The sequence below is a fragment of the Cyprinodon tularosa genome, unplaced genomic scaffold, assembly GCF_016077235.1.
Source record: "Cyprinodon tularosa strain WSP-4 unplaced genomic scaffold, ASM1607723v1 ctg51, whole genome shotgun sequence".
In the NCBI taxonomy this organism is placed as follows: Eukaryota; Metazoa; Chordata; class Actinopteri; order Cyprinodontiformes; family Cyprinodontidae; genus Cyprinodon; species Cyprinodon tularosa.
Window position 1 is genome coordinate 217,702 of NW_024039241.1, and position 144,179 is coordinate 361,880.

The 144,179-nt window shown below is 37.2% G+C and overlaps 1 protein-coding gene across 2 annotated transcripts; it reads right to left on the bottom strand.

Moving 5' to 3' along the window:
- Nucleotides 1-5,397: 5,397 nt before the first annotated feature.
- Nucleotides 5,398-72,171, bottom strand: LOC119795353 (CD166 antigen homolog). Of its 2 annotated transcripts, XM_038303313.1 has the most exons (16): nt 71,886-72,171; nt 30,558-30,664; nt 30,118-30,331; nt 28,232-28,296; nt 26,798-26,885; nt 26,473-26,646; nt 19,575-19,699; nt 17,774-17,906; nt 17,331-17,443; nt 17,109-17,235; nt 15,351-15,472; nt 12,401-12,533; nt 10,549-10,578; nt 10,018-10,129; nt 7,991-8,124; nt 5,398-7,906 (listed from the first exon to the last, which is right to left on the bottom strand). In XM_038303313.1, exons 1-15 carry the CDS (start codon nt 71,944-71,946, stop codon nt 8,022-8,024), a joined length of 1,707 nt encoding a protein of 568 aa, XP_038159241.1. In that variant the 5' UTR covers nt 71,947-72,171; the 3' UTR covers nt 5,398-7,906; nt 7,991-8,021. The 2 variants fall into 2 exon arrangements, with proteins under 2 accessions (XP_038159241.1, XP_038159242.1); XM_038303314.1 differs by lacking the exon at nt 10,549-10,578.
- Nucleotides 72,172-144,179: the final 72,008 nt, after the last annotated feature.

The following is a 144,179-nucleotide window of genomic DNA, read 5'->3' on the forward strand; positions in this document are numbered from 1 at the left end:
ATGTTGGTCATGAACATGACGATTGTGGCAACTGGACAAAACTGACCTGGCTTGGTGGAGGAGTATGGTTTGCAGCTGGCTGACTCATTGGAGAGGAAGTGGCAGCTCCAGACTGACCCAACAAGGAGGAAGTAGTGATGTAAGACTGATCTGACGGTAAGGAAGCAGCGGCGTCAGACTGACCTGATAGGGAAGAAGTGGCGGCGTCAATCTGACCTGCTGGAGAGCAAGTGGCAGCTTCGGGCATATCCGCCAGAGAGGCCACAGTATTTTTACGTCGGCAGTGGTGCCCACGCTTGGAAGCTGCATTTTCAGCTCACAGCTTCTTCGAAGCGGGATGCATACCTTTTCACCAGCAAAAATGGAACAAAGCTCCTGAGTTTCTACACCATGGGGAATGTAGTTTCCAGCTGGATCTTTGGGTGTCTTCATCCGACTGGTGGTCAACAATGAAAGAGAAAGAAAAAATCCTTTCCAGGGTGTAATGCCAGAGGGATGGCTGCGTCAAAACAAAGCCATAATCTGAAACCTTAACATGGACGTTGGAATTCTGAGCCATAGCATTTATTATTGGTAATTTTCAGTGTAACAAAGTTTTACATTAAAAAACAGCAAAATCGAGAGATTTAATGTACTCTCAAAATTGTTGGTCTTACTTAAATATGCACACATTTACTTATAATCAATATAATCCAAAAATATGGCTCTTGCTGAAATACCTTTCTAAATATGTGGTCTCTTAGCCATAATGCTACATTCACACCGCAAGCAGCAGCGGCAGCAGAAGATGCTAGTTTACACGCAAAGTCAATAGTTGACGCGCATCTTGGTGCAGCAAAAGGTCCTGCAGAGCGTTTTGACCAGCGGGAGCAGCTGAAGCAGCCCATCATGAGCATATGATGCGCACAACGCATTTCAGAAGCAACAGCTGCTGGAGTTGGAGAAATTGTACGTTTGCTACTCGATGCACCAATACAGCTGCCATTGTTACAGGCAGAGAAAGGATAGGGTAGCTCCGTCCAACGCGCATTAGACCCACTTTTCAAGCATCAAAAATGAAGCAGCATGCACGTTTTTTTTTTTTGCTCCTGCTGCTTGTGGTGTGAGCGTAGGATAAACTTTCCTTTCGGCTAACCTAGCATGAAGAGTGTATCCTGAGTTCCTTCGTTTAACAAAAGCCAAGCCCACAGGTACGGCTATGAAGTCAGGTGTGAGTAAGTGAGCTAAATGCAGGTCTGCAGCTTTTTTTTGAGAGTTCATAAAGTTGAGATTCATTGATGTGGCAAACAATAGTGAATCAATTAAATGCCTAAATAGCCCAAAATACACATTTTCTAACATGAAAACTTACTTTGAGACTTCTCTCAAATGAACAACTACTAACTTAAACATTAAAAACAGAAGGTAATATTGCAACATCTGTGGACCTTACAGTTGATGATTTCAATAACTCTTTCACCCTTACATTCAGTCTGTCTGTGGTGTAGTTGATGGCTACTGAATGACTGGAATGTGGGATACTCATGAATGGTATCTGGCATGAAAATTTTGTTAAACTGCAGATAAGACACTATTTGTTATGCATACTCTCTTTCATACAGAACTAATATGCCTGGGCCAAACAGAGAGCAGGTCAAGATAAAATGTAAGAACTTTTGTAGACTCTTAGTATCTGGATAAATTGTTGACTACAATTTACAAACGACTAGTGTTAATGCACATTTATTTGATCCTCTTACTAACTTTAGGTGTTTAAAAAGTAATATTTGTCTGGCACAAGGAGTGGCCCACCATCCCCAGAATTAGCAGAAAAGTAAGCTCTTCATTTAAACAAACTAAGGCCTGCCCCACAAGGAGCAGTTGGTCCCCACAACATGCTATTGTGTTAAAAACAAGAACACATTCCCACACTATCACAACACACACAGAAAAATATATATATTTCAAGCCCCTATATTGATTGATCAATCTTTAAATGAGGTCATGCCTAAAATGTTGCATATTTAAGTTACTTTTTTTGGAAGCAAGAAAGATGTGTTAAATGAACAATATTTAATTATTTAGGATAAAAGTATATTTCTTTATTCAATGCATGCATCGTAGAAATAGCTAAACATGTTAAAGGTTCCTTCAGATTAGCATATTGTTTTTCCTTCCTGTCCAATTCTACATGCTGACTAAACAAAGTTTGACTTTACAAACTTGTAACAAATTATAAATCTATGCAAAATTAAGCCTATCTCTTCCATAATTTCAGTGCTGACAAAAGTACAACTTGGGATATTAAAAGATGCAGTATTAAAAAGACACCACAACCACAGCGACAATTAATTAGTTACTAATTCTTGATTTATGAATTACTTCTTCAATTTCTGAACAATATGTTTAACGTTTTAACATTTAATATTATCTAAACTAAACTAATTTAACAAGGACACCGTTTAATTCAAAATAAAACACAGATATGCCATGTTATCTATACAGTGTGGATAACTGAAATAATAATAACAAAACAGAAAAACAATCCTAATCGCCTATTTGAGAAAGCAGTATACCTCTTTTCCACAGGATGGCAGCAGAAGCTTATCTTAGCTTTTGTGAATTTCTGCCGATTGAATTGTCTGTATGCTATATACATTTTTTAAATTGTACTTTCATGTTTGTTCCACAGCTTTGGATGCCAAAGATGGAACTTCTGCCAATTTACCTTATAGATTGTTACTGCCTAAAGGTTACTAAACCCACCTGTTAGATTATAATTTATGTTGCATGTGCAAATTTTCTGTACTGTATGATACTTTTTTAAGAAAGTGATCTTTTTAGTCCACAATAGCAGACATTTTATTTTACTATTTCTTGCTGATATAATGCAGTAAATCTGTAATAAATGTGGAAAAGTAAAGGAAAAAAAGCAACATTTTTTTTCTTACAGTTAATTTTACTTAAACAAATTCCAGGCTTGTTTTTTTTTTTTTTTTTTTTTTTTTTTTTAAGGCAAAGGTAATAATATTTATCATTGGTAAGGTACAGAGGTTACTTAATGTGTTCTTTGTCATTTAAAAATCCTGTGATCATCAAGTCCTCTGAGGATTTCTTATGCTTTTCTGGCACCAAAGGATTTTTTTGAACATAACAAATATTTCTTAATCCAATATGTGGAAACCAGGCTATAGGGCCAATATGTTTACTGCCGGGGTAGAATTAAAGGAGTTTAAACTGTATAAGGCGATTCATGATGCTATAGTACACCTGAGGTCATGAATAGAGAATACAGTCAAACAAAAGTATTCTAATTAATGTAAGTGATGGTGTAGTTGCTCTAATTAATGTCAGTTAACACTGTGTAATTCCAGTGGATTAACAATGAAGCCTAGTATGTGAATGTTAGTTTCTTTAATGTTCCTGAGATTTCATTTTGGAGTATCAATATTTTCTCATCTTTTTCTTAGATCCTCCAACAGGTTTTATTGTAATTATAATGCTTTATTTTGCACACTTTAATTTGGGATGTAATTCACTAGTTTATACTTCTAACTTATACTACACTATTTTGTCACAGAGCTACACATCAAATATCAAGAATAGTGGGGAAAGGACAGAAGCTCGAAAAGGACATCGGCTGACACATATTGGAAGGATGTATGTTTAATGAAAACTTTTACATGAAGGAAACCAGCATGGAAGCAAAAGGAAGTGACAGGATGTCAGAAAACCCCCAAAATAAGGAAAGTGAGCAAGAAAACAAAGCTAAAGAACCAGAATTATATTGAGCGACCAGGAGACTGTCCAGAACAGGCACACAGTTATGGTGTGGGCTGTCCTAAGAGAGTTCTGGAGGCTAAAAGCAGGATAATCCTCGAGACCACAAAATCCACAAAATGGACTTAAACATGTTCCTCTGTTCAGAAAACTGTTGTGTGGTTTGTTTTTGCATCTATGTGCTAATTTGATTTACAAAATTGCTATTACCTTAAAGGTATACTGGGGGATTTTCACGAATTTTTTTTTATAACACCCAGCCTCTCCACTTAGAAAAAAAAGCACATGCACAACCCTGTACCTGCTCCCAAGAGGGAAAGCATATTAAACGCATGTACAAGCTCATTTCTCCTTGTGCACGCTCTGTTTAAAAATTGCTGTTTGCATCGAACATACAAGCTTACTTTCTAAAAGAAGGTTTGCAATTTTTCCAATGTCAAACTCACCAGCAGCAAGTAAATATGGGGCTGAGCACGCAGGAAGGTCTTACATAAACACATCATCGGAATGATTGACTATTAGAGGACTATTTTTAAATTATTTTTATTTTACTTCCATACTGCAAACAGGTTTTTACAGTTATTCAGGTCATCATTTTTAGTTTTGTCTTGAAGAACTTCTGAAAATGTTTTTTTGGCCTTTGATTGAAAGTATGTATCCATAATTTTCTCATATGCACACAGACCAGTCATCTTTAAGATCTCTGAATCAAAATGTTATTGCTTTAACAATAAGATAAAAAAGGTGAGATGTACAATGGAGTCTTTGTTTTTAGAGATGGGAGTTGCAGGAGTAACCATCCGTCTCTCTCAAGCAACACTTGGACCCCCAGGTCAGGAATATGATCCTCAAACCAATAGGTTATGCCCCAAGTCTCCTCGCAGTGGGTCTACACTTTGGTCCACGAGACATCCATTTGCAATATAAACCTAATGACGATAACCGAGTGCAGACATGGGCTGGATCGTTTTGCTAAATATTGTTTCAACTTCTGTGCAACTTTATTTTGTAAAGTCCAACGTTGTTTAAATACAATCTGATACATTAAAATTCAACATTTTCTGCTGTAGTAAAACTCTAGGCCCCATGTGTAAATAGTGATGGTGGGCTCAAAGCTCATAATCAGCTGTTCATATGTATGTCTTCCATGATTTAGAACAAAGATAATAGTCTATATTGAGAAACTGCCTATATGCCAGCATAGTCCAATTTAAGTGGTCAGACTTTGATACTCCAAATTTTTTACAAAAAGAAATAATTAGCTTTTGTTGGAAATAAATTTGAACAAGGGTTTAGTGAAAAGAAATGGTAGAAAAACAAGTGTTGGAATCAATTCTATGGTAAATGGCTGACTGGTCTTGAGATCGACTTTTCTGCCTCCTGCCCCTCTGGCTCTATAAAAACTCTTTACATAAGTCAGTTAAAATGACTTGGTGCAAATTAGGACTAATCCATTTTCCACCTTTCAGAGAACATTCATTGTGATAAAAGAAATAGTCTCTTACCACTCAGGGTTAATTTAATTATATTAAATAATTAGAATTTGTTTTGACCACAATTAACAGCTCCTCTTGTTCTTTATTTCATCATATGATCAGATAAAAAAAAATCCCACAAAAAATGACAAATTCAATGATCTTAACTTTTCCAAATGTACACTTTATTTTAAACAAAAGTACAAAAACAAACATCAGATATTTACAATACTTGCATGGCAATGTTCACTTTCTTTGGTCATTCTTCCAATTTGATGTCTTTATTTTCACAAGGTGGCAACAAACAGCAGCTTGGAGATCTGAGGTTATTACATGCTCAATATATAATTCGACCAGACTCTGAGCAAACTACTGATGAGTTAATCTCTTTTTTTATTTCATAAAGTCTGCAAGCAATTTAGCAACAACTTAAATCAAAGATATGTGACAGTAATTGAATATGCCTACCAGGATCTTTAGTTGCGTACCATATAAATAGCATAAAGAAAATTAAATTCAAACACTTCACATTACGTCCCGGTGTTGAAAGATTTTTTTTTCTGTTTTGTCAATGCTCTTAACTGGACCAAAATTTGTGACATGTACAACTGCGCGTATCCCATTTTTTTTTCTACACAAATTTGAAACATGAACCCTAGTGCACATCACAAACTTAAGTAATTACAGGTAGATCTTGAAAAGAAGGCAAACATATCATAAAGGCTAGTTTTTCCACTTCGAGTCCTCATTCACAAAGTGATCCCATGGCTACTTAAAGCAACAATCATTCCTCAACACTGATGGAACACACAGATAATATGTGGCTCAAAGATTTAACTAACTAACATCCTCTCATTACTGCAGGCTGAAAGAAAAGTTCAAGAGAGATTTATGACCAGAAACCTAAATCCAAATATGTGCAGCAAAACTAAATCCAGCAGTTGAGTGGTGCTGTACATTCTCCCAGTAATCTAGCTTCTTGTGTTGTGCTGTGGTTACAATGATGCACAGTTCATGGACAGTAAGACAATGAAAAGAAAGGCAAAAATATTAAATCTCATCTCCTGGTAATGCACCAAGAAAAACAAACATGTTTATTAACACCACACAGCTTTGAGACAGATTACCTAGTTCCTGCCTTACATGAAAATAATATTGCCATTTTTACCTAATGTCAATTATAAGAATATACAGTGCCCTGTAAAAGTATTGAAACCCTTAAACATTTCCAAATTTATCAGGTGACAAGCTTCAGTGTATTTTGTAGGTTCAGCTGCTTTTAAATTCCTCTGCAAATAAAAAATCATCCATGTCTGGTGTTAATTATTTACTCAAACCGCTTTGATCTGATACCCCTGATAAAATCAAGCACAACCCATTGCCTTAGAAGTCCCCTAATTAGAAAACGGAGTCTATATGTAACGTAATCTCTGTAAACACACTGCTGTTCTGTGAGGGCCTCGGAGCTTCAAATAAGAACATTAACAAACAAAACGCAAAGATAAAAGAAGACACAGCAGCAATGTTGTGTTAAGTTAGGCAGAAGCTTAGAAGTATAAGTAATTTGCATAACTGCAAACCTGCTAAGTCATGGCACCCTACTTAAATAGACAGTTTTGACAAGGAGATAGTTTATCAGAGAAACAACCCAGATTAAGATTAAGTTTGCTGCAACATGGCAAACCTGGGGAAAAGGCTGTAGAGAGGTTTCTGTTTGGAAAGGACACTGAAACTGATCAAACTTAAGATGGAGCTAAAAAAACAGGTGAGAAATCAGTTCCCAATAAACAGATAGAGAAGCATTTTAGATTTTAGATCAATGCATGTGTATTTGTTTGAATGGCACTACTAAATCTAAATATAGATGATGATTTCCCTCCATCCAATCTGACTGAGCATAAGCTATTTCAAAAAGAACAGGCCAACATTTTAGGGATTACAAGATGGATAGACAAATGCATGCCTCAATTTCAGAAATGTATGATTTTATCTTGCTATATCAAACCAAATCGCAATTAAACACACCTTGCTCCCTGATTGTAACCTGACAAAATGTGGAAAAGTTCAAAGGGGTAAGAATACTTTCTCAAGGTACTGTACTCTAAGCCCTTCCAGAAATCTGTTCATCACTAATTCATCCAATACATTTACAAAATTGAAATAAATGCACAAACAAACAGAGTTACTACAACTACATACTGACACTGAAGGCAGATGTGGCTGGCCTGAGATGGCATGAAACTAAGAAGCAATGAAAAAACATCCCATGGATCCCGCGACTTTCAAAGAACCAAAGAATCAAGTACAGACTATTGCAGACCTAAGCATCCTTGCAACAAAAGCAATGGGTCAAGGAGAAACTTCACTTGCATTAAACTAAGAATTTCAATAAAAAGATCTGCATGTTCTTACTTTTCCAAAATACCATTCTAACAAACGTGAATCCTAATGGTAGACAAGTGTACACATGTATCAGTAGTGCAGAAAACTTATGTTATCACATACAGTATCCATTCTTTTTCTTTAATGGTGGAGGTGGGAGGGATGTCAGGATATGCTTTTTGTGAATGTGTCCCTGAAACCAAACCCAAGCTGTCGTCATCCCGATGCACGATGTTTAATGTTTTCCAGTACAAAGGTGAAGAGAAATGTGCAAAGGTTCTGCGTCCTCACTGAAAAGAAATTTACAACAAGGTTACAGATACATTTAGTCAGCTTTCATATCAGTAAGTGGAAACTTTGGCATTGTTCTCTACCTTTCACTTCACCCTTCAGGAATGTTTTTGTCTACACATCAGCTTTCTGGCTGTTCTCCTCCGCCTTCTCCTCCAACTTTTTCTCCTCCTCAGAGGATCCATTCTCCTTCTCACCAGTTTTGCAGCTTCCTTGCCTGTAAGAAATAAAACGTCATTAATTGAAGACTTCCCTGGAGATAATATACAAAAGGAGCAAAGAATATTTGTGTGGGGGTGAGTGTTTTTAATGTTGCTTTGGGTGGGAACATTAATAACTGTATTAAAGTAATGTTCAGTTTCTAAACTACTTATGACCACAATTATAAAAAAGGAAAAAAACAAAACAAGGATTTTCCCTTGACAAACTGTTTACTGTTAGGCTAAATAGGTACTAATGGTAGCAAGTACAGCTGTACAACCAATTTAAAAAAAAAATATATATATGATCTTTATCTGTTTTTGTTTATCCAATAAACCTAAAGCATTCATAACCTTTATTTTTTATTCCAAGCAAGACAGAGAATTTAGATTTCCCAGATTGATCTTGTAAAGTCATTTTTTTTACAAGGCAGAAAGTTTTCCCACACCTTTAATTACAGACCACCACACCTAACCTTTTTTAACAGTCTAACGTTGAAAGGTCAACTGCAGCAGATTACATTTAGCAATAACTTATACAACAAAAACATACTTTAAATATATATTTGTACATATATTTGCTTCAATACCTCTCAAGAGGTGTCATTCATTCAGTTGAAATCTACCAATCCCACACTCTGGGAATCACTGATTTATTACATTTGATTAAGAGGTACATTCTTTAATAGACTATGCTCTAACTTGCGGTACTACAAATTTTTTAATCTAAGGTAGTTAATAAAATATATGTTGGTCGTAGCCATGGAAGGAAGCAAGGACTCACCTACACACAGTTAAAAAAGACAGGTAAAAAATCCCCAGAATGCACAACATTGACCCATTTTTATGACAGCTCCTATGGAGGAAGCACAGCTGGAATTCCAGCAACAACACAGCTGCAGCAGCCCTTTGTCTTTGCTTGCAGCTCTCAAAAGACCCTTGCCTGATGTTGGTAGTCAGAGGGGGCAATGTCGCCCTGCTTCTGTCAGTGCACCCCACAGCAGCTGTGGCTACAATTTAAACTATCACCATTAGCGTATAAACGTGTGTTTGAATAGCTGATTGTAGTGTAGGACCTAATAAAGTACATAGGCTATTTACTGTTTGACCGTTGATATTTTTTGGGTGGTATTTTTTATTCTAGATTACATAGAACACTTCTACCAAGAAGATCAAATATTACCAATTTACAGATTATTTCCTCTCCCTTGTAAAGAAGTTATCAGTTTTTTGTAAAATTAGAAATTAGCTTTGGCGTTTGCCGGCGAAGATTCTTAGTCATCCAGTTTATAGTCATTCCAATCAAAGTCCAGTGGATTTTTTTTATTTTTTATTTTTTTAACTTTTTTTGAATAACTGTGGTGTCTTCTTTGGTTAGCACGACTTTCTGTCTTGAATCTCTTCAATGAATAGTGTTTTTGCATAAGGATTACTTATCGTTAGTATCATAGCAATTGCCTGAGGTGATTAAAACTGCACTATTTTAGACTTGTCTCTGCCACCACCATCTCAATGCATTACATTTAATTTCCCTTTGGGATTAACAAAGTATTTTTAAAATGAACTGAATTCAGAGCAAGAACAAATTTTTCTTGCAGAGTATGTAAGAAGCGGTATCTGAGTATTATGAGCGGTATCTGTTGCAGGTAAGGTACTGAGAAGTTTTCCGTTTAACAACCTATTTTTACACTTTGGAAAGAAATTTAAAATAGAAATGTTCTTTTAATCATAAAGAAAACTCAGTGTAATGTAAAATCAGTCTGATATCCTAATCATTGAAAGTGTAAGTCAGTCAGAACATAAATTTTTTTCAGTGTTCTAATGGACTTATAAATTAAATAATTATAAATGTAATATATTTTGAGGGCTGTGATAACAATGCATAAACAAGGTTTAAGAAGTCTTCTTACTTGGATTTCTTCATATACACCCAGTAAGCCACGCCTATGACCACAGCTGCAACGAGCAGACCGACTACAACTCCAACGACCAGCTTAGTTTTGTCATCGTCTCCTGCTGGATCTGTAACACAAGCCAGAGAAAAAGGTGAGCTGATATCCATTTCTGTCAAAAGATCAATCCCAGGCGTATGAAGAGAATCAAAGAAATAATATGCTTTAAACACATTGATGAGTGGGAAAGTCTGCACTGAGCTGTTGCGGAATGTCCATCGGACTTATGACTGCTTTCCAGTTTTAATTAAGCCGTCAATGAGACTATGAGCAGGATTGACATTTTGCCAGGATGCTGGTAGCTCCATTCCTCTCATAGTTTTATTAAAAAACAAAAAAACAAACATAACATAAAAAAACAGGGCTAATTGTAAAAACCTAAGGGATACAGCGATAGATATTTACTGTAATTATGCCGTCTTCCAGTAGGTAGTCTTTTATTTCAACCGAGATGTTAAACTTTAGACGTAGAAGACTGCTACAACTTACCTCTTTTATCCACCTTTACATCCTCAAATACTGAAATCAGATATGAAATAAAATTAACGCTCAACCAAAGATGGGGGAGGAAAAACAAAACAAAAAATAAAACCAATTTTGTGGTTGAGAAAACGTACTACTCTACTTCTACTCTACTTTTGCATGCACAGAGGGAACGGATTAAATCCAGCATCCCAACATGGTGAGAAGAAGATGTGAAAAGCCGTCCTTAAGAAGGATGGGGGATTAAGAAGAAGCACAAGATGGTACAAACACTACACACTTTTAGATTTGGTCTAAAGAGCATGCATCATTGAGACTGTGGTAGTGAGGTGACAGTTCAAAGTGGGACATAAAGAGACAACATAAAACAGTTCACCAACAAACTAAGACTTCACAACATGAAGCTTCCACTTTATATGGTCTGCAAATTAGATTATATTGTTTAGACATTTTCTTTTAAATTCTTTAAAAATAAATTTGATCTTTAGTTATGTAACTTCTTAATTTCTAAAAAAACTGAAAATATATTTTTTTTCTGATAAAACTATCCACATTTTACTGACATGCAGCACAAAACAGACAGCCTCAACAACAATTTTTATCTATAATGATGGTTGAAAAATCTAATTGATAGCTTAGTTAGCCAGTTTGAGCATTGTTGAATCATTTAGAAATCATTTTAAAGGGAGCACATAGATTTTAGATGCTACAAAAAGAAAAATTATTCATCAACATAAAACCAATAAACAGAAAGTTTAGAGGTGTTTAAGTGAGGAATAGTAGAAGTTATAGAAAAGAAGAATTATAGAAGGAAGCCTAAAACGTGGTTTGTGTTTGACGCATCCGCAACTTTTGTAAGGCCAAATTATGGATGGATGGATGGATGGATGGATGGATGGATGGATGGATGGATGGATGGATGGATAGATGGATAAATAGACAGATAGATAATTCATTAATTCCAGATAGATACATTTAAAATAGGATATAAAACATGGTAATAGATAGAAAATAATAATAATACATTACGTTACTTACGGCGACAAAGAGCCTTTGAAAATGTATAAACAGTGAGGTTTTCTACAACATGTAGTGTGGTTTGGAAGGTTGCAGACTGTGCTGTAAGCCTACAAGCCCCCTGGGATCAGCCAGAATATTAGGTGGCCACACATAGTAGTTTAATTGCAGAGCGGAACGGACATACGTCAAGCAAAACTGAGCCTCAGAAAATTTAGCTTTCAGTCTCTGTTCTTTAAGTTCTGTCTTTTTTGGCATTTCATTTGAAAATCTAAGGATTGTGGTTAGGATCTCCAATCTCTAGGGAATACAAATGGACAGTTTCAGTAGTAGTTGCATTGCTAATCGCCATTATGCTAAGATGCAGAAGACTGTTTTAAATCAAAATGACATTGTCTCTGCTTTCTATCTAAATACTTATTGCTCCTGAGAGGAAGGCTAAAAAATATTTAAATTGCTCTGCTTATATCTTTTCAGCAATCTGGTCAAAGTTTAATAAAAAACCCTGAGATCATAAATCACTAAATTGTAGTACTTGAAACAATTTCTGCACTAAATATAATATCTGGAAATAATTAATGTAATGGTCTGTTTTATGGCCTACAGTTCTGCTATGGTGAAACACTGATTATTTATGTATCCAATTTTGAAATCAGGCTAAACCCAACAACTCATAATAAAAAACAAATAAATGAAATATTTTATGTTGACTAAATATTCTACATTTAATTACTGTAAGGACATGCAGACACATAGAATTAGTGAAAAAAGTAGAGAAAACATTTAGAAAGAATAAAAAAAGGGGAGAGATAAAAAGATCATGCAATCACTTTTTACTTACGAGAAGACACATCTATAACTTTGGTAGCAATGCCAAAGGAGTTGGACACTATACAAGTTACACTCAGATTTGCAGAGGGCACCACTGAAATCTTGTGCGTTACTGTGCCATTGTCGAAGGATTTCTCATCAATCTGAAAAATAAGAGAGAAAGCAAATATGTTAGTATTCACATACCAGTGCCACTAGGTGGCAATGTATTACAGATAAGCGGGCAAGCCTTATATGACAAGGGAACAGCCTCTGCCAGTGGGACATAAGATTCCTTGTCTCAGAGGAAAACCCCAGACACAAAGACGGACTGGCAACACCCTTTCACATCCTCTACAGAACACCTTACAGAATTGATCACAGATTAGCTAATAAGCCTGGATCAAAATACAAAATTATTGTTGTTATCATGTTTAGACTCTGAGTGTTGTAGTAAAGAAAAAGATGCATTTCTTTAGCTGTAGGAAAAGAGAATATTTTTTTGTGGTAGGCTGAGGTTCATCTTTATTTCACACCTCTTCTCTGAGCAACTCACCCATCAGCTTGAATTCAGGTAGAACACAAGGGTGTGGGGGGGAGGGGGGAGGTTATATTGCTCTGCTGTAAAATACTGAGTATAAGCCTCAGGGGTAAAAAAAAAACTTTCAAAACATGTGGAATAACCATCTAAGAATGCTCAGATCAGTTCAGACGCGTTGCAGCTCAACAGAAGAATGTAATTTAACTTTAATGTAATTACCGTAGCATGAGGTCTTTGCTCAATCAGCACTACATGTTGTGTAATGATTGCAGCATTCTCTGGAAAATGTGTAATATGAGTTCAAAACATGTCCATGTCTCAAACAATCCATTGCTCATTGCAAAGAAAACATGCTCATACACCTAAGAGCTTCACACTGTTTAATTATTGGAGATTCTTTAGTGGCTGATGTGGTCTTCCTTTTATCAAATCAAAATCCGCTGTCTTAAAGAATTGCTATGACAACCGCTTTTGATTTAACAAGAAAAAAAAATTAAAGCTTTAAAGGCAAAAAGAAACACGAAACACTAAAAGCATTCTTCACATTAAATGACTTGAAACTTTGTTTTAAACTCAAGGTTAAGGCATGGGAAACCTTAGGAATGTACTCAGAGTGACTTTGTTAAAGAACATACCCACTTTTATTAGATTCTATTCAAAAAAAAAAAAAACATTAGTCTTTAAAAAAAATGTTACTGCGATTAAACATAACCACAGTTTATGGACAGATTTCACAGATTTAGGAAAGATTGAATGAAGCTGCTCATAGCTCATGCAAGCCGTTGATGCAAAATTGTGTTTTAGTTCTATTAATTAAAAAAAATAACAATAAAATATGTTTTCAATATGAACCATAGAGCAGCCCCACTAGTTGCTAGAATATTCCACCATTTAGAAACATATATAAAAACATAAGCAGTTTTAGCATCAGTACGGAGGAATGACACAAATCAATCTTAAGATAATTTCCTCCCATATCCGCCTATGCTACCGTAGTAACTTCTTGCTGTAAGAAAACTATTTCCATAATTGGGTTACGCTTTTAAACTCTTCTTTACTGCTTTTTTCTGAGTTAAACTTAATAAAATTCTTGATAACTTTTAAAAAATAAAATGATTGCATATGGCAACTGAAAAGTAAAAAAAAATGATGGTAAAAAATAAAAGGTCCTTGAACCAAATGAAAATATAGTTTTAGTTGTGAATGTTCCCTACAGCTACTGTATGAATCTCATCTAAAGTGACAGTTAGCACATGCGTAGTCTTTCATATCGCTCATGTTTCTGGATTGCAGCTTCAGTCTTTGCGGTGCCAGTCCACACTAAGCACTCAACCAAAATGGAAACCCTCTGCTGACACTTTGCATTTAACCCTACAGCAAAATGAATTTAGCTAATGGCATCTGCCTATTAGAAAATGTCACGTGTACTGGAAATGTGATTAAGTGCTTCGATGCTATCAACATAACCCTACTTGATGCAAGTTTTATGCTTTAAGACAAATAATTAACAAATGATAAATAAGAAGAGTAACAAGACTAATGTATATTGGATATATATTTATGCATTATACAATACCCTTAAGATGATTTGGTATCCTGGATTAATGTGTGTCTTTTTGGACTGTAGCACCTTCAGTCTTATATTAAAGTAGCACAATGTTAGGTGAAAAGGGTTAAAAAATAATCTAGTCTTTAATTTAAGTGCATTAATTTAGTTGTCAAAAGATTTAAAATCTAGAAATAGAATTAATCCTCTGTTTTGTTGCCAAATTTCTCCAAGGTGTCACTAAAAGGCTCAATTGAAATCTGACGTATAAAAAGCAGAGTTAAATTCCCAGGAGTTTAGGAAGCACAGCATGCTTCAAAATTTACGCGTTTCACACTATTTGTTGACACATAGATAGCTCTTAATGATTGCTGTGGAGACTTGGTGAAAACAAGATGCAACTACTTAATGCTGCTCTCCATCAGTTAGCATTAATGGTTATTTTGATCTCTCCTACCATCCTAACTTCATGAGGTGGGCCTTGTTTATATATTTGCAGTTATTTTGAGATTTGAAATATCATACTTTGTACCTAGATGAATCATACAACGAAAACCATAATTTACTTAATCTGATTCTAAATTTTAGGGATGCTAAGGATAATAGTTTTTCCAGAATTGATTTAGTTAAAAAATACAATTTTACATTACATTATAATAAATTTAACAATGATAATAATTAAAGGCATTTAAATGTCTTTACCAAGGATGCTAATGATAGTGAAAACTACCTGAGTATGTAGCTATCTGGACTCTGTAACCACTATGAATAAATGTATGTGCACTTAGAAAAAACATCATAGGTCTGACCAACAAAAATTATGCAGAAGTGAATTCCATGTAATCCCAAGGAGGAAAATGGGTTATCCTTAGAGGTGTGTGTTAGTGTGCATACCAAAGTGCCATTGATGTTCCAGGAAACAGCTGGCTTTGGGGAACCTTCGGCCTCACAAATTAAGACTTTACGGTTGCCATCTTTGTCATGCTGTTCGTGCAGATTTCTGATAACCGGAGCACCTGCAATGGCACAGAACACTTCAGATACACCTGAAGTAGAAAATGATTTGTCATAGAGGCATTTTGTTCATGGGCAAAGTCTGAAATGACAGACTTGAAGAAAAGTCGCAACTTGAAGGGACAATATTTTGAGAAGAAACCACACCGTGAGTTGGTTATATGAAATGCTAGATGCTTTTTTTGTGTCTAATATGAACAAACGACTTTATTGCTAAAAGGCACAGCATACACAAATCTTTATTTCTTTTGTTGATACTTGTCCTAGCAGTTCAGACAAACAGTTTGACGGGTCCTGTTATCTTACAATGTGGTCGGATTTTTTTCAAAATAAGTGAGATAATCCCTCATTTGAAATTTTATTGGTTTGATTTAAATGGGAAAGTAAACATTTTCATTCAAGAAAAACTCACTCTCATTTGTTTGTGTTACAAACACACCCTGAAGTTTATTCTAGTATAGTATTTGATGTGACACCTCAAAACACAAAGGAGGGCACTCCAGTTATACCCAATATTTTATTGGGTGGTTTCTCTACCAGCTTTACAGGTCTAGGCACTGAATTTATTGTCCTTTTTATTTGTATAGCAAAAACAGCTCAACTGATTACCCATTTGATTTAGGAAAGGTATAACTATGCAATTTTTATATGTTAATATCACAGGACAACAATCACCCGATAGCAGGTGTTTTTGTGTGATTAGGGTCAGGGTAAGGATCATACCTTGACTTTTTCCATGTTTGACTTACTCAGCAATTCCGAGACTAACAGTGGTTATGTCAGCAGATTAATCTCAGTAGCTCCTCTGCAGCTACTATGGAGTAGAAGGTGTGCCAGTTAAGAAGGATGTAACGTAGTAGGTTTGAAGCTAGTTGCCCCAAACTCTCTGCAAGTTGTTGAGACCTTTGGAATTGTTTTATAACCTAACCCAGCTTTGAATTTCTTCAAACCTTCACTCATCACCTGTCTGCTTTGTTATTTAGTCTCCCTGATGCGGTTGACTATATTTATGTCAGGATTAAATTCCAGTCTGAATGTGGACTATTCCGAAATTATTTATAAACTTCATGATGTAACCGGTTACCCCAGATGCTGTTTATATGCATCAGAGAAAAGGAAGGCCAATCTTTCATAATAAAACCTTGCATAATGCATGTATCATTTCCCCCCTTCCCAATCATACACTCCTCAGGAATGTGTCCATCACATAAATTTCCAATAACAAATATTGAAATTTGAGGTTGTGATGTACCACAATATAAGAAAGCTTCAGGTACATTAAATAGTTCATGAATTTCTCAGGTGCTTCATGTTGTAGCCATCCATGACACATGAAACCAGATCCCCATTCATGCCTCTGCCAATGCAGAAAATAAATGTAAAAAGTTATGACTAAATGTGAATCGTTATCCTTGATGATTAACTGACAGATTTGTTTGCTTTGATTTTTCTATCAAGCCAATACCAGTTCAGTTAATTATTCAGCCTCATATGTTCAATGTTGTTTTACTTCAGTCTTTGGCATTAAACCTGCAAAAAGGCATTTAGCTGAAACTCTTTTTTTTCTCTATTTTTACATAAGGGGAAATAAAAATCTCCACAGCTATCTGAGAAACGAACCACTTCCTTAAACCTTACCTTGCACAGTCAGATGAAAAGATGCCTTTCTGTGGAGGGGACCAAGCATCACCTCCAGCTCATAGAAACCAGCGTCTGAGTAAGCAAGATTTGTGTTCTTGGGCCCTTGGTTCAATTTAACACCTCCCTGCATCAAATGAATAGAAACATCGGCACTTTCAATAACAAGCACAAACATTTCATAATCGATTGCAGCTTCCCTCTATAGAAGATTGCTTTTACCTTTGTCCAGGAGACAGTTGGTTTTGCAGAAGAATCAATGTCCAGACTTATATTTAAAGAACCACCTGCTTCTCTGATGACTGTCTTATCGAGGTTTAACTTGACATCTAGGACTGAAGAGGACAGAGTGTGGAGAAGACAGTTCAGAGGTTCGATAAGAGCTGAAACATCTTTGCCGTTAACCACACAACTTTCCATTTGATTCAGAGGCAGAGTCTATTAGTAGCTGTCCGGCTGACACACAACACTTGTCTCTGCAAATCACAAGAGGACTGTCTGGCAAAGAGAGATATTAGGACTTCCTTCTCTAACAAACAGCTTCCGATCTCATAGTAACAAGAAAGTCTGCAGGCTAAGAAGGAAATTACAGAGATAATGATGCAGGCATGTGACCAAATTGCAGCTGTTATTCTCCAAAGGAGTAAACAATGAAACATCCTTACAGTTGACTGTGACGTTCCTGGATCCTTCCTTTGAGGGGTCAACAATTAGAGAGCATTTGTATTCCCCACTGTTGTTACGTGAGATGTCCTGGATGGTGTACATGTTTGTGTTTTCAACTTTAACCATATGCCCCTGCAAAAAAGCATTCAATCAGATAATATTTAAATGTTCCATATTATGAGGTAAACACAACAGAGATAAGTCAATATATACAAATTGCAGTATTACCTAAATAGAGCATGTCTGACAGCATAGTCTGAATAAGGGTGGAACAATTTAGCCAAAAATCGAAATTTGTGATTCTTTTTTAACCAATATTGAGATTCTGTATGGGGGGGTAAACCCACTTTAAGCGTAATACCGCCACCTAAAGTGCTGGAGTGGAGTGTCTTACACTTGTTCAATGTATTGGCAAATACTTTCCCAGCCTCAGGCTGAATGATTAAAAAAATAAATAAGAAAACTAACAAAAAAAAAAAAACCTGATCATCATGTCTGATTGAAATGACTGAAATATTTTCAAAAACAGGTTATTAACTAATAAGGTGATAAAGTATTCTTTAAAACTTTCTGTAACAGGTCAGACTGGAGCGTGATCCCATTCTAGACCCTGTAATGGAACAAAAAAAAAAACCTGGCAGGGTTAGAGATGTAGATTTCAACATGGTTAATCTGAACCCCAAGGTGGTTTGCTTGAAGTATGAGTGCATGCAAAAAAGCTGGATGAGAGGATGTGATGTAAGAATACCGCATTTGAATAGAGGAAGAAAATGAAGAGGAAAGAAGTAAGTACAGAAATATATTTAGGTAGCCTGAGAAGACAAAATATCAGAGGAACAATGCCCAACAAATCTTTCTTTTTTCAAATCAGAATTGATAACAAGTTTGTATCACAGCCGATCCTGATGCTACTCTTATACCAGAGCTCTTTTTTTGCTTTGATGTTATTATGTGTCATTATTCTTGATTATTTTTTTAAGAAAAAAATGCATATTAAACAGTAAACTGTCCTGAGAAAAAATTGCATTGCTAAGGGTTGATTTATTAAATTAAAGACATAAAAATGAAGGGTTAACCTTTCTGCTGTTTGATTTTCAACTGAACTTGTGAACCATGTGAATGATCCTTTTAAACTTAAGGGCACCTGATAAATACATTCATCCAAAGCCCATTAGCGCCACCAATGTATGTCTTAAAAGGAAATACGACAGAAGTCAGGATTTAAGCCCAACAGGATGTCCACACTTTAAAACCTTTAAGTGTGGTAAGAATAAAATAGTTGTGTCAGGAAGAGTTTCAAATATCTTGAAAGTGATTTTTGCAAACTCCTGACAGGGATCATTGTCCCACAGGACAGTACAACCAGTAAAGTTTAAAACTTTTTCACTTAAAACCAGGTTGGTTTTATGGTAGAGAGGGTTAATGTGGAATGGATGAAAAAATAAATATAGTATAAAATAAATAGTTGTAAATGAGGGGTGCATTTTATTATTCACAGTTAATTTTGATAGTATATTTATTTTACATGTCATTATTTCATGGCACATTTATTTATTTCATGTTCCACTTAAATTTTTTTGCCCCTTAACCAGCTATGGATAGTGGGAAAACTATTTATTCCTTAGTAAATTAAACTCTAATTTTGCATTTTTAACTGATGTTTGACATTGTAATTATTTCATGGTCTGACAGAAAAACCAGAAGAGAACAGCAAAGGGGATTTTGTGACAGCACTGTGCATATGATTTAGTTAACTTCTCAAAAGCATAAAGGTGAAGGCATTTCTGTGAATTTTGGTACCTTAAGGAGAAAGTAGAAGCTGGTAGGAGGAGGGTTTCCATCTGCCACGCACTTCAGAGTCATGTTGCTTCCCTCTACAATCTGATCCTCATCTTCAACCTGAAGAGCAATGTTCTCTGTGGAGTCTGTGCAGAAAAGCAAGAAGACATGTGTCAGACAGCAACAACTGAGGAAGCTTTCTCCCTCAGACGTCATCCTGAGAGCTTCAACTTTTCACCACAGCATTGGTTATGACCAAGCTAATGCTTTCAAGCAAACAATCATTTCAAAGTTCAGTGTTTCTGCTCCGTCTGAAGACATTAAAACATTAAAAAATGTCTACGCAGAAGTAGCTCCTGCACTTAAAGCTCCATTTTCAACTGAAGTGAGGGGATAACTTCAATATTTGTTCCCCCCAAAAAAACTAAAACATCCTTTATGAACCCTGTATGTTTAGATAGAAATGTATTCAGCTGCGATTGCTTTCCCCTTCTTTGACTTGAAGCAAAAATAATCACCAAAAATGTAAAAAAAAAGCTCTGATCAGTATCAGCTGCAAAGAGTGTTTGCTGATTCTCTGATGGGTCAGAGGCTGTTTTTATGCAGCTCATTATGTACTGAATAGACAGGCGAATGTACTTTAAACGATTCACTATATCAGCTAATAGCTCAACCTTCCCAGTAAACATCCAGACAGCATATAACTTTGACAGAAATAATAAGCTCTCTGCCTGCATTTTTAATACTGGATTGTCCTGGCCCCTTTTTCTTTACTTTATATGATTGTTTTTTTATTTTCAATCATTGCACACAGCTACAGCCCAAACTGGACGACGAAACTGCAGGGTTTAAAAGTTCAAAGCTCATGATGTGGCCCGGCGCTCTGATGCGCTCTACCTGCTGACACTGCATATCCAAAAACCACACGTCAGACTGAGCCCAGAGAGATGGTGCCGGATGGTTGAGGAGCTTGGCTATCAACGAGGGGATCCCCAGGACACACTGGGGGGACAATGACTCTCTGCTGGCTCTGGTACGCCCTGGGCTTCCTCCAGAGGTCCTGTAGCAGGTGTCTGATGGGAGGGATATTTAGGAGTCACTGTTGAGACAGCAGTTCTCCCGGATAATTTAAGAGGACGAGTAGTGAGAGTATAATCTCTGTCATCTCAGCTGAAAAACAATGGATCAACTCTGCACACTGAGAAAGATCCAACAGTTTTATTCAGCCAGATTTTGGACAAAATAAGAATTGAACTAGGTTAAAATATGTATTCATTTAGGTTTCTGAGAAACTACTACTTTATTCTTGAACATTATTAATTTCTTAACAAGTTCTGGTGCTGTTATTTTAAACGTTGGTCTCCCACATAGTCATTGCCCTCTACATAAATTATTGTTTGTTTTCTTTGTTTATAAGCCTTTCTTCTAGTTATTTTATGTCTTTCCGTATTTCATTTTTTAATGAAAAGATTGTGAATAGACAGGATTATTGTCAATAATAACAAAGACATTCCTCTACCAAGAAAGAGCATAGAGAAATAATGCACTCCAGATATTGTCACAGCGGAACAGCTGGCTGAAAGTATACTGCAATACATTTACCTCACTTACAAAACTGTTTTGAGGTACAGGTGCCAAAAAGTGGAGCAGAAGAAATTATAAAAAAAAAATAGCACCAGCCAGTATTCTTACTAGGGTAAGATTGTTTTAAACTACAGGAGGCGAGTTTCATAAGCAAGTGACTGCAGACTGGCTGTCTGAGCAGATAGTCCTACTAATTATTTGGCAAATGTCAGCTTTTTTTTACCGTAATCTTTTAATAATTTTTAAAATCAAGCACTAGAAAAGACACAGTAATTAACTTATTTATTTTTAATCCTAAAAAGAATCTGCATCAGACACAATCAGCAGTTATTAACATGATTGTGGATCGTCTGCAGGCAGTTCTTATTGACATATGCGTCAATTCAGCAGCGCAATTAGAATGTTTAGCTAATACCAAAGCATTTAATATGCATGTAAGGAAAATTAATTTCTAGTCAAGGATTTCATACAGGGCTGCTAAGTGGACAGCACTGCTGCCTTGCAGCAAGAAGGTTCTGGGTTCAATTCCTGGCCTGGGGTCTCTCTGCATGGAGTTGGCATGTTCTACCTGAGCATGCGTGGGTTCTCTCCGGGTACTCCGGCTTCCTCCCAAAATCCAAAAACATGACTGTTAGGTTAATTGGCTTCTGTAAATTCTCCTTAGGTGTGAGTATGTGCGTGAATAGTTTTTTGTCCAGTTTTTGCTGCCCTGCAATAGACTGGCAACCTTTCCAGGGTGAACTACGCTTCTGGCACGTAGACAGCTAGAGATAGGCACCAGCCATAAAGTGACCAAAAGCGTAAAATCAATTTTATAACAGCAATTAAAAGGAAAAAAAAAAAAAAAAAAAAATTTTTTTTTAGACATTTTGTTATAGAATTAATGATTTCGAGGAGTATTATAATTAGTAATCTGCCCCATCCAAATCAAACCTGACATTTCCAGTTAGTGCAACACAGAGGTGATTGTAAAATAGAGATGGGTGCTATAGCTTGAAGTGGTTGACATCTCATGAGTCAGGCTATCCTTAAGGGTAGGCCACAATTGCAGGATTTCCACAGCAGCAAATGCTTCCTGCAATATTTTTTCTAAACCAAAGCAACTTGTGTGACCTTACTTTAAATCTGCCCAGCAAAAGTGGAGACAAAGACGAGAGAAATCTAAATATCTCAAAAAGGAAGTTAAAGCTGAGAGAAAATGAAGGTTTCAAGTTTTAAATGGTAAAACAAAAGTTTTGTATTTATTTCGTGTAGACTTCATGTGGAAAGATGAAAGCTGCAAAGAGGCAAACACCACTGACAGCACCTTCCAAAAATATTCTACCCTTCTGAATTTTTCAAGCACAAACTTCAATGCATTTTGTTGGGATTTTTGTGTGCTGCACCAACAGAAGAGATGTATAATATTAGTTAGCTGTGAAGAGGAAAGAAAAGGGAGAGTGAGAATAAAAAGGAATGTTGGGGAAGGGATTTAAATGTCAATATATCTATATATATATTTTTTTAGGAGACTCGCTACATTTCTTTGTATGCCATAAATGCAATGATAACATTTGCATTCTTTGAAGGATTCCTTGCTTTCAAATTATTTTACAAGCTAAAAACTGAAATATGTGGCATGATAAATGAATCCTAGACTATAACGTAGGGTATTGCTCCCTAAAGGCTCCTCGACTCAGAGCTTTTTCACAGTACTTATTGCCTGGAGCGATCCTTCTTTAAAATAACTGTTTTTCTTATAGTAAATGATTCTAAAACCAAACTTTAACATTATTTAATCTAAGTTTAGCAGAGTTATAGTGTATAAACTGTCACATTGCTGGGCTTAAAGAATGGAGATGAGCCAAGGAAGAACATTTCCTGCTGGTTACTCATATCTGTAAAGCTATGTGTCACACTGTGTGGGTTGTGTCATTAATGATGTTCAATTCCTATATCATACCTGTGCTGCTTGCTCATCACTGCCACAGCTACAGGTTTATGCCCACTTTTTTCCTGCCACACCCTCCAAAAGAATAACTGCATTACTATCTATATAGGCTGCTTGTATGTATCTTCATATTCTTCTTGCTTATTCTTTTGACTTAGCAATGAAGATGATTTCTTTTATCCTGACTAAAGGGATTTCTGCTTCAACTATTGTTACTCCTGGTAAATATTAAATAAAGCATTTAAAATGTATATATTATACAGAAGATAGAAAAAAAAAATACATCTATAATTAAAAAAGAAAAATACATATCTATTATATTTAACAAGGTACCGTATTTTCACGACCATAAGGCGCACCGGACTAAAAGGCGCAGTCTCAGTTATGTGTGCCATTTCTGTATTTAACACACACATAAGGCGCACCGGACTATAGGGCGCGTTTTTTATATACAGGTACATGTCCTCTCAGGTGGATTTTCCCACTTAAAAACATATTAAAACTACTTTATTCCCACTGATCACAGCAAATAAAGCTGCAAGGTGTATTTATTACAAAGTATTATTCAAACCTGGGAACCGGCCGTGAGAGACACATCGCTGATGACACAGGGCTGTGATTACTCCTCTGATACAGTTTATTGACGCATAAATTAACTTAAAACATAGGCAGGATAATAATCTGGATGAACTGACTGCAATGATTAAATTTTCAGGTGGACTTTCTCACTTAAAAAGATTTAGATTATTTAGATGAAAAAACACCTGCGGAGGTGAGCCCGGATGCGCCGCGGCCCAGAGGCTGCTGTTGAATTAAGTTTTCAGGTAGAAAAATAGAGCGGGAGCAAAACTGAGTATGATTGTGCTTTATTCAAGTATTTATTACAGAGTATTAATCAAACCCCTCAAAGTCCTCATCCTCTGTTTCTGAATTAAACAGCTGCGCTAAATCCGACATGCCAGTTTCCCCTTCTTCTTCGCTGTCAGAGTCACTTTCCGTGCCGGGCGGCTCCTTGGAAATGATGCCAGCTTTTGCGAAAGCTCGAACAACAGTCCCAGCAGAAACGTTAGTCCAAGCATCTACAATCCATCCGCAAACGGTGGCGTAACTTGCCCGGCGCTGCCTTCCACTTTTAGTGAAACTGTGCTCTCCGTCTGTCATCCATCGCTCCCACGCCGCTCGCAGCCTTACTTTGAACGGCCGGTTCACACCGATGTCGAGCTGTTGAAGTTCCTTTGTCAGACCTCCCGGAATAACAGCAAGCACAGCGTTCATTTCTTTGACCTTTTTTTTCACATCGGCTGTGAGATGGGCACGCATGGAGTCACAAATTAACAGAGATGGTGATGCGTGGAAAAAACCACCTGGTCTCCTTACATACACCTCCCTCAGCCAAGCTTTCATCATCTCCTCGTCCATCCAGCCTTTTTCATTCGCCTTAATAACAACTCCAGCTGGAGTTGAAACGCTGGCCCCACTCGTTCTTTGCTCCACGATCCACCGCTCGAGTCTTTCCTCCAACTCGGGCCACCTCGCCTTATGTCCGCGGAAATTCAGCTGCGTCTTCTTCACCAGTCGGAGTTCGTTTTCCAGCTTCCTCCACTTGCGAACCATCGATTCATTTATATTGAATTCTCTCGCAGCTGCTCGATTTCCATGTTCCTCTGCGTAGCTGATAGCCTTCAGTTTAAACTGGGCTTCATAGGCGTGTCTCTTTGCCATTTCCAGGGTTGTTAAGACAACAATGTTCTGCATAAAGCACATACCTGTTCTTTTATACACAAGCCACGCCCACACTTCCCCCTTTAAGGTTCTCACATACTCATGGTGGTCTCAACAACGTCCGCAGATAGGGCGCACCGCACCATAGGGCGCACCCCACATTTTGAGGGGAAAAAAAGACGTTTAGGTGCGCCTTATAGTCGTGAAAATACGGGTATTGAGTGGTGGCCTAGTGGATAGGGCATAAACCTTGGAATCCTGAGGTTCTGAGTACGCAACCCACTCCCACAGACTGCCACTCTGGGTTTCTGGGCAAAGACCCTAAACCTCACACTGCTCCCCGGGCGCCGCACAATGGCAGCCCATCCACAGGGGGATGGGTTAAATGCAGAGAGTTCATTTCGTTGCTCTGCACTTGTGACAGTGTAATGACAATAAAAGGCAGGGGGAAAAAGACCATACTCATCACTCTCACTTTCCTTTAATAAAATTAAATAAAGGCAAGGATCGAGTGCAACAAATTCCCTTCACCTAATTAACAAAGATAATTCACCTTGTGTGGTGTCAGACATCTTTTAGAGCATATTAATGAACCAACAGGATCATAAAGACAAAAAAATAAATAAAAAAATAGAAGGACCCAACAGGTAGAGGATGAAGTTGTGGAGAAGGTTATAAGAAACTTGTTTAAGCAGTACTGAGCAATGTCCATCATCTGAAAAAAGAAAGTCTATAAAGCACCAGGAAATTGTTTCCAGAAATGTCAAATTATCTCAACTAATAGCAACAATAAGAGATCAAAATAAGAGGTGCACTGAAACTATGGAGGAGCTGCAGCATGGCACGCCTCTGGTCTGATAATGTGTGGATTGAACAACTAAAAGTCAGGCAATCCACAAATCTGTTTTTTGTAGAAAAGCGGCTAAAAGAAAAGAAAGCTGCTGCTGAAAGGCAGTGAAAACTGAACTTATTGATCTATATGCATAAAACTATGGGCTGGATTTTCAAAGATTCAAAAGAAGGGGCTTTTTTTTCTTCTTCCTAACTACCAATCTAATAAGTGGGCGAATTGCAGGGGATTTACAAAGACTGTTTGCTCAAAGGATAAGGTGCCATTCCAGTTTAGTTCCATCCAAGTAAATTACATATGCTACTGGCATTTTTAAAGTGTCCATAAAAGAAAGACGAAGTTTTAAACAATGGAGATGGGGAATAAATATCATTAAAAGAATAAATAAAGCTATATAATAACTTCAAAAATAATAATCTCCTTTTAATTAAGCTCTAAACAGCTGGATTTACATCTGTGTTTTAAATGGAGCCTATGAAGAAAAAATTGAGGGAGAGAAAAAAATCCCGTTGCACGGTAGGCTTAGCTTGGAGGAGGAACCCATAAGCAAAAGTATCACACATTCCTCACATCAACACTCAAGCAAGTTTTTATTTTTATTTAATTTTATAATAAAGTACAAAGGAAAATAAAAAAATGGATGGAGTGGAAATAAAAATGCCGCTTTGCAAAGTTGTTCTTGACTACAGCAAAACTCTAAATAAAATATTAAATCTTTCTAAAGGTATTCCACAAAAAACAATAAATGAATCCATCATCCTCTACATAATTTCTACATTTTATTTGGTTATTCAATATTCAAAAAGCTCTCAATAATATATAGCGTGACTTACAAGTGATGCTGAAAGTCTCTGGGGGGGACACAAGGTCAACACCAAGTGGGTGCTCAGCCCTGCAGCTGAACTGGGCGGATGTGTCTTTCTTCTCAGCAGAGTAATGCAGGGTGGACGCCACATTCGACAGTTGAGTCTCTGGTTGTTTGACTACCGTCTCATTGATCAAAATACCTGAACGCAAACATACAAAAAGGAGAAAAATCAGCACCAATGAAAACACCTCTTACATGCACCGCCTGACAGAGAAACAGTTCAGAAGCAATTGCCCAAAGGATATGCTGATATTATAGTTCTATACATGAAAGGAATAAAGAATACGTACGGTTTCCATCAGACAAAAGAGTTTTGTTGTTCTTCAGCCAAACGATTTTGGCAGCTGGATTACCATGCTTTGCAAAACAGGTTCCCAGCTGTGGAATAAACAGAATTATTTTAAGAACCAAACAGATAAATCATAAAAAAAAATAAAAACAATACAGAAATGAGAAACATAAAGCGAGTTTCAAGTTCATACAATTTAATTTTTCCCACTTTGTGAGGTCACTTCTTTTCAAAAAGAGTTGTGCATCATTGTGAAATAAATTGGTATGTTTCTGCATTTACATTTAAACTCAGTCAGTATTGTGTAGAATAAACTTTTTCTCACTCTGACCAGGTTTCCTGTTCCTGCGTGGAAAGCACCAAAGGCATAGTCCAGCCTCCACCATGTTTCACTAAGAAAATTATGGTTTCAGTTAAACGTCTGACATTTTTGGTCGTTCTTATTTGCAGAACAGCACATGACCATGCAGCTGTTTGGCTGATGTGATCTGGTTAGTCTTTATGCTCAGGTTAGTTGTTCTACTGGAAGGCAAATTTCCACTAATGCTTCAAGTTTTCTGATAAATCTCCGTCTATCAGTCAGATTATCCTTCAGTAATTCCCTTCATTTCCTCTCATCAACTCTGATCTGCTACCATTGCTCTGCTAAAAAAAGCCTCCCAACAGTATGATTTAACCACCACCGTATTTCGCAATGAAGATTATTGTTTGGGGTGTGGTCTGAAATTTTATGCACAATTTTCCTCTCAAAATAGTCAAAGATTAGCCTGAGAATTTGGAAAAGATTTTGTAAGAATTTGTAAGTTTTCCACAGAAATAGATTTAAGCCTATCTTGGCTGTCCAGCTGAACTTTTAAGACTTTAGAAGCCTGAAGGGTCGTCTGTATTTAGTTGTTCCCGTAAATTCGGGCTAGCTTCTGTCTCCAACCAAAAAAAATAAAATTCCAGTCACTGTGTGGTATATACTCTAAAATTCTAACAAAGTAAATTGGTGTGCAGTTTCAAAGTGACAACATGTAAAAAAATAAAAAACTTTAATACTTTTGCATGCCACTGTAGTCATACAACTCCACTGAAAATTCAGCATCTTATTCATATTTTAAAATGACCAAACATATTAGATTTTTTATATATTTTTTGTGCCTCTACAGCATTTGAGAAGTAAAAGACTTTTCCAGGCAGCAGACCATGAAATGCTCGGAGCGTTTCTAAAGCCCATCCAATCCTCTGAGTATTCTAATTGCTGTAGGGAAGGAGGGGTTCTGCTCTTCACTAATTTATGAGAATCACTTCAAAGAACTCATTACTGTAGTAACATTCATGGCCTCTGCTATAGGTCCCGAGATAGCACAGCACAAATCAGGGACATCCCTTGATGAGTAGCAGCCAGAAATAACGTAGGTATGGGCAACATTTATCATAAAATAAACTTCACCTTTGTGCGTTTGCCAATCTCCAGTGCTTCTGCTTTTTCAGTTATAAAGGGAGCTTCAGGCAACTCTGCAATAAAGAACAACAACAAAAAAATGTGTTAATGAAAAGGTTGTTAGCAGAGACAACTGTTGCTGCTGCTGTCAGTCAAAGTAGAATTTTTAGGGGCTATATTATGCTTTCTATTTTAGTGCTAAAAAGATGTTTGTGCATATGAAATCTCCAGGGTAAATAAGCTTTAAATCCAAAAAAAATTAATTTATCCTGTCCCAAAGGACACTGCTTCTGAACTGTGTGAAACTCCTTATTCTTCACATGTAATTTCTTAAAGGAGCAACATCATGTTAGAGGATATTTCTATTATGCCAATCTCATACTCAATTAGACCCGATAATGAATACAGGTGCATCTGAATAAATTCTATTATCATGGAGATGTTAATTTATCTAACCCAGCTAAATTAGCTGGCTGTTCAGAGTGCTGTAACCGTGCATATTAACGGCTACAACAGGAAATGTGTGGCAGGAGAATGTTCGTTATCAAGAGCTTCATGAGAGTTTTAAGAGCCATGACACATAGATATCTCCAGGACATGGTCTACAACTGTGGCATGGCTTTTGGGCAGGCACTTCTGGACATAAAACATCAGAAGATTACCTCGGCTAGTGGAATTTTAAAAAGAAAAAAATGTTTTATATTTCATAGTTTTTAGAACTGTGCCTCAAGCTGAAGGCTCATAGTTTGGAGGAAGAATGGAGATTCATAGACTTGATTAAAGTCCAGGAGGGGGTTTGTATAGTGAGAGGATTTGCAGAGTGGCGTCATCTGCTAGCTTTGGTCCTCTATGTTTAATCAAATCCAAAACTAGCATGGCTAAACACCAGAAAACTATAAAGCATCTAAACTTTTCTTTGTTAACAACCTTCTTTGACATATTGATTTTTTTTTAGCCAGACTTGAAACGTATTCACCCCTCCAAAAATACAGGGTATAGATGGTACATTCACACATAAAAAAAAATCTATTGACCAGATACCAACCATTGGACACGAGTGATTTTTTATTTTTTTTTTTACACACAAACTGCTTTTTTTGCCACTCAACTGAATGAGTGGGGACAAGGGGAAGGCACAGCAGACTACATCTGCTATGTGTTATTTCACATAAAGAAAACATTAACCAAGGTTGCATCACAAATGTGTCATTGTTATGCGCATCTCAAAAAGAACCGCCTTTAAACTCTTGTTTTTCTAATGCAACAAAATGTTTCAGCAGGCATAGAGCTGATCAAGTCTATAAAGTAATACAGCTAAGTTTTAATGCCAACAGAGCGCTAATCAATCAAAAGCAACTTTGCTCAAGTTAAAAATGGAAAATTCAGTGATTTTTCTGCTTTGGGTTTTTAATAAACCCAAAGCAGAAAAATATTCCCACTTTTTCTTTATGTGTTTATTTATCAGACCTCGTATCGATATTGCAATATTCACCATAGGTACCATTTAATTATTGTGCAACGCTAATGTTCAAAGGGGTTGGCATGACTAACTTTAGATGAAATTATTATTTGATATTTTTTTAATATTTGTGTAATAAGGACGTGATTTCTGGATTTTCATGAGCTTTACAACCACAACCAACAGAAATAACAGAAATACACATTTAAAAGATAGAATTCTGTGTGTAATGCAACTACATAATACTCTACTGTCAGATTTTGTATTCAGGTAATTAATTTCTATTTTAATGGTATTGTACTTTATTAAGAAGCACCTGCAGTATGGAAGAGAAAAAGGGGTCATAAGTCAGAGAAGAGCAGATTAAGCTCAAAAACAGGGTCTGTTTTAAAGTTTGTGAAGACTTTTATAACAGAAGAGCAATGCTTATACTCACTCTGGATTTCCAGGTTAACTATATGTTGTTTAATATCTCCGCCAACCACAACCATGCATTTGAAGGTACGCTGGTCACTCAGTTTGGCATCTGCAAGCAAGAGGCTAAGGTTTGCTGCCATGCTGACTCTGTCCTTATATTCACCACCGGCAGTGACAGTGGCTTCCTCCTTCTGTTTCTTCACCAGAAGGTCTACCTCCTGCTGATCCTTGTACTGAAGACAAAAGAAGAGAGCACTTGTTTGTGATCTGCTGCATGTTTCCCAATTCAAACAAGAGCATGCACAATGTCTAGCCTCCTTTGCTCATTTATAAAGCGAAGACATATAAAGATCACGTGCATTCTAATTCATATCCCCTGCTCCCAGATGTTAAGACATGAGAAATGGGTGACAGACGGATGTCACCGTAGTGAATCCATTGACCTCCTTTGTGACTTACATATATCCATTTAATCAAGATGAAGTCGTCCTGTATATTGGCTTCAGTTTTGCAAGGAATCGCAACCGTTTCCCCATGTAAGCCGAAAATGGTTTCCAAACCTGTGACTGAGAAAAACAAACAAACAGAAAGGAGTTTATAAACATTTAATTCAAATTCTAAGACAGGAAACAAATCTAGAAACAATTTTTGTATAATTTCTAGAGACCCTAACCAGTAACCATTTTATGTCAGCACTACAAGGTTTGCATTGATAGCAATACTCTTTTATGTAAAAGTTGTTACTGAGTGAAGAATACTTTGAATTAACTACTTCACAGGGAGGAGGGTCAATAACATGTGCTTCATTTATTTTATTTATTTAGAATTATCAAATAGCATAAGACATACAAGCATTGTTTTACAGACAACACTCCAGTAATAATGGTAATCCCATTTAAAATGTGTATAAAATATGTATTTTAAGGCCCCTTCACTAAATTTCCTTAATTAAAGGTACTCAAATTAAAGGTGTAGTGGATGATTTTTTGCAAAATTTTGAAAAAACCCACCCTCTCTACAAAAAAAATGCACGTGCACAATCCTGTATCTGCACCCATTTCTCCTTGTGCACACTCTGTTTAAAAGTTGCTGTTTGCATCGCTCATACAAGCTTAGTTTCAAAAATACGATCTGCAATTTTTCCACTAAGTAAGTGAAAATTGGGACGAGCGCGTAGAACAGCCTAACGTAAACATATCACCAGAATGATTGACAATTAGGAGGACCACTTATTTTGATGATCCATCCGGAAAAAGTACATCCTTCACTATATTAAAGATTTGTTTTGATGACTTTTTACTCATCTCTACCAAATGTAGAAACATTGAGCATCATGTTGTAAATTTAGAATGTCATTTTTTATTCTCCACTGTTATTCACAGTAAGGGGCTGCTTAACCTCTCATATCTAGCATTTAATTTTCTAAGAAAAGTATCTATTTAATTAATAGTCTTTATTGTTTAATTTGTTAATGCATTTAGCTTTTATTAAACACACACAATTCCTTGATAGTATGACATCTTTTTGCAATACCTTTCACTTCTTTAATTCCATTCAAAACATAGAGACAGAGGGGTAAACTGATAAAAAAGAAGTCCCTCAATGGACTGTGATGATGGGTTAGAGCCTGAGGGCCGGAGGGTAGAGGAAGCTGCCATAGCCTGACTGGAAATGAGTCCATGCTCACTTCTTTGGCTCTCAAATTTACACTTCAGACTCTTCAGAGTTCAGGCTTAGGTAAATGTGCAAGTGGGCGTGTGGAAGCACAAATCTGACAGCTAAAATCCCACACAGCTCCAAAGCAGTTCAACACATGAGAACAAAGCAGTGGCCGGCCTCCTTCTTACCTATCTGCTGAATCTGTGACAAGTCAGGCTTATGTATTTACAGGGAAGGGATAAAGTTACTTGAATATCTGGATGTGCTCATTCAGCTTTGAAATTATCTGACTTGTGTTACTGCAGAGAGGAAAAACACTTACAAAACAAAAGCTCATTTTAAGAGTTTTGCTCTGTTTTACTCCAAAACCACTGAGGCTTTAAAGGTTTCATCTACTCTTGGGCAGAGTAGGAGTGAATTCATTTGCTGTGTGCATGAGCCTCATTTGAATCCTGTTTGAATGAAAGTAAATACTTTTACTATGGTTACCATTGTCTGCGCTGGGACACAGTTAAAACTGGGACCCCAAGGGACTGTTTGCGCAGCTCATGCGATGTAAACATAAGGTGACACGTTTAGAAATAGTTGTTTCCTACTTTGTATAAAGTTAGAATTATTACACCAGTTCATAAAACAGTTAATGACTGCAGTGATTTGCAGTGATTTATAACTAAACGAGGGGAAAGAGAAAATCAAACAGTCTGCCTGGAGTCAGCATATTATGCTCTCATTGCAACTTACTTGGCACTCAACCAAGTTCCAGCGCCAACACTTGTCGCTCATCATTATGAGCTGTCAAACAACAACCATTCTGGTTTTGGAACCAAACAGAACAACCTGTTTTAAAAGGCCCCAAAACAAGAATGATGACTTAATGTAGACTAGTTAATTACATCCGTTTGACACAAAGCCAGTTTGACTCACAGTCTTGGAGCTTTTGAGGGTGTTTCAGCCGTTTTCTGGCTTCTGATACTTCTCTACCCTCTGGCTAAATGTTGACTTCAAACTTCTGCTCATACATTTGGGAAATTGATTTTCTATCTTTGTAGGGTATAACACAAAATGTGTCTATCTTAGAGACCAGAAGAAAACTTCCCAGTCGTGTGTAACGCTACAGACAAAAATGTACATGTTGTATTGTAGCCACTATCGTTTGTTATCTTATAAAATCCTATCTTTCCCTAGGTATGACTTAGACAAACTACATCTATTTTATGCAGTCTGAGAAAACATCACAACCTGCTTTGATAATAGCCATCAGCACTATTTAGGCATTGGCTCGGTCAATGCATAAAGATATACCAAAGTTTTCAAAAAGTTGCCCTTTTAGAGGTGTAAATGTCATTATTTTTATATTTAAAAAGTCTTTTAATGAGATGTCAGAGAAAGTAACAGAATGATTTGATATTTATTTGCCTATATGGAGCAGAAAAATGCCCCTCTGCTAAACTTCTCAGTTGCTTGCATTAAGTACATAATCATGTCTGGAAAATTGTACAATGTGGAAACAAATATCTCTTTTAAGGTTCCAATGCAGGCACGCTTCTTAGGTAGACCAAAAAAAACCAAAAAAAAAAACCCAACAAATAAATGTTTGAAAAGCCAATTCAAAATTTTCTTATTAAAGGTATCAATTGCAGGCCATGCAGTGGCAGCAGCTCTATGACCCAGCTAATCAAGGTCACCTGTTAAGTAAATTGTGCTAACACCTTTAAAGCATCAATTTTTCACTCCCAGGTAAAATTCTCCTGAAGTTATTTGTCCAATATACAACTCTGTAAATGTCTTAGAAGTTTATTTTTGTTTTAAACTGCACTGGCTATCAGAAGATGCATTTGGTATTTAATCCTTAAGTCGTCTCTAATAATGTTATAGCCCTTGTAACGTCTTTATAAGCTCCACATTTGTTATCTATTCTTGTCTATTAGTGCTGTTCAGTTAACTTTAGACTTGACTTTTGATTTTTTTAAGGCTACTGGAAATGTTTCAGTGCCCTGTATGTTTGAGAGCCAATTTATGTTAAAAATACCTAATAGGTTAATGTTTAAATCTAAGCTTTCCTTTTCAACTTGAAGTTTATTGGGTCATAATTGCTTATGATACTTTAAGTAGACATTTAGTAGAGCTGCTGTCAAACTTTCGCCTTCCCTTGTATGTTGGTTTCTGAAATAGTCCGTCTTAAGGGTCGTGGTGGGGCCGGTACCTATATTCGGCAGTCTATGGGAAGAGAGGCGGGGCACACCCTGGACAGGTTGTCAGTCTGTCGCAGAGCAACACAGAGGCACACAACCATGCACACACATTCACAACTAAGGAGAATTTAGAGAACCCAATTAACCTAACAGTCATGTGGGAGGAAGCCAGAGTACCTAAAGAGAACCTTCACATGCACAGGGAGAACATGCAAACTCTAAGCATAAAGACTCCAGGCCAGGAATCGATCAAGCTGCAAAGGCAACAGCACTACCCACTGCTCCACCGGGAGCGCTAAATTGCACTTGCAATGTAATTTTTGCACATCCAATAATTTGGCATGTTGCAAATGATCTACGAAGATTACTTGGAAAATGTTAAGCTGTGCAGGATGAATCATCAATACTTTTCTAATGCTAACACCTACATCTGGATTTTTTCTAGTTATTGAAGAGATTAGCCCAGTTGCCCATCGAACAGATGACATGAATTTTATGCTCTGATTCCCCTTATTGTCCATGACACCTTATAATATCCTCTCCAATACTTTAAATTTTTTGTACCTTTATCATTTATCAAAATACTGCATTGCCATATTCTGATATGCCCTTCCATGGACATAAACTCTTTTTCTACAGGATCCACCTGAAACACTACAGTAGATAGCTGGTTTGAACGCAGCATGCTGATGGAGCTATCCCGTACGCGCCTATTTTGCCTGTCTGATGGAAATCTAATGAAACGTGCAGGTTTCTGATCCAACCAGAAATGATTGCACATGCTGGGTGGAAGGGAAAAAGGCTAATGGAGACATTGTGAATATATTGAGAGGGGCCTGGTAATGAGCTCTCTTTGGAAGACAGGGGGACATGTTTTGCATATGTGTCAAGTTTGATGACATCCTGCTACATTTCATGTTTGGAGGTATTTAGGGTGCCAGAAATAATCTGTCACTATCTTAATTGTTTGCTCCACCTGTGTGCGCTGGTGATGTAAGAAAAATATTCTGAATGCATTTCCCAATGTGCTAAAGGCAATGATTTTTCTTTTTTTTTGGTATGCATTGTGTGAACAGGTATTCATTTTGTATCTTAAATGTTGAGAGATAAACCTCTCTGGAGAAATTGCAGCACAACCTGCTAGGATCAGTTTAACAAAGGCTCATAAAAAATAAAAGTAAATTAAACTGAGATTACACCATGAGCACAGCAGAGATTGCAAAGGTTATCGCTCTTCCTGTTTAATAGAATTCTCTCCATTTAAAATTCAAACAGATTTTTCTTTTGGAATTTAAATGAAGCTGCATCCCTGAAAAACCTTAAGAGAGTGTGCATTAAGCAAAGCCATTATCTCTGTAGATTACACCATTACAGAATGAGAACTAATCGCACATGTTGAGTTAGAGACAGCAGAGCTCCTACTGCTTGCTGCGATAAGGTAATCCTTCACAACAGAGGTAGGCGAACAGTCTTGTGACAAACGCTTTCACACATGCTTACACACAGTATATAATAAAAACAAGTCACTACCTGCAACAGTTGTCTATACCATAAGGGGATACTGGCAAAATTGCAAGAATAGGTGTAGAAAACAGTAATATATGAATAAAACAACAGATGCTTCTAGAAATGCTCACCTTGATCCGTTCTGCCCCGTTTTCGACAGATTAAAAACACATAAATCTAAATCAGAATATTAGAACAGTGAACACACCGTAAAAAGGTACACAGTAAGATTACTAATATGGGATTTTAAAACCAGTTTACGAATTAAATTTTGTCAGTTTTCATATCAACTAATACAAAAATTTGGGAAGATACTTTAGATATTCAATCCTTTCTTATATTATTGATCTTATACTATAGAAATAGATTTGGCTAAAACAAGCTTCATCAATTAAATTAAATATAAAAGGTTCAGAAAAGAGAAATAAAACTCTAATCTTAAGAAAAACAGAATACTACAGTATTTGACCTTATCGAAAAAACTTACCATCTAGATTTAGGCTAAGAAAGTCGTTTACAAAATTCTTATTGTAACGATTCTTCGCAGGGTCAGTTTCTAAAAGTAATTTTAACTGGGATTAAAATGTTTAAAAATTCAATCTGTTTAGCAGTGCCCAATGTAATTGTAAAACTTTTTAAAAAAGTTGATAGTGTTACTGATGAGTGTGTATCTGACATCACAGTATGCATGAATGGTATTCATTTGAAAAAATTCTGCTGGGAACGTAAAACCTGCCATGAACTCAAGTAGAACTTTGCTGATATTCTAAGGCTGTGTAGTTTGGTGTTAATAATTGGAGAGATATTGGAAATGATTTGATACACCTTTTCTAGGCTAATAGAGGTGAATATCTTTGTTTTCCCATTTGTTCTTATTTTCTTAAGACTGCCCTGTGTTATATTTCTGCCTTTTTTAGATCTTTTAGTCTACTTCATCTTGACAGACAGGTACTATGGAAGTGATTTTGTGATTCTAAAAGCTCTTTCAGTAATTAAGCAATCAGTGAATGTCTGCATGTTGAACTCAGCTTTCCAAAAATAGTAATTATTTAAGATTTTCCATATAAGACCAGGCTAGTTTGGTTTTTAGTGGTTTAAGTTTTTCAATTCATACCTGAAATCATTACTTCCGAATTGTTTTCTGTATTAAGGCAGGTTATCCTTTTCCATTAAGGTTTTTTTTGGTGACATCAGAGATGTGAAACTAAAAAAATATGCAAAAAAATAAATAAATCTGTAAATGTATAAATACTCTTTTGCAGCACTTATCTTGGATTTTGAACAGTCAACTCACTATAGATACGAACGCAAAGCTCAAATGGATTTGGTAAATCGATTTCCTTGAGCCTGATCTCAAAATCTCTTGATGATCCTTCTGGCTGTCGAGACAAAAGGTTCCAGCTCAATAAATCTGGGCTTTTACAAATCATAGAAGGCCATTTTAGTTCTCTGAACCAAAAATAACATTCCTCCTAGGGTTTTATCTAAATTCCACTTCAGTTATACAATCTGAGCTTTCATACTGGTCACAAAAAAAAAAAAACTTTGCTAATGTTCCCACAAAAGGTAAATCAAGCAATTGACAGGTGAGTGATGGAGACAGAAGGCAGCACCACAGGAGATACTTTCATGTTCCTGATTAAGGCACCTCTATCCGTGAGAGGAGACAGCTGACGACAGCTCAGATAGAAGCTCGCCTGGGAAATCAGCTTCCACCCTGCAAAAGTCTCCACATCCTTGTTGTGCTACCTTACGCCTATACACTCCCATATGTGTGAGTGTGTTTGTGCATGCAGACGTGCGTGTGCCTTTCACCTACAACATCCCCAAGAAAACGAAGGCCCAAACTTATTAAGTGCCGAAAATGAGGCTTGCTCAGTGAATAAAGATCCCATGGCGCATGTCCACAAAGACTTGACGGCAAATAGCCTCGCTTCAGAGGCAGTTCAGTGTAGAGGGGCAAACAGACCCACACTGGCTAGATCAATAAAACTCAGAGAAAGGCCAGATTCTCCTAGTGAACTGCACTTGCCTAAGGAGAGAGAAATCAAAGAAAGCCTAACCTTCCGTGACATTCTGCTTCTCGTCCTTGTCTTTCCTTTAATAATTCAACAAGTGTGGAATTTTGATTAAACGCACCAAGTACCTCGAATGAGAGAGATCAGTGATTTAATAAGCTCAATCTCTAAGTGCTTTCTGTCAGGAAAAATTGCCGTCACACAAGAAGGTGAGAGAGGTTTTTTTGGAAACCTGAACAGCCCATCATCGGAGTCCCCAAAGCATCCTTGTAGCTATCTTCCACCATCTGAGCTCTGCTGTTTTGTCACACCTTTCACCCTTCACAAACTCAGCCAGCTCATCTGTTACTGACTATGACAGACACATGACTATATTGTAATTCTGCTCCAGCATCATGCTCAGGAAGGGTATAACATCAGCACACTGAAGAGTGACATAAAAAAAAAAAAAACACAAAGCCACATTCTCACTATCTCTCTGTCTCTCTCGAGGGAAGAGGTGTAATCATGTCGCTGATGGATAACTGACAGCGGGGCTCGCACAACAACCCTCTCAGACAGCTTCTCTCTCTTTTTTCGTAGCGAGCCGAACCATCGAGGCACCATTCCAACCGTCAACACTGTATGCTCTGTAATTTAGCTCTTTCCTTCCCACTGTAATTGCCTGTCACTGTCTTTGGAGCATAAAACTAAAGCCATCAGCTTGTATTTTTTAACTGTCAAGAGCCGGTGGGCAAAAAAAAAAAAAATTCTCACTCTTTACAGCTGACTGATTTTTAAACATGTAATGAGAAAGAACGCTACACTTTCACGGGTAGGATTCAAACTTTGCAGCCATGCAGGGAGCATATCTAGCAGGACTGTACGTCAGCAACAGGAGCTGCTCTGTGGAATCAGCCGTAGGCCAGATTTTCTCCTTAACTGGTCTCTACCAGGGATTGGCTGGTCAGGAACTAATCAACTAAATCTAGGATAAAAAAAGGTATATACACTATATTGCCAAAAGTATTTGCTCACCCATCCAAATTATTGGAATCAGGTGTTCCAATCACTTCCATGGCCACAGGTGTATAAATTCAAGCACCTAGGCATGCAGACTGTTTTTACAAACATTTGTGAAAGAATGGGTCGCTCTCAGGAGCTCAGTGAATTCCAGCGTGGAACTGTGATAGGATGCCACCTGTGCAACAAATCCAGTCGTGAAATTTCCTCGCTCCTAAATATTCCACAGTCAACTGTCAGCTGTATTATAAGAAAATGGAAGTGTTTGGGAACGACAGCAACTCAGCCACGAAGTGGTAGGCCACGTAAACTGACGGAGCGGGGTCAGCGGATGCTGACGCGCATAGTGCGAAGAGGTCGCCAACTTTCTGCAGAGTCAATCACTACAGACCTCCAAACTTCATGTGGCCTTCAGATTAGCTCAAGAACAGTGCGCAGAGAGCTTCATGGAATGGGTTTCCATGGTCGAGCAGCTGCATCCAAGCCATACATCACCAAGTGCAATGCAAAGCGTCGGATGCGGTGGTGTAAAGCACGCCGCCACTGGACTCTAGAGCAGTGGAGACGCGTTCTCTGGAGTGACGAATCGCGCTTCTCCATCTGGCAATCTGATGGACGGGTCTGGGTTTGGCGGTTGCCAGGAGAACGGTACTTGTCTGACTGCATTGTGCCAAGTGTAAAGTTTGGTGGAGGGGGGATTATGGTGTGAGGTTGTTTTTCAGGAGCTGGGCTTGGCCCCTTAGTTCCAGTGAAAGGAACTCTGAATGCTTCAGCATACCAAGACATTTTGGACAATTCCATGCTCCCAACTTTGTGGGAACAGTTTGGAGCTGGCCCCTTCCTCTTCCAACATGACTGTGCACCAGTGCACAAAGCAAGGTCCATAAAGACATGGATGACAGAGTCTGGTGTGGATGAACTTGACTGGCCTGCACAGAGTCCTGACCTCAACCCGATAGAACACCTTTGGGATGAATTAGAGCGGAGACTGAGAGCCAGGCCTTCTCGTCCAACATCAGTGTGCGACCTCACAAATGCGCTTCTGGAAGAATGGTCAAAAATTCCCATAAACACACTCCTAAACCTTGTGGACAGCCTTCCCAGAAGAGTTGAAGCTGTTCTAGCTGCAAAGGGTGGACCGACGTCATATTGAACCCTATGGATTAGGAACGGGATGTCACTTAAGCTCATATGTGAGTCAAGGCAGGTGAGCAAATACTTTTGGCAATATAGTGTATGTCTTTTTTTTTAATGTTTTTTATTTCTTTGTCAGTTGTAAACATGATTTCTGAATGCTGAATACTTCGCTATCTAACCAGCAGATTTCATGCTTTTTCTTGTAATATATGGGTGAATAAAGCCCCACAGTGGAAAAGGATTTTCAATATGTGACACATTTGCAAAAATGTTCCTATTTTACCCCACAGTACATGCTTCTGTGCACTGAATACAACACAAAAACCTAAAGATCCCTGACCTTCTATTTGAAAAGAAGATCAATTTATAGACAGAAGACTTGGGACAAAGCTTTCATTTTCTGACAAAGTTTCCCCCATAAACTCCATCTGTAGCTTTGTTGGCTGAACTAGGCCTGTCTGTTTTTTTTTCTATCCTTTTCTTTGGTTTTTAATAAGTGATCCACTCTCTGTGGATCCTTATCTATAACTTCCACATTAAACATTGTCTGAAGTCGAACACATTTATTAGCTTTATGAAGAAAAATAGTGTGTGATACTGTCTAATACTAATATAACACTGCATTCATGCGTTGCCATGCAATGAAACTACAATGAAATGTGAAATTAGTCTCAAGAAAAGCAAAGCAATTTACTTTCGCACATTAAATGCTACAGTATATGAGTAATTTCACACCCAGATAGGAATGGAGGATTAAATCCACTTCCAGGATTCATAGAACTGCAGCCATAAGGATGTTTTTTTCTTCTTCTTCTTTTTTTTGGTTTTAATGTTAAACTATTTCTGGAAATAAATCAGTATTTAAAAGTTACCTTAACATGTTACCTACTTTTTGTCACATTGGAGGAAAAGGCCATTTTACGAACTAAACTCACTAAAGATTCATGTTATTATTTTAGTTGGGAAACTCAAGATGGAAACAGTGATTATCATATTTATGAAAGAGAAATAAATTAATATCACATAGTGAATATGTGATAGATACCTGCTTATCATCAATAGAAAATCCATCCCATAATAGTAACAATAATAATGACTGTAATAATTCCACAAAAATCCAATCAAGAAAAAAATAATATTCTGGATAATGTAGACAGACGAAAGGATGCAATCTCTCAACCTCTCACAACTACTATGCTAAGTTGGTGATAGGGTTGACCAACTTTAAAGGGTAAAGGTCACGGTTTAATAGGGTTAGACTTATATTCTGATACGTTTTTTTCAGCACTATAGCATAGTCCACAAAGTGACCGTTGATGTCCATGTTACATTAATAATTAATACGCATTCACAGCTCTGACTTGATTATTGTATTTCAAGCATCTTTGCAACTATTTATCCCACAATCATCAAAAAACTGAATACATTTAGCTAAAATTGCATAAAAATGATTGATGATGATTGTATTTACCTACATGAAATGCTTTGAGCATTTTCGTTGACTAAATTAGGCATGGTGCAGTTTCTGGTGTTTTAAAAGGTTTGTGTTTTGAAAGCAGCAAATTATCCTTTGTCAAACATTTTTATTTTAGGTTCATAAGAGATATCAGAAAAAAAAAATGCTGGAGGGAGTGGAGTTTCTACAGCGACGCGTAAGTGTAACACTGTCCATCTTTAATTTGTAGCAAGATAGTCCCATTTTACAGCATTATTTTTGGCACAGGACCTGCTGCTCCACCTTTCCTATTCCTGAATATATATAAGCAAAATTATAAGAAGCTGTATTAAATCGGTAGCTTTGGGGCCAGAGCTGCCCCAAGATATAAGCAATATCTGTGTTTTCTGCATGAGCTGTGCTTGCATTTAATAGAGAATAACTACCTCCAAATATATCAAAAGGTAATACCCTTTTTCTTGTGGCTGCTTGTGACCAAAATATTTAACATTGTACATCTTCCTCCCAACAACTGCACTGCAAAACAATTTTTGTAAATAAGTAATTTTTTCTTAGAGTGCATTTTTTTTCTTGAAATGAGGATGTTAGTGAGATACTTTGGCAATGGAACAATACAATTTATATTCAAAATAAGAAAACAATTGCATAGTCGTATTGTAAGTGCATATTATCTTATTATTTTATTTTAAGAGTAATAATACTAATTCTATTAGCAAACCATCTTGTTTACCAACTCAAATTAAGGGTAAATACACTTAATTTGAGAAATGTTTACTTATTTCTAGATCGTTTTTGTAATTTGTGATGACATCAGCTGAAAGTACTCCACAAACAGATCCACTTAACGAAATTTAATGTACAACTCAATATTGAACATATGAGCATATTTAAGATTTGATAACTCTTATCGATTTAAACTATAAAGAAAGCCGGGAACATGAGTTGCGGTTTGAAGAACTCAACTACAATTATTGAGCAGAGAAAAGTGTTGGGTTAAATATAAAGGGCAGCTCATAACATCAACAGCTACAAGGTAATGACAAAGATCTAACAAAAGCAACATCAGACTCAGAGCCTTAAACACACCAAGGTGAATTAAGACAATAAGCTGCATGTGGGCTGACTGCAAACACAACCTGGGGTGACCCTTATATACAAAACAAACTGAACATGGCATGGGCACAGTCAGACTATCTGATCAGAGAGTAAAATCTACTCAGAAGGTAAAATGTCATAGTATTCTTTGCAATAAAGGAAATACATTACAAATATCAGAATTCAGAATAAAAGAGATAATTCTGTGAGAATCTCATAGTAATCCAAACAGCGTATTTACTATTGATCTGCTCCTGCACTAATAAAAGCATTGCCTTAGCTCTGAGGTATGAGTTTTTAGACCACATGATCTTCATATTTTTCACTTTTTAAGTCACTAAAGTGTGCGAGACAAATAATTCTGTGTTCTTTTTAAGAAGGTGTGTAGACACAGCAAACAGGGAGCCTGTGCAGACTGTATAACACAATGCCTCATTAGTCCAAGCCCATTAAACTTAATGGCTTCTCTTCTTCACCCAAGTGGCGAGGCCACATTTCTGTCCACTCTCTGTCAAAAAAAAAATCAGCCATGGATTTTTAATAAATTAGTTAAATTATGAAAATTCTGAATATATTTAAGAAAAAGATTTAGATTATGTGTGCATGTAAGAGGATTTAGAAAACATGAGTGCAACAAAAGACAGACTGTTCTTAAGTCTGTCTATTGGAGACCAGCTGGGGGAAAGAGATTCTTAAAACAATTTCAGAAGTTCTGAACAATGATGATCTCTCTAGACAGAAGCAAAGACTATACCCTGCTGTTTAGGAAAAACATCTTTCAAAGGCGGAACATCGATAGGCCTCTTTCTCCCCCTTGGGCAAAGAAAACAATGTTCATTAGCTGCATCATGTGTGGTCAACAGACACGTACAGACCACAGCAGGCGGGAACGGGGCTAATGCACCGCCAGCAGTCTCACCTGTCGAGATCCTATTGTTGCTCTGTGACTGAAAATGCTGCCTCTGTGTTCTCTGGTTTCAAATTTGTACTGAGGAGGCTCTTAAACCTGCGCGGACATGCTGAAGAGAGATTGGATTCTGCCTTTGTTTCTCATCAGGGAATGAGAGGAGAGGACAAAGACAAGAGAGGAGGGCTTGGGAAGGAGGAGGAGATTTATTCTGTCCCCAGGCTTATAGGTCACTTGTGTAATTACTGGCTATAGGTGCTCAGAAAAAACGTGTTGTTTGAGTAAAAAAAAACAAAAAAAACACAATTGGGGATTACTTAAAGGCTGCACTAAAGAGCAATGTTTTATATTTGCACATGAAAGGATGGGAACTTTAATTAAAATACCCAATTTAACAATGTCTTTATATAGCTCCCTTTTGACTTTTCACTTTAAACAATTGTTAAATCAGGTTAGATATTGTTGAAGTCACACATTTCCCCCAGATAATGCAGCAGAACTGGAATTTACAAGAAGAAATATGACTACAAGCCTTTATTCAGGTTTCATGTAGTAGCCATGGCTACCTTTGACCAAAAAATAAATAAATAAATAAAAAAATAGTAAGCACAAAGTTCCATGAAAATGCATTTTCACTCCTATAAGTCTACATATATACAATCCAACACAAATCCCTAATACACCAATGGTAATTCAACAGGCTTAAAAGATAGGGGAATCTTTGGAAAGGACAACCATTGTTTATAAAATGGATGATGTTACTCTGGTCAGAAAAAAACAGAATTAATTTTTTTTTTGTCTCGAGGCAAAACACTCTGTGTGATGGGAAACCCTGGAAACACAGTTCTTACTACGAAACACGGCTGTGGTACTTGTTGCATAATGAACAAAGAAGGGCAAAAGTTCACCTATAGCAGGAAAAAAAACTAAAATTTCATCTGGAGCTACAACGAAAAAAAGGTTTAGTCCAAATTACTGTCCTTTTTAAGACTGGCCTAGTCAAAGTCTAGTAATGATTACTTTAGTAATCTGTGGTGAACATTAAAAAAATTAAAGCTCTTGGATATTGTTCATTGAGTTGAAAAGAGTGCAAATTTAGCGACAAAGTACAGAAACTATTTTCTGCATCTAAGTGTACAAAGCTGGTAGAAAGATAAACTGTAAGAGTAGCTTGTTTGTTGGAGTTGTAACAAATGATGGTTTTATTTGGGAAGCTTTCAGACTTTTCATTGTAAAAAATAAGAGTTAAATAATTCATCCTTTTCTTTCCACTACAAATTTGTACACTACCCTTCATTGCTGGATTACATAAAATTCTGATAAAAAAAAAAAGAAAAATCAAGTCTTAACATTATAAAAGTACCAGAGTTTTGCACGGTAGTAACATCCTTCTGGTTTGCTTATTTAAGCAGTAATGGTAAAAGGAAAAAAAATCAACCTTAATGGGACAAACTCTGCTCACAGCCTGTAAAACTGAAACACATTTTCTTTTTCTTTTTATTCCTAGTAGATAACGTTTATACTCTCCCATTTTTCAGAGTATGACTGACATTCTGTAGAAAATGACTCACATCATGGCTGGCTTGCTTCTGCATCCTATGATTTTCTGCAATTCCCAGAATACCTGTTGACAGTCCCTCAAGAACAGGTAAAAAGTGTTTGCACCTGCTGTGGGTTATCTGAGTGGGTGGAGAGCACAACAGCACAAGGATGGAAAGAATAGGCCCAGAGGAAAATGAAGCACCACTCCTAAACTGAAAAACACAGGACGTCTCGTGACTCTACTACATTCAGAAGCATTAAGGAATATAATTTTCTCGCTGTAAAAATCTGAGTAATAAAAGTTAACGCAGAGGTACTGAAATACACCATCATTTTTAAGCAATGCTTCCACTAAAAAACGTTTTCGTTAGACCTTACTGAGACTGAAGTAAACGGATTACGACATAAACAAACTGCATGTTCTTGGTCCCTCACCTGTGATCTAACTATATCTACTGAAGAATTATTTTCTTTTTCCATCTTTTAACTTATCCCAATTTCAGAACCCCTGTTCTTTATTTATTTTATCACATCATCAACTTGTTTTTTTTTTACATATGTGCAACTCGAAATTAAATTTTGAAATGCTGATTTATTGAAGGTAAAAAGAAAACCAATTACCGGGGAGTGGTTAGGTGTTTGCAACACCCTTGTCAAATCATTTACATCATTGTGGTGGAATTTGCTCCATTGTTCTTTGTGGAATAGTTTTTTTTTTATTCAATGCTCCAGAGTATAATACTAGCACTGCCATGTCTGCCGGTAGGTCTCTTCTTCTTTTTAAAAAATGCAGTTAGTGTTTGGCCAAATGTATCTGTAGCACACGTTCTACCTGTGTTCATTTTTTGCTAGCCTATAGAAAATTTTCCCAAAGGTCTTGATGATAATCACAATAATATGATTTTGATAATGTGAGACCTTTTTTGTGCTATTTTTCTACATTTTTTGTATTCCTGTGATGGCTCACCATTTCCAGACTGATTTAAAGTGGGACAGCCATTTTGTTTAAAGGATTCATTTAGATTGGGGGCATGATGTTTCACTTTTTAAAATCATCCCCCTACTTCATATTGTCTGACATTCAATTTAGGTAAAGCCCCAATCCAACAGGTGTGGCAGTAATCAAAACAAAATCTGGTGAAAATAAACTTAACCTTCAAGTCATGTGCTTAATCTCAATTCATACAAGTGCATTACATTGAAACACTAAGACCTAAACCATTTAGAGATGATAGATGACATCTGTGAGGGGGCAAGTTACTATGAAGTAAATGTAGTTAAAGCTTTGAATAAAACAAAATAAAAAATATAAAAGGTAAAAAAAATGTTAGTCTTTAATAATTTTTTGTTTTAATTAGTAAAACTGTTCAATAATAACACTTTAGTAGAGCCATTGTTAAGAATCTTAATGAATGGCAATTAAGATTATATAAAAGAAGGATATTTTAACATAGATGGGGACAGTGCAATCAACCTAGATAGGCTTTTGCAAAGAACAACACAATAATAAAACTTTCATTTTATTTTGGCTTAAAAAAGGAATAAACTCCAGCTTTTTAAAAAGATCAAGGACCCCAATGTGGAAAAAGTACAAACAGCTTAAAGGAATAGTACACCCAAAACATGATTAGCCTTCATTTTCTACTCACCCCCATGCTGAACAAAACTCTGGAGTACTTTTTTGATATCTCAAATGCATCTGGAGATCTGGGAGGCTTCTTGCTGTCTGCTGACATTCAAATAATGGAGGTCTATGGCGCCCGAGACAGAAAGGTCCACAAAAGTCCATAAAAACGTGTCAATATTCCTCCATACTGCTCGTCCAATGTAATCCAAGTGTCCTGAGTGGGTAGTATCCAGAATTTACTCAAAACGAAGTCATTTAGAACGTTTTAGAGCCTAAACAGTAGTGTATAGGATTTCCTAATAGCGCCCCCATGCGCGCTCACGATTCTACGGAAGCCGGCAGACCAAACCGGAAGAAAGTGCGCATTCAGCGTCTGCTCTGCCGATAATGCAAGCGTAGAAGAAGAAATGTGCTGTTTACCTGTGCAAAGAAAGAAACAACGAAAGAAAAATGTCTGAGGACTTCAGTGTTGAGGAAGAGCATGAGTTCTTTGCCGAGCTGAATGCGCTGGTTTGGTCTGCCGGCTTCCGTAGAATCGTGAGCGCGCATGGGGGCGCTATTAAGAAATCCTATACACTACTGTTTAGGCTCTAAAACGTTCTAAATGACTTCGTTTCGAGTAAATTATGGACGCTACCCACTCAGGACACTTGGATTACATTGGACGAGCAGTATGGAGGAATATTGACACGTTTTTGTGGACTTTTGTGGACCTTTCTGTCTCGGGCGCCATAGACCTCCATTATTTGAATGTCAGCAGACAGCAAGAAGCCTCCCAGATCTCCAGATGCATTTGAGATATCAAAAAAGTACTCCAGAGTTTTGTTCAGCATGGGGGTGAGTAGAAAATGAAGGCTAATCATGTTTTGGGTGTACTATTCCTTTAATGTATGGTTCATACTGTGGGCAGTATCAGTCATATTTTACAGCTGAAAGGGAGACAGGAAAGATAAAAGTGCATTAGAAGATGGGTGATTATCCCTCTAAATGACTTGCCATGAGGTTTCCTAGAAATTGATCTTACTGCATGATCGTTAGTCTTTAAAAATGTGCTCATCTATACACTCGACCACACGACATATGTGAAAAAAAAAACTCTTAAAAAATGTCATAAATTACATCAGCAGATGAGCTGTAACCGGTCGCAGGGACTGCTCTTAGGATCACAGCTGGCTGGAGCGATCCGGTGGTAAGTGCACTCAGAAATCAAGTCCATTATGTCGTGAATTATGTATTTGAGGGGTGAATACTACAGGACCCTGGAGTGGTGTGTATGGGGAGGGAGTCGGGGGAGTAGTTGTGAGATGCCTTTAGGCAGACTTGGAGCCCGATCAAAGGAGAACCCGCCGTCCTGACACAAAAACCTCCAACAACAGCCTCCCTTATTAACGACACACCATTAAAGGCAACGTTAGGGCCATTAACAAAGCACAGCCCCACCGCTTCCTATTTATCCATTAACCCTTTTCCTAATGCATCTCCGTGGCTAACATTTCGGCTTTGAGACATAAGGCTTTTGTTTCTGGAAGTGCATCCATTAGCTCACCTAAGCGTCTGGGCTATAAATGAGCATGACAGTGGCAGGCTCAATCACAGCCTAATGGATCTCCATGTTTTGACTCTTGTCAAGATGATAGCCTATGTCAGTTAAAGCACACAACCCCAAAACTGCTGCCATCAAAGCAATTTCCGAAAAGTAGACACAGGACTGAGCAAACAACTCGTTTTTTTCAGTGGGCAAAAAGGAATATTAAACCTTTTAATCTGTTAGAAAAGAAAAAACATTTCAAAATATAAGAGCAATCAAGAGTAAGCAGATTATTTAAAGTTTTTAACCTTTAAAATACAAAATTTTAAGTAGATACTATCAACAAAACAAAATTGCTGACCTCCAATCTCATTTATAGAGTAAAGCACCATTCAGCGCTCATGCTCGGAGTTTTCACTTCGGTAAATTAAAATAAAACTCGCCTCTATAATTGGTTTCTTTTTTCAAATGTTTCCTATGCAGAGGAATGGCAAGGCCTGGGCTTATTGACTCTCCATTCAAGTCAATCCTTCTTAATTATTTTTGAGTAATTTGAGCACGATAACATTTTCATCCGCTGAAGAGGTTTCAGACTTTAATAAACTGCATCTTACAAGCATCTCTAAATTAGTTCTGCAGCCCGAGCCTCATGATGAACTTGCGTCCACATGCACCATCAGCGTTAATTGCAGAGACCTTGACTTTAAAGCATTATACCCTGCAGCTATATAGCCATTTCCTAGGGTGTTTTTACTGAAGTAAAAGTTGAGACTTAATTTAAGATAACCGAACATCTAATTCAGCAGAAGGGTGTGCAGGTTTTAAAACACATCACATATTTGAACTCAGTGCCATGATTTTAGGTTTAAGGTAAAATGATAGAGTGAATAGCAACACGTGGCCCGCAAGCATAGTAGCTACACCTATTCATTAACTTTCATTAAGTTTTTATTCCGACTTATATCATGCCACTTGGATTGCATTAGCATATTTTTGGAGGCTGTTTCTTAGATGAAGCTAATAAAGATACTATTGTATATCTTTACAATGTCTGCTCTTTAATGTTCTTTGCAGTAGAAAACACTGACAGCCATGTAAGCCTGTGTTGAGCTGAGTATCTTTCCTCTTAGTGAGTAATTTTGAGAGATATTGCTGGGAAAGTGGTGGCCTAGTGGTTAGAGCAGTGCGCTTGAGCCCTGACAGGGTTGCAAGTATCCAGTCCCATCCCCACAGCCTGCATTTTGGCTCTCTGAGCAGGACCCTTAACCTCAGATTGCTCCCCAGACGCTGCACAGTGGAAACCCACTGCTCTCCAAGGGGATGAGTTAAGATGCGTATATCCATTGTGAGTTCAATTGTTACCATGAACTATATGAGCTATTCTCTTTTCCCATAGACGGTAATACTATTTTGATGATTCAGTATTTAACTCTCTCTCTTTACTAGACAGACAATGAAACTATTGCTTCCAATAATATTCATTATTTTATGTTTTACCTCCTCAAACTTAGACTTAGAAAACTTTTATAGCCATTTTGTATACATGAAATTTCATTTAGTACAGCTCAAAGAAAGTACCCCTGGCTAAGTGCTTCATTCTCAAGCTGTGCTTTACTCCTAAGCAGACACACTGGTAGAGTTATTGCTAAACCGAGTGAATAATCTTTGTTCTCCTCCCTCATTGAAAGCATTTCTGGCTCGGTTCAATGCTGTCAACCGAGCTTATTAGATAGATACATTTTACAAACCATAATTTGATCATCAAGTGAATAAGCCATTTGACTTGACTGTATGACGGAAAAAATCTGTGGGATTTATGTTTAAGTCTTGTAACTTGGGTGTCTTTCCTGTGAACTGTCACTTTATTAAAAGTGTAATAGAACAATTCAACTGAATTGCACACGATCAGCAGTTTTGATACTCTGGCATCCTGTATATCGTTTAACACTTCAGCCCATTCAGAAGAATCAAAGCCTTTCAATTAATCCAAGGTTGGCAGTTATGCGTTGATAACAGGTATCTGGCCACATGGTTCTTGTAGTTCCCTAATGCAGCTCTGCATTTGTGATGAGGCTTAGATAAGTCCTCACAGTTTCTCAGAGGGCAGTGCTTGCTGTCTGAAAACTCTATATTTAACTGATGTAATTAAAATTACAGAGCCCCTTTCCTCCAGCAATCACTGGAAGAATTAGCCCAATTAAGGCGTTAAAAGTGCAGCCAGAGTGATGATAAAATACATGTTTACAGTCTTAAAAAAATAGATGAAAGAGTAGAGCCTTAGATGGCACAGTATGGTAGATGAAGCCAGCAGAGGGTAATGCTTTGGAATGATGCATGCAGGTACATTAGAATTACTGAGAAATCTGAACTTACATCAGTAAATCTAAGTGCAAGAAATGAATCCTTGAGTTCTTAAAAGACTCACCCTTTCCCAGTTAACAGGAAGCTGTAAAATATTCCTGACACATTCAACACAAGCTTTTTGACATCAAAGCACTTGTCATTTCACCAGGTTTCTTCACAACGTGTCGCATCACGCAGTAGATATTCAGTTTTTTGCATACACACCGGAAACCTGCCAACCATACTTGCCTGAAGCTGCCGAGCTGACTAAAGTGGGATTGACTTTTAGATTAAGTATCTGCACTCTGGATTACAGACCGAAAGTAATTTCTAATCAGGTTTATTACTAGCCGAAAGGCTCTACAAACACAGAACATGTAAAAACTTCATTGATTCATCGACTTTTAAATTAGAGGGAAAAAATCTGAAAAACTTTGATGACTGGATTGCAATGGATGAACAACGTAAAGCAGTTTCCTGCATATAGAATGTGAAGGTTTGCTGTTGCCTCAAGTAAACTAAGCAACAAATCTTACGGCTCTTTGTTAGAATGATAAAGAATAGAAGAAGAAGCAAGCAATCTTAAAATGTCACCTTGGGCTAAAGATTGAGATCAAACTCACTGCTTTTTAAAGCTTTAAAGACGAAAACATTTATCAAAATGAGTGACAGACAGATGTACTTTTCACAGATCACAAACACAGAAAAAGACGCTTGACGTCATTTAGAAATGCCATTGCCTTGTTTGTTCTGCAGAGCAGCACTGATTTCTTTGTTTACAGTCACTAAATATGGTAGATTTCATGTCACAGCTGCAAGGAGGAAAAATAATAACTGAGGCAATGATTTTGCACGGATTTGTGGAAAATCTTCCACAAAGTGTTTATAATGAGAGGCCTGCATACAACAATTAGAATAAAGAGTGCAACATACACATTTAAAATTTATATTTATTTTATTATTGACTTTCAACCACTTTGTGAATAAACCGGCTGTATAGCAGGCCTTGAAAAATGAATAACATAACCAAAGTTCTGTGATTTCTTTGACCAGAAGTGTCAAACATTATGTGGGACTACACTCCTCTATGGATCATGTATATACGTAATGTTTAAGGAGGTTTCAAACTAGCCAAACTGTGATGATCTCCTAACATCTTTTGGCTAAAATGATAGTTAGTTACATCTTCCACCAAGACCGCTGCACAGATGCGGCTGCGTTTGCAAACAGACAGACAGAAATTTTCATACTATAATACGATAAGGCTGCTCCTTCTACTGGCAGTGAAATCTGTGTTTTTTTTTTATTTTCACAGTACTCTGAGATATTAGCACAGCTGAGAGCTACAGATTCAACTATTTACACAAATGCCATGAGCTTTTGTTGAATCACCTGTCTGCCTGCCTGTGTGCAACACGAGAGCTGCTTCGGCTGTAAAAGCGGCCCCACCCAGGCATTCCCTGCCCCCTCACCTCCCCCAGCATAGAATCCTTTGAACATGTGGTGTGCATTGGTCAGGGGGGAGCAGTTGTGCTATCTGTATGACTGTATTACACTGTCAGGTGTTGCCTGAGGACACCAATCCAACCTGCTGCTGCTACACCCTGTTCCTGGCAAATGGATCCTGGCACAGCAGAAAAACAAAATTCAGGACCGGAGGGCTGGAAGAAGAAGGCTTCCAATAATTGCCCTTCAAGTGCTTCATTTGATGTCACATGGTGCATGGGCCACAATTTTCTTGATTCAAAATTATTTATGGAAATACATAAAAAAGCCTAAGTACAAAGTGGATATCTCAAGACTTTATTCTAAATTTGGGATTGACTTCATTAAATCCGGATTCAATGATTTGTATCAGAGTATAGCACCTGATTTGTTGTATTCTATTAGCTCTGCCTTATGTGCAAAAAAACAGCAGAAACTGAACGGGAAGATTTTTCTCTAAGGATGGATTCATGTAGCTCTCACCTTTTGGTAATAGAAAGTTCACATCGGTTCACATCGGTTGGTTAAAAAGTTGTGTGTGTGCACTCCTAATGACAAAGCTGAACTTTTAACCCTTATTGGTGAAACAGTGCAGGCATTGCAGCTCTTCCCAATGAGGTTGTTGGGTGTAAAAAATGTAATCGTGTCCTGCTTCAGTTCTTTAGACAGTGAGGGGGTCCTAAAGCCTCTGCTGGCTAAACAGCATGGATAATGGTGAGAGGAATACATGGAATGCAGATAATACATACAAAGGATTATGTACTTGCTTGCACATCAAATCTGTGTGGTTTTGCATTTAATACCCACAGTCGAACGTCTGCTTTGATGAAGCGCCGGTTAAGGCTGGAGATTAACTTGTGCTGTTACACTGCTGAGGCTTCCTTCTACTTCAGGACTTTTGGATTATTCGGTGGGATGACTGCTAACACGAACTTGGTGGAAAGGTTTCACAAGTGGGAAAGTTCAATGATTTTTTTGTACACAAAAATAAACATATACCAGACTACCATGATAAACAAGGGATGCAGGGAGGCTATTTCTGGCTGATACTGGGATATGATTTTCTTGAAAGTCTGACATTCTGTTTGACTGGCAATAACTTCTTTTGCCCTGAGGAATAAAACTGAAAGAAATGTTTTTCAGGTTCTTTAACAAAGACTGTAGTTTTAAATCCTGATGATTTTTAAATGAAAATTAAGGAAAGTAATCTTTAATTTCTATATCAAGTTATACTGGGTTGTAATACAGTAAGCTACCCTGAGCTTAACCTTTCTTAGGTATCTTCTTTTGCCTTTCTTTTAGATTACAATGATCAATGCTTTGATCATGCCCATAGGATAAAACTGATTTTCAGCCTGATCCTGTGTCTTGCGAAGTGTAGTATACAGGGGGTAAGGAGGAACGATTAGCCTCTCACGACCACCTCCTGATCGGGAATCATAAGGTCGGAAGAAAATCAAACGTGTTTGAAATTCAGTCGGCCGTCGTGAGGTGTTCGTGGACAAATCCTGCTGTTGAAGCAGAGCTACGAAGCGATTTACCAGAACCTGGAGCATTGCACATGTGCAAACAAGAGAGTTCTTCTGCTTCTTCCAGACTATCGAGTCCGACCAGCTCCATCTCTCGGCGCTTAGTCTGACGTCTGGTTTTTGGACGTGCAGTGTGAACAGGTATATTGCATCAAAGCATTGGTTGCACAGTGTGAGAACATGCATCTGTGGAAGCTCATTGGCAGAATTCTCTTATTACAGAAAGAAGGACACTTGAAAACGATTCACGGCATTTTGTCTTCCGGAGGAGGGAAACATTTATTGATAATTCGAATTCCGACAGCTGTCTTAAACACTTCATAAGTTCAGCACTACATCATCAGACATTCCAGTTTGTTTTCCCTGAATATGGTGCACCCATCTCAGTATATTTATACTTCTTTGAACGATGTGTGTGTGAATGTTTGTGAAATATATGTGTGTCTGTTTGGCTCTGATTTTCCTAAGCGTGTATGTGTGCGACCAAATACAATGTTGTAATCTTGGTTCTGAGTGCTAAGGTTCAAACACCCTGTCTCCTATATTCTGTGTGTGTGTTGCTAAATATGTATGAGGCCTTAAGTATGTTTACACAGTGTGAAAATTATATATCACCATCAAATCGTGAGCTGTGAATTTTTAAACCCTGCGGTTTCGTCGTACAGTTTGAGTTGTAGCTATGTGCAATGATTGAAAATATCGCACAGTGTATGCCTGGCTTAATTCTTAACAGAAAAACAGAGGGGAGACGATTTCGTCCCCGTTTTGACTTCAATTCAGAAGATTTGTTTCCTGAATCCTTTTGCTCATGCAACAACAGTTTTGACTTTAAAGTTAAATGAGCTGCTTTGGTCATAGTGCTCTGTTGAAAGAGCTTTAACTGTATTTCCTGCTGTTTTTTTACAATTATAGAAGGCAATAATAACAGCCTTGGTTACATCAAGTGTGCTAAACATAGATATTATCAAAGACAGCAGTCAAAACAGGTGAAATCTGTTAGAGGGGCAAATACTTTTTCACACCACTAACCTTGCCTATAACCGTCTGAATTGGGATTTTTTTAGGAGTCTCGGTAGATGTATTTTTTTGTACTTTAAGTATAGTGATAAACAGCTAAGAATTTTCAAAACTAGACCTGAAAATAGCCAATCCTGGCCTTTCTAGGAGACAAGGGTGCATCGCTACTATAAACTCAAGCATCCTTTTTGTCTGTGCTTTCCTTTTGTGTCTGCAAAATCAAATAACCACGCCCGGTTTATATACTTCGGTCCATGTCAGAGTCATTTTGAGTACACAAAACCTTGAATAATTTCATTAGCTGTGGCTATTACATTTTCCTCTTCCACAGCAACAAGAGGAGAAGCCATACATCAAGGTAAGTGCTTTTAACCATCAACCCTGTTGTTTCACTATTTCACCACCCCCTCCTCTCCCGGGCTGCCCCTCCTGTGCAGTTCACCCTGAATATAAGCAGGAATGAAAAAAAAAAGCCCTGCAGATCTGTCTGAAAACGAGACGTAGCAGCAGTGAAACATCCCTCTTCACAAAAACAAACAAACAAACACCAAAAAAAGCTGTCAATAAGCTGCCAACACCTTTTCGACCGCTGAAAGATTCAAGATATCAATGTGGCCTGAAGAGCTAAGCAGTAAGAATCTCAATAGTAATGTTCTACACAGGCTTTCTACCTTCAAGCAGACCGAGTTAAAAACACAGTTCAGAAAGCCCTCTGAAGCAGAGTCAGACAAAAAAAGTGAAAAGCCCAGGGATGTGTTGTTACCAAAAGAAGAAGAAATTTCAAATCTTTCGGAAAAAAAGATTTGTTGTATGTAAATTTAAGAAGCTAATTTTCATTACTGCTAAAATTAACATAAAGCAGTTTCAAGATAATCAATTACTTCTGCACATATTCAAGATTTTGTAATCAGAAAGAACTACAATATCTTCCAGTTATGTATACTTAAACATCTTTCTATATTTTTTCAGATAACCACAAGTAATGATGACTTAAAGGGGCATAGTCACCTTGTATCTTTCAGTTTATAATCCTGAAGCTCACTCTGGTTACATGCTGTGCTTCAGAATGATACCACGTCCTGCTGTGGTTGGGTAGTGAAGCTTGGCGAGAGGCATGATAAAGTCTATATGAGCAGGATATAAACAAGTAAGACATATGCTAAAAAAGTTCAAACCTCCTTGCAAAAATGATGCAGAGAGGTACAAGAATCAGCGTAAAAAAACAAAACACGAAAAAATCTGATTCCAAGAGGGATAAGACTCAAATAGCACATCAAATGCACTATGAAAATTAGCGTTCAATGAAGTGGGAGATAAAGCTGTGGAGGAATGGCCGTAGAGTGGATGGATGTGTGATAAAACGTCTTTGTTAATGGTAATTCTAGTGATAGCAAATCTGTTCTTAGTCTCTATGGTTTAAGTATGTTACTAAAACCTAGAAGACTAGAAAATTCAGTTCAGGGCTAATCAACAATGCCCTTACTGGAGAAATGGCATTTTAATTTTCCTTTATTTAATAAAAAATTCGGACCTTTATGCTGTATCCCTGTTTATTTTTGTTGGGTGGAAGAATTTTGTTTTCCCTTTCATGTTCTGATAGGCAGGGAGGACTGACTAGAACTTTGAGTTGTTATAGATTGGTTTGTTTAACTAATATCAGTTAGTCTGGACCACACAGAGCTCGGCTAAGTAGCTGTGTCCATTGTCTCCATGTAGTTTTCTAATAGTTCAGCCCTACAGGCAGCAGAATGCGCAGTCATCTGTTTATGTCTGCTCATTGCTCCCAGTGTAGGTTTTCTATTTAGGCTCAAAAAGGACTATTAAAGCATTATAATGAAGGACAAGTGATGCATATAACCCCATTTCATTATGATTGGGTAGTTTTTGGTCCTTTTTGTCTAGGCATATAATGTGACTTTGCCCCTTTAAGATGAAAAAACAAATCTTTTTTTTTTTTTTTTTTACAGATAAAGAGCTAAAGAATGTCATTCACTCTGAAACCACTTTGTAAATCTAAGGGCAATCAATTATCTTTCGAAGCTAGGCAATTATAAAGATTCACGTAACTTAATGTCATTTGAATATGGCCATTATATAAAGATTTGGGAGGTTTGTTAGAGAATAAAAATGCACAGACACCATCAGAAAGACCAAAGCCCGGTCTGGGAGACAGTTGAAGATATGTGTAAAGCTGAGTTAGGTCATAAAACAATTTCCTAAATTCTGCCAAATCCATCATCTGTAAACTTAAATACTATGACAGACTTGCAAACCTGCTAAAACATGGTTGCCCTCCCTGACTCACATGCCAAGTAATGAAAACATTGATGAGATAAGCAGCCAAGAGACTCGTGATAACTCTAGAGGAACAACAGAAAATATCATATCTGGTGGAGAAATCTGCTAACAGGCATTGGACATGAAAACTATTAGGCAAGACCTACAAAAACCTGACCATAATGGAAAGATGGTACGGTAATTTGTTAGAGTAGAACAGACTTTTAGATCAGAAAGTCGAGCACATATGTTGCAAAAAATAAATAAATAAAACCTCACTTAATTTTTTGAGCTGATACATGAAAGAAAATAAGAGAAGGACCAGTGGGTATGAATACTTTTGCATGTCACCGGAAAAGCAAGAAAAAGTTTCCCAATATGTGTAGTTCTGCTTTGATTAAAATCCCACTGGAGTCTAGCTGCACAGCTGCAAATCCTGTTGTATCTTGTTCTTACTTGAAACTACAGAGAGAGGAAGCACTCTTTTTAAAGAGTAGGAACTCAGTACTGACTCCAGTTTGCAACATAGAAGTCTGCTTTAAGAAAATGATGACCATTTGACCACACAATATAAAACGTATTGGTGAAGTGTTTACAGCCCATTATAAACCTTGCAAACAGTGTCAAAGATCCGAAGAGACCTAACAGAGTCGTTTTTGTAAACAATGACACCAAAGTCAATAAGAGGTAAAAAGGTCACAGCAACAAGCTGTTTTCTGGCATTGAATAAAAAACATGATTTATTCCTGAAGAAAAGAAAACCACAGTAAAAGTTTCTGTCTCTTTCAAATACATTCAACCGGAGAATTTAAAGAAAACTTGCGTCAATAAAAATGCTGAGGTATTTACGAGAACTCACAAACTCAGGAGGGGTGCCAAGTGTGAATTTTATGGAGGAAAACTTCAGCCTTTCTTTTGATTTGAAAAAGGCATTGTTTCTTTTGTATTTTAAGCCAACAAATTGGATGGAATAACGAATACTATAAATGATGAAGGAGGCTTGCATGGACTGCTATTTAATTAAGGCGCTGATTCAAATGATGAGCTAAAACATGACATCTTGTAAAATATAACAGATTCTTAATCATTTTGTGGGATAAATGTTATGTCGGTAAAGCATGAGTTTGATCTTTAAAATGTGAAAGCTGGTCATAGAACCTGTTTCCAGCAGGTGGACATGGTGAAATGTATAAAAGGGCAAATGAGGGTTTTAAAAATGCCATCAGCAAAGCTTCCTTAAAGTCAGTTTCATCATCTTCTACTAGAGCTCCTAAAGCTAATCTCAGTCTGCAACTTTGCCACCTTGTGGCCTCTATGTGGCAAAGAGTTGATAAAACTCCCATTTAAAAGTTGCAACCATTACGCAACGATTATGGGAAATCATTAGTTAGAAGATTAGAAGAGGAACTGAATTTATGAAATCAATGAAGTTGTAATTTTTTTCCCTGTCTTCTGTTTGAGGACCTGCAAAGACCACATTATAGATTCAGGCTAGGGCCGCACGTTACCCCTTCGATTCTGGGTCACCTGTTTATCTTTATTTTTTTAAACATTTCTTGTAGTCTTCTAATTTGAATGATAAGTGGAATAAAATAATATGACTTAACTGTATTTCAATTTAGGATAAGTAGGTTTTATATTAGCAAATGTAATGTTGACTGCCATAGATATGCCCGCAAGTTTTCTATAGAGTTAGTGTGACTAAGCTCTTCAGGAAAATCACAGTAGCAAATACATATATATTTCTTACAATAAAAAGGTCACATTTCTTTGTTACAAGTAATAAAATCCAAAGAAGACATTAAGGGCCAGTGAATTTAAACAGAAGTAGAGTTTGTATGTCCTTTAAATGCCTTATATCTGTAGGTTAAATTTGTAATCTCAATTATCTAAGAGGAAACGATTTTTGTTATTTTCATATGGAAAACATCCACAGCCATCTTTCATTTCATTTTAGATTTGCAACACTAGCTCTGATAGTGAACTTATCTTCCTCAAAGCATCAGTATCCGCCTCTGAAAAGTTGGGTTTAAGTCACTGCCTGTGTTTTACAGATACATCAAAGAAGAAACCTTTTTTTTTGGTCTGTGTTCAATCACTGCATTTCACCTTGTAGTTAAAGTTTGACTATTAATTACATCGAAACCTCCAAGCCCTCCCTTTATATATGGGCGGTGGAGTTTAATGCTTTAGGTCTGAAAGGAAATGAGAATGTTAAACAGGAACATACCCTCTGGATTAGGCCATGATACCAGAGATCATTTCCTAGACTCCCAGGCCAGAGACCTTCATAGTACCCTTCTACTTCTTATTGTTCCATTTTAATCAGATTGTCAAACACATTTATGACTAAAACCTGAAAGGCTTGATCAAATATACATGAGGGGAAGCAGAGCCTTTCCAAGTACCAAAACTGTGGGGAGAATAAGAAAAAAAAAAATAAATAATATAAAATAAAATAAAACTAATCTCTTACAAGCTACTATTGCGTTGAGTTGTTTTTTAATATAACGAACATGGGTACCAGCAGATGTAATGGCCTGAGATATGAAAATGCATTAACTACAAGACATTTCAATAAGAAACGGATTCATTCAAGCATGATATTTGGAAAAAAGAAAAAAGGAGGCTGACTTGAGCAGAGAAGTAACAAACTCCTCCATTTGTATGAAACCCACAATTTAATATGATCTGAGCCAATATGCCAATAAAAAAAAACATACCATGGCTGTGATGCTGTCTTGCTGTAGTGTTGGCTTTGTTTATATGAGCGTGCTATGGCAAGCCCTCCACAATGAGACAGGTAATCCTAAGATTTCCTGGCAAAAAAAAAAAAACAGCAGAAAAATCCTAGCTGCAACACCCTGGGGGTCTATTCTTCTGTACAGATTTTCAGAGTGTTTTTTTTTTACGGATCACAACACGACATCCCTTCTTTTCTGTCTTTTACTTGATCCTATTACACTTTTAATCTTCAGTTAGGTTTTAAATCTACATTTAGGAGAGTTAAATAAAGCTATAGACTGCTTGTTGATTCCTATCACACCAGAATCAAACACATCTGCTTCTTGTTTTTTAACAAAGAGCAGAATGCACAAAAATCTGTTTATATATATATATATATATATATATATATATATATATATATATATATATATATATATATATATATATATATATATATATATATATATATATATATATATATATATATATACATATATATATATATATATATATATAAAAAAAAAAAAATGTTTTCTCACCCCTCGTGGGGTGGTATGTGTCATCCTCAAGCTCGGGTCCTCTACCAGAGGCCTGGGAGTTTGAGGGTTCTGCGCAGTATCTTAGCTGTTCCTAGGACTGCGCTCTTCTGGACAGAGACCTCTGATGTTTTACCTGGAATCTGCTGTAGCCACTCTCCCAGTTTGGGGGTCACAGCCCCTAGTGCTCCAATTACCACTGGCACCACTGCTGCTCTTACTTTCCACATCTTTTCTAGCTCCTCCTTCAGTCCTTGGTATTTCTCAAGCTTCTCGTGTTCTTTCTTCTTGATGTTGCTGTCGCTTGGGATTGCCACATCTATCACTACTGCCTTCTTCTGCTGTTTGTCGACCAACACGATGTCTGGTTGGTTAGCCATCACCTGTTTGTCAGTCTGGATCTTGAAGTCCCATAGGATCTTAGCTCGGTCATTCTCAACTACCTTAGGAGGTGTCTTCCATTTTGACCTTGGGACTTCCAGCCCATACTCATGGCAGATGTTCCTGTACACTATGACAGCTACCTGGTTGTGGCGTTCCATGTATGCACTTCCTGCCTGCATTTTACACCCCGCTGTTATGTGCTGTATTGTTTCAGGGGCATCTTTGCACAGTCTGCATCGGGGGTCCTGCCTATATATATATATATATATATATATATATATATATATATATATATATATATATATATATATATATATATATATATATATATATATATATATATATATATATATATATATATATATATATATATATATATATATATATATATATATATATATATATATATATATATATATATATATATATATATTTATAGGACCTGATAGGTATGCAGTGCTTGTAATTCAATCCAGGTGCACACCAATAATGACCTCCTAATATGTCCCATTAGAAAAATTAAGTATTGCATCCACTACAAGACAAGCATCTCTTCACCTCCCTTCGTAAGGTCTGGCAGAGAAGCAGCTGAATACTTAACAGCCACGCAGAGTACTTTATCAGAAAACATCTAACACGTCCACAAGCGAGGCGTTAGACAAAAACACAGCCTGTGCATCTGAACTAGGGAGGAGACTGCTTCAGCCTCTAAGTGACGAGACAGATTCAAGTCACAGTAAGCTGTTGTGAGGATTACGTTTCCTCGCACTAAATCATGTTTTTGGCAGTTTCTCATTAGAAAAGACATGCCCTTAAGCCAGATGGGAAGTCTTAAATGTTCACTGACAAGAATGCAAAAAAAATAAAAAAATCTTGCTTTAAAATGGGAAGAGGGGAACGGATGATGATTTGTCTAGCTAGCTGTTTTAGAACTTGATTCAAAGTTTTTTTAATTCCCTAAGCTAATTGTCTTCTAGTGTTCATTACTTTTAACCAATCACTGTGAAGTTTTATCCACTGTCTTTACATTTTTTAATGTTTATAACAGTTTAAAATGTTTTGAAATATTCTGGTATTTTATCAATGTTGAGTTCAATACACTACTCATGACAGGACATTGTCAAAATGTGTTAGAACTTTAAGGCAAAAGTAGGTTTCTACCCGACTTTCAGATTAACCCTATGAAGGGTTGTCGGATAAATCCATTGTGAATCCGACCAGAGAACCGTAGCCTGGCAGAGTTACCGCACAATTGCCAGTCTCACCACTGTTTAACTGAAAGCCAGAGCAGATCATCAGCAATGTGAAGTCAAGTATAAGGTTCCAAAAACAGGAAGGAAATTTATGGCATAAGAGAAGCACATCTGAGTATATAAAGAGGGAAAATTAAGAAAGAGCACATACATAATAAAAGAGTTTTAAAATATCCAACGGGGCTACATGGAGGATTGAAAGAGGTACATGTAGATTCCTACATTTGTACTCCAAAGTAGCAACAGAAACTTTATTAAATGGGATTCCATCTGGTCTTTTGTTGGTTAGTGCAATACCAGAACAATAATGCACCTGAAATAATCTGCTGAAATTGCGTGATGTTGTTTGGCTCAGTCTAAATCTCTCTGAGCCAACTGAAGGTTTAAATGAACTTGCTTTAAGCAATCCTTGAATTGGACCAGCTGTGCAAATGTGCACTCATAGCCTGGTTTGGTCTAGTACTTAACAAAAATAATATCTTTAATAATATCTTTAAGTACCACTCAACTATCTAAGCTTAGAAATCAGACAATCATCCCTTGGTTGCCTCTGACCAATTATTATCCTGTCAAACACTGACAATAATGCAGTAAAAAGATGTCTTTGTAGTGCATACTGACGAAAAAGAAGTTTTTAAAGCATAGTAACTCCAAAAATAATTATTCTCATCTCTGTGCATTTTAGGCTGTCAGTTCTGCTTTTGCTCAATTTTAATTTAACATTTAATATCTTCATCAATAGTTTTGACTTTCTCTATCAGAAAGGGTTTTTATCTTTATGTACAGTGGTGTAGTGTCAGAACGACAATGGGTCGTTGACACTGACATTTTGGATGGATATATTCCACTGAATAAAACTAAACTTACAGAAACAGAACACACCCAAGAACCAGAGGACATACAACAGATAAACAGCAGAGAGGCAATGGAAAACACCACCTCAAATAAGGAGGAACATCAATCAGGTCTGTGCAATCAACAAAAACACGGACAGCTGAAATTCATGGTTTATGTTAAGCTATTCTCAGGTCTTAAATGATGATGCTCCAATACCATGCTACTACCTGGTTTCTTCCAAATAGTGCAAATCGGGAACGACACATAAACCAAAGCAGAAACACGTCAAAGATCGCCATGATAGGTGCTATCCGACTAGTACTGACAGTAAGGAGGTAGGAAAAGGACACAGGATGATTCCTATCAATAGTTCATTTAGCATAGGGTCCTCCTGACATTCCTATCTGTTGCTAGGAGCTATACGGCTGCCCCTTTGCTTTACAGAATATTTAAGGACCATACTTTAATGCAATTTCTTTTGAATTTACCGAAATTCTGGAAAAGGTTTGAAATAGGGTTGTCAAAAGTATCGATACTCAAAAAAGTATCGATACTGAAATGTTGTATCCGGATACAATACTCATTTTCAAAAGTATCGAGTACCAGTCGCACCTAAACAGTCATTCATCTAAAGTGCAGAATAGAGGAAAATGCACTTTCTGAACACTGTGATTGAATAATTCTGTGCACTTTTCAGTTTCAGACTTTTTTTTGTAACAGGTGCAGCTGCTGAGAATTATTTTTGTTTCTTAACCGGTTTGGCTAGTGTCATTATGTGTGCAAAGCATAGCCAAGGAAGGAACACTTAGTTTTAATTTTGTAAGTTTTTTATCAAGCTTGCTAAATACTGTGCACAGCAAACAACCTCAAAATGTTGTTCTTATTGTTTATTGTATTTATTTATTTATTGTATTTTAATTATTAATCAAAATATTTCTGTTGAAATTTTATCCTAGTGGTATCGAAAATGGTATCGAGTATCGAATATTTTTCTTAGTATCGGTATCGAGTTGAAAAGTTAAGTATCGTGACAACCCTAGTTTGAAATATAACAACCTTTTTTAAATCATTAGAACTGAAAGGTCAAATGAATAAAATATCTTTTGATCTTTTGCTGTACATTCTAATTTAATGTTCTGATTTTCATTATTCTTCATATTATTTTATTTATTGTTTGCATCTCTTTGATTTCATTTGCCTCTCATGCCCAAATATATATTATCTTATTCCGAATTCTATTATATTCAATTGGATTTTATAGAAAAAAATTAATAAATGCTGGCCTGTAACAGCTGGGTCATAACTAATTAATTTTTTTCTGCAAATTGCTGTATTGGTTGCCCACATTTGTTGGAAACGTAACAAAATTTTATTATTTTTCCCCCCCAAAAGAACGATTATTAATTCCCATAAGAGATTTAAATAAACTCAAGTGCGTTGACTGACTAAGTGAGATAAGCTTAGCATTTGGGGCTTCACTACATCTGGTACTTCGTTACAACGAACATAAGAGGCTTTTAATTCCAACCAGTGATCTTCTCTACAATTCTCTCGTGAAAGAGAGTCACCCTGAATGAGAAAGTCTGTCTCTGGGAAGTTCAAGCATGGCACTATAATCGGAGATAGCTCCAGGCACTACAGACTTGCTGCTACAGCCTTGAAGGAAGGACGGTGGACATCAGAACCACACAATGAACTGGCTTTTAAAATGGCAAGAATGCCAATGCTGGGGTCATATACTGACACAAAACTGTTTTCTCCAAGTTCCCAGGGGTGGGATGAGGGGTGATGTTTCATGAATCAAAAAATGGTTGGACAGCAACAGAGTGAATAGAGGGACTTCTCAGTGATGCAAAAGAGAGTGATTCATGCATGAATGGGACGACAAAACTCCTTGTCATTTTATTAGTTGCCTTGAGGCTTGAAGTGGATGTTTCACCTTTCTCGTACAAGGGCTGTATCAACTTTCTTGCCTCTCCTTAACCTAAAAAGGCAACACTAAAAAATGTATACCACAAAATACAAACATAAACTCCTGTTTTACCTAAATGCTTATAACTAGACAGAAAGGATGACTTTATGACAAAATGTTCACTACTGACCCACTTATGGGACAGTAAGATAACTTAACCCCAGCGTGGGACACAATGCTGTTTGCGGGAACTTATCTTATCTAAGTCTTATCTTAGATTTGTCCTACAAAAAGTCCATTAAATGCAATTTCTAAAACAAAGGTAGCATTAGCACCCACCCTGTGGATTCCTGCATACCCATGATTTACCAATTTGTGGTACTCCTCATTTATCCTCAGGATCATTACCATCACAGTTAATGGAGGCCACTCCAAGTATTCATTAAAATGGAGCAACGACTAATGGAAAATTTGAACAAAGATCTAGGCCCTGTTAGGGATGGGTGTGGTGCCAGGCTTTTCATATGGAGGGAGATTCCCTCCTCCCCCTACTCCAGGTTCCACATGTGAAGTGCTGGGACCGGCAGCAGCTACTTTGTGCTCCCTCCCTCCTTTTCCTCCGAGGGGTGTGTGCTGTTCCATATTAATGACAAAGAGAGGAGCGGGAGCAAGAAGTCACTATCATACACTCATTTGTTTAAAAAGAGTCAGCCTCACAATACAGTCGGCGGGAGTCCGCAGGAATCCAGTGAAAGCTGGGGGGGTGATGCGTCAATGACAAAAGATAGAAACAACCTCACTTTTTTTTACCCCCCCAATCTGTGAAACAAGGGCTACAGAGATTCAGTGCACCGCTCGTCTTTTACCTAAACCGAAACTAGCTTCATGCATTTCAATAGGGGTGTTTCTACACAGAGAAAGGGGCACAACTGTGCAGAACACTCAGCCTTCTGCTGGTTTAAAGTCTTTAAAGCTGAGACAATGGATCTCCACTGCCTCTTCTTGGATAACCAATAAACCATTTTTTTTTTACAAAGCAAATTTCCATGTCAAAAGTAAGAAAATGCTCATAAAAAAAAAAACAACACAATTAAATGAAACAAAAACATATAACTCTTATCAATGTTATTAGAGAAGAGTTATACATACATATACATATAGAACCAAAATCTTTAACTTTAACAATCTTCTGTGAACCGACCAACTAATTACATGAGAAGAGGGCAGCTGAAAAGGCAGTTTTGGCAAAGATTATTAAAATTGAAAATATCTCTCCCGCTCTGCCTTGAAATTAGGGCAAAGCAATCACCAAAGTGTAATTAAGATTCACTCGCCACTGTTTTCACTGATAATCCTGAGTGTAAAGCTGTCGCAGACGAACAAAGGACCCTTTCCCTTATTGAGTCATTGCCTAAGAGTGATTACTTCTGCCACCTAAGTCTTTTCTTTCTCTGAAGGAAAGGACACTCACACTTCTCCAAGCTTTGAGAGCCTTTCAGAATGAACATTTTTTGACATTGCTTATACTTCCTCTGTGGCCCGTAATGCAAAGGTGTAAAATGTTAAAACTAAAGGTAAAGCAGCGTATAATGGTATGAGATTTTACATTAAGAAAAACTGCACCACAAATAGAGGGTAAGTCTGTCTCATAATGCACTTCAGCACCTAGGGCACTTGTATCTGTGTCAGTTGTGGACATTGAATGCTGTCAGACTCCACCCTGACAGCTGAACATCTTGGAAAGATTGAACTCAGGATACATGCCCTTCATTCTTAATGACTGTATTTCTAAACAACCCATTCAGATATCTATAATGCTCACACGATGATCATACCTTTTTAATATGTACTTTGCGGCTCTTTAAACTGTTATATCTACATTTAGGAGTACTACTAAAACTAAGAATGGAGTTAGTGTGGTATTTGAATTGTTCCAGGTTGTAGTTTGCATCTGTGTGGAAGTTGAGTGTGTTCTATAGTTCCAAGTTGGTGAACTAAAACCAGGAGGATTTGCAAATCAATTAGTTGCTAACATCTACCTCTTTTTTTTTGCTTCATAACAGCCAATAATAAATGCCACAATATATACATTCATGAAACTGGACTGGGTATTTCTTCACTGAGAAGAGAGTTGTCAAACCTAAAATGTTGGTTTTCAATTGTTATCACAAATAATTTCAATATTAAAAAAATTGTTTCGATTTCTAGTTATCATGAACCTGATATCATTTCTATACTCTCGTGAGCTGAACTACTCGATTAACTTTTAGATAACAGCAAACTGTTTAAGAGCTCAGACACCAATGAGACTAGGAGTTATCTTTTAGCTGAAGGTGAGTGATGAGAACAAGCTGTTCCTCCTAACAACTGTACACACAAACATTGAATCATAAAGAGACACCCCCCCCATTCCTCACAGGCAAAACCCCCCCAACACTCCTCCACCTGTTCGGTGTCCTGCTGGGGGTAGATACAAGCCTCAGCACACCCACTCACTGTGTAAAGAGGTACATACAAAGACCAAAACATAAATCAGTACCCTGAGTGCATTCTGAAAATGTTCTATAAAAAAATACAGTTTAAACGATTCTATGTCCAAATCTTCACTATATATTACCTCTAATTTGAGGTGTGCAATATTAATGAGCAGACCCAAGGCAGCGCACCATATGGTAGGGATGCACATGTTTTAAGCATCAATTCTCCTGGGATGGGAGGATGCACCGGCCTGATTTCTTACACATGGTGGTATCTGAAGCTTGTATTACTTCTTAGAGAAATGGAGCAGCGTAACGATCCGCTCTAATATAAGCTTCTCTGCTTTTAGATGTGCAATAAAACTTGCTCTTTCTGGAGCTTAATTTCAAACGGTGCAATGCTTGTGCCTTCCTTTCATCAGAACCTCAAGTCATATTTGGGGTACTTTTATATAGGTGTAATCTAAAACTAAAGATAGCAGATTGGTAATTCATTTAAACTTTATTCTCACGTCTTGGTCGTAAAGTGCTGCTGCCAGGGGCGATGCTAGGAATTCTGGACCCCTGGTGGGACATGACACCAAGCTCCCCGCCTCAAATGCTGCTTTAATTTACAGTGCGATGTTGCCAGACTGAACAGGCGTCAGGATTGTGTTTTGTTTTTCTTATTTTAAGAAACCTGTCTTTTTTTTTTCTATCCTCCAGCAACACCTCTGCCGTCTGTTCAGACTTTCCACTCATTTCTTATTCTGATCAAGGCCAGTGAAGCGCAAGGTGCACACAAATAAGCATACACAAGCCTTATTCTCAGCAGCAAACATCTGTCTCCTTATATCTCACTTGCTTTGTGCTTCTCGGATAAGTAATAGCGTCTGTCTCCCTTTATCCGTGGTCTTTTTCATCCAAAACACAAGTGTGCTAACTGTGTGAAACAAGAAAAAAGGGGTCCACTTCACATTCTCACTCGCAACTAAGCACCAAGAGCTCTTTAGAGCCTTTTGAGAGACATTATGAGCAGGCAAATTTGGGTTAAGCATCCAGCAGGACAATAACTTGCACAGATTTCCCTTTTGGGAGCATTTCAAACATCCCTATTATAAGTGAGAGGAACTGTGGATTAATAGGACTGAATTTCCATTTGCTACTTTAAGATGTAGTTAGTCAGACAGCATGAGCTTAACAGCCCATTTATTCTCTCAAAATGATACTTTTGGATTTATGAGTTCAGGGTATACGCCATTAGTATTTCACCTGCTGTAGATAGGACTTTGGGTATTTTTATTTAACATAAATTGAGAGTGGATGGTCATGGCGGGTGATATCAGTAGCTATACCAAAAAGAGCAAAGTTCATTGTGGATATCTACCATCTTAAAAATAGTTAAGTCAAACAAAACAAAAACAAATCTAATGAACCTTTGAACATCTGTTATTTCTGTTTTCTGCAATTTTATTTTCTTTGTTTATTGTGAAGCTAATGGCTTGTCAAAGAGGAATCAAAAGAGATGTGTGTTTCTTCCCTCTTAAAACAAGTCCAGTCTCAAAAACCACATCCCATTCCCACCGGCTGAAGTTAACTTCTAGTTCGAAAGCTATTTATTTTTTTTTTATTATTATTTTGAGGCTACTGGCGTATTAGTTGAAATACTAAGATTTTTTAGTCCCATGCCAAAAAAGTGGTACCATGCTATGAGAAGAATACTTTATGTATCATTAAACTGGCCTCTCATCTGCATTCTAAAGCTAGTAGTTGCAAAGAAAACTATGAATATTTAAAGAAACTGGAGCTGGACAGCTAGTCCAGGTCCAGTTGTCCAAGGGTGTCCGGGATCAAAGTGGTTTCCTACCATCTTAAAACCACTTCAGTCTCAAAAATGTCAACTGTTTTGTTGAAAGGAAGTGACATTACAGCTTAAAAGTGTCAGGATGTCTGCATTGGGAATCCAGGAAATGTTTACTATAGAAGCTAGACACGTCAATGAGGTACGCATGGCTAAATTTGAGTACCCACGCCCCGCTTTGCCAGATTTCATGCGTTGCACACGTAGGAAGGTCTGTAAATACACAGACAGCTCAGAGCAGAAAAACATGGTGGACAAGGAACAGCTCCTTCTGGCGAGGATTCTCATGAACATCCAAAGACCTTAAATTTTTGGCCATAAAGTTCACCGTGACAAACAGATTGGAAACAAAAAAAAAAAAAAAAAAACTACATTTCTTCTACATGACACAAAGAAGCTTTGAAAAGTTTGGGAACAGCTGTGTTTTTTACTTCTACATGTAACGTGGTGTTGTAAGGTTGCGGTCTGTGCCGTATACATCCCCCGGGAGTCAACCACAACATCGGGTAGAAGGGAAAAGCACTACGCAGCAAAAAGCTCCAGATGTGTCCGCCCATCTCATATCTTCGCAGAATTTATGTGTGTCAAGCATAACTGAGCCTTAAGGATGTGGATGTAAGAAGTGGTGCACCATCAATGATTTTCCCAGGAGAACCAAGTAATGGGAACAGGAAACATACACATTTCCCGACATTTCTGCAACTTTGTGATAAAAAGTAAATTGATGGAAAAATCAATACAATTTATAATGGTTTTAGTGAACACTATTGTATTGATTTTTATGCCGCCTTTCCTTTCTGTTAGATAGGGGCTCCAAGTTACACGCTACTCATGAGACGGGACACAGTGGGTTCACACGAGCAAAACAAGAGGGGAAACATTTAGTTACTTTTAAATAGAAACGTCTTGCTAAACCCCGAGGCAGCTGTCCTGGTCAGCAGTGCTTTACATGTTCTGTCTCACTATGCATCACACAGGGAGATCATACAACAGTGTTCATAAACACTTTTTAAATTGACATTTTTTTAGAGAGAATAACTAGTCTGGCTATTTTCAAGTTGTAAATTCGCATTAGACTAAATCTGGATTTAAACTAAAATAAAGTGTCCAGGAGAGATAACGACTACAGGTACTTTAAAACTATCCATGAAAATAAAGCACATCTATTAACGTTTATATCAAGTTAATCTATCATTTATAGTCTCATAAGGCTCTTCGCTTAGACAGCTTTTCACTTCTATAATCCAATGCATAGACAACTGTTAGAGGAGACAGAGTTAAAATAGGATAACAAAATTAGCCATACAACGGTGGGATTTCTGTCACAAGTTATGATTTGGATGACTTCTCATATTTCTCATGACTGCAACTGAATTTTGCATGAAGAGGACACAATACTTGCTAGACAACAAAGAATCTCTTTTCAAAGAGAGGGGGAAAAAAAGCTGTGAGCCTCCTTCAAAAGAGACGGGGCATAAATGAACAGTTGTGGGAAATTAAACACAGAACCCAAACATGCAATTAAAGCCCTTCAATCCTTTTCCTGAGATTTAGCATCAGACAAGCCTTGACATAACCTAGTTAGTAGATGAAAGAGTGGAGAGTGACTGACTCTCAGGTATAATTGGGTGACCCCCACCCCCACCCCCCACCCCACACACACACACACACACACCCAAACACACATGAGATTAGTCCATTAGCAAAAGAGGAGAGCCCCCATTTGCCGGACAAGTAAGACCAGCTGTGACACCAAGGACTGTCTGCCTGCCTGTTCAGGACAGGCAGTAAGGGAGGGAGGAGATGGAGGGGCGGCGGTGGGGGAAGGGTGGAGTCGGAGAGGCGAACAAAAAAAAAAAAAAAAACCAAAACAGATGCATAATTTTAGAGTATTTGTTCACCGAGTCTGGCTTTCCTGCTGTATCTAGCTGCAGCAGTTGCTTAAAATTTTAAGTTTATACACTTCAGGTGTTAGAAATGTAATCAACCCTAGTGGTTGTATTTTGTATTTGTAGTGAGGACCACTATTTTTCATTTATTTATGTAGTTTTCCTCTCTTTTTTGGGTCTATGATGTATATGCGTATAAAAATGACACACTAATGTTTTATTACTTTTTGATCTTGTGGGTAGACGCACAGTAGTTCTGAGCGGTGGGGTAATTTGTAATGTAAAAAAAAAAAAAGTATCTTGAGCCAAGAATGTATATGTTTGTTTTGTGTTTAAAAACAAGAGATCTCAAAATAAATAAATAAATGTAATCTTTTATAAAATAGTATGTGGAAAAGGGTAAGGGAGTTTTGAACCGTTTACCCAACATTAGAAATATCTCATAGTTATTTTACTTTTTAAGTGATCTTGTTACCAAATAATGTGTCAGCTATTAGAAATTCATAATCAACAGAAAAGTGGATGATTTACCTCCCTTTTTTAAAACCACACAGCTTTGCAGCAATGCTGCTCTAACAGCTTGAGTGGCCATTTTCTCTCATTTCCATTTAAAGAAATCCACCTGAGTTGGGCTGAAAGGTGCTGCGCGGTGTTCATTTCCAACAACAGGCGCCACTGCTGTGCAGCAAAGCAAAGGGGAGCAGAATGGGATCATCCTCCCCGCCCCTCTCTTATCCCAGGAAGTACACTGAGCTTATAGCCTGAAGTCTGGCTGAGTGATGTGAACACATGGTGCTGTTACCTGTTGACCCAACAGGAGCAGACAGTGTGGAAAACTACAAAGGGGTTAGACATGACCACAAATGCAAAACATGTGCAAAGCGCGCGCACACACATCTTTTGTCCATATTTAAATTATTTCTCACTAAACCAAATCACCTCTAACACATACCTTCTGCATTGTGCTTAAACACAAAAGATTCCACTTCATTTGGTTAAAACTAAGGGGCCCATTCACTCACATAAGTCACTGCCAACATCCCTATGTGTAATTACTAGACAGAGCATGTAAGGAATGCTTTACTCGCACAGGCAGCCCATAATTATCATAAATCATACAGGAAAGCAGCATCCTTCGGCCCAACAGCCTGCTTGTTAACAATGACCCAAAACACACACGCACACAAACGACTCATGTAAATGAGATGATCATCATGGCATAAACACGAATCAGGAGGAGGTAATGACCACCGCATAGATCTACAAAGTGCGCATAATGAGTTTATAGTAATGAGTCACTCTAGATCGATATCAAGTGGATAACAAAAAAAAAAGTTTTTATTGATTTCTTAAAGATAATTTTATTTAGTATTACATGCGTAATTATAGAGAATTTCTTCTGTTTTTCAATCAAACACTCAACACAAACGCTTAATTAAAGAAAAAAAACTATAAAATAGATCACAAACTTGCTGATATGATTAAAATCCGTATTCTAGTTAACTCTTTCTTTAAGTTGTGGCTGCGCGTTCAGATAAAAGCGGGCCCCTATCCTGCGTTTACCTGCGCCTACCGCTTCCAGCGCGCAGCAAACCTCACATATAGAGCTTACCTTGGCACAGGAGCGCGCAGAAGAGGAGGGACAACAAGTGCATCATCCTGGCGACTCTCATGGGTCCTCCGTCAGCTTCCTCTGATTTAAAGGTTTGTAGAGACCCACTTCAGTTATTTTTTTGTTTCTTTTTTAATATTAAAACAGGCGCATTAAATCAAAGTGTCCTGCTGCGCCCAGTTCGGTTTGCTCCTCGCGCTGCTTATTCTTGGATTCTCTCCCAACGTGGCATGTGCTCGCCAAGTCACGCTCACATCAGCTCTGTTCAAACAGGTAATAGCGAGGGGCTCACAGGCGAGCGCGAGGGTGGAGAATCCTGCGCGCAGCTCCGCCTCTGATACTCACCCACACCCTCCCCTTCCTCCACCACCACCCTTTCCCTCTCTGCTTTTACCCTCCAAAAGCATTCCTCCCACACACATATCCTATACAGATGCACCCCCATCCCATAGGTTTCTTTAAACCCCCACGGCCTCTCTGTACGCCCTCATCTCCAACTCCCCAATTCCCCTCCTACCCTTCCCTCATTCATGCACCCTCATTCCACTTAGAGGAAAAGCTGCACTTCTTGATAAAATAGAATAAATGAATAACAAATCCTAAGTGCTTTTACAAATTTTAACATAGAACTGCACAACATTAATCAAACCAAATAACACCTGTTAATTATTTGCTAATACTTTTACTTTATAGACATATCATGATACAATGGTGCTGTTGGATATCAGTCACATATCAACCCAAAAGGTAATATTGAAATCAACCTGCAAATCAACCTGCATCTAACGCTTCTAACGGGTTCTATTAAAAGTGTTTCCAACCCATAAGTTAATAATAAATGGATCAGTTTTTATCTTACTATTTGTTGTAGACTATTTTTTCTCTTTTTAAGTAAGATAACTTTAATTTCACACCAGAAAGTCAGTAGAAAAGTTATTTTATTTCATGATATTCTACCAGGTTATTATCAGTATCGGTCCCTAAACAAAGCTATGACATCAAAATCATATTGGAAGTGAAAAAGTTGTTTTAGGACACCCCTATTAACTATTATTATCAGTTATATCATTATTATACCCCTGTTAGCCTCGGCAGATGGCAGATGACTGAGCCTGGTTCTCCTGGAGAATTCTTTCTGTTAAAAGGGAGTTACGCTCTCCACAGTAGCTACATGCATGCTCTGTCAATGAGTCGACTCAGTCAGCCGGTTTTCTTTACATGGAAAACTCTGAACCAATCTGACTCTATGATCTGATTGAATTGTCTCTGTAAATTGTAACACTCAGAAAGATTGGACTCAGTATTCGAGGCAGACAGATAGTTAGATTTCTCAAAACGTTTATTAGAAAAGGAACTGCAGTAAACAGGGTCGGCGTCTAAGGCAGGAACCTCTGCAGCTGGAGAACACAGGTTAGTGACCACATCTATCTGGTGGAGAATGATAATGAACGTGTGGGTCTCTAACCTAATCTTATAGTTCAGTCCGTGCCCAGAGGTATGGTATGAACAATCTGGCACTGATGACTGGTTGAAGGCTGGTTAAATCGAGGCTTGAGAAGGTGGATCAGATGTGCGGTAAGGAGAACTGGGCGGAGATAGGCAGGTGAGTGAAATGAGTAATCAGACCAGTCATCAGTACCAAGATCATGACATAAAGTGCCTTGAGATGACATGTGTTCTGAATTAGCGCTATATAAATAAACTGAATTAAATTATTATTATTAATCTCTACAAGATATGCTGTTTTGATGATCCTGCTGTGATCTAGCCATTATTCGGACCTTGTCAAACCCATGTCAAGATACAATATGTATTAAAGGCATATCGTATCCCACCCACTAAAAACTAGCCTTTTAAAAACGTTATCAGTGTCACATTGCTTGCTATTCTGTTATCCCTGATCATTGTATTCATACATAAAGCAGATAATGTAAAAATATTAGGCTCTCTGCCAGATGGCTCACATAATGATAGAGAGTAACATTGAAACAGAGAAACATCTTCAGGATTGAACCGTTATTAGATGTTACATTTACAAGCTTTAAAGAGTTTTAATAGAGTATTATCTAAAAGCCGAACTGAAATGCTCTCCAGGTATCTGACCATTCTGAAGTCATTACCCTACTAGAAAGCTATATAGAGAAAAGAAAGATGGCAAGGTGACATTTTCACTTTTTTCAGCAGTCTGTTTCCCGAAGTTGCACGGTTTATGGGTTTGAGAGAATGAAAAAAAAGAAATTTCTCTGCTTTTAAACATCTGACAGATTATCAAAGCAACTACAGAGAAGCCTGTCTATTTCAATAAGTGATGTATTTTTGTCAAAAATGTTCAGGATTTAACAGTGCTTGGAGAATAAGTAATGGAATTTGTACTTTTTTATTTTTATGGTTTTGAAAAAAGATTTTAGCATTTGCTCAGCCTTGAGGGGTTTGTTTCAATGGGCTCTCCAGATCTATATAACAGATTAATATCAGCATGGAATTGCACTATATGTCCCCCGAAGCAAATTCGCAGGAGGAGCTGCAGAACTGTGGGGCACCTTGAATGCTTTTAATGGTTATCCGGTCCTTGTAAAACCAAAGCAAAAGTGCTGTCCACATTCTCAGCACAAAGTTGAAACTTGTTCTTGGCTCAGGATGGACTCTGAGAGGGGGTGTATTTTGTCACTGATCCTGTTAGAAGTGTTGACAGACAGGGCTTCAAGGTGTTGTCTTGGAGAAGAGAGGACTTGTTGGGAAGCCGTAGAGTCTGGTAACTGCTTTCTGCTGATGATGGAGTATAGATACTGTCTTTAAATAGTCAGGTTAAGAGGGCACTCTAGTGGTTCATAGTTAAATAGGAAACAGTTCTCAACCGGAAAAAAAGTGTAATACTGCCTGTAGGTCAGATATGAGTGTCTGCAACAAGTGGACATGTCAAAGTAACCTGGTGTCTTGTTTGAGCGATGGAAGTTTATAGCAGGATTGGGAACTTGTGTGCAGTAAATAGCAAATTGCATCATGCTGGCCAGAAAGCAAAGCTCCCAATTTACTGATCCACCTACTTTCCAATCTTCAGCTACAGTGATGAGATTGAAATCAGGACTAAGACAACTTTATCCCAGATACCACCGGCTGGAATGAGCTTCCCTTTTTAGGAGTCACCATTGGAGAGCTCAGGATAGAGCAACTGCTCCTTCACACCCAAAGGACTCAGTTAAGATTGCTATGGAGGTTTTTCTTCTCTTTCTTTTTTTTATAGGAAGGTTATTCTAGGATAGACCAGGTAATCACAGTAGACACTATATATGCCTTCCACACTGAGAATGCAATGGCACCAAACATTAAGCTGGGGAGAGTGATTGAAGAGGGAGGTCTAGATTTCATGCTTCAATTTGAAACAATCATTACTAAATCTCCAATAGGAATGGATGGATGGATGGATGGATGGATGGATGGATGGATGGATGGATGGATGGACGGATGGACGGACGGACGGATGGATGTATTAATGGATGGATGATTGGATGGATGGACAGACGAACAGATGGATCAGCTTTAGAAACAATGCATTGCAGGGATTGTTTTGGTGCTTTCAGGTGTGAAATATTCCTGTCCATTCCTGCCTGTGAACCTGCTCTTTGCATGCCCAAGATGTCACGTCCTTATCTCTCTGCTTCTGTGGCAGCTCCAATTGATTGTTGCACCTGGTGGAGCTCTATATATTGTTTATTGTTTATATATTGTTGTCTTCCTGTGGGATCTTGAAAGCCATTTTTGGCAGCAGACCTTCAAGGGATTTTGACCTCCTATTCTCCAAATGTCTTCTTCTTGTTTTCTCCTGCCTGCCTTGCCCCTGATACTCATGTTGGCTTCTGTTCTCTGGACATCAACCTCCTGTCTTTCCTCTTGACCAAGTCTGTTTGCCTGTGTCCATCTGGAGTGTTCAGTCAATCGGGTGTTATCTGAGCCTGGACCTCAGATCTGCCTCCTACCTTTCTACCTCTGGCTGGTTAGAGTGCCTTTTTTACTAATTCTCTTGCCTGGATTTCCGACCCTCCTCTTGTGTAGCCCTTTTAGAAACCCCTGCCCCGTGGACTACTTCTCTGTGTATGACCATTGCACTGACCACGACTCCTTTTCCACCCTTAAAGCCTTCAAAGCCACCACAACCTCCTGGTTTCCGAGAAGTGACTCCAGTCCAGTGTTTAGTAGATCGACAACTTTTTACCAAATCACATTATGATATGAACTAAAAATTCAAAACAAGCAGGATTCTGTTATTTGTATATTCACTCGACCTGCTTTTTTCTCATAAAGTATCCTCAGATGAGATTGGCTGCAAATTTGCACTTGTAAATAAACTGGATCTTAAACTAAATCAAGTTCACTTTAATAACCTTCATACTACCAGACATTGTCCTGTTTCAAATCATCCACAGGAAAATAAACACAAGAGAGCAACATCTGCAACCATGCAGGAAAATTTTTTTTAAAGTGGACATCAAGGTAATAGGTCTGAGAGATTCTATCAAAAAAGCACTTTGAACATACAGGATAATATTAGTAGAATCTCCTTTGCAGCTTCTAAGTTCTGCTGACATGCTTTTAAAAATTAACTGATGAAATCCTCAGAAATTTTACTGAAGTAGCTGTTTCCTATTTTGGGTAGTGTCTTATCCCCAAATCAGTGTTTTGTTTTTGTTTTTTGCTTTTATCCATTTACAGCATCCAACACCCTTACTTTCTCATACAGCTGCATCGACACACGTTCACACCGAGGCACATTTCCAGCCAACTCCCATATTGAGGCTTGTTTAATGCAGGCGGGCATCACCCTGCTGCTGTGCCCTTCAGCCAAAACAACATAAAGCTGATGGTAAAGCAGCCTGTAGGATGGTTAATTATAATAAAGAAGAAATGTCTGCATAAATAAAGAAGTCATAATTAATTAATGAAAGCCTCGCTCATATCTCCCTACTTTTTAATTATTTCATTACCTATTCAAGAGCAATACCACTATAACAGATAATGACTGTCCATTAAATGGAAATAATGGCACAAAGACAGCTTTTGCTTTCAGGAAAATTCCCTCTCCTAGCTTAGTGCTCTGTTGGCAGATCTTTAAATTACTCCTATACTATCATACATCAACTAAAATGTGTTTATTTAAACTGTGCCGATTTAGAACAAATGATGTTGAACTTAAATAGGTGAGTAAGTAGGTCTAATAAAAATCCAGATACCTACAGCCTTCTTTAAGCCAATTTTATTCACAATATCATTATCATGCACACATACAGAGAGTAAAAAGAATAAGATAATGAAGACTCTGCCTCAGATACTCCGTTAACCACAGCTGGACCTGAAGCCTGAGAGCAAAGCACTGATGGGAAAGGATGGAAATATGAAATCTCTGAGGTAGGATGGAGCTCGGTGATTAAAAGCTTTTGGATGTTACAATTGGATTTTGTAGCTTTTATTCTGGGGGAGAGAATGCATAATTGAGGAAGTATGGTCTTTGTCTTATCCAACCAGAAAAGTTATTGCAAGCTCAGATCAGTTTGAAACTATATGAAAGAAATTCTGACCATTCTAATTATTATTTTAAAAAGATCCCCCACGTGTGAGCATGAAGTCTTTAAACGTTGCTTAATGGGGAAATACTCTGTCCTTTTTTTCTTTAGTAGTAATAGTGAAAGTGACATTTAATCTGAAGTAAACAGGTATGTTTGTGTTTAAATCTGAAAACCACAGCCTTTTTGTTTATTTTTAAGAATATATAATGTATCCAGGCTTTTCTAAATTTAAAGACATGCTTGTTATTTATTTAGTTCAGTTTGCCACTGTTTGAGGTGTAATAACAAAAATACAAGGCATTATTTTAAACACTGTAGCATGACCTCAAATAAATTACATTTCATTAAGAACGTTAATAAATAGCTGTTAATATAAATATAGTTTTTACTAGTTAGTGGTACATTTAGCCATCCCTCCTATCTTTTAAGTTAATGCCTGCAAACTTTCATTTGAGATCTGAATCTTCCTGTTTCCTCTGTTTAAATGTCATACAACACTGAGCCAAATTTGTCTTTGCCACCCTTAAAAAAACAAAGACAGGATAACATACCATCTATATACAGCTTAAGTTTTGATCACATTTGAATCTGAAAAACTCACCAGAGAGAAAAAGACAATTAGATGAATTTCATTGATACAATTATTTTAAGACTTTGGTGCTCAGACCTCGGCAGGAAACATTTGCACTGAATTTTACTCTGACATCCATAAGCAGGTGGTTCATAGAATGCTGGTTGGCGAGACAATCTGCTTGAGCTGTATTGGTGAGATCCAACAGACTGTGTGAGCTGATACTAGTGTTTGACTCGGGGGCCCGAAAGATAAATGTCCAGCTTGGATAAACAGGTTTGCATGAACCTGACCATGATGAGCAAGCAGGAAGTGACAGTGGAGTGGAAAACTCTCCTATAGGAACAAACCTCTGGCAGAACGAGTCTTAACATTGCAGAGGAGATGTGACGTGGGATGCAGTAAGAGTCCGAGAGGAAATACACTCTGATAAGGATGAGGTTGAAGAAGCACCATGGAAAAGTCAGATGAAGTTTTAGCGGTAAAAGGGATGGGGGTGGGTTGAATTGGGGTCGTCTGACTCAAAATCAAACATAGCGTAGCCACTGCTTGTGCTTGGCTGAGTAGCAGGGTAGAGTTGTGGATTTGAAGACCTTTTAAGATGATCTCTGGATGCTGATTGGGCTTTGTGGAGGTGTGGTTCAAAGCTGATTGGTTTGCATTAGAGGCAAAGAGCGTCTGATGAGGGCAACTAATTTAGTTTCTTCAGTTGAACTGTGCCTAGGCTTCATAAAACTGAAAATGATCCTATCTCTACGGGAATTGTAATAATTAAGTTCAAAACAACAGGAACTATAAACAAATGTGATATAAACAAAAATGGATGAGGACGGTAATCTAACGACAATGCACAATGAGAAGGGTGATAAGGGAGATGATAAAAACATGAGAGAGACATTGGAGGTTACAATGCAACAGTTTATCATCAGGTTCTTAAGAGGATGTGCTCTAATGAATATCATCAGCATAAAAACATACATTTGTCCTGTGCTGCCTAGAAATTTAACTAGATGGTTGCAAATATAAAAACAGTTGGTTGAAGCACTCGACCCTGTTTAACTCAACAAATTCTTGTGTAAATGAAAAATAACATGCAAAAATGCAGTACTGTTTACATAACTACAGAGAAATAGCTAGTTTTATTATGTTAGTTTAATTAGAATAACCTCAGCAGAGCTCTGCATAATTCAATGATTTCAGCATCATGAATGCAGCATGTATGATGATATACAAGTTATGACTTGAAAAGATCTTTTAGCTCTGCCACACTGTATCAATATGACAGTGAGAGTCACTTCAAGTCCACATCAGAAGTTAGTAAAAATAACATCAGAGAATGTAAAATGTCATTAAATCCACACTTACTGCAAATAAAATGATCCACCACTGGCCTGTAACTGCACGATCATGCTTGTTTGATCACAAATTGTGTGCATGAAAGTGTGCGTGTGTATGTGGAGGGTGGGGGGTGCGCACTTTCATGTGTGTGGTGAGCTAGAGCCAAAATCTATTGGGGGTGAAGAAGTAAGTATTCCTCACCCTGGGTGTGAAATTCATGTAAGATCTGTGATGGTTTGTGCAAATGGAGTGAGGGCACAGGCTGTGAAAACCTAATGCAATTTGATTAGAAGTTAACCGCAAAGCAATATTTTCCCTGCCTCAGTGCGTCGAGAGAGAAAGGGAGAGAGTGGGAGAAAGAAAAAGAACTATTTACTTTTTTATGTGAGAGTGTGGGTGAAAGGGAATGAGAGTGACTGATGACCAAGCCGGCAGTGTTGAGTTCAATTACCAAACAATAACATCTCAGTCATAATTGGGCTTTCAGGTGAGCCATGCTCAAGGACTAAATATTGAAAAGACCTAAAGTCTGTAAAAAGTCAGTTCTAAAACTTCTCATCATGCTTCCCCCCTCTACTCTGAAATAAACACCGCTGTAGTTGATTTTATATTCACAGGAGAGCATTTTCAGTTTGTCCCCATGACGCGGCAGAGAGATTACACACAGAATAATGAATTACAATATATCGTGTTAGAGTGGAGAAACTCTACCAGCTCCTGCTGTCTTTTATTTGATGAAAGAATGAGGGCTCCTATTTTGACATTTTGTGAGGCATCTCGTGGCACGGCTCCTGCTATGAGCATGGAAACAAACTGTGTGTTGCTAAGGACTCAGGCGAAACTATGTATTCCTGACATTCAGGGATGCTGCAGACAGCAAATCTTCCACTTCCTCCCTGCAGCTGGGTCATGTTATAGATCACCACTAATTGCCAAAAGTGGGTTGCTAATCTAGAAGTAATTAAACCCTTCCTACTGGGTGTGATTCCAACAAAAAGCTGTAACCTGAAATGATGACGAGGCTCAGAGTGACATGGCAAATAGGATAACACTGATTTCCAGCCCTGCAGTAAGTTTACATGCCTTAATTTTCTCCCTGTTGATGCAGCTCATAAGGTGCCGTTAATTTGGCTCCTCTCCAAGCATAGTGACAATTAGAATTCGCCTACATCCCAAGGAGGCGTTTGCCTTTTCAGAGCCCCTCGTGGGAGGCAAACGAGTGATATGAGGTGGGGGTGGGGTTGGGGGGCTTTGGTAGACTGTGTCAAGAAGCAAAACAAAGTGACCCTGACATTTTTCAGTGTGACCAAGGGAGAAGAAGCTCCACTTAATGGCTCGGCCTGGGGCTGGCCAACATCTCCATGCCCGATCAATAATTGCTTCATTAGTTAATCTGATTGAGTGTGTGAGCGGCTTGTAGTCAATGCACAGTTACCTCTCTTTCTGAGTGGAGTCTGTGTTTTATTGATTTTATTCTTCACTGCAGAACCTAACTTTCCCCCCAAACTAATCTCCACATTTACACGAAGAAGAGAAGAATGGGTCTTTTTGTTTGAGATTCTCATGCCATCCCTGCCTTCATTATATTAAAACAGATCAATAGAACTCACTTCTTGATAGCAACAGTAAAACTAATGACAAGAATCCATTGTGTCTGCATTTATACCACACAATTATTGCTTCAAGTAAAACTATTTTGAGCTTACCAGTTGTCAATTCCCAAATTTCTAAAGCATCAACAAATAAGTCTGAGTATTAAGAGTTGGAGTGTCTTTTGATAATGGTCTGACCCACTTTATCAAATCTTAAATTGATGTAACCAAAGAGAGACTTTATGTAGTAGACCAATAAAATGTTCCGCATAACAATAATGTGAGAATAACTTATGAAAATCTTAAAGAGGTGGCACCTATTTTATTTCCCCACTAAATATTTATTTTCTGAAACTATTTTTCTTTGTAAGAACAGCTTCAAATCTTCTGTTTTTTTCTTAAACTGTATGTCTTAAAGAGAACGAAAGAAGGCTCTCACCCATTAGGCAGAAGTATTTAAAATTTTATAATTTCAATTCAGAAATATTTTGTATGATTGATTAAAACAGTGAATTACTCCTCAAGGCACAGGTAAAGGGTGCTGTTACAAATTCTTTTTTGCATATTGTTTATTGTTAAATTTAAAAAAATACAGTAAGGCTGCAACTAAAGACTATTTTGCAAATTGATTAATCTGTCGATTATGTTTTCGGTTAATCGATCAATAAGCGGATAGCAAAAGGCTCCTTAAAGAAGATTTTTCACGAAATAAAACCAGGTAATACTAAAACTTTTCCACTTGTGTTCTGGATAAAGCATATCTTTATCTCAAATGTAACATGTTTACATATTTTGTCCATAATTGCTGCTTAAGGTTGGTTGCTCTGTAAACTAAAGATGAATTTCAGAGTCTCTATACTCTAGTTAACGATTAATAGATTACTAAATTAGTTGACAATTATTTCAATAATCGATCAATCATTAATCCGATTAATTGTTTCAGCCCTAATATTCTATATGTCTTTTTTCCCACTTATGTTGCACCACTTTGTGTAAAAACGGCATAAATTCCTAATAAAATGCATTAAAGCTGTAATTGATCAAAAATGTAAAAAGGTTTAAGGGGTGTGAATACTTTTTTGATCTTCTGGACCAAGTGACTGGGCTACACTTTTGCACTTCTTGTTTCTTATCTATACATTCAGCACTTATGGTGCAACATGGACATTTCTCTGGGGATCCATTTGTCCACTCAACAAATTGAAGTCCAATACTGACATTCACCGTGGCTTTGTTTGGGGCTCCAGCAACTCTAGGGGGAAAGGTCTGACAAGCCAGCTGCTAAATGCTGTACATCATGCTGCCTGCTGTCAGAGGCAATGCTAATGAGAGTGGTGAAAGCAAACCAAAACAGCAAAGCTGTAGGGCTTAAGATGAAAAGATGCAAAAACACTGAAGAAGATGCAAATTCAGGTGAGAACAGTCCCATATGTTTGTCTGTCTGTCTGCTTTATTCAGAAGGATTACTGCAAAGAAACTGCTGAGATGAATTTCGTGACAACTGGTGGAGCGGATAACCTCAGAAAATATTTGTATGGATTAAGTTTGGTTGAGATAAATCTGTGAAATACATCGCTATCTGTCTCTTTGGTTCTTGAACGACTGGTGTTATGTTTAACGTGGTCATTTGGTTTATTGCTGACAGGAAATTATTTACACACATCATAAAGTTTTAGTGCGTCAGACTTTTTCCTTTTAACTAGATTAACACATTTATCTCATGAAATTTTAGAGTCAGAACTCTGGTATTAAGGTCCAAATTCTGTTTTTTTGTTTTTTTAGTAAACTTTTTTTGCCAATGCACTAATCATCTGTTTGTCCATCATGATTGCCTGAACATAATAAAAACTATGTGAAATTGAAATGCACTCTTTAAAGGGAAGAATGTGCTATTTTCGAAACATAAAACATATTAGATGTAATCAATTCTCATTCTGCCTTTCTTTTTATATTACAGAGAGAACAGGTAATTTTATAACACACTGTGACACAAAATAAGAGTTACATCCTCCAAACAGAATTTGAATTACCATAGATGAGAACCTGGAGTCTGTTCCCTCTCTGGGTGGATTGCTGTCTCTGTTTATGGTTGCAGCAGTTGGTTTCTGTTTTTTTTTTTTTTTTTTTTTATAGCCTTCTTTATTGGGATATATTAAGTTGGATGTGTGACTGCTTGCTGGCCAAACAGAAAAATAAATCAACAATGACTAACAGATTTTTCCTCATCCACCAAAGACAGTCTCTACATTGCACCCCTGCTTTTCTAAAGGGTCATGAAACATCTGGTGTCCCAAATTTAAGGAGATAAATGTCCTAAATCTGTAGGACAATAACACAGCCCAGTGAATAGTAAAGAGTAAACAGCTAGAGTATTAGCATGAGGTTTATCTGGAAATAAAATGCATTGCTTTTTGCACATGTTGTCTTTCAAAGCAAAAGAAAAGTGATAAAATAATCAGATAGTTTAAATTCATTATCTCTTCTCTCTAGATGTCCCCCTTGCTTGTTTTTCCATGATGATTAGCTTCAGCTAGAATGTAATTTTTCTTTCTGTCCGAGTAAAATTAATGAGTGTTTTACTGTCTGTAAATTCAGCTTCTGCTGTTTTTGTTAGAAGGGATCATTCACCAGTGTTAAAAATGAGAGTAAGATTGGGCTCACTACAGGGTGTGCTTAAATCAACGATTTTGACATTTGACATAAAATAAGAACAGAACTATTGTGGGCCCAGATAAACAGTTGTAAAGTCAAAAATATATATGACAACGATTCGAGTAAGGAAAAAATTTTTGACATCCTAGACAGACAGCTCCAGACTTTTTTTTTTTTTTTTGTCCAAAGTAACAGAAAAGTCCAAAGCCTGATTTGGTTGACAAATATGAACAAATTATGAACAACATCTAAGCAGCTGATTGGTTTTCACCTTTTGCATAGTCATGTATCCTAGTAATAATGTCAAGAATATATTTCCAATATGCTTTTAAGTATGCAGACTTTATGGTTATGGTTACTATTTTTTTTTAAATGCTTTTAAATAATAATTTCAAGAATAATTAAAGATTTATTGTTGGATATTGTCTCTTTTTAAAGTTAACTTGGTTTCCTCCCAGTTAGTTTAGCCAACCATTAGAGAACTCTGTGCACTGAGTGCCTGAAAGAGATTATGAGAATAAAAGAAGGGGTGAAATTAGCTGTTCTATTCCAAATGTCATATTTGTAATTTAAGGACAGTTTATTAGACAAGGTTTTTATTTTCCAATTATTATTGTTTTAACGAAACAAGAAAAGCAAAAGCAGAAACAGGATCTGACAAATGTATGATCCTTTCTAATGATGTATGACATATTTTCATCCACTTTGTATTAAACTGCACTTATATTGGTATGTTTCACTGATTTAACAAAATTGTTATTTCAATTAAATTCAGTTTTTATTATATAGCACCAATTCACAACACGTCATCTCAAGACACTTCAGAGAGACAATTCAACCAAATCATACAGTCAGATCCGTTTAAAGTTTTCTATCTAAGGAAAACCAGCTGATTGTATTGACTTCATAACTTGACAGCGACCCCTCACACCAAGCATGCATGTAGCGACAGTGGAGAGGAAAGCTCCCTTCTAACAGGTAGAAACCTCCAGCAGAACCAGGCTCAGTGTGTGCGCCCATCTGCTGAGCTCAATTGGGGTTTAAGGAGACAGAAGCAGAAAGATGCAAAGGTGGCCCCTTCCAGGAAACACAGCCAGGCAGACGAGCTCCAAGCCAGTTTCCAAGAAATGTCAAGAAATGTTGTCATTGTGACTGGTTTCGAAAAATAAATAAAGGGAAGGGATGAGCTTTTTGCCATTTCCCCATGTTGTACTTTTGTATCACTCGTCTTTTCCTAAACTGTCTCTACCCACCTTATGGAAACGTTCAAATCTCTTTGACAACTAAAAATGTAAAATTAGTTTCTAAAATCTACCTCAAGTCTACTGCAAAAAAAATTGCTAATATGGTGCATACCATCTACCAGCAGGAGGAATCATCTTTGAAAATAGGGTGCAATATGAAATCATACTGTAGGATGTTCATCCACAGATAAGATTATGGTATCAAGAATTTTGAAAATCATGGTTTCAAAACTTATTTGAAAAAAATGTATTATTCTGTTCTTATAGTCCTTTTTAATCAGGGGCGGGAGAAAATTTCAGAGTGACCAAAGTTTTCTCCAGTTATTTGGAGAAACAATTACCACAGTACTGTTGTGTGCTGTTGGTCAGCTGGCTGAAAGAAAGCTACAACAAGCTGGTAATCCAAGAACAACATTTAAAAAAAATAGTTACGAAGGTAGCTATCCTATGCTGCCCTTGACCAACAGATATTTAACATAGTGACAGGTTGTTTTAATTTTTTACTTTGTACTCATATTTTTTTTCATCTGTTTTGACTTGCTAATCAAGGTGAAGCTTTATCCAATAAATACATGGAGAAGCAGAATGCACACAGAGTTCTCATACTGAATAAAAACACTTAATGGGAAAAGTTGGCAGAACAAATGACAAAACCATATTTTGCTTGATTATTTTTTTCTTACAAACTTTTAGGTTTGGTTAAGAAAAAAAAAAGGGAAAATTCTGAACTCATAATAAAATGGACTTGTGTTGAGGCTGTCTATTTAGAAAGGGCTAAAAAAAGAGAAAAAAAATCAACCCAAATTGCAACTGATGGGATTCTGCTTTGTAAAAAAATAAAAATAACAGACATTTGTGATGTTCGACACCCCGCTCCAAGATTTTACAGAGAAACTAATGTAATTTTAATCAGTATTTGCAGAAAAGAGAATTCCTCAGATATTATGTTCAGCTTTTGTTATATATGACTATGAATAATAATAATTATGTAAAAAGGAAATCACACAAATGTTCTATTTGGTTTAGTCTGACAGAAAAAGACACACAAGCTATTATAGCCTTCAAATTCGCAAATCCATATCAAAGAAACTATTTTGAGAGAAATATTAAGTTTGAGTTGCAATCATTATAAAAGGAAGACTAAAATAATAGATTGTGGAATAATTAAAAAGAAGAAGAAAGGTAATATAATGTGTATTGGAGGAGGAATCTGTTACTTCAAAAAAATAAGATCAGATGTTTTCCAGGAGCTGGCCTCCACACTGCTCCTGCAGTAGATGCAGCTGCTGGTAGTATGATATATTTGACCCAGTCTGGCAGGCTTGGCTGCTGGTTGTGTCTGTTTTCCCAAATTACCTGGCTGTGAAAGCTCAAAAGTAATTCACAGGCTGCATGAAAAGGCAGAGAAATTATTCATGAGGAATGTAGACCAGCCAGCTACAACTCAGGCATCTGTCAGCTGTCTGTACTGTTTATTTCTCACCTGAGCCTCAAACTGTTTGTTGCTTTGTTATTTAATGGCGGCGGCTCGTTGATTTTTATTTTATTTTTGCCAGCAGGAGGAAGAGACGGTGGTACTTAAATGCCGCCCTGCTGATGGTCAACGCTTTGAACAACAAGCTGGAACAAACACAAATGGCATTTCCTTGTTATCCCTTTCTAATATGGCTGTAAACATTTCAGGAGTACATCTCCCACCACTTCCTCATAATGAAGCACAACTCTCAAATGTTCCATGAAATTAACTCTTAAACAAAAGATAAGTCATGTCATGGCATCTCCGCAGCCGCTGTTCCAGTTTTTAAAATTTTCAACTCATCGGCACGTCTCAAAGCTGTTTGCAGCATTATTTGTCATTGCTCTTTCAGTCCCAGCTGCTTTTTCTTTTTTTACTTTTATTTTTGGCAATAAAGTGGGAAAAGCTGGTTGACATTCTCTCTGCCAGGTAATCTTTAAAGCAGAGTAGAGAAAAAAAGTGAAATTGTAGATACCGGCCGAAGAAGATACCATCTCCTGATACATTTGAGTGAAAAGGGCATGTCGGGAATATCAAATAGAAGACAAAGTAATCAAATATGAAGGATGAAGATTTCTTTGTCTGACACGCTGGAATCACCTGTCACCAGGTATGGCTGGAGTTGTGAAAAACTGCTGGAATTTCATGAGAATGTGGAGGAATGAGTTCTGCTTTTAGCCACCCAGGCCTGTATTTTTCTGCTTTGGAGCTTTACATACATTACTGTAATCCTGCTCATGTTCGACAGTTTGAGAATATGCAACCACACAAGGTTTAAAGAGGCTGAGAGGTTATTTGTTCAACTGTGCAAAAACTAGAGAATTGATTGCCGTTGCTGCAAATTACATTCAATGATTTAACTCATAAGCACTCTGAAAAATGTGACAAGTAGTTTTATTTAAATTCTCACACAAGAAGATCAAGAAAAGGGGATGAGGTAAAAAAGAGGAAAAAAAATACAGAAAACCACTTGAGAGTGCTGATTGGATCATGACAAATTGGTCCCACTTAAGGTCTCCAGCATTTCTGAGGCAGTGAAAACTTTCAGATCCTGAAAAATCTCTTAAATCTTGGCGTCTCGTTGCTTTTCCACAGAAGTTTCTGCCCTGAGAGGTTTTCCGATCCCCAGGGTTTCTGTCACTGAGTTCTCGAGGAGGAGCCTGGTTGTTTTTACTCATGTTGAAAGTGAAATGATGATGTGAGATTCTTTAGTTCCCCCATTCAGACTTTGAAACTAATTTAAATGTAATCTACAAAAAGGCCTCATGAAGCACAGCTTTCATTAACTGTTTTTTGGCCGCATGAGTAGCAAGAGAAAATATCTGAAATTGGTGAACAGATAGTTGGCAGTAATGCCCTAATGTTATGCAGTTAAAAGGATAGTTTTCTTTTTTTTTAAGTGAGGTTCTGATCCAACATCCTACACATTTATCAGATTTCCTATACAGCACATACAACCCTGTAAAAAGGGATTCATTTTGTTTTTGTATTTTTACAGGTCTGGCAAAAACAAAAACAAAATAAAGTTTTAAAAAATACACAGTTTTATGAGACTTCTTTTCATTCAGCCATTTAAGCACCATTCCATCCATCTACTTAACCGTTTCATTTTCAAAACTTGTATGTTGTTGGATTGTCCTCCTTAGAATATTTCATTAATATTGTGTTCATACCTACGGATTAAGTATCGAAAATGTCATAAAGTTATGGAGATGCTTTTTGTGATGATCCTCTAAACCAATTTTGTGTGCATTAAAACGAGCAATACTCTCATGAGAAGTTGAAGTTAGATTAGGGTGTCACATACAATTCCCTGGTGTGGAACAGATACTACACATACAACACATGCACAGTAGATGTCTGGTAGAGAAGTGATGTGGTGTAAAGATAAAAAAATAAATATAGCATTTAATTTCATAATTTTCCCTCTATCATTTCCTGTAACAGGAAACGCTTTTGACCCGATCATGTCGTTTCAAACAGAAAGGTAATTAGTGGCACACTTTCTCTTATATTTATCTAAATTTATAAAATTCTGTTTGTCTTTGAAAATAACAACAGGCGAATATGGTGATGGTTTTAAAAAATGTTAAATACAATTTGCAACAAAATACTAGCCTAAGTTTGCAGGTGTTTGAAATCAGAATTAAGTATTTTAAGGTAAATATGAAAATAAATGTCATATATTATAGATTATAAGGCCTTTCACTCCTGGACCACCTAACCTGGATTGTAATGAAGACCTCTTCTTTTCTGTGTTCTCTCCAGGGTGTTTGGACAAATTATTCCCTGGGGGTCTAGACACCATTTAGATGTTCCAGGAGAGACCATGGAAAATATGGGGGAATTTGTGAACACAGTTTTCTGGATTTCTATAGTGTTTGTGTGTAAGTTAATCAGAAAATGTTCATAAAAAGTAAACCTGAAATGTGTGAATATATTTGATCTAAATATGTGTTCTTAAATGGAAGTGAGGGATTGTTCAATATCATGTAAATGGTTTAGTCCATTTTAAGGCAGAGGTTGTGTGTTTGATAGGAGGCTTGGTGCTGCGAAGCTGAATAAACCTGCTAATACTTCCACTTTACTTTGCCTGACAGTTGATTTTCTCAATGGAAATTCAGCCAAAAGGTCACCAAGTAACATGGATGTTTACAAAAGGATTACAACCTTCTTCACAGAACTACACTTAAAAAAATCATGACCCCTTTTAGTATTTTTCACAATAATCAAACATTTAAAGTTTCCTTTGAACTCCTTTTTACTCTGCTGTTCCTTTGAGTTTTTGACCTGCGCTGAAGAAACTGAGAATGTAGTAAACAATGACAGAGACTCCACGTTGGTACTGAAAAAAGACTGACTCAAAACACTAACATGTTTACTCTTGCATACCCTTTACAATGTTTCTCTTCATGTTTGAATTCTCTATTCCCTTCACTATTCAATGGATTAGGTTGTATTTCATTTCATTTCCCAATCTGAACATTATCTACCTGCTGAATGCATCAGTGGGCATTTTCAGACTTGCTACTCTGAGCACACACTGATTTCCAAATCTCAGCTTAAAGGCTCATCTGGATGGAGATAATATTTCCAAATGAAACTGTGGCGGTGCAGATGCAGATGAAGCCTGTCCTGTTAAATGCTGCGACATGTTCTCCAGTCTGATGCCTACTTTATCTGCTGTTTTTTATGGTAGGTAGTAAACAAATGGATTCGCTGGAATTGTTTTTGTTGGCAGCCAGCGTGCAGTCCTCTATATTTATGGTAACAATCACCCATGGAGTTACATTTATGGGCTGTCAGACCACAAAACAGGCTTAAAGTTGAATTCCCCACAATAAAAGAAGCAAACATTTGACGTAAAAGAAAAACTTAAAGGGCTAACGCAAATTTAATACTTCAGTGATTCACCTTTACCAAATTAGTTCTTATTTTCTCTAAGTTTAACACCACATGTACAACGATAGCTTAATAAAAAAAAAAAAAATTACATTCAATTCAGGTGATTAAAACCATTTTCTGTGTTCATCGAAACAGATTCTGATGGAATCATCTGGAATTTATAGAAGTTAAAGTTGATTTTTTTTTTACCTAATAAATATGACTTGAAAATGAAATACACTTATATCCAGTGAGACCCGTTTGCAGTAACAGAATTAAAAATCTGTGACTCTGAAAGCCTTTCTGAATATCTGTACTTGTTGTGTCTCACAGAAAAAAGGACTTGTTTCTTATTCTGCGGGGGTGTCAGATTCCTGAACGCACTGCTGCTCACAGTCCTCACTCAAATTTGGCGACAGCAACTCACATATGCAAACACGCAGCATGCATTAATGATACCCTGTCATTTATTTGATTGAATTAATTGATTGTATTCATTTTATCAGGAGCAGGACAGGTTTTACTGCTGGCTGTGTGTTTTTTTCTGTCCTTCACCTACAGCAAGCTGTTTTTTTCCCATTTAAAAACAACATGTTTTCCATCAAATGCTGTTGTTTTTCTGATTGCTGGAGGTTTCTTAGTTTTTTTTTTTTCATTAGAAAACATTGAAGGGTCAAACTCTTAATATTCTGTTAATATACTCTTTGTCTTCCAGTTACCTCTAATCAACTTCCTTAATGCATGATGCTGTACCCACCATATTTTATGGAGAAAATAGTGAGTTCAGGTTCTAGATTTTCACAAAAAGAAAACATCAGGAGCTGATTTCAATTGACCACTGCATATTTTTCCACATGTTTTTTAAGTGATCTAGTTGGGTCTAAATACACATTAAAAAAATATTTATTATATATCTTTCAACTTACTTTTTTATATGAGTTGGTGTTTTTTCCTATCAGGTATAATCTTGCTAACACACATTGCAAAAAAGTGCAAAGATGCATAAATCCTTTTGCAAGCCAGTGTTTTCACTCTAAATCTGTCCTTCTGCTCTTCTGAAAAAGGCTGTATGATAAAATTTGTTTACTGACTCACTTCCCAAATGTTTGCTGGTGGAAAAGAAGCACCTTGCAGGTGTCAGCTCACACTGCTGCCATAAAGGCAGTCATTGTTTCAGGCAACAATGCAAGTCTATCCCTACCCTCGAAAGTCCAACACATAGATCTGATTAGGCCTCTTTAAACACACTCGGTTGACCTGCAGGGAAGTGAAGGATAGAACCCCCCCCCCCCCTCACTCTGGAATGTGGAGGGTCTGTTGCACTGTCGCCCTGAAGGTGTGTTACCAACTCAGGACATGAGCGCCAGCCTGTTTTTCGGCCAAAGCTGGAATGACTTTATCGCTTCAGTGCCTGCAGGCTCAGTCCAGAGCGTTAATTCGCACTGGTGTTGACCCACAAGAACAGAGTGCAATTAACCCCACCCACATTCACATCACATCTCCAAACAAACAGATGTTACCATAACAATCAGCTCTGTTTCTGACCAGCTCTCCCTCTACCTCACACCGTGTCCATGACAATGCAGCTTCAGCTGCAGGGAGGAAGAGCAGGGGCTGCTGCAACTCAAAGCAGGACGGAGGATGCCGTCTGTCATTGTTTTCTTTTTTATTGTTCCAGGCTTGCCTGAAAGAATGCAAACTGCTCTGAAACCAGCCTGAGGCCATGAAGGCAAGAGTAAAGTCCATCTAAAATCTACCTGTAGATTCCTTGTGTGATTTGACTTTAATTACACTATATCAGTATAAGCAGGATGATTTCAAATAAACATGGCTAATAAAATGTGAATTATAAAACATCTCTAACTACTATGTTTTTGTAAATATGATAAGATAAGATAAGATAAGATAATCCTTTATTTGTCCCACAGTGGGGAAATTGCAGCGTTGCATCACAGTACAGTAAGAAAAAAGAAGAAGAAGACTACAAAGTATAAAAAAATATATATATATATATATATATGTACACACACACATTAAGTATATACAGACAGACAAGGCAACACTGGTATAAAGTGACAACAGTAAAGTTCTGTGCAAATGATTGATTGTATTAAATTATTGCAGATTTAAATAGGTATGAGTGATGTATACAGTAGATATGCAATAATAACAGGTAAAGTGACGGTGGACATATGGTTGATACGGAGCTAGCATTGTTGGTTGTACAGTCTGACAGCAGCGGGAAGAAAGGATCTGCGGAATCTCTCCTTTATACAGCGAGGGTGTATCAGTCTTTCACTGAAGCTGCTCTCCAGAGCAGAGAGAGTGTCCTTCAGGGGGTGGTCCTCATGGTCCAGCATAGACATGAGTTTGGACAGGGCCCTCCTGTCCCCCACCTGCTGTACAGAGTCCAGAGGACAGCCCAGGACTGAGCTGGACCTCTTGATGATCTTGTCTAGTTTTTTTCTGTCCCTCTCCGTAATGCTGTTGCCCCAGCAGGCCACACTGTACAGGATGGCTGATGCCACCACAGAGTCGTAGAAGGTCTTCAGGAGTGGCCCTCTCACCCCAAAAGACCTGAGCTTCCTCAAGAGGTAGAAATGACAGTCCTAGTGAGATTTGAATAAAGATGTTACAATAGTTAAATTTAGTATCTGTTTCCTTTTTTTGTGTGAATTTGGACAAAGATTAAGAAATAAAGAAATGAAAGCTGTTGACAAATAGCCCAGAGGGGAATGGAAATGAGGACATTTAAATACCTGATATTATAATCTGTTCAGCTTTTAAGTCTATGCCACAGTTCCTCTAAAAACATTTCAATTCAAATCAAATTGAGACAACTGAAAACATCTCAACAGACTTTAAGAATAGGTGAAATTCTTAAGCAATTATTAAATATTGAGCATTTGATTTAGAAAGAACACCTGCACATGTATTTTAGGCAACATCTTAAACACACTTTTTCGTTGTGTGAAATCAAAAAAAAAAGAAAGAAAGAAAAAGAAGAGATTTAAGGAACAAAATTAGGTTTTAAATGTGCACAGGGAAAAAAACAGCCGTTATTGTTGTGTGTGTTGTTTTTTTTGCTGCAGGAGGAACTCCACACCTAACAAAAGAGATGTAATCATGAGACCAGAGGGTTATGTGATGCAGCAAAATCTGAAGTCATCAGCAAAGCTGTTAAAGCTTTTGTAAAAATGGCTTTCCGCACAGACAACGATGCAAAGCCTACTGCAATATTGGTTAAAATTTAATGTAAGGACAACAAAGTCAATGTTTTGGGATGGCCATTACAAAGTTCTTATGTGAGTCCTCTGAAAAAGTCTGTGGAGAGAGCTTAAAAAAAAGGTGTTTGTGATCCACAATCTTCTGTTAACTACACCAGTTTTGTCAGAGCGAAAGGCCAAACCGACATAAAAGACAAAAGTTTGTTTGATCTTATGCTAACAGGAATTGAAGCCATTTCTATACATGTTATTTAAATACCTGGTATCAGGATGTAAAGGGATCCGACACTACTTGCATGTATTTCTCAACTATATAATCAGCAAATCTTTTATCTGCTATTATCTGTCATTATTTATCCTGTACTAATCTATATAATCCATATCCTAACTTTCCTGTATAACTGTATATAGTTTTCCATAATTTTTAATTTTATAGCCTCTTTAAATTATTCTCTGTTTATATACACCATTCAAAGTCCATATATTCATAGTTTCTGTACATATGCAAATAAGTATTTGTATCCTGTATAGCACTTCTTGATAGATGCAAACTACATTTTGTTGATTTGTACTTGTGACAGTGTAATGACAATAAAGTTGAATTCTATTCTATTCTATTCTATTCTATTCTATTCTATTCTATTCTATTCTATTCTATTCTATTCTATTCTATTCGAAACTCAGAATGGATTGTGTATGTCCAGTGGAGGGCATTTCTAATATCAGAAAAACAGAGTCAGCTGAAAATGTGATCAAGACTTTTCCATCCAAGGAAGCTTTTTCAATTTTGCTGAATCAGTTTCTACTCCTGAGCAGCCACGTGTCGACAGTAGAAAGGAAACGTTTCCTCTTAATGGTAAGCAACCTCCATCATTACCAGGATCAACAGCCATTAGCTGAGGTTGACTAGAGGTTGAGCGTACAGAGAGGAGACAATAAAACAACAAAAACATAAAGGTACAACTAGGGGAACTATTTTTTCATCAATACAAACCAAGTACATGATTATCCTGAGATCAGATATACAGTTTTTTTTTTTTTTTTTTTTTTTTTACAGAAAGTTATAAACAAAATAAAAAGCTGCTGCACTGATCCATTCATGGCTGACAGTTACACTTCAAATGGAAAACTTGTTTGTATTTTTGAGATTTTTTTATCTTAACCTGTGAATGTTCACAAGCCTGTACAATTTCTGCCCACTTTTGTACTCCTTCTCTTGTCTTCTATTGGCTGCACCATTGTCAAATTGCTATGAATTTATTCATAAATATAACCAACTGGTTCCCAAAGTAAACTTCTTTTCATGAATTTTATGCACATGAATGAGCTTTTTGATTGAAAAACATCAGACTCCAAGACTGACTGAACTACTCAGTAGGATCCTATTTTGAGAAATAAACATAAAATTAAATCAGTAGCTGATTATGGATTTTTCTTGTTCAGTTTTGGTAAAAACAACCTTCATGTATGAACTCCCATGACGCTAGGAGACGAGTATGAAACGTTCTTGCTCTGCTGCCTAAACTCTCTTGTGCTCACTTTCTCTGTACTTCCTGCTATACAGCCCTGCCTGCGAGTTAATTTTCCCCTTTGTTGTGCTTATTTCATATGTAGATGAGCAAACTGTTCCATTCAGTCTGAAAGCAATCTGGTAAAGCTGGTGTGATTTTTTTCATCTTCTTATTGGTGAGTCTGCTCAGTATAAAATAACCTCCTCAAAGCAGGGTTAGGGTGCACCAAGGTCTTTGTGGACATAGATGACGGGGATAAACCTAAGTACACCAAGGCAACATAGAAAATGTATGAAATACAATACTGTAATAGTGTAATAATGCTAATTACTGTAATAATGTAAATTGTATTGTCATATTTATATGTCATATTTATATGTATATTTCCACATACTGTATACTTACTGTTCTCCATAAAGGGTGTAATCACAAAACATAAGCAACTAAACAAAAAAAGACACAAACAACTTAACAGCTTTAAAACAAACTATGCAGAACTAACCAGAAAAAGAACTTACATTAGAATAGAAGCCAAGCCTTCATTCTGAGATGAGTTTCACTTGCTTAATTCTTATAAGGTAATTTTATTTTATATGATTAAATTTTATTCTCTTTAATACTCAAGATGCTTGAAAAATCTGTGCAGCTGCATCTAAAGTATTTTAAAGAAATGCATTTAAGTGTGAATTCTTGTTTCTCTTTTTAAGAAATAGATTTATTGTGTAGGTATAAAGAATATTGCTCTTCAGTTTATCACAATCTGCCTTTTATTGTTTTCTTTAAATCAGATATAGAGTTGCATCACTTATTTAAAAGATTTTGGAGCCAAGCATCATAAAAATGAGAAGGTGAAAACCATAAACTGCTGAGGATGGAACTGAAGGTTCTGGTGGTCTTTATTTTTTATGAAGTACACCAATACCTTATTGGTGGAAATATGTTACATGGATGTGTTATTGTTGACCAAAACGGCAGCTCTGTTAGATTGAGGACCAACTATGTAAAATACGTTACTGAGTACACAGGTTTTAAAGAACAAATCAATTCCCATGCACCATAGTCTTAGAGTTTGAAGAAGTTTTTCCCCCAGGTTCCTGAAGCTACTGGAATCTTTTATTTAAACTCTTGAACCAGAGTTTTTCTCTGTCAATATCCTATTTGAAAAATGGAAACTAAAGGAGGCTCAACACACTTTTAAATTAATAAAACTTATTAAGCAGACAGAAAAACCAAAAATACTAGCAGTAAATGATAAAAATGAATAGAAAAAAAGGGAATGAATTTAAAGGGAATGAGGAACTGTGGAAGCACAATTATGTAGACCATCGATGAAACTGTGGAATATATGTCTGTTGTTTGCATAAGACAAACATATAAAAATAAAAAAACATTTGTATAGTAACCTGAAAAAGTGATATACAAAAATCAAATGGCAAATAATAAACTCTAATAAACTTGCCAAGAATTATGATAGCTTAAATTGTATAAAAGTGATAAAATAAACACACTGACTGCTGAACCCTTATAAATTATTAGGAATAACATGGATTAAAGGGAGACTTGTGCAATTATTGCTTGGCTCAGTGACATTAAGGATGTTATTGGAAATGAAAATGTCATGAGAGCTGTATAAAATGAAATTTCATTTTGTATACACTCTATGTGTACAAAATAACAAAGTTTGTCCAAGTCTATTCTGAAGACTGTGTTTTTGTGAAAAAACTTTGACTATCATTGTACAGCTCAGAGGCTGATGCTATCACAGCTATAGATAGATAAATGAACAGAGTATAGCAGATAAAGTTATTATTCTTCCAGTAACAGGTCTGCATCACTTTTGAATACCTGTTTTTGTTTGAGGTCCTGCTACAGGGCAAACTTTCTACCCAAATGCACTCTTCTGCAAGCCCTGTCATGATCCGATTATCTTTTTCTTTTCCTTTCTTCCTCTAAAGCATCTTTCCACTGAAATTAGTGGGTTAACAAAGTTTTCTTTAACACGGGTCAATCCGCTTTTGGCTTCCTTCACATTGGCAAAAAAAGCTGGGTCTGACCCACTGCTGGCAAGCTGAGTGTCGTCTGACTGCTGCATGTCTGGTGATGGATCACACTGCATTAGTGCTGATGATGCAACCATTGTGACAAAAATCAGGAAAGTAAACGAAAGAGAGCAACATGGAAAGGAGCAAGCACTTAGTAAGTGTTCTTTATTGTTTCGGTCTTTTGTCCCTCCAAATCTCCCTTTTTCATTGCGTTGACGTCCATACGTTGCATTCAACGGTATCACGCAAATTAGTAGATGTATGTCAAGAGCTTTTTTAATCGGCCTATGGGAAAGGGGTGTAACAAAGTTCTTTTTGCCTTTTTTTCTGGCTTCACCATGTCATAAACCTATTTGTCTTACCGCCAGAACAAGACCAACTGCTACTGCTAGACGGAACTGCTACTGAGCTAAGTAGCACAGAAACTCGTAAGTGTGGTTTTCTGACCGAAACCAGTAGGGGGAGATGAGAGACCTCTCAGTCGTCTCATAAATAGTTAGATTTCCATTACAGAGACCTAAAAGAGGATATATTATAGTACAAATCTTACTTAGATCTACTTTAAAGGCACACCGCAGACTTTGTGACCTAAAGAGTTGACTCATATGAGTTATTTTAAATGATTCCTCAGGCCAATATACAGTGCCTGACACCATCATAGCTACAAGCGGGGCTCCCCTTTTGAAATGCAGCCTATGTAAGTTGGTTGGTCAGGTTATAGCTTTTAGAACTCCATAATGTGCTGGTTTTGTTAGGTTTTCAAGCTTTTCTCGTGATTTCCTTTTCTTCCCTAAAGAAATCACCATCAATTACGTTATGTATGGGGACCTGTAGCCTAACAAATGGAACCTCCTCCTGTATTCTCAGCTACTGTATGCTCACCATTTTTATTGCTTGTTTTATTGTTTTATTGACTATGTCTTTTAAAGGATTTATATGCTAATTTAGAAACTAAATGACACTTATTTTTAGTTTCCCTCGCCCTTAACATTAAAACATGTTTCAAAAAGCCTAGATATTCATAACAATATTGTATTTTGCCCACTGGTAACAAAATGATGAACCACATCTTAGCTGATGGGGGTTACAGAACCACCTGACTTTAGTGCACAGACCCTTAGGAGTAAATGCTTTCATGTTAAATACAATGCTCTGCTCAATTACTAATATAAAAACACTATGTAGTGCAGCTGTAGAGCTTAACCTTGTGTGTTTGTGTGTTTTTGTGATGCTGTAATTTACCAAGCACAAAACAATAAGACTATAAGCAGAAATAAAAAAGGGTTCAAACTCATTTCATCTTGCCATTAAAAAGCAGGCTTCGTATTACTGAAATGGAAACATTCGAGGGGCTGTTTGTGTGTCTGTGAACCATTATTAGCTTGTCGGACTGCTGTCAGGCTGAATCAGGAGGTGCAGCTTATCACGCATTGCAGAGAAAGTTTCTGCAGTGTTTGAGTCAACCATGCAAATGTCAGTCACTTGAAAAAAAAGAAAGAAAGGAAAAGAAACATGCAGCCCTGAAAAAAAAAGACTCTGCCCTATTTTAAGCCTTCCCTATGAAAGGAAAATATTTATAATCTTCATCAAAAGCTCTTTAATTCCTTATGCTGTTAAACTGAAACCATCATCTTGTTACTTACAAAATCCATTTAACTTATTTTGTTAGTCAGTAATTCAGCCTGATTAACCTTAATATGCATGCAGGGTCAAAGCAGCACTAACAATCAACTAAATGTGCATGTTGATCCATTCTGGCTGCCTGCTGCTGCAATTAGGTGCAAGTGAATGCATTTACAAAATAAAATAGGATTAGGAGCTCGGAGCTCGGAGCAGGGCTTGGCTCCTCTAATGGTCGATGAGTTTCTTACATCTCCCTCTAACCTTCCACGCCTCTGAATATGCACACCACAAAAATATTTAACATAAAATGCTAATACTACATCTGCTCAATAATTTTCTTCTGCTCAAGTCGTGCTATCAGAAGGTCCCTTAAAGAAGCATAATGATAGTTCTGCATCTTCCAGCCCATTAGCTACAAATCAGGCATACTTTGCATCACTGGCTATTCTCCAGAGCAAACCACCAGATTGTAGATTGATTTCCCATCGTCTTGGCAGGCATTATTTTCCATTCATTTCAGTCCTTTACGAAAATAAGCTTAAAGAGATTTGAAAGTTGCTGGAGACATGTAATCCATCACGGGGAGCAGCATGCTGCATTTGATTTTGTCAATGATACATTTACATCACATGCTGCTAAAGACAGTTTTTAAGAAACATAGGACGAGTGAGTCTGAAATTTGACATGTCCACTGTTAAAGTGGAGCTGACGTTAATTGAGCTCGGGATGGGACATCAGTTGGTAATTATTTTAATGATTTTTCGAGCAAAAATTCAAACTCAGATATCCTTTTTTCCAGTTTTACCAAAGCCCTGGTTCTTTTTCAGCCTTGGTCTTATTAAAACAGTGTTTTTAAAAGAGAGATGCTAGGAGACAAAATTAATGGAGCAAACAGATGATATAGCAAAAATAAAGTGACTTTATTATTAATAAGTGACTGATTTATGCACTGTCAGTTATGCATAAACAGGTCTTCTTGGTGCTGCAGCATCAATGTCATATCGATTTGGATCTGATCATCTTGACCCATTTTTTCCAAACCAGCAAAAACATTTTCTGCGTGGAAGGACATTTAAGCTTATTTAAGGATTCACGTTGCAAAAGTGTAGAAGGAATGCACCTCAAAAGAATAAAAAGATGCTATATTATACATTATCTTTAAAAAAAAAATGTTCCTGAGGCTTTTCAAAGGTTTTTACAAACATTTCTGTGGAATGTTTTCAGTCTCATTTTAATGTCCAGAACCTGATTAATTTAAAAGGTATATTTTTTATCTTCCCAAAACACATAAGTTCAGTATGTATGAGTTTGGTGTAAAGGGCTCCTAAACTCAAGCGTCGTGTAGATCAACTTTAAAAAAAAAAATAAATAAAAATTTTAAAATAAGGATGTATCTTAGAGGTTAGCTAAAAAGCACAAGTATATGATTAAGTGAAAGAGAGCCTATCACACAGAGAAACAAAGAGAGCCTATTTTTAACATGATGCAGCTTTCTTGTCAGATGTTAAGACATATTTACAGTCATATTCAAGGAGTTAACATGTCGACTGATGAGGGCTGAGAACCTTCTGAAACTAATAACTGTCAACAATGGGGGTGAGGTTGAAGGAGGACCCAAATGCGGAGATAAGTGAAGCTGAGATGAGTTCTTCTTCCAAAAGTGCAAACTACAAAGAACCAAATAAAAATACAGAAAACATAAGGGAAAACTCACGTGGGGAGCCAGAGATGAGGAAGCAAATAATAACACGGAACCAGACTGCATAGGTGATCTATATACAGTAAGGGGAAGAGACAAAGGATGGGCAAATGAGCTGAAAATGGAGCAGGTGTGAGTGGAAATAACTAGAAGGAAGCCAAGGGGAAAGGAAACAAGCACAGGGGGGCAACAGAGAGTAACTAAAGAAGCTTGAATGCTAAAGACTGCTTGAATATAACTGAAAATAAACCAAAGATCAACAAAACAGGATAACAACTAACTGGAAACTAAAAACTCAGAGTCCGAAAAGGGGAGAACCATAACAATAACCTTTAAAAAAAAAAAAAAGATGTGAACACATTGCTGTGATAGTTTTTTTTTTTTTTTTTTTTTACTTATCTGTAGTTGTTTTGCTTTGAATTTGTTTAGAATGCTTATTATACAAGACTGCTATGTCCCACTACCTATCTTTATGAGACACTCTGAAGAAAAGGTGTTCCCAATAGGGTTTCCTTGGGAAAGTAAAGGTTAAGGAAAGCGTAAATAGTATTGATTTCCTTTTTATTTTGAGAAACTGTATTTGGGTCTCAAACATTGCTCAGCATGGCAATCTCTGACTAAACTCTCCATAGCCACTGAAATGATGCTGGTCATTTTATATTTCTTTTCATTATATAGAGGGACTGTTTATGTGAGTTTTGCACACACACAAAAAAAAACTTAACTGAAAACAAATTCAATCATCGTTAGCCTAGCGCTATAAATATTCTTAAACTAGTTTGCTCAAGATCATTTTTAAACTTTCAATTAGAATAGATTTATATAATACTGTAATAATGGTAGAAAAAAACATTAGAAAGACATAAATTATATTCAAATAACAAATATATTAAGAAACTTAAGTTGTTCAGCATAAGGGAAAGAGGGGAGGGATGCAAAGCAGGGCATTTACTAATAGGAAAAAATCTTCCTAGGTAAAAGAAATGGTCAATTTAAAGGGATAAAAACATAAAATAAAGTGGAGCATCTTAACTTAAATATTGAAAAAGGAAAAACATACTTTCAGAGCAGGTACAAACTGAGTTAAAAAATGTAAACTCAAAAATGTACTTAAAAAAAAGGTTTTCCAGGAACAGGGATAGTCGCCAAGAACAACTCAGGGGTGTAGACAGTGCGCTGAATGCAAACCACTAACCTACCCAAAAGCCGTGAGCCTGCGCTGGGAAATAGGGATGCAGATGAAAGAATTAATAATAAGAGGCAAACTAACTAGACAGAAGGTTTTGTAGGGACAGAGGCAGGTTAGAAGTCCAGGCTTGGGTTATACATGAATAACAGAACAATCCAGGGGCAGAGGCAAACAGACTTGGTCATAAGGTACAGCAGGAGGTCAAAGTCCAGGTATGAGAAGCCAATAGGAATATCTGACTTAGGGTATGGCAGGTAGGAGAAACCAGGATCGAGACATGTGGAGATCATGAGGTCAAATAACGATAGCTCGACGCTCCTCTCCCACAAATAGATTTCTAGAATCTGGCAGTTTCTAATGGGAAAGCCAGCAATATACGTATAGTGCTGCTCCAAAGTGCAGCAACTCCTTGTTATTGGAGATGCCGCAGGTGTAACTGCTTAGATCTGGTTGCAAGTGCAGCAGATAGAACTGAAGTGACATTATGGGACACAGCAGCAGACAGACATCGTTACACAGACAGACATTGTGGTGCAGATGGAAAATAACTCTGATCCGAAAAACAGAAACCAAGGTGAGTGTTTTATTTAGCACTAACATTAATACATTAAGTCCATTTTTGCTTTAGAAAAAGCCATTTTGTTTTGTTTCTGGCTGATTTGGGTAATCAACACTCCTATTGCGTACCATTGCAGTGCATGCGGAATACTCAGGGATAATATAATTACTCATCCTTGTCAACCTTTTTTTCCTCATTGGATATCTGCTTGGAGTGATGATGAGGAGGATTTCCTATCTCTACCTCTAATTGGACAACCTCTTTAAATCTTCGTGTATCCTGTTGCCCGTTTCCAGCAGGGATAAATCACGTTTCATTCATTCATCTTCCGGCATTCTTGGTAACGGCTTGGAGGACAACAAATCAGTAAACTGAACAGAATAATAGCCTGTTTACATGCCTCGAATAACTCTGTGTCCCACTAATTTTAAATGCACTATATTAACCAGAAGGTCAGAGGTAGCCCTGGATATGAAGCAGTTTTTTTGTCTGGATGTTCATTTAACTGACAGTCGAAATCTAATTTAAGTGTCATGACATCAGTGTACTGTGCGACACCATATAGATTTAAAAGCATCTCTTGTATTATGAGAAAAAGAAAAATTTAAATTTCTTTTTTTATTTCTAATAATTCATAATATTTTCAGCAGCAATAACAATGATGCAGAAAAGATGGCTTTAGTTTATCTTCATCCAATCTGCCTTTATTTTTTTGAAGGTACAACAAAAATGGCAATCTTAAGTTCTGGGAGAAGCAAAGTTGGTATTTTTATTTTAGATAATATCTCATTACTCTTTTAACAAACTGCTTGGTTATTTCTTTCATGTTCATAGAGAAACGTTTCACTTTTTGACTTCACAGCAAATCTGAGGGGTTTGAAGTTCAATCTTTCTCCCATGAGTCAACCTCTAATTCTACATTATCTCAAAAAGGGGATTTCCACCCATTTAAAGCTCAGTAAGTATGGATCATCATAAAACCTGATGGCAGCAGCTTAATTTTTTGCTGGATTTGAGATGCATAAATACTGACCAAATTTTCATCGACCTAACTAGTTTCTTCTGCTTGCTTCACGGACCTACAGTATGTCATCACCTTGAACTTGCTGCAATTCAAAATATGAGGTACGTGCAGTATTGTATGCATTTCTGTATTGTATGCATGTGGCTTTACACTCACTGCCCACTTTAAAAGATGCTAGTTCCAGACTGGACTCCTTTTTTATTCTACAAAAAAAAAAAAAAAAAACATGTTAAGGAAACCAGTTTCAGATGGTTTAACTTTTGTGACATCGCTGGTTAGAAATGGGTGACTTATGGCTCCTAGTAAATGCTTTCTCATCCAGACACACCGGACAGTTTGCACAGAATTGCTTTGAGGCTAACCAGTCTTTTTCCATGGTCTCTCCAAACTCCTCCCAGGTTTTTGCCTCTGCTATTGCCAGGGTAGCGGCACACCACAGGAGTCCCACAAGCCAACCAAGCTTAATAGGACCCCTTTTTCAGCTTGACAACATCCCTTACTATCAATGTCCAACACTGGATTCAGGAATTTTCCTCACTAAAGTCACCGCAGATCTTAGGGCGCAGCTGCAGGTAGGTGAATCAAACAAAAGAGGCAGAGAACATTGTCCACTCAGACGTCATTCCCCAAGCCTTCCACTGAATTTGAGTGGAAGTTCTCCCAAAGTAAGGGTTGGATACATCCCTGACTGAGGGCTCCACCAGAAATTGCACATACTAAAAATTGCATTTGCAAATTGAATGCCTCTTATTTAAAATATTTGCAGCTCAGGCAAACATTCAGAGTCATGAGATAATGATTTGAAATTTTCCGGACCAGGATTAGCTTCTTAGCACAGTAGGGACACCGTTAGTCACCTTGGTGTTCACACATTTTAATCTCTCTTGAGAACCTTTTTTTGTATCAAGTAAATTTAGATAAGACAGTCTACAGTACAGTTGGAGTCTGAATAATCAAATGATAAGCCATTAAGCTCCTTGTTGCAACAAATTGACCCCCTACTTATATTAGTTTAGTGATTATTAAAGTGCATAAAACATGTACAAAAGTTTACAGGAGGCTTAATTTGTTAACTATATTTTTCTGCCCAAAAGCATAATGGAGACTGAATAAAACGCATGTTGAAATGCTGCGGATGCAATAAAAGATCTTTTGAATCCTGAAATCCTACAAAAGTGTCTCCAGGCAATTTTACTTCAGGTATGGAAATAGAAAAGAAAATTTACACAACAAAGTTCATTCAGAGAATCAGAGAACACAGTGCAATTACAATGTAGCATTTATTAGTTTCATGTAGAAAAAGACCCTGCATTATACATATTTTTTTTAATCAAACAAATGCAGGGGAAATAACAAGATAATCAGATTTAGACTTTGTCAGCTGCCTGTTTGCACATGAAAAAGTCAGCAGGGGATTTACCACCAGACAAGTCCTTACAATTGGGAATATTTTAAAGCAGCCACAATAAAACATGAAAACATTATTCAAATAGACACAGGAAATCAAAGTTTCTTTATGAAAGACAACAGAGATAACAGAGATTGAATTTGCCAAATAGACCAAATATCTGCCTAATGACTCAAGAGGTAAGCAATAAAACATGTGTTTAGTCTTATAAGTTAGTTTTTAATTTAAAAAAAATGTTAGTTAGTTGACCCAGTATGGCAAAAAAAATGCCAATAAATCCACAGTTTTATTTAAACAATCCACCAGATAAGTCCCCAGCTTTGAATCAAAAGAGAGAAGTCATACCTATTCTCTTGTTTTGACTGCTGAAATTTGTCTGACTACAATAAATCTTTGTGTTTGAATGTTATTTCTTGCTAATTGAAAATTTATTTATTACTTTATTGAAACAAAATAAAAACATAATTCATACGGTGTAGCTGATACTTCATTTTTTAAACGCTGTTCTTAAAATAACAGGCAAGGCAACATGTTTCTTTAAAAAGGAATATAAACTCTTATTTAACAGTGAAGCCCTCGTCCCACCGGTTGAGTCCGACTTTTTAATCCCCAATCCTTTTTTTTCCTCTGTCACATTGACTGCAGTGCGTATGGAGAGGCTCACACTATGCAGGGAGAGCAGATCCTAATCTCTGCTCCGCAGTACCACATTTGACTGGGACAGATTAAAAAAAAAAATGTAATAAATAAATAAATAAATGAACAACTCTTCTGGTGCCCCTGTCATTCAAGGGCACTTGGAATATTTTTAACTTTTTCACCTATATGACACCCCTGATTGCCTTCTGCACCCCATTCCAGATGATTGTGGAACCTCTCTATATATGAAACAGCCATGTATCATAGATTTGAGCCTGGAGTTACTCACCACAACAAAATCCTACTCCTGCTGTGGCTCTTTATCTTGGTTTATAAAGATAGCAACATGGTTTGAGCCATAAAAAGGAATGTAAAGTCTTTATTTTCACCATCAGAGGCCACTACTCAGTATGTCCTTCAGCTGTTGCTGCATTGCTTCAGTATCACAAAGTGTGTTGCTTTTCTTTCAAATGTGGCGTGTCAATGTGATCCTGAAGCGTTAAATGTAAGATTTACCACAGACACAGTAGTTTAGAATTACAAAGCAAGGAGAGTGTTAAGGTCTGCATGTGAGCATGCTTTGAGAAAAGAAATAAATAAATAGATAAAAACTTCTCTTGGAAATCTGACCTTCACTGTGATGAGTTTGAAACTGGAAGGCTTTTTGTACTACTATTCAACCAGGTTTCTTTGTGTTTGGCTTCTGCTTGAAGTTTAACACGTTTACGAACAAAATAAGCCATTTCTGGTACATAATGTGTGCTATGAAGTGGGGGATATGAAAAATGCTACATTTTTACATTGAGTCAAAAAATATTGTGGTTTTCATTTTCAAATCATTGATTGGGTGTTTTCCTCCAGGATAATAGAAAAGAAAAGGGGCACCTTACATCTGTGTTTCCATACCGTCTAAAAAACATCCAAGCAGAGTTTTAAAAAACGACTTCACCAACTAGGTTTTGAAATCTCAGTTTCCTCCAACCTTCCTCATTTGAAAGTTGTGGTAGGACTCTCCATTTGTTTTACACCTATTTACACTTCTAAAGAATATTTCCCAATGATAAATGTGTGAGCTTTGTTTACAGTCTGGGTGCATGAAAATCTCATGCCTGTTTGATTGAATTTTCTCTTCTGTAAAAAATGGCACAGAAAATGAGACATGTTATGACCCAACACAATTTTCTTGAAAGTCATGTTGCATTACATCTGCTAAATCTCCATTCCCTGAGGAGGAATAATATCTGATCCGTGACAAGTTTTAACAGCTAAGGCCCTCCCATGGCCTTCAGGCATCGGTTCTCTGTACAAACAAGACGCATGCCTCTTGTAAAAGGTGAGAGGTCAGCACAATCGCACTTTCTGAACCCTGGCAGCTGATATCCTCTCCATTTCAGGCCAGGAGACCTCTATTTTCCTCGCCATCAGAGCAAAAATCAATTCATCAATATTTCCTGAGTCACAAATCCCTGCTTTCAATGTAGCCAACGATGAGTCAACCACAAATAACAAGTTGTATAAAAAAAAGGGCAAAGAATAGAGAATGATTTAAAAAAATATATATTCTGCAAAGTTTGGATGAACCTATAAATCTAAAAGGCTTTAAACAGCATTGTTAAAGAAAGAACAAGTTGAAGGAATCCAAAATCTTAAGGCCACCAACTTAAATAAAATTTTAAGTTTGAGAATTTAACTCATCCAGTTTCGCTCTTTAGTTTCCTAAACCTTGAATTCTAAATAAGTGTAAGTTTGAATTCTAAGGTTTTCCAATTTGTGTTAAAAAAGCAGCAAAAAAAACTGTCTTTTGCATTTCTTACTCAAAAATTATACTTTTCAGATACAGTAGTGCTCATTGACCCTCAGTCAGGAAATTTGTCATCCGCATTTTTACCTAAACCCTTGTTTTAAAAGAAAGAGTCCAGTGGCCGGACCACAATGTCACATTAAAGATTACAAGTTGGATTTCTGATCTGAGTTTAATTATTGTCCCTATATTTAAGACTTTGGCTTAGACATGTTTTCATTTTTGAAATTATCAATTAACTTTTAACCACACAAAAATAACAAGAATCAGAATCTCTGGATTCCAAGTGCAATGTCCTGACTACTAGGTCGCCCCTCCCCACTAAAGCCTGGGTCCCACTAGTTGCATCCAAATCTTTATGCTCCGATGCCATTTTTTTCCATGTTCCATTGACTGAGTAGAGACTCTGTGTAGTGGCATTATGGGCCATCGATTGCGTGATATCAAGTATTCCCACAAGAGTCTGTGCCAGAAATTCTACCAGTATAAACAAACCAAGTAATGAATAAAAAACCTTCAGTAGCTGCTGGATAAGTTCAAAGATCATTTTCTTGCTGTGTAAACCGTGGTCTATACATCTGAGTTTAGATCATGGGTGAGAACACAGTTTTAAGGCAAAAGCAAAGTTAGTTACGGACAAACAAATTTGGAGATGGACCTAGGCATAAATTACTTTGAGTTATCCCTCCGATTCAGAGATTTCTCTTTATATTTCCCCTAAAGCGGATTTGTTTTACCTTGCAACTGCACCTCTTTTAGACTGATGAAATTGCAGCTTAATTGCTGCAAAGTCCAACAAAAATAGACCTGGGTTCTACTGTATTTCAGTTTGAGTTATGCAAGCCCCCTTGCACGATTTTGTGTTGGGAGTGTTTATAACCATTCTCTTTCAATGAGCACCAAGTGCCATGATCTCTTACAACATGATTTTCTGATGGATTTTGTGGAAAATTGTGTTCATACCTTAGTGCACTAAAGGCCTTAATTCCTTCGGCAAAGGTCAGTGTTCTTCATTCATTAGTAATTAGATCAAGTAAGAATGCCACTCAGTGATGCACTCCCAAGTTAAAATCTGTAATAGCCAAAAAGAAGAAAGAAACCAACCGTAATGTAATTTGCCAAAACTATTATTATGGCCCTAATAATAGGGTTAGGGTTATGCCTAATTTTTCTTATTATTTACATTATCCTTGTTTAATTGTTTTATTTACTGGAACATATTTCAGCATTGTTATTTAATTTCTTGTATCTCAAATATTCATTATCACTCAAAAAAACAAGTTACTACAAGAACTAGACGGCCACTGCTGATGGAGATGATGACTTACTGACTGTAGAAGTCATGAGTTTCCAGCTGACATTCTTGAACAAGTGGGTGGAGATCCCACAGAGCATTTGCATGCTCTAGCATTTTTTTCCTTTAGGCACAATTTAACCTTTAGGCCAGGCAGTAAGAAAAGAAAAAATCTTATTTTGATGATTTGAGGGCATTTCAAATATTAAAGCAGGAGAAAAATTATTTTATGGCCAGAGTAAGAAAAATCAAAATGACTCATTCACCCCCAACCTTACTAATTTACATCTCCATGAGTTCTTAAAAAAGGAACTACTTTGAGTTGTTTTTTTTGTTTTTTTTGCTCCTTCAATTCACCAGTGTAGAATTAAAGGGCTGAGAGCAGTCTTTGCATTCTGATTCCCTGACACAGAGACCAATTAAAAGTCACCGGTGTTGTTTCAAGGCTGCAGGGCACAGACAGACTGACACCCTCGGTGCAAAACAGCATACTCAAGTGAAAATCAACCAGCAGTCTTTAAAGAAAAATTACTCTTCTCGTACATCATTAGTTTGAGATGTGTAGTTCTATCTCTTAGGTGTTTTATGATCAAAGCAACAATTTACATTAGATATTTTGCACCCACCTCTTATCTGAACCTCTCATAATGTTTTCCCACTCTTCAAGTCATGCTTCCTGCATTCTGAACTCAATTTGCCCAGACTTGCTGCATACTTCACTTAAATATTTGGAGCAATAAAATCAAGAACATTCATACTAGCCTACAGTTACAAAAAACTCAGATGCAATAACACTGGTATGTTAAGATAGGGCAAACTTAAGTTAACCTGAAAATACCTTCCAGTTTTTCAGGATACGGTAAGGTTTTTAGTAGCTGCACATCTTGTAAATGCAAATTGCTTTTCAAATTACAGTAATTATTTTGTGAATGTTGGGTACCTTTACGACTAATGCAAAATATAAAAAAAAGGGAAAATGGCAAAGGTTAGCAAATAATTGAGTAAAAACTGTTTCTCTAAGTATTGGCTGCACAAAACAAATAATTCTGTCAAAATAATTTTAATTAGTGTTGTCAAAGATAAGAAATACAAGATGGAACAAAAACATTATTAAATTATTATCAAATTCTGTTGCTCATCTTATTTTTCTAGTATCTTTTTTACAGAATACAACCTATTATTTTGGGCTGATGAGGAAAACTGAATATTTTCATGTGAATGTTTCTACTACCAAATTAAAACTTCTGACATTAGCATTTCCAGACTGCAGCTGCATTGGCAACTGCCTGCTGTCTGAAAGTACCAATTACTCATCCATCAATCAGTTCTTTCGTAGTTTATTTGAGTTTAGGTCACAGTGGCAGCCATGCCGTCCAGATGTCCTCCTGGATATCTGGGGCAAAATGATGAACCCCATTTATCCTCTTTTTGCTTATTCATTCACTCAAGGTAACAGTGATATATGAAGGTTTCAACATAGATCGATTGCTGGATGGAATGTTTTCCCTTCTGGCTCAACATGATCTCATACTACATTCACATCACTGCTGCATCCTTCCACTTCTGAATCACCGGCTTTATTCTGGTGCTGGCGAGCAAGACTCTAAAAGGACATGTTCCCTACTTAAAGCTGCAACTCACTCCCAACCCACTGAGACACATCCAGTATTTTGGCCTCAGGAGAAGCCGTTTCTCATACCAGGCCCCTCCATGACTACTAACTGCCCCTATTCCTGCTGAAGGTCATGGTTGGAAAAGAAACCACCAGCTGTGCGAGTCATGCTTTTGTTCCCTCTAGTATTGGTAGCCTAAAGACCTGCTTGCAGCTCTGTGTCATTAACATTTTCACCATATTTTGTCTCAATATATTCAGCTGTCACTGAGAAAATGTATCTCCACTAAAGTAGACTGCACAAGAGAGATCAGAGATATACACAAGAAATATTTGCCAATTATTTACAACTTTGCTTTGCTATACAAATTATTTTTCAATGTGTGTTTGTTTATTCATTTAGTCTAAAAGGAAATAAAGAATAACAGGACATTGGGATTTTATGTTTAAATATAAATTATTTTAAGGTAAAGAAGTAGATTAGCCAAAACACAGACAGCAGACATGCAGAAACAGGTAAACATTAATTCTTGACTTGATGCTACAGTGACTGTACACATTTTGGATTGTTATACATTATAGTCACGTTAAGTTGGGATGATTATATGGCGACCTAAAAGGTAACGTGACATCATTTAAACCGAACATAAATAGAGGACAGTAAGAGAGAACAGATAAACAATGGTAAACCTTCGGCCTAATCTTTGCCTTTTTGTTACACATATGATAAAATCAAAGGCAGGAAAGCCTGTCAGTGGCAAAACAAAACACTCTAGAAAAGTAGAAGAGTGGAAGAAGCATCATAAAACCAAAGGGTAGAAGCCCAACAACGTACGAGAATAAGCTTAATCGTACCATATGGTGGCTTGAGGGTCATATACCGGTATATAAACTGATGATATTAGTTATTTGAAAATGTATGTTGTGTGTGTTTCAGATAAATGTCCTATTGCAAATTATTCTGCAGACCCTTGTTTGAGTTTTTACCAAGCCTTCCAGTTGTGGGAAGATATTGTTCTTGATTTAACAAACATGCAAATATTGCAGAGCTTCAGGATGTCTTAACAAATGTTTAGCTTCCTGTACAACAAACTGTATCCAGTCCTGAAGTAGTTCAGTGGAGTAATGGGCATGGGTATGGAGATGTTTTGTAAAGAGGCAGAAAAAAAGACATTTATGTCCTCCCAAAACTGAACCTAAACACATATCATTGTGTTTTTCTATACATTTTATCAGTGTACTTGTGTGGCTTAAAAAAAACTCTACTTACATTTTGTACATATCCCAAATGTTTTACAAATTGGATGCTCAAAAGAATTAGACTAATAAAAATCCCACAGTCAGCTTACCATTTTTGTTCAGTACGGTTTGATCAACAGAATTATCTATTATTAGGTAGTTGGTTAAAGAGACACCGAATAGTTTTCCAATGGTAAAGCCACTGGTGGCCAAAACACAGAACTGCAATACTCTACTGGTTTTTCTTTGTAGCATGCCCTTGTACTCGACAATTTTTTAATTTTTTTTTTTTTTTTACTTTTTCACCTTTCCTGGAGTTGCGATTGGTGTCTGACTTGAGCTGGATGCCAGTAGCTTCTTAGTAACCACAAAATCCATCTTGAATATAACAGTTCAATTGGATTGGGCCCACTGAATGTGGACTCTTGACGTCAAAACCAGACAACAGTTCATCAAATTCTGTCTTAGTGTTGAGGCTGCGTTTCAGTTTCATGCAGCAAAGGTCCGGAACAGCCTTAGTAAGGACCTAAAACAAGCCTCAACCTTGACTTTGTTTAGGTACAGGTTTAAAACATGCCTATTTTGTGTTGCCTGTGACAATTCATTGTATTTTAACTACTTTTAACATATAATATGTATTTTTTTTATATATTATTGTTTACGTTTGTTTTATTGTGTTGTTGGTGTTTCTCTGAGCCACACTGAGTTACCTTGGGCATGAAATGTGCTCTATAAATAAAGTTGCCGTGCCAGGCTTTGCCTTGTCTTAGTGATAAAAGGGTCAAATAAAAAGGCTATTTAAAACTTGTGTACTGCCTAAAACAAATTGAGTTCCATAAAGGGGTCTAGATCATGTAAAACAAACTTTGTTGCACTTTTTACTACACAACAGTGTTAGGGTTCCAGTTTGTGGGGGTTGTTTTTGTTCTTTTTCAGTGTCTCCACCCATCCACAAGATGGTGCCATTGTTCCTCTGTTGACCTGGAGGGCCTCTTCCTGCTCTCAACAATTCACACCTGCAGCTCGTTGGTCATCACCGTCTGAGGAGTATATGAGCAGCAGACTGTCACCATCTCCTCGCCAGAGTGTTTGTCAGTATTGGGTACTCTAGCCCCTCTGAGTTTTGCTGAGTCAATACTTTGAGTTTTTGTTTTTTTCTAAGACCTCAAGTTCTTACCCAGTTATTCTCTGTGAATCTTTGGCAGGATTTCTACAGATCCACTGGAAAAAGCTGGTCCTTCAAGCCCTGGAAGGAATCCTCTTGTCTTGCTAAGAAAGAAACTAGCTGACTCTGAGTGTTTCTGCATGTGGGCAAAACATATAAGACCCATCATGACAAATAGTACTATAACTTCATCATCCTCATGTCCAATGTAGTAGTATGTACTGGATTCATCCATAACTGAGTAATCCTGATGTATCCTGCTCTCTGAGCAGCAGAACCTACTTGTCCTGGAAAAATTAGTGTTCAACTTATGTCTATTGAGAGCTGTCTCCTCACCTACCTTGACCATGCTGCGCCTGCGTAGTAAATGGACACCCACATTCCCTGATCATTGAGAGGTGATGCTATGCAGAATGTGTTGATTCTATCTAGAAAGTTGAGAAAAGTGGCTTTTTTTAGAACCTAATCTGAATAATGACAACTGTTTTTCCCCCACTAATCTCTAAGTTGTGAAAATGTGTTTTCCAGCTGTGAAAGGTCCCCAACTTAGTTTAGCCTTCTAAATGAAGAGCCGAATCGCCAGAAGTGTACTTACTGTGGCAAAAAAGAAGCTATTTACAATGACCCAAATAGGATACCTTATCCTACAACGGATGTTGGGCCAAAAGTAGTCGAGTTTGCAAGGTTGAAATTAAAAGTGATGCAATCATACCCATGCATGTGGACAGTGATACTTAAATATAAAAAACACAAAACAAAACCCACAGAACTTAGGTACATACTTAACACATAAAAGCTTCATGGTACAGCAAGTGAAAATTAAAGAGCTGAGAATTTAGATTATATTGATCCTAACTTGATAACTTACTGTTTTGATACAAAAGTCTACAGCTAGAGCAAAGAGGGGTCACCTCTGATGGGTTTGCTAGCAATAAGATTAATAAAGGATGCTTTAAGTCACGAAACACCATTATTAATCACCCAATCCTGTAACACATTAGTCACGTTTCAATCCAACTGAAATGTAAATTTTAACCAAACTTATAAAAGTTTGGAAAAAAGAAATCCGAATTTGGATTTTACATTAGATTTGATTGAAGCAAATTATCCGAGCGATGTAAATTATAATCTCATCTTACGTCCTCTTCCTCATTATGTCGTCACAAATGGCTGTAATAAACAGAAAGCAGAGGCTGCAATCTAGCCTGGACCACAGATCAGTATTCAATTCAGTTTATTTATATAGCACCAATTACCGACACATATCATCTCAAGGCACTTTACAATTCAGCCAGATCATACAGTCAAATTGATTCAAAGTTTTCTATTCAAAGAAAGCCAGCTGAACGACTAATTGACTCAAAGGCAATCCCTAACACCAACCATGCTTGTAGCGACAGTGGAGAGGAAAAACTCCCTTTTAACAGGAAGAAACCTCCAGCAGAACAAAGCTCAGTGTGAGTGGCCAACTGTCGAGGCCAACTGCGGTTCAAGGAGACAGAAGCAGATGTACAGAAAGAAGCAGAGATGCAAAAGGCAACTGTCAACCAGCTCCACAGGAGGCCCCCCACCAGCAAACACACAGCCAGGCAGACAAGCTCCAAACCAGCTCCCACGTCAGAGGATGAAGAGAGCACAACCAGCCAGTCACAGCCAGAAAAACAGAACTACACTGTAAACAGGACTACAATGTAATGGAGGAAAGCTTTAATGAATGCGTTGCTATCAGACAAGTTGTTCTTAGATTAAAATGTCTGCTAGTAAATGCAATGTTGCTTCCAGCCATGTTAAAGTGAATACAATAATAGTAACATCGGGGAAAATCCCGACAGTGGAAACAGCTCATCAGTCATGCAAGGTAAAAGTTTCCTACGCCAGCCAGAGCTGATTCACAAAAAGTATTAACTTCTCCCATTTGGCACATTTATCCTTTTTTCATATAAAGCAAATAAATAAATAAATAAATAAATAAATAAATAAATAAATAAATAAATAAATAAATAAATAAATAAATAAATAAAACAAGCTTCAAATATTTGCTCTAAATTTTAGTTTTTTTTTTTTTCAAATCTTGTTATTTCCATCAAGCTTTTCTGATGCGATACTTAGAAAAAGCTGATGGATCCACACATGTTGGCCCTTCTGAGACTACTGTTCCTCCCACTACCAACCATTAAGAGTCTCACAAAATGGATTTCATATGGTGGAACTTCCCCCATTTCTGTTTAGAACCCCTCCTGTTGTCATTTGGTAATTTGTAAAGCTGTGATCTCTAGTAGTCTATGGATAGGCATCAATGAAGTCACACTAGGAAGTGTGTCTGTATACAATATTTTAAGCATTGCTATTGCCTCAAAAAGGTGTCTAAAACTTTTCTTTTTTTCTACTGTAACATGAGAGTATCGTGCAGTTTCTGCCAATTTGTCGGCTGCACATTCATAATGCTAAACACATCACATCTCCAAGCCAGCCCATTAAACTAGCATAAGGTAACTGTGGAGGCCATGGGAGTACAGCTAACTCACTTTTTTGTTCAAAAAAACAGTTTGAGATTATTTGAGCGTTGTAACATGAAACATTATCCAGCTGGAAACAGCCATCAAAAAAGATGCTACACAGTGGTCAAAAACTATAGTCAGACGGATGTGGAGTTTAAAAGACTCTCAGTTGTCACTAATGGGTGAGAGTGTGCCAGGAAAAGCCAGGGTTTCTGAAAAACACAGACCAGCCCACTAGGAAACATCAACCAGGCCGATAACCATACCACATTTAAAATAATCTGAATCCCCTTTCTTCTCAGGGGATTACCATTTTTAAATGCCTAAAAGCGTTGAACTAATGTTACATGATTAGCTGAATATTTTCTTTTCGTCAATAAGCAATTATACAAGAATTCTTCATAAAGTGGCTAGTGTGTGTATCCATCTATATATTTATATTTAACCATCTTTTCGTGTTTATTTGGAAAGTTTTTCTAATACATTTTGCTCTCCCATCTTGTCAGCATGTCGACAGAGAATCATTTAAGCTGAATCAAAACAGCATTTTTGAATCATGCTGACAGGTTCATGCTCTGGTGGTAACTCACTTTAGTAATCCTATTATTAGTCATAAAAGCTGAGGTTTACAGACGTTTACAAGAAGGAGCATGTTCAAAATGAATGCAGATAGGATTATTTTTCTTTTTTTTCTTGTATCATGTTAAACTCACTTTTCTACTTTCTTGTTGGTGTTGCATACGCAATATGAATTTTTTTCTGCATTTAAATATTCCACACGTTTACCAGCTTGTGTTTCATATGTAATTGACAAAAAGAGGAGGTCAAATGGAGGAATATGTCCCCCCTTTATGGTGCTAAAAGTCTTTCTAAGCTAATAGAAAAAACAAATAAAAAAAATGATTTCTGACATTTATTGAACATAGCCAATACAACTATGATTGTTAAATTCACAGTTTTTTTTAACATTTATTTATATTTTCAACTTTTAATTTAGTTTTTTTGAAACGGTCGGGTGTTCAGTTGAGTGGGATTTCTGGTGCCTGTATCATGTTGTCCTCAGTTACCTTTGTACCGTACTGCTCCAGATTATAATTAGCACACCTGTATTAACTCAATAATCTCCATCCAGTGCTCATTTTCCCAGGTTACTTGAGTTCGTTGTCTCATCCTCTATTTACTCCTGCCTCACCATCTGCTCTAATGCTGTGTTGGCTGTGCCTTTTGATTTCTGAGCAGGGGCTGTTTTTCCATCATCATTGTAGCTACTTTTAGGTCCTTCCAAAAAAAAAAAATGAAAAAAAAAAAAAAAAAAAAAAAAAATATATATATATATATATATATATATATATATATATATATATATATATATATATATATATATATATATATATATATATATATATATATATATATATATATATATATATACACTCAAATATCACATCTTAGATCTGAATGAATCAAATATTTTCCTTGAATATTTTGCTTTGTGCAAAGTTGAATGTGCTGACAATAATAATATAAAGAAAATCTAATAAAACATTTTTCTCAGTTATTGCATCTGGAAACAAATATAAAAGTGTAATTTTACTAAGGCTACCACACAATAAGCCCACTTTAAGGTTAGATTATAAAACGCTGGAGACCATAACTTTGCAGTCTTTAGTTATACAGTATTAGGTCTTTGCAGTTTTTCTTTGAGATTAATAGCCTATGAAGATATGTTTGGACTAATTTGACACACAAACCAAGTAAAGGGAGTTTTAGCTAAGCAAAGTTTATTTTCACATGTGTAAATCCCTTTAGAAATATCAAAATGTGTGCAGGAGCCTCCTAAATTTAAGACACCATATACAGAATATGCCATACAGGCACTATGGATGCAAAATTAACAAAAATCCTTAGTCAATGTTTTATCTTTGAATTCAGATTTTCCTCATCTTGTCCTAACAATAGTCAAAGTTATCACAGTAAACATGATGAACATTAAACATCTAGTTGCTCACTAGAACGGTATACTTTCCTTATTGCTGAATATTTGACATTTATTTGTATTTTAGTTCAAGCACATCTCTCACTTTACGTCCTGGTGTGTATATCACAGTCAGAAAAAGAGGGGTAAAATAAAAGTGATGAAATATAATACATTTCCCATTCTGCGGCTCCATTCTTGGTTTCCTGGGATTCTGCATGCTGAGTCACTGAGATGGCTCCCTGGGAGATGGCAATAGAACAGACGTTTTATCAAAGTGCCTTTTTTAAAAGGGGCATGTTGTGAAAAAGAAAACATTGGTAAAGATTATTATGCATCTTAACTCTAAACTCAGATCTGAAGTAGAACACCTGTATGAATATCAACACATAACCTTTTTTGTTAGTTGTCAACACAAGTCTGGAAAACAGTCAATAAAATGTATTTAAAACATTTTTGATGCAGATAATGTTTCACACATCAACCTCAGTGAAAGTTATTTACAATATAATGCATTCCCATTTTAGAATAATGGCCAACATTGTATTCAAATACATTTTTGGTCCGTTTAAATGTCTAGAATAAAAGCGTATGTTTATTTATACGACTCAAAGAGGAGCCACAATGGCGCATCCTGATTACAGACGCTGCAGTGGCATCCTCAGTTCAAATGTAAATTTGCTGAATGGAGGCTTTTAACATTTTTTGGAAAGGAGGCAGGTTTAGTATTCATTTTAAAGACATAAACTGAAAGACAGAATTCAGAAATATACAAAATGTATTCATTTAAAATCCTCACCTGAATTTTTAAAACTCTGCCTTTCAGCTGAAAAACAATTAAGACAAAAATCTCTCCTTTACTTTACACATTTTTTCGCAAATTGTAGGAGATAGGGTTTACAAAAAGGAGAGAAAACTTCTCTGGGAGGGCATAAATCTTTAATCAAAAGACGGTGACGTGCCTTGCCTCCAGCACTCATGGTGCCAAGCTGCTGAGCAGATGCAGAGATCTCAGATCTAGCTCCCCCCTCCATTTTTCAAAAAAAAACAAAAAACATAGATAAATCCCCTTCTCTAGTACAAATGTGTCATGGGAGCAGCTCTGCATGCACCGAAGCTGCTGTATTTTTCGGGTTACCTCCTCACATACTCCCATGGGGAATCAGCACTATTTCAGCATTTTTGAAAAGGGTAAGAAACAGGAGGCAGCTGAGCACATGCCTAATCTTTTCCCCTCCAGTTAAATATCTAAAAACAGTCCTGGTGAAACACCCAGACGTGAGTCTATTTATTAAGTTTACATCAGACTGTGCACAAGCTGAAAAGAGAAAATGACACCAGGAATGCAATATTAGTGTAATATTTAATCCTCTCACAATGTATATATATATATATATATATATATATATATATATATATATATATATATATATATATATATATATATATATATATATATATATATATATATATATAATCATCTTTGGTCTTAAAAGGCTTTACTTCAGGCATCTTAGCAGTTTATGGATTTTGTGATAAGTGCTCCCTGCAAAACATGCATTACTGCTGTAGTAAAAGGAGGAAGTGGTTATTTATGAATGGAACCGATTAATGACAGCCAGAGATGGAAAGTTTAGTGAGGTAACCATGCAGTGCATTAGACTGTAGACAGGGATTCATATTCATGTGTTATTACTGTAATAAGTGCATCAGCAAGTGCGATTTGTATTCCAGTTTTCACATTAAGTGTTTTAATGCACTGACAATGCATTCATCATGAGAATATATTTTGACTATTAGTGTAGGATCTTAGTCAGTAGTTTTAAATCAACGGAGCTAAAAAAAAAAAAAAAAGAAGAAAGATGAAATATCCACAATGAAACAGGCTATTTCTTTCAAATGCACCTTTTTACGTTAGTGAGTAAATGAAAGTGGGTCTCTCTTTCGTTCAAACATTCAAACAACTTGTCATAATTACTTTAAGTGGCATTAACAATGACTTCAAAGGGGTCTTGCTGTACTCCCTGAGACTGTTTCCCTGCAAAATCAAATCCATATGCACCACCAGGAGCAGGAACTTACATACAGACATATGAAAGTGTAAAAAAGTTGTCTTTTTCTAATAATACTCACATGCACATGAGATTTGCATACAACACATGCACATATACGTATATATATAGCCCATTCAGATAACAGATAGCATTCTGCAATAAACAGGTATAAAGTAATCAACAAAGGCCAAGGCAGTGTCACAATGCAAAACTCCTTGTCCTTGTTAAGCTGTTCACTCAAACACAGAAAAGATTTAGACAAAGGAAGGGAGATGGTTCAGCAGCAACAAGACAAAATGGGAAGTCATTGAATGCTTTAACCTTAAAGTGACAAATCATTCTTTCCTACACTCTATCAGAGAGAAAAATTAGAGTATGTTTTGGGAAATGCTGATGAAGGCAGTTGAGATAAATGAAAAGCAGCAGATGCAATTCATCACTCTGCGTGACTAAATGGAGAATCAAATGTGAGACAGTTATATTTCTGTATATGCTTAGATATACTTATCAGTTAATGTGTTGGTAGGTTGACTTTATTTTGTTTTTCAAGACGCAGCACATGAACAGCTTTATTGAGTCTGTTATAAAAATCTTTTTTACATATTTAATAGTCATTTGAAAGCTGGAGGAAATGTCAACCGGATATAAATACAGTTTTTTACGTTATTCATGATGTCAATGATCATGTGGATTTTTATGGCATCTCTCTATTGACAGCTGGTGTTTCTCTAACAGTTAATGGTAACATTTTAAAAGCAGTCTGATTTTGCCTGAGATGGACTGAACCTGTCCAAGGCGTACACTGCCTCTTGCCCACTGACCACTGGAGATAATAGCTCTCCTCTAATGGTACGTGTATATAGACAATGGAAGGATAATGCATCGCAGGGGACCCATAATAAGTTGGTGCAGTTTAACATTTCCTCTTTTCCAAACTGACAGCTGGATCCAATTACCTAAACTTTATGTAAACAACATTTTACTAATCAACCTCACATTGTCAGCTTACTGTACTGTATTAAAATCCAAGCTAAAGTGGGCAGTACTTAGATAGATCCAAGTTCATCTATAATAACTGAAATTTGAATATAATATTATAACATTTCATGTATAATATGATATTCCTTTTTGGAAATGAAATAAGAGAAAAAAAATTCAGCTGAAGTTTCATGTATCAAGAAAATGTAAACACACTATAGCTGTTAATGAATGTAAACCAGCCCCTAAATAGACCTAATTGTAGAATTTAGAAGGGCCATTTCGCACAGCTTGCTTGCTTACTTAAGATAATTAGCTTTTGTTTGGCCTAAATGGTTGCAATGTTAGCACTTAATCTGTCTCAGAAAGATGGAGATGGATGACATCAATCTCAATAAGATCTAGCCAAGGAAAAGCTGTTTTGCTTGCAACTATATACCCATGAGCTAAGACATTACCGTGAAACAAAGACTTCACTGCACACTGCCTTCTATTCACGTTCCAGTTGCAGAATATTAGTGTTCAAACTGTTTTCATTACTGAGATTGCAGCAATACTGGTTGTGATTCGTGCAAACATCTCTAATTAGTATAACCACCAACATTATCGCCGCTGATCTATTCCACAGAGATTCATTAATTTACTGTCATTCAAGATTTACTCACTGTTTTCAGTGTCTAAATTGGTCAGACTGCTATTCAATCTCCTAATTTTCCTGTTTTTGTGCACAGTTTTCCTAGAAGTTAAGATCTTTGGGTGTTTATGATTTATTTTCTTTGAATTGCATTTGATTTCACCTGAAGGAGCATTATATGTCAATATTATAGAGTCTAAAATCTAATCTTCAGTATAAATATTTTCTATTTAATATTTAATCTAAAATAAGCTTATAAAAACAGACATCTACAAAAACGTTGCCCTAACCCTATAGAGTGAAAATCTTCCACTTGTGGCAAGATCCATGCTTATATAGCTAACAGAAAAGGCCTAAGCATTAATAGATTAACATCTATGCTCGCAAGTCTTCTGTAATGCAGACTGAGGGAAGGTTTCTCTCCCATTAGGTTATTCAGGAATAAAAATTTTAGGACATTTTGCAGTTTTCAAAGATCTGTGCAGAATGTGCAGATTGAATATGACAAGTAGACCCCTAAAAACATTCTGGATTTTTGGGGTGAGATTTCACTGTATTACAAAAGCCTGAACCCGGGGTTGGCCATGTCAAGGACTAAGGCCTCTGTACATGGGTTGTGCACGCTAACCACTCTGTGCGACCAAAACACACCCTTCTGTTCATTCTATAGCAGTGCCATTGGCACTGAGTGTGTGTCCATACACACACACACACACAAACTCCCTAATGGACAGATCATTCACAGCCGATATGGGGTTTGTTATTTTTTAGTGTGAGAAATTTCAAGTTTGGCGTGAGTGCATGTCAGAAAATGTGTGTTTCTCACTCTCCCTGCATGAGACTTTACAGCTCTCCATCTTGTGGTTCAACAGTGGCTATTGTAGTTGAATTTTCCCACTGGTTGTACATGCTGCAACAGGCTTTTGTCATCACATCTTCATGTTAAGGTATAAAGCTTATAAAGGTATAAATACAACTTGGACTCATGCTTCTGTAGTGAGACATCATGTGCTCCACTGAAATAATTGATATTGAGACATATTGTTTCAGATCCACACATTTTTGTCTATAAGGAATGTTACTTCCCTTCTTGGTGAAAAATGAGAATGACTTTGGTTATTTTGTCAGAAAATTTCTCACTTATTGCTGCTTTAAGTCAACTTCTGGAAAACAGCTTACCAGACAAGTGTTTGCTATTCTCAATGATCTATCATTTTGCATGGACTGACATGCAAACCTCCTGCTAATACAATAATTCAACATAGGGAGAATAATATAAACAATCAAACAGTGCAGAGTGGTGCATATTTTACCTCAAAAGTAAGTAACTGTAATTTACAGGTTCAGTGTCCCGGACGGCAACTGGCAACAGTGCACAATTACAAAATTAAACAGTAGCTCTCAGTGTTTTGGTATTTTATAGAAGAGCATTTGGAGCCAGCATTTTGAGAAGCCATGGAGGTAAAGGGCTAAATCCAACCCCCTTGGTTAAATCCTAGATTTAATCCTAGATCTGCCTATATTTAGTTTCTTTTCCGTCGTTTTGGACAACAACAACTTAGTTTGCTCTTGTATTGAAGGGATGGTCGGACTGCTGTAAAGCAGTACTTTAGGCCACATGATAGATCAGTGATGTCTCACCCTCTCAAGTTATATGGCTGGGCTTGAATGAGGGGCAACCCGCATACAGCATTAATACATGCTGTATATTCAAATTAATCTAATACTTAGGTCAAACGTTAGGCAATGTTGCTGTAATTACATTTCTGTTAAAGGTTACTAGTAAAGAAGCAACAATGCATCAGAAAATTAGCACTATGTCCGTTTTTGGGAGTTGATTTTCTGATGAAATAGTGTTGAGAGGGAACCTGGCCTTAATCAACCACTTGACTCGTCGCCTTTGTTTGCACCAGGGATAGTAGTTTTTGAAAACTTGTGGCTGATGTACTTGAACTTTTTATCATTTGTTTTTTTTTTTCATGGAGGACCTAAACTAATGTCGCCCTTCTGATTCAGGGTACCAAACAACCTCAATAAGTTGTTAAATGCAGTTTCTCCCTTACTCAGTTAAATAACATGCTGATGTAATTTTGCGCATCTCTGATGTTGCTGCTATTTTTCAAATATCCATTACTGCAAACATTTCCATTGCTGAATAACTTAGTTATTTATTCTTCAGGTGCACGGTATTTATATTTTTTAAAACACTTTACAACACAGTATTTCATTTGTTTATTTCTTAACTCTTCACTATTGTTGTCACGATTAGACTATGGTGAGTTGACCCAAAAGCAAAGGAAGAGAGGCAGAGGTGAATCTGTTGTGGATTTAATAATGACTTGAAAGAAATCAGAGGCTGGTTATCCAAAATCCAAAATCCAAAAGGAAAACAAAGTCCAAACAAACATGAAACCAGAAGTCCAAAAATCCAAAAATCAAAAACATGAAAACAAGTCTAACGTACCAGAAACCATGGGGACATCAGGGGAATCACAAACATAACGAGGAAGGCTCAGAGAGAAGGAGTTGGAGCATGTAGACAGTGTTTGACGAGGACCCAGCAAAGGGGAACTGAACAGAGAGGGCTTTTTAAAGGAGACTGAGACAAAGAGGGGGCTAATGAGGAAACTGGGAGCAGGTGTGCAAAGAACAAGAGAGGGAAAGAGCTAGGGAAGAAGGAGAACATAAGAGGGCAGCAGAGAGCAACAAATTGAAACCTGGAAATAACAACAAAATGAAAAAAATGATAATCAAATAACTAGGACTACAGTATAAAACATGGTGAAAAGAAAACTAAACACTAGAAATCAAGGAGTAAAGTAAGACTGAATACTCAAAAGAAAAACATAACAGAAACAGAAACCTGACAATTGTGTTATTCTTATAACATATATATTTCTAAAGTTCATATTGTGTGACCATTTTTTTCTAAAATCTTTTTGCTGCTGTGAACACCAGAATTTCCCCATTGTGGGACAATAAAGGGATTTTCTATTCTATTCTATTCTATTCTATTCTATTCTAATTTGGGACAAAAAGTCATTGTTTGGCACATTTCTTGCACCTAAGCTGCAGGAGAAGTTGTTAAAGCAACAAGCTGTAACAATTTATTACACTGGCAATAGGTGGTGGCATTCTTTACTACTTTCATTTCTTCATCTGGTTTCATTTTACCTGCAGCCTCAGGATATCTCAAAGCAGATCCACCACTCCTTCTTCCAGACAGAAAGTAATTTATCATCATCCAACCTTAGTCCACCAACCTTTATTTAAACATGTTGCAGTGGATTTAGTATTTAAAACAAAATATGTTGGTTTTATCCGTTCAGCCCTTAAAAGCTTCATACAAAAAATAACTGTCATAATGTATACAGTATATTTGTTTAAATAAAATCTTTATTTAATGGTTTTCAACAAAATAAACTAATGTTGTTTTTTCAAACATTGTTTTTTTTTCTATTCAGGACATTATATGTTAGGTTATTGCTCACATATCATTATCATAAGCAAAATAAAGTGTTTTAAAGTACGTGTAAACTATGTCAGCTAGATAGTCATGTTTTTGTGTAAAGTAGTACCGTAACATTATCAAAGGAGAATGTACATTATAAGGATTTTTTTTTTCCAACATTGCCTATTCACGTCAGGTCTTTAAGCACCTTTCAGCTTCCACAATCAGCTTTCAGCATTTACACTGTAAAGAGGGACTAGAAATATTTGTAGACATCATGTAAATCAGCTACAGGCCTTTCATAAACCCTTGACCTAGGGGAAAAACAGAGTAAATTAATTCTGGTCTGAGCCTCCTGTTAGCATTTGTCATCACTCCCTGACTCTTAAGAATGCCGCAGGATTTAACTAAGAAGTGGGAGTATGATGCCACTAAGGGGATTTATACAACCTTTAGAGCTGGAGGTTTGTCACCACTTTTCACACCAGGAGCACTCCAGCTCATCCAGTTTAATCACTGACCTGTGCAAACACCAAACGGAGTCTATTTCTCTTTGGAGTTTTCCAATTACTATGTATTCCGTATATCCTGCCTGTTCAGGGACTGTGACTCTACGGCTGTGTGCATATCTGACTAAGCTAATAACCTACATTCACTGCTTGAAAAATAGAGGGGAAAAAAAGGCAAAGCATTCAGCACTCGGGATCCAATGCATTATGAAAAGGTAAGCCTGGGGTTGTCTTCCTCTGGATGTTTGGCCCCTCTATGAATTATGAACCATAATCACCACATGCTCCCTGGAGGTCTGCAGATGGATTGGGGGCAATGCAGACCATCTCAGCCAGAAGTGTCTACGGCCGTCGGGGGGATTCACTTGTTTGCGTAAGTGCTGCTTCTCTCCCCTGGCCTCTGTGCACCAGCTTGGTCTCAGGTTAAAAGATGGGCTAAATATGCTTTAAAAAAATTCTGATTGTGAACAGGTGTGAGTGTTAGGTCCTGACCAGTAGTGGCAAAGACAATTTTTCCAAGTAATATGAGAAATGGGGGAAGGGAGCAATTATGTGGAGTGTCATAGAAAGGGGACTAAATGGCTTTGGCCACTAGAGTGGCTATTATGAGTGTCTATTCTAGGTCAGTGTTTAATAAATGGCTTGGGTGGAAGGACAGGGTGCCAACTTCACTTATGCTCTTTGATGATTTAATTGCTAATCAGCTGATTGCACTTGAAATAAGAAATTATCTCCCTGGAATTTAATTGTTCTTGTGAAGGCAGAAGCAACAAAACAAAGAAATCATCTGTTGGGATTTAGCAAGACTATTCTGGGGCTTTTTTGAAAGCACTGATCACCTAAGTTAACTTGACAGACTGATATGAATTTATTTAACTCTCTATGCTCATACTTGAAATCTTATATCCTTCCTTCAAAAAGTGTTGTTTCCTTTGAGGGTCACTTCTGTTTTCTCAAATACTTCCCCTTGGCCTCAAGAGTGAAGAATCTGACCTCTCCTTCAGTTTTTATAAAGATGATATAGTTTTTTTTTCTCCAATGAGTTGTAGGAGACAGAGTTGATTTTTTTTTCCCTTTGCTGTCTTCCTGACTTCAGAATGTAATGCTGAAATCTCACAAAGACAAATGTGACCTTCTTTCTATAGAAAACAGTAATCAGATTACCACAAATGCCATATGGCAGTGTTACATTGTTACATCCATCTGCTTTATTCTCAGAGAGTCAAATATTTGATCTGGATTTGCTGCAGCTCAGAGACACACAAAAGGTGTGTTTTGACAGTGATGCAGCTTTAGTAGATAGAAAATGTCCGATAGTTGTCCGAGGAAAAAACAAACAATGGGGAAAAAGAAGATCTCTTTTGAGTGAATTTAGATTTACATCACACGTTTTTTTTACCTGATTGATTCTGTTTTATTCGTCATCAGTAGTTGGATTCCATTTTCTTAGCGTTAAATCAAGCCTGATAAATAAAAACGTATGGAACTAAACAGATAAACATTTCAATTATTGTCACAAAATATTTCAAGTTGAAAAAAAAAAGATTTTATCCAAACAGTGAGTCAATTGCACAATTTTTTACTGCACCTTTAAGAGACCTTTTAACATTGTGTGTATCCTTAGAGGCTTGTGTGGGTTGCCTCTGTTTATTTGGATCATCTCAGAAATAACTTTTTCCTAATATTTAAGAATATGTTTTTCTCACCCATCCTATGTTCACAGGTCTTATTTTTCAGTTACATATTTTCTTGTTAGGTATGAGGAGCTTTATCAGAGATATCATCTTCTTTCTTTTATCAGGATCTATCTTTATATAGAAATTGTGTTTGCACAACAAATCAAAACTCTTAAAGAACTGTGTTTTAAGCAGCAGCTTGCCAATGCCTATCCTATATATAAACCAAACCCTTTCCTTTTTTATTTGTGTGTTCATGTGTATGACACCGCAGATAAACGAGAAACTGTGTTGTTATTAATGACACGTTCCCCATAACAGAGGATTGGGCCTGCGTAGAAACAAAGCAGCTCAAGAACAGAGTCACAGGCATCACGGTGGTGCTGCCATGCCAAAGTAAATAAAGAGATATCATCCATGAGTCGGTGTGCAGATCCGGAGGTAATAAACCAGTCAAAAAGAATGGCTTCAACACCACAGTGTCTCAGCTTTTGCAGGGCTGCCTCAGCAGAAGGCCTTCGGAGCTCTACATTATTGATGGGGCTTAAATTGAATGTCTCTTTGTTCCGCCATCGATGGACACCAGGCGTGCGTCTGCTCCACGCAGAGGGTAGCATTGAGTGGTGGGGGGAGGGCGGGGGGGGCCTGACTCAACCCTATCCCATCATGCGGCAGACGATTCATCCATCACATTAAGAGGTGCCACATCAATCATTAACAAGGGGTTTCCATTGAAAGGATGATAGACAGCTCAACAAATAAGTTAAGATGAAGTGGGACAAGGTGATGCTGGCCTTATTCATTTTTAAGGCAGTTTATTCAGGGTATAACAAAAAGCAGATATAAATGCAACCAGTAGCATGGTCCTGGGGAGAAATTGCTATAATTCTAAAAAGGAACTAAATAATAATGGATAATGGGCTCATGGTTGGAGAGCTCTAAACCCAGCTGAACTCGAGTCACAGAGCGAATTCACGGATGCTTTTAGGAGAATTTGAAGTGGCTAGGCACAAGCCTCACTTAATGCTTTTCTCTTGGGTGGCCGGCTACTTTCACAGAGATTCCAGTGTTTTTTTTTTGTTTGTTTTTTGCACTCACCAGGTAGAGGGGTTGTTTATTCTGATAATCCAGCAGTTCTGAAAACCTTTGAGAAGATTTTACCCTGTGATGCCTTATCCGTTAATGCAGAATAGGATTGTTAAATCCTTTGAGGGTTTTGACATCTTAGCTGCTTCTTTATTGTGATGAAAGTTTGCAAAGCTACCAAAATCCCAAATCTATTTGCCCTCAGTCAGCATTCCAATGAACCACACTTATGTATACCTTTATATGATAAGTTCCCTTTTGTAGACAGCTACTGAGCAGAAAATGGTGCAGTGGTGCTATGTTTGCATTTAACGACACTGACTCCTTTGAAGTCTTAATTAGTTAAAGCTAACATTTTAACATATTTTGGAAATATTTGATCTGTATGTGCTATAAAACCCTTTTTATTGCATGTGGTGGCATGCTAATACCCTTGGATTTATTTCTTGAACTTGAATGACAAGCTTCACCTGTGTTTTTCTAGGCATACCATATATAGCAGATACATGTGCAAAGACAGTTTTGCTCCATGAAAGGATATCTCAACAACCTATACAAATTGTGTGACTGAATTTGATTCATCCAGGTTGATTCCAGTGTCAAAGTAGGGAGACCACACTGATATTATAGTAACCTGTTGTTTGTATGACCTTCAGCCGTTTGGGGCATCTGTGTGTTGGTGTGTAGGTATATATGTGTGTGCGGAGGAGGGTAAGTGCGTGAGAGTGTGTTTGTCACCGGGGGGTATATGTTTGTAAGTGTGGAGAGAACAGTAAAAGGCTCTCAATCCCCAGTATCTAACAGCAACAAAGAGTAGACAGACCCGGCTCCGAAATTCTTCAAGATTCTGACAGCATGCCAACATAGAGTAAAAACACAGCAGCTCCATGGTACAGTAATTTATAAAGAGAAAACAATATGAGAATTAGAATTTAAGATAAAAATTGCATGATTTAAATGGTTTTCTTTAAAAAAAGAAAATAATCCATCTGTCAGGAAATGTTATTTCTTTATTTTACTTCTACATGGTTCAGTTCTGCAGACTCTCCAACAGAGGGCCTCCTGAAGGCTGATTGCTGGGCTGGGCGTGGCATTTCCAGCTGCACGTTCCCACAGGTGCAGCTCATCTGCTCATCAGTTTCACTCTCAAGCTGCATAAGAGGAGCAGGAGGCCAGTCGCTCTTCGCCGGAGTGTTTTTTGTCATTGGGAAACATCAGGCATCCTCCTGCCAGGAGGCTCCTGGGCATTTCCTTGAGCATTTTCTGTTTCACTAGAAGTAAGAAAATGGTGCACCTCCTCACACAGGCTCCCTGTATCTCAGAGAATAGTCTTTGCTCCTGAATTGTTAAACATAAATAAACTTGCTGTGCCTGTAGTGTTAAAGCAGGGTTATCTTAACTGGAGCACTGCATTTCACTCCTATTGTTTACATACCATGATTATCTGATTTTTACTGGGTATATGCAGCTTTTGTAAAACCCAATTTTGTCTAAGTTAATAAAATGTAGTGGCCTCTTTTCGGTATAACTGACAGTGTACAGCAGGGGATGAGTGAAAAGATGTGCTATTTTCAAAGAGCTTTGAACCACAAAAGCTGTATGGTTAAAACATTAGTTCACTTTTATATTATTTATCTGACTTTGAGGTTTGCCATTCACTTTTTATTTCCGTTGGTGTATTTCAATGTATTCTTATAGTTTATTTGAATAATACTCTTGCTTTTTTCCCCCACCGTTTTTCCCATGTTTGTGTTCTGTTTGGGTTAACTTATTCCTTTGGGCTTTCAAAGTGTATATGGTTTCCAGTTGCTGCGTTTTTTTTTCCTTTGATGGTCATTTTGCCTCAGCACTTCATCCAATGCTCACCCACAGCTGATCCCCTTTCAGTTCATAAGTTTCACCTGTTCCTCACAGGTCTAATCATTTCTTCTAAAGAAATAATATTATAGTCATTGTCAGTTCCTCCTAAACCAATGCTCCTCTTCCTTGTTCATCCTCTCTGTCGTTGGCTTGTGTTCCCCCAGTAACTTTTGTTATATGGTTCCTCCAGCAATTTCATTGTCAATATTTTAATGTTTTTTTCACACAGCATATTTATTTTAGGATGTTTGCTGATATGGGTGCACACATTTAGTAAAAAAAACTATGATCAGTATTTGAAGATCACTAACTGTTTTTCTTTTGCTGAGGTTGGAAGAATTAGCTGGGGGATCAAATATAGTGTAACACCGTAGAGATAACAGTAGAAATGGCGCTGTTCATCCCTGCGGCCTGTGTCTCAGAAGATGCCTGAACAAGTGAATTTGGACAATACTCCACCAGAGCCTGCACCATCTTCTGTTAAACCAGCTGACTCTACCTATCCCTTTCTATAGGAGCCAAATTTGCAAAAGTTAAATGATGATGATGATGACATTGAACATTTCCTTATAACATTTGTGAGGGTAGCATGTGACCCCTTATGACGAGTAACATAAATGGATGTAGTGTTCCCTCGCCTTGACGCGGGTCACCGGGGCCCCACTCTGGAGCCATGCCTGGAGGTGGGGCACGCTGGCGAGTGCCTGGTGGATGGGCTTTTACCCATGCAGGCTGGACGGGCACATGGGTCTCCATTCCAATGGGCTCACCACCTGTAGGAGGGGCCAAAGGGGTCGGGTGCAATGTGTGATGGGCAGCAATTTCATTTTATTTTTTGTTAAATAGTACAATGGCGAAAATAAATGAATATTTTTTCTACACCTTTGTCCTTTGCTTGACTGCTTTGTCCCTGACATTATGATTCTGCTCCCTTTGGTTAGGTCCTATGGTACACAGAAACTTGACAACATACGTTTTATCTTGATACCAGTAAGTGCCCCTTGCACTGTCCCGTGTTAAACTTGAAAACCATAACTGGAAATAAAAGCTAAATTACGAAGACAATGTTTGCTCAGAGGTAAACATGGTAGAATAATGCTATTATATTAAACAAACCCGCAATATCTCTGTCTAACCCTGTTTTATTACATCCAATTGGGCTTGACAAAACAATACTTTTAAATAGATTTGTTTACAAAGTACACAAAATCTCTAAATATAAAAAAACCTTTACAGGGCCGACTACCGTCTACAGACACAGGCTCTACTGACGCTGGAGGGGGCATATCCCACCCATGTACACAGAGAGCCTCTTCATCTTTTCTTTAATGGTTTCATATAAAGGGCTCTTAGAGAGAGGCCAAATTGCACAAGAAAACAATATTGGGACATGGGTCTAAAAATAAAATAACTTACCTCAGTAAAGTCTGTACCTACTTCCAGATCATGTCATCTGGAAGTAGGTATGTAGCCCTTAAAGCAAGGAGAGGGTGGGATAGCTTTACTCAATATGACAGACAAAAGGCCCCAGAGTCCTTTTGCTCCTTCCACTTCAGGTTGCAGTGGCACCCAGGCACTCATAAGCTCTCACAGAATAAGCTACAGACACATTCACTAATACCACAGAAGAATATTTTTAGTCCGTGGACACAGACAAACACAAGGAAGACTGTGGGACAAATCAAAGTTGGAGAATGAAAAATAACTTAGGAGGGTATTACTTAATAGAAATAAATGTATAATCTTTTAAAGTTATTTGGTTTTTTAGATGATGTTACTGTACATCTCCTGGCTGGTTCTAGGAGATATAAGGGACCAACATAAATTCAGACAGGGAATCAAGGACTCAAAATGGCTTTTAAAGAGGTTTATTCTGCCATTTTTTTAGAAGAAACTTTTCTGTACAATGGTGAAAGCTTCACAGAGAGCTCAGGCCAGAATAAAACAAACAAAACAGCACTAAAAGAAAAAGAAAAGTGGACTTACCAAACTCAAACTAAAATCAAAATATACAATTCTACAAAATAACCTACCTAAGCACATAAAGCTGGGGTTAAACAAAAGGCAGCTTGCCCCTTAAAAAGAAAATGCATCTGAACAGGATTGCCTGGCAGCAAATTAACAGCCCATTAGATGCTACAAACAACCACAGCGGTGTATGGCAGACAAATGGCCCAGAGGCCCTGAAGTACAGCTTCGCAGGCCTTAAATAGTGTGCAGGTGATCGCTGATTGTACTGAGACTCTGGAAGCAGCACCGAATCTTAGAGGCGGAGCCTAAAACAGAACAAAAAAACAACAACATTACATCCATCTTGGGGATATAACAGAAGTCTATTTTAAAGTTGACTACTTTAACTATTTAGCAAACTCAATATTTAGGCAAAGTAAAATTCTGTTCAGTCATACAGCATGTTTATAATGGTTGTCCATCATCCATATGTCCATCCAATTTTTAGATCTTAGTCCAAATCTAAATATTTTGGCTTCCTTTTAACATGCACAACAAATAGGACCCAACAAATTGTGATACAGATGATCTGCTGCAGCCATGTAAACTATATGCAGTCTCAAGACTGACTGCAGCCAGGAAATGAATTCCTTTATCTAAATGCTTTGTACAGTGTACACCTTGATTAATAATAAAACATAAAAGGACATTTTCTGTATTCATGCTAATTCCTCTGATTAAACAGATTTTCATTTATACAGCAACATTCAAATCAAACCTTCAATTCAAAGGACTTTTCAGTAGAGTCATACTCCTTAAAACACTCTTAAACACCCATACACCAATATGCAGCTCGATAGGTCCTGTGGGGCTGTGTGCTTGCTTAAGAGGAAACTGGAGTCTCATGGTAATTATAAATGTACAAGAATTTTGGCCGCAAATAAAATATTGATATACTAACCTGTTTGAATATCTGTTTTTTTTTTTTTTTTTTTTCGTTTCTAATGTTTTGCTCTGCAAGTATAACAAACTTTGAAATCAAAGACTCATTGCTGTAGAAACGTTTACTTGGTGGCAATTAATGATATTCTTACAAGGTCTGATAGCGAATTTGACTGAAAACACATTCAAATGCTTATCTGTCAAAATAGATTACATTTTGGATTGGAATTATATTTACAATAAAGAGGGGAAAAGAGTGTTACTTTTCTACCTTCCTGTTGAAGATAGGAGTTCGGATTTGCTTATGCTACTTCTATGTAAACAAGAGGAGTGGGAATTTCTTAAACTGGTTGTTTTTTCCTCTTCTATAAAGTTGTTGTGGAACAGAAGTGCATTCTTGTTCAATGAGCCATGTTTGTTTGAACCAGTGAGGGAAAAAAAAGGTAAAATATATGTCATGTCAGTTTCAATGGAGATCAAGGAGAATAAAACATTATATTTAGTTTGTATAAAGTTCAAAAACAGACATCAGTTTGTGCAACAATCTTTTCCTGTTTTAAGATTTCTCTGCTTGTTTAATCAGAGCTCCTGATTGTGCTTATTCACCACCAAGGATTCACAAATTAAAAAGATTTTGAAGTGTGTTGTGGAGGCAAATTCTGATCAATCTAATACACTTGCTCTTGCTTTTATCAAAACATATTCTTGCACAACGCATTTAACTGTTGGCATTTCACCGAGATGAACCCATTGGAATCTGATTGGCTTCAAGTTTACTTTCTATCCTTTAATTACACCACCCGAGTTTTTTTCTTTAGAGCTTCATGTCTGTCTCCTGATTTCCATGGCAACAGTTATTACTAATCAGATGCTGCAGCTCTCATCCTTACAGTTATTAATTCTCCAAGCCACATGTCAGTCAACCCTTCTTGTGTTCTCTTAATCAGTTTGTTTCATCTTACATTTTGCAGTGATCATTGGTTAGAAAATATGTTCTTTTAAGGCATTGATAGCTAAGTGAGCTCTAGCATATTGAGAAATACTAAATTTATTCCTTTTTTACCAGTAATTACATATGCAATTGAACCGAAGCTCATGCACCCTACATTGGCTTCATCTACCTTTGCGTATATGCTTAATTTATGTTGTAAAACAGAACCAGCTGCTAAATGACAAAAACCTTGTAAAACTCTTTACTGAGATCAAAAAGGCACTACTTTAAGTGGACAGAGAGGAGGCCTGAAGCATGTAAGAGATAAGAGGTCAATAGGGTTTTAAGTTTAAGCTTTTCTTTAGAATTACATTGTATATTAATGTAACTTTGCATACTGAAGTAATTTAGTAGATTTCACTTTGGGGTTTAGAAAGTCTTATTTCTCCTATAAGTTGTCAAACATCACTAATGCAGTCAGATACATTTCTTGCAAAAAAAAAGTCATTTTCAAATTAAAATAAGCATATGATAAAGGCAGAATCTGAGGGCAAGTGTTTAGCACTTAAAACTGAAAAAGATTGATCAGAAATAAAGGAAATATAAATAGAATCACATCAGCTCCTCTGACTTATGGAAAAATATCCAACTCTGTCTGACATAACTGCATAAGTGTCAATCACAGGTATGAAATAATTAGACTATTACTCTAACAAAACACAGACTGAAAGAGAAAAAGCATTTATATCCGCTGTATACATTCGACAGCCTTGCTGCAGTGCTGCCATGGAGTTTTTAACATGCAGGAAGATTCTGCATATTTACATTCATTTGCATGTGTTTTAGGGGACATGGAATCTCATGGCCTCCTGCAGCTGCACTCAATACACAGCAAATTAGGAGTCACGGTTTCATACATCGAAACGTGTTTTCTTGCTAACTGGTTTGTTTGCAGTTTGGATTTAAAACACAAGGTGTGTTTATTAGTTAATGCTTATTCAAGTCGACTCTGCTGACAAAATAACATGGATATCTATTAGTGAATATTTATATTTTGATCTATACCACTAGTCTTTTTCAGTAATGGGTTGGAATATTTATGATTGTAATCACAAAAAAATATACAACAGAATGTGAAGCACAGATGTTGTGCATGCAAATGTTTACACAAGCTTTACATTGTGCTCATTCCATAAATGTGTTGCTTGGAGAAAATGATTGGGACTGTTAATATACCTAGCTGTAAAGACACTAGCATGTGGTAATGCATGTAGTGTTTAAATTTACATTAGGCATTATATCAAGCTGTTTCTGTCCAACTGTGAAAGCCACTTTTGAGGGGTTAAAAACAATAAAGGTTTAATAGCATAAGAATTAGAGGCAGTTATTCATATTTAAAGTGAAAACATAGAGGGAAAATGACTTTTAGTAAATATGTTTTGTTTTTTCAGTTCAAGTTGTATTAAACTATATCAGTGGTTCTGTGGCACTTCATAAGTGGTACCACCTAATTAAACACTTTTCATTTTAACTGCCAGTATTCTGTTAAGGCATTTTAAAGTGCCATGAAAGTAGTGAACATTTCTAGCCTTTGTACTTATTATATTATGGTCAATAGTTATAACTGATTGTATTCACAAATGAATTTACCACCGAGCATTATAGTTTGAAAACCACAAGACTCTGAAATGAGCATCATACTTGCAAACTAAGTTGTTTCAGAGTCCACCATCGATGACCCAACACTGCCTGCAATATACAGTGTAGTACAAATCCATAATGTTATCTTAGCTTTGCTGTGTTTGATGGTTTGCATCTTTACACAATTTCAAATAACTGGTGAATAGACTACTTTTATCAACAGTAGAGTAATAAGTCATATCAGGTATAGGGTTATAAAAAGGCTTGTAATCTTTGGAAATGAGTAAATACACATATTTATCATCACCCTAAACATTAGCCACTATAATTGCTCATTTATTGTCAAAGTTTGTTTGTTGATACTTTCCTAGCCTGAACAGGTGACAGTCAAGACTGATGGTAGAAACCAAACAGTGACAGTTTTTGAAGGCAAGGTTTATTTGTTCTATGTTTTTTAAAGTCTCATAAATGTTTAATATTCATATGCTTTTGACTATAGCAGATTGGGGAAATAAATCATCCAACGACTACCTGTCAGTTAGCGGTGTAGCCCAGGGGCTCAGTGTACAGTATTATTCATATTCCATATATTGGCAAAAGCATGTTCTAGGCTCTGCATGAAACATAAGCTAGACACCAATGTTTTATCCCCAAAAGAAACATCTTCTGTCAAATCTATGGAATAAGTAGATTTTAAATGATTATAAACCTTTTAATAATTTTTGCATTTTGTATTATAGATTGTTCTGTAAAAAATCCAAAAAATAGCAACAAAAACAACAGCTAGTCTGTTTTGGGACCAGAGGGGATACTGCAAAGAAGGCTCATCTACCGTTAAAAACAGCTTACCTGGAATAAAAAGAAAAGTTGCACAAGGTCAAGTGTAACAGCACTGTGCTGCCCACAGAAGTATCTCCTTTCATTTGGCTTTTTGTGATCTAGTATTATAAAATGTAGCCATGTGTCTACCTACATACGGCAATATTCTATTTGCTAAGTTAGAGTGAATTTGTTCTAAAAAACTGACTTTTGTCATACAGTTATCCAAATTCTGGCATAAGAAAATAACAATAACAATAATAATAATAATAATGATACAGTACAGTTATACTACAGTATATTAATATATTTTTTTTGTCTCATGTTTAGAGTGTTAGCCAAATGTTGTCCTGTTACATTTACAGTATATAAAATTCTAGATGTGTAACCACTGTTGAGGGTCCTTCATGGAAATCTTGTTTAATGTGATTCATCAAATATCAAGATTTTACTCAAAAGCAGGGGACCTTTGCACCATAACAACCATCTGATAGTCGACACTGAGTAAGCTGATCAAAGGAGGACAAGCCAAGATAAACCAGCAGACTTAGACTTCTGATATATATGATTATGACCCAAGTGCATAAGCTCATTGATTTCATGTTAAATTAGAACTGAACATTAAAGGAAAACTGAAACCTTGACCATGATAATTTAATTGAAGTTTATATGTCCAAAAGCTTCCCTGATAATCTATGTCAACAGTCCAGAGTTTGAACCACAAGGCAAAGTCAAAGTCTTATTAACAGCTGCCCATATGCATTTTTTCTTTTTTCTATTTTATAATATAGAAGGTCCTACAATGAAGTCAGAAGGTCCTACAATGAAGTGCAGCTTTTGTATCACACCAGGGTCAGGGTACTCTCAGAAATACAGAATTGGCTCATGATTTGCTGTCAGTGCAGAATATTATTGAAAAAGATTATATGTTAAAAAGGATATATTTTCACAGATAAAAAAAAAAGCAACAAATGTAGAGAATGTTTTTTTTTTAATAAACTCGTAGTTCTCATCTCAGACCAGTGTAGCATTTACACACAAAAATGCCAAGATAAAAGAGGGATATATTTTTCAGTTTTTAACTGAAATAAATGCTATTCCAAATAAAAGTGCTTCTAATTCTAGAGATTATCATTTCCACTTTATAGAAGTTCCTGGATTGGTCATTCAAATCTTTTCTTTTATTACGAGATCTTCTTGACTGACTGACTGACTGACTGACTGACTGACTGACTGACTGACTGACTGACTGACTGACTCACTCACTCACTCACTCACTCACTCACTCACTCACTCACTCACTCACTCACTCACTCACTCACTCACTCACTTTAAAGCAGTATTTCCATGTAAGGATCATTGAGTCGCACTGCTGTCTCCTCCACCTTGTATAGTAGCGTTGTTATTTTTTCCTGTTGAAAATAAACAGCATTTAACTCTATTCTATGCTTATGTTCTTTAAAAAAACACCCTCTTTATGTTTTTACTCAGTATTCATGGAAAAGTTCTGACATAGTAATTTATTTAATCACTCAACCTTCTGGGACATGTCTTCTTCCAGATGTCCCAAATATTAATCAGAATGATTTATCAAAACACACAACTTTTGGCCAGTTGTTTGTTTTCCCTGCTGTTCTTTCTGCAATATATCATCTGTCATTTACTATTAATGCAGATGCCCTAATATCCTCCTTCAGTCAGTTTTAAGTGAGCTCTTCACCGGTGGCAACACTCATGCTTGCTGTCCTGATCTCTGGATGGGAGTGTGGCCCTCCTGTAACAAGTGACTTCGGGAGCTTTGATTGTTTTTGTCATAATCAAGGCTTTTGAAACCCTCTTTGCCTTTCTGCCAGATTCTGTTTTGTCCTGGGAGACTCTACCAGCAGCATTTAAGCCACAGACAACATGGCCTCATCACCCGAGGACTGAAACCTCCAATACACTAAAGTGTCCATTCAAAGAGGAGTGGTGGATACCCAATTCTGTATAATATTCATCAGAAGAAGAGAATATACGTTCTTATTTGATTTTCTTACATGTCCTTGGATTCTGCGCTACAGCTATTAAACACCTCAGGTTTTGTTCATCGAAACATTTTTCTAGCCCCTATTTCCTTCTCTGTGAGAACATTTAGATGAAGCACTGATAGCTGGGTGCCTTCCATTGGAGGAAACCGCTGGTGACACAAGGGGATGATATAAAGCACATCTGTTCCTCTGTTATATCAGTCAGTCTGATAATTAGGTTGATAAAGGCTCTAGATGGACTCTTTCGCAGCTTCATCTGTGCTCATTATTTGACTATGATGAGATAAAGTTAACTGATATTTTCACGCCTTGACAGAAATATGGTCAACTTTGTTGTATTTCTGTAAAAAATGAATCTTTGAAATGACTGAACCTCTTTCCTGTGAATAAAATTTGCATTTAAACTTTTTATTGCAAAAGTGTTAACATCTCTTAACTGTTAACATGTTGTCATATTACCACTGCAAACTTCAGTATAGAGAAACATTTCAGATATGTTCACAAATTTTTTATCTGAGTGTCAATCCCTAAGTGTCAAATTAAGGCCTTTGGGCCAAATCTGTCTGATTTTGCAATACTGCTTTGCCCCTAAGATAATTCCAAATATCTGCTGCAGCACACATGTTGGTAGTCAGAGCAACCACTGCATAGCCTACATATCCCAAGCCCTGCTGGTGTATTAGTATCAGTCAGGACGCTTAAGGCCCCCTTCCTCCACGGTCCATCTGAATAGCACTAATCAGTAAGGACATCTAAGCCAAAGCAGAAATGCATCAGTGATTGCCATGAGAAGTGCTATCCGATTAGTGGCAGTAAGGGAGGAGGTAGGAGGAGGAAGCAGGAGGCTTTGTGTCGATAGTTAGCATATAGACCTATTTAGCATATAAACCTTCTGATGTTCCTATCTGCCACATAGGAACTATAAGGTTGCTCACAATCCTTAGCGTGAAAGAATGTAGTATGGAGAGGTACACAGACCATCTTTTGGAGTTTGAAAATAAAAAATGACATCATTTTGTGATGTGTACATTATATGACACAGTATATGTGTTCTATAAAGGAGAGCCTTCGCCATTCAATATAGCTGTGTAATTGTTTTAAAATTTGTTTTCAAGAAGGTTGTCATTCCACATTGACAAGCATCATCTATTTGTGTTTCCATCACATAACAGACATAAAGCTAAAGGTTTTTTGGATTCAGCACAGATGTCCAGAGGTTCTTTCCTACTCTGGTAGAGTTTTTGGTGTTGACCACAAGCAAGGTGAACTATAGGATCTGGGAACAGCAGGTAGGAGCTAGAATTTGCACAGTTCGGATGAAAAGGCCAGCATCACCGCATACGACTATCATTGACATCTGTAAAAGAAGAGATACCATATATCTGGCTTTTATCTGTGAGTATCAGACTAGATCGATATGTAGCAAACTGAGCTTTAATTATTATCTGTATTTCTATATATTCTTGCTACTCTAAAGAAATTACTTGAATGAATAGTTATCACAGAAAGGATTCTTAGGATTTCCTTTGCTAATTCTCATGATGCGTTCACACCGGACGCAGCAGGCGCGGCAGAAGCAGCGAGTTTACATGCAAAGTCAATAGATGACGCCCGTCAAGGCGCTGCAAAAGGTCCCGCAGCGCGTTTTGAGCAGCAGGCGCAGCGCGTCTGAGCAGCTGAAGCAGCGCGTCGGGCGCGTTTAAGCATCTGACGCGCCGCAAACGCGCTGCTGCTCGAGATGGAAAAATTGGACTTTTGCTGCTCGACGCGCCGCGTCAACTAATCAGAGGAGCTGATCTGGGAGCTGACAGCGAGACAGACACATCACTGATGATACAGAGCGCTGTGATCACTCCTCTGAAACTGTTTATTGACGCATAAATTAACTTAAAATGCAGAAATCTGCCAGCAGAATATGTTCGCTTTTATTATCCTGGTGCCTGCAGTTTAGATTATTTAGATGTAAAACACCTACCAGCTGCCGCAGTGAACCGCGAGGCGGCGACCCGGCCAGAGGCTGCTGTTGAAGGGATTCCTACTGTCGGCGCACCGCAGTCTGAGCGGCTCCGACAGAAAAAATATTGGAAGGCAGGATGATAATCTGAATGAACTGACTGCACTGATTACGTTTTCAGGTGTATTTTCTCACTTAAAAACATATTAAAACTACTTTATTCCCACTGATCACAGCAAATATAGCTGCAAGTCAGAGAAAGGATAGTGAAGCTCCACCCAACGTGTGTCAGACACACTTTTGGAGCAGCCAGAGCAGCAAAGCTGCTTCAGCCGCCCGTCAGAACTAACAAGCAGCAAAAATGAAGCAGCAGACGCGATGTTGCTGCTCTTGCTGCGTCCGGTGTAAATGTAGCATCAGTCATCTGGTTCATGCCATCCATAAAAAAAGCTTATCTGTGGCTAATGCTTTAATACACCTCCAGGCCTATCCTCCTAAGTACATTCAGAGTTTAATGCAAACCAATTACTCAACTGTCCTTCTCCTGGGTATTTGGAGTCTGTTTTTTTGTATGGGTTTTGTGTATGGTCATTTGACACTTGATGGCACGACTAGTGTAACCTCTTTGGAATTACTTTCAGGACAGAGTGTCCTCTGTTCTCAGACCTGTCTTAGTTTGGATTTGAAAATACAAGATTGTCACGGCACAATCAGAGAATCCAGTATTCTAGGCAAGACAGACAGTAAGATTACTCAAAAAGCATTTATTAAAAAAAAATCAGCAGATCTGATGTAACAGCAAGAACGTTTGAGGCAGGAACCTCTGCAGAAGGAAAACTTAGGTTAGTAACCACGATAGTCTGATGTCGGATAATTATAAATGCCTGAGTCACTAACCTGGTTTTATAGTTCAGTCTGTGCCCAGATAACGAGATTGATTCCAGCCAGTCAGCTGTCAACAAGAGACAGCTGACACTGCTCATAGAGTCCTAGACGCTGTTGTTCAAGAGGACGGAGAACAAGCAGGAGATCAGATCCGAAGGAAGGCAGGATAATCCAGAGGGCGAAGCCAAAGCCGGTGTCAAGGACGTGCTCAGGATTCAGAACCAGGAAATCAGAAGTCCGATGAGGTTCCAAAGGGAAATTTAGGTTGGTGACAAGAAGCTGCTCCAAGTTCATTATAGAAGCAAAGTCCAGAAGGAGTACAAAGACAGGTCAGGCAAACAGATTAGATGGGAACAGGCATGCTGTTGTGGATGAGAGGCAGAACAGGTCAAGATCAGGTAATCAGAAACGCTATGGTAATGCTGAAAGACACCACTGGCTCAAGAATAATCTCGGCTGTTGACTGGAAGCAGGCAGGTAAAAACAGATCAGACAGGAACAGGCAGAATCCGTGGTTGAGAGGTAGACAGGAAATCAGAAACAATACGGTAAGGCTGAAACACTCTCACCACTGGCTCAGGCTCAAGAGATGATCTCGCCTGCTGGCTCAAGAGTCATCTGGCCCTGATGACTGGTTACATAGCTGGTTAAATAGAGGTGGATCAGATGAAAGTAATGAGAAACTGGGCAGAGCTAGACTGGTGCATTAAATTAATAATCCAGCCAGTCATCAGTGCCAAGATCATGACAGGGAAATTCTATGGCATCTGCTGCAAGCCATTAAGACTTGCGAGCTTTTAAGATATGTGAATGATAAATCGAAAATAAACACTAGTCAACCAATTGCAAACTACAATAAGGTGATCAAATTTTGACCTGCAAAGCAACAGTTCCATTTGGAGAGGCAAAACAATTTTCTTTCTGTATAATTTTTATAATAGAATAATACGGGAAATTTACAGGAGACTGCTAATATGGGGCTTGACAGCTATGTTTGTTCTAATACCCAGAGCTGCTGAGGGTAGGAGTCCTCACTTCATGGCACCACATAAACAACGCCTCTCAGCTTTAAATTGGATGTTCTGTCTTTGGGATGAACCAGTTTTTATCTGGGTCTGTTTTTGGGTTTGAGTTTTTAGAGAATATCCTCTTGAGTTTCTCAGAAACTCCCAACTCAAATGGACTTTCATTGCCATTATGTCTCTCTGTTTTCTCCTGTGTGGTAAATGCAGCTCTGCGACTGAGGGAATGTTGTCTACCTTGTAACTCAGAATTCTGATAACAGACAGTTTGTGTTACAATGGGTGATGTAAGTCAAAAAGCCCGTTGCACCCCCATGTTTCTGTTGATAAAATTTGTCTCTATATTTGAGTTATGGAGTCCAGAGGCAGAGGTCTGTGATGGTGTGTACTGGCTCTGATGTTGGAATGCAGGTGAAGAGAGAGGTTACATTAAAAGAAACAATAGATTCACGTGGTGCCAGTCTCAAGTGGTGGACTTTGGAAGCTGTCTTAGGATGATTGGCCTTCAGGGGCTTAAAAACATCAGCATTCCAGAAAGTGTTTAGTCTAATGCAAGTTGACATAACTGACAAAGACACCTGAATAGGTGCTGAAACTTTTTCAGAAAAACTGAGTGAAAGTCTGATAATGGAGTAGGATTTACTCAGTTACACTGAAGAAATAAATGCTACAGATGTTTCTTTTGACATTTGACATAGCATGTGCTAATAGTATTCAGTCTTGATAATTTTTATATCTAGATGTGTATAATCTTATTGGAAGAGAAGGAAAATAAACACCAAATGTGAAATGATCTAAAATAAATGGTCTGGACTTTGTCTAAATTCTTGATTTTTGGCACACTGTGCATTTGATTTTGACTCTACTGATCTGAACAGTGCTTTTGTATTTCTGGCTAAATGTTTAACATTTGTGTCTCCCCTGGAAGCTAAACATACACCTCAGTCTAAAGTCTTCTGTCACCTCTAAAAGGTTTTCTTTTGAACTGCCAAAAAAACGACTCCATTCATTACCCTTCAGAGTAACATGCAGTCTTAGTTTGCCAGCACAAACAGTGGTTTCCTTATGGACCAAAATGGCATCATTTGACAAAAGCAGCTTCCTCTAGGTGTAGGCTTTGTCCCTGATAACCTTGACCTTTTATGATTGTAAATACTGAAAGTACACACAGATGGAATATGTTTAGTGGCTATCTTCTAAAATCAGTTAGTAGCACCCTGAAATCTACTTAAGAAGAATAAGCTTATGAGAGGCATCAATCATTTTTTTTTTTTATTGCAATGTGGAAAACCCTGAACCCTCATAAACACTTGTACTTTCCTTTTTAATAAAATCCCAGTGAACTAAATCAAAGTTGTTGTTTTAATGTTAGTAAACATGAAAAATTGCTATGTCTGTTGATCACTGATGGTTTGCAAAATTATACCCGGGGAGTCATGTGTTTATCTACATAAAGAGTTAGAAAATGCATCTAAGTATAGGTATGGACCATTGTGAAAGTCCATTAGTTGAGGCACACTGCTGGGTCACAGCCTTTAAGATTCCCTGTAAGTGTAGCATAAATCAACCAAATTGGAAATAAAGACTTGCTCTGCATAAAGGTAGCTAAATCTGCCTCTAAAAGCCTTTAAACCTCATTATTTTATTTCTTCCAGAGAAATAGTTGGCACAACATGCCCTATTTTTTTCTATTTGGCTTCTGCTAAACTGAATTCAGGAGGCTCTTAGTAAAGCCAAGCTTAAAGGTTTTAAAGGAAAATAACCTTTCCTGCATCGAACGGTAACAAAATCCACTGAAGTAAAGTCGGAGAGCTGAGTAAGCGTTGGTTTTGAGAGATTTAAAAAAAATATATATAATGCATCAACTTTTTTTAAAGGTAGGATTTGGTGGTGGTTGGCAGATTTTTGTGCTTTCATTTCAGCTTTGAATTCCACAATGACACAGAAGAGATTATTAACCTCTTCACCGCACGAAAAAGTGTGAAAACTTATGTAAAAAAATAAAAGAAATCCGCAAGTCTTAAATTATTCAAGAAAGTAGATACAGAATGTGTTTTTCACAATCAGGTTGTGTGCTGGTTCTATAACTCGGCTGCCTCTGATATGACATGAACATGGTGTCATTTGTCCAGCTTTCTCGCTTCCCTGTTTCATTATAAAAGGTTAATGGAACGGCCGGACCTTCCTGCATGACTTCACCTCCCCATCAGTCCGATCCTGTATTGTACTCCCTGAAAAACTGCCCATTTAGCTACCTTTAAGCCATCCTGGTTTTGGTTTTCACAAGTAATGCTGATTATTAGAAGTGTCATATTCCAATGAATGCCCTAAAACCCAGCTGGTCCATCAATTTTTAATGATTGTGCTGTCCACTAAACCTAACGTATAGCCTGCAGACAGACACTTATGCATATTAATTAGCGTGGAAATGACAGAACAATTAGTCTCTCAACCGAAGACGAAAACCAGGCAGAAGGATTTAGCTTTGCTCGCAGATAACAGTCTAGAAGGCTCTATTACGATGACAGCGGTGTAAAACACTGCTTATGAAGATGTGTCAAAACATGACTTGACTGTAAATAAAATAAGATGTTTTAAATTCATGGAGTGGCAATGAAGGCAAGTGTCATTCAGATTTCTAGCTGCTATTTAACACCCCCCTCTTGGCTATTAACATTTTAGAGGGCAAAGCAGCTGGAACCAAAGGTTAATGTCCACACCATTAGTGAGCGACACCGCACACGTTTATCCCTGTTGGTTTAATTAAATTACAGTGAATTCATAAAAGGGCGATTTATCCCGCTCAGTGCAGTTACTGCAGCCTTAATGGAGCACCACATTGCTGTTTAGCTGATTTACCCCCTCAGGCTTCAAAGTGGGTCGTCTTCATGTGGAGTTTGTTATGGCCTACTTAACAATACTGTAACTTTTATTTAGATCATCTGTCAAGTCAGCTGATTGGCTTAGTTGTTCTCTCCCCTGTACAAAGGAGATTCTTTTTTCGCTTTTTATTAGCTCACACTGGGAACCCTTGCAGTTACGTTCTGATGATCACATATGCTGCCCTACAGGAAAAAAAACCTTCCTCATTCTGTCAATTGCCCAGAAAAATAATACATAAATGGTAAATTAAAATAAAATAATACTTAATTCTTCAGTTTTTAGTGATTAAAAATAATAATATGAGTCATTTTACTAGACTTAATCTGATATCCCTTGAATAAACCCATTTCAACAAACTGCCTTAAGAAATAATGTTGTGATCTAAATGATTATAAAACACTGGGAAGCAGGTACAGAAACTGCAGATGTTTAAGAAGGTCAAAAGTCAGAACAGTCATTTTGTTTTCTAATAAACAAATCCATTAGTATCCATCTGTTTTGAGCCGTGAAGAAGTTTTATTGCTAAGTTTCTATTTTATGTTACGAGTTGATTTGTGTTTTCTGTCCTAAATTTTATGCTTGAGTTACTATATGGATGATTGCTTCACTCTCATTCAGCCATGTCTAGTCTA

Bases quoted from the DNA above. Each gene is read 5' to 3' on its own strand.
- LOC119795353 (XM_038303313.1), bottom strand. From the start codon at position 71,946: ATGAGAGTCGCCAGGATGATGCACTTGTTGTCCCTCCTCTTCTGCGCG. The intron at 17,236-17,330 runs GTAAAAGCAATC...CATTTGATGCAG, and splicing joins CAACTGTCTCCTGGACAAAG to GGAGGTGTTAAATTGAACCA. The intron at 10,130-10,548 runs GTAAGTTGTAGC...CTTGTGTTACAG, and splicing joins TGTAAAGGTGGATAAAAGAG to ATCCAGCAGGAGACGATGAC.